At 45.8% G+C, this 143,479-nt stretch overlaps 3 protein-coding genes and 1 pseudogene across 10 annotated transcripts; 2 read left to right on the top strand and 2 right to left on the bottom strand.

The window, feature by feature from the left end:
* Positions 1–2,132: 2,132 nt before the first annotated feature.
* On the bottom strand, positions 2,133–3,023 carry LOC134380811 (GTPase IMAP family member 5-like; annotated as a pseudogene).
* A 35,663-nt stretch (positions 3,024–38,686) lies between these two features.
* On the bottom strand, positions 38,687–46,831 carry TMEM176B (transmembrane protein 176B). 3 transcript variants are annotated; one of them, XM_063099386.1, is made up of 7 exons: positions 46,498–46,831; positions 43,165–43,404; positions 41,330–41,440; positions 40,919–40,975; positions 40,453–40,683; positions 39,447–39,566; positions 38,687–39,044 (listed from the first exon to the last, which is right to left on the bottom strand). In XM_063099386.1, the coding sequence occupies exons 2-7, from the start codon at positions 43,366–43,368 to the stop codon at positions 38,952–38,954; spliced, it is 816 nt and encodes a 271-aa protein (XP_062955456.1). In that variant the 5' UTR covers positions 43,369–43,404; positions 46,498–46,831; the 3' UTR covers positions 38,687–38,951. The 3 variants fall into 3 exon arrangements, with proteins under 3 accessions (XP_062955456.1, XP_062955454.1, XP_062955455.1); XM_063099384.1 differs by having other exon boundaries at positions 43,165–43,373; positions 46,498–46,830; XM_063099385.1 differs by lacking the exon at positions 46,498–46,831 and adding an exon at positions 46,129–46,474 and having other exon boundaries at positions 43,165–43,373.
* On the top strand, positions 46,568–51,349 carry TMEM176A (transmembrane protein 176A). Of its 6 annotated transcripts, none has more exons than XM_063099390.1 (7): positions 46,568–46,895; positions 47,658–47,865; positions 48,367–48,474; positions 49,611–49,667; positions 49,835–50,050; positions 50,583–50,693; positions 51,069–51,349. In XM_063099390.1, exons 2-7 carry the CDS (start codon positions 47,662–47,664, stop codon positions 51,108–51,110), a joined length of 738 nt encoding a protein of 245 aa, XP_062955460.1. In that variant the 5' UTR covers positions 46,568–46,895; positions 47,658–47,661; the 3' UTR covers positions 51,111–51,349. The 6 variants fall into 6 exon arrangements, with proteins under 6 accessions (XP_062955460.1, XP_062955457.1, XP_062955458.1 ...); XM_063099387.1 differs by lacking the exon at positions 46,568–46,895 and adding an exon at positions 47,026–47,195; XM_063099392.1 differs by lacking the exon at positions 46,568–46,895 and adding an exon at positions 47,223–47,262.
* Positions 51,350–59,585: 8,236 nt separating this feature from the next.
* AOC1 (amine oxidase copper containing 1) lies at positions 59,586–98,881 on the top strand. The gene is made up of 9 exons (XM_063100974.1): positions 59,586–59,666; positions 63,173–63,354; positions 64,334–64,402; positions 91,562–91,652; positions 92,702–92,842; positions 95,054–96,668; positions 97,547–97,832; positions 98,166–98,298; positions 98,615–98,881. Exons 1-9 carry the CDS (start codon positions 59,586–59,588, stop codon positions 98,879–98,881), a joined length of 2,865 nt encoding a protein of 954 aa, XP_062957044.1.
* Positions 98,882–143,479: the final 44,598 nt, after the last annotated feature.

Genomic DNA, 143,479 nt, shown 5'->3' with positions numbered 1-143,479 from the left:
CTCCAGGAATGTAAGAGGAATAGCACCAGCCTCCTGCACCCCCAGGGTTACTGTGGGGTGGGAGGATGAAGCCCTATAAAAATGGGGGTGTAAGAGAAGCTTCCTTTTGGAAGTGAAGTCAACAAAAAGGAGGCCACAGCAGGCTGTGCACAGGCTTCCTGGATAGGGCGACGCTGGAGATGATGAGGAACACGCTGGCCTCTGGGGGAAGTCACTGGAGGCGTTCATGGTTGAGCAGGAATGCAGGGAGGGAGGGGGTGGGGCAGAGGCGGGGGCCTTGGGCCTGTCCTGGAGGCTTCAAGGTTGCCTGTTACCTAGCAGGAGGCCACTGGAGGCTTTTGAGCAGGTCGGTATACCTTGGGAAGATCATGTGGCAGCAATGTGTAGACGGATTATACAAGTATAGGCCTGGAGACAGGAAACATTTAGAGGAAATGAATTCCATGCCAGCACTCAGGAGCCCAGCTGTAACCATAGCAATGGGGATGGAAAGGAGAGGACAGATTCGGGAGCCACTGAGCAGGTGGGCCCACCCAATGGTCAGTGACAGCGGCATCGTGGCAGGGACAGGCTCTGTCTTGGGCGACCCTCTGAAATGCACTGTCTCCACCACTGAGGCCTTTCAGAGGGAGAGTGGGTTAAACAGAGGAAGGCAAAGACTTTGGATCTGGATGTGCCAACCTCGAAGCCCTCCGGGGCATCGGTCCAGTCGACAATGGGTGGCCTCCTCCTTCCTCCAGGGAAGGAATTCTGATCAGGTATAAACTTAGCGCCAAGAAAGTATTGGGGAGCAGCGCTGCAGGACAGTGGTCTCCCTCCCGACGTGTGGATGGCTCGTTTCCAGGCCTCCCTGTCCACACTCAGTCCACCCACGAGAGGTCACTTTCACCACGAAAAGTGTTGCCTGGTACCCAGGTGACATCCCCCCTTGTCGACTTCCAGGGCAATAGAGCTAGAGAGTCAACCCAAGGACATTTTACAGTAAAAAAGGAAGAAGAGTTTTGCAAACCTTTCTCACGCACGAGTGTTCACCAGAGCGATTCTTTGGAGAGCTTTCCAGTGCGGACTCTGTTTCTCCTGGGCCACCTGAAGGTCGGTGAAGCAGGTGCAGGGAAAGCCCTGCCAAGAGGCGATCCCATTTCCTCTGCTCTCTCCAATCCCATTCCTCAAAATAACCCAACTAAACGTGTTTTGCTTTATTCAGAGTTCAGTGAACGCCCACGATGTAGGAGAGGGAGGTTCTTCCGAATTCTAGACATAACAGAAGACAAACCTATTCATTTATGCTGGATGCCAGTTGCTCAAAAGAAAGCACAAGGACAGGGAAGTTCTGACAGATTTAAAAAGGAATATGGAGAATCTTCATTAGTTCAAGTCCTAGCAAATACAGGTAAAAGAGACCCAAACCTCAAATGGCTTAAACAATTAGGAAACGCATCAGCTGACCCAGTTGGAAAGGCAGAGACAGGGTAGGCCTCAGCATTGGGTGGTTCGGGAGCTCAGGTTTGTTTCATCTCTCTGCTGTGCTTTGAAGTGTTGCCGTCAACCTTAGGTAGTAGGAGGTGGCTGCTGAAGTTCTAGACTCCACACCCAGACCCAACCATGCCCAGATGAAGAAGAGAGACTGGGTCTTTCTGTGGCTCTCTCCTAGGACAGGAGAAACCCTCCGGCTCCACCTCTGCAGACATCTGCTCACTTCTCATTGGTAAGCACTGGCTCTCAGGCCCCCTCTGATCCAGTCACTGGCAAAGGGAACGGCAGGGTATCCCCGGAGCTGAGGCAGGCACACAGCTCCCTGTGGGAGGCCTGAATCAAACCAGATGCCACAGGAGAAAGGGGAAATGGGGACTTCACAGACAGCAAGCAGTGACCCCTGCAGACCATGAGAATCCATTCCTGAATTGCTGATACTTAGAACAAGGAAACCATGAGCTGATACTTATGAAAATGCTCTCAAATACAAAGAATTAAAGATGATAAAAGATGGGCCTAGCCCATGGCGTGCTCAGGAGAGTGCGGCGCTGGGAGTACAGCGACACTCCCGCCGCGGGTTCGGATCCTATATAGGACTGGCCAGTGCACTCTCTGGCTGAGTACCAGTCACAAAAAAGACAAAAAAAAAAAAAAAGATGATAAAAGATGATCAGAAAAATGAAAAGAAAAAGTCAGCTGCACCAGACGACAACACCACAAATCTCATAATGCAAGACCACGCAGTCTCAGAGTCTGAGGAGCGCCGCGACCGCCCAGGGCCTGTCCATCTCCTCGAGCTCCCGCTCCTGCTTGTGCAGCTGTCCCCTCATCTTGGCCAGGTACAGCCTGGAGTCCTCCTCGCAGGCCCCGCGTCACTGCAGCAGCTGGGCCTCCAGGAAGAGGTCGTTGCTGTAGAAGCCGCCCTCGTGCTCCCTGTCCAGCCTCTCGACCACGGCCATGAGCGTCGCCAGCTGTCCCCGCCGCTGCTCCCCACCCGCCCGGTTGTTGAAGGCGCAGCACCTCCTCCCGCACTCCTGCACCAGGCCCTTCAGGCTCTGGTTGTCCGTGTTTGCCACATACTCATCCAAGGACTCGCCCACTAGGTCTTCCTTGTGGGTGAAGAGGATGACCATGTGTCTCATGACCCCTACCCAAAAGACCTCCTTCACCCTCCTCACCACCGCCACGTCCTGGGCCGTGAAACGCCCCAGCTGGGTCACCAGGAGCAGCACGTGGGGCCCTGGGGTGGAGAGGAAGTAGCAGTCCCCGATGTCCTTGTACATCTCTTGGGTCTGGGCCTCTGACTCAAAGAGGGCAGGCGTGTCGACCACCAGGATGTTCCTCTCGCCCCACATGCCTGTCTCCCCCTGGCATCTCCTGGTCACGGCCTGGGCCTTTGTCTAGGACTCAGACACTGGCTGGCCGAGGATGCTGTTGCCGGTGGCACTTTTCCCACTGCCTGTTTTGCCCACCAGGAGGATCCTCAGCGACGGTATTCCTAGAGTTAAGCAAGCTTCTCCACTGCCTACTCGGGCATGTGAAAAGCTCATGTGTAATAAATAGTTTTTGAAGAGGAAGAAAACAAAAGACAAAAAGGAAAAAGGCCCAGAGGATCCAGCATCTGCTCTCATCCCTGATACGCAGATGCAGAGAACAAGGGAACTCGCACAGCATTTGTGGAATTAATTACCCCAGCTCTGGCCAGAGTCCTAGGGAGCTTTCCTTTTGGGACTGCTGAATTTCTCCACCCTTTCCAGAAACTTCCCTCTGTTCAGTTCCTACCCAGAAGGCCAAATACCCACAGGCTGCTGTGGGACATTTTCTGTGGCCATTGGGTTGCTTATCCCACAATTTCTACTCCTCCCAGCCCTGCCTGGTCTCTACTTTACAAGATGACGGGGTTTTATTGGGAAAAAACTTGCCTTCACTAAAAAGAGTGTGACAGTTAATAGCTTACTATGTCCTATTTCCTGGGGGGTGGGGGGGATGAATTTCCTTTGCCTTGGGGTGAATATAGTCTTGTGCCTTTTCCTGCCAGGTGGGAAGCTTGCCCCTGGTGCAGAGTCCGGGCCCATGGCGGCTGTGAAGGCTCCACCAAGCCCAGCTTCCTTTTCTGCGGTGATGGCACCTTCTCCACCCATCTGAAGGCTTTCCATGTTGTTCTAGAGGGGGAAACACAAAGGAATTCTTCACACTGGAGTTGGATGTAATATCACACACAAAACACCACATTTTATAGATGAGGAAATTGAGACAAGAAAAAAAAAACCTGCAGAGATCACACATTATTTAACGGAGGGGCTGAGACTAAAACTCGGCTGCACTGACCCTCAGATCGTCTCGGCAGTAGACTGAACTCCCTGCTGAAGAATATACAGACCGCCCCGGGACATAAGCCTGTGTGTGTGCTTCCCCTGACCTGTCCAGCTGCTAGGAGGCAGTGAAGGTGTGCTGTCCACCGGAAAGCCACACCACTCGGTCTGTCACTTCCTACTGAGCATCTGGCTGTCCGGGGCTCTTGTCTGCCTCTAGGGTCTCAGCACAGGTACCCAAACTCAAGTTTGCCTGGCAAAGTATCCCCCTTCAGTAAACTCACAAAAGAAACCCGTCCCTAAGTTTCCACGGTGATGGTGGAACCGAGTGTGACCAGCCATCCTGGTTTGCCCAGGACTGAGAGGACGCCCCAGTCAAAGGACTCTCAGTGCTGAAACTGGGAAAGTCCCAGAAAATCATGATGGGTTGTTCACCCCAGGAGTAGGAGATTTTCAGGTCCAGGCTCAGGTGGGGTGGCAAGCACATCAATAATCAGAAGGAAGAGCCAATTTGTCAGCCTCGGGTCAGTGAGTGGTGCTACAAAGCAAGGTCGGTGCTTCTGTGTTCTCAGCTCAGTCTTAGACCAGTAGCTACGTCAGGGGCCTCTCTCTTCCAGGCCCCCACCTTTCACTTCCCCCTTCTTTCTCTTGATCCTTTTTTCCCTCCTACCCTCTACGTCTGGTGCTCAGGGAGAAGGTCCATCCCGGCACCACAGAAGAATGACTTCTAAGTCTCCACTAGTGGGAAAAACAGACATGACCCTCTCCCAAGTTACATCGGGACCTGGCTGTGTGCAAAGTATCAGGATATTTTATGAGTCTGTAAGTGTGGATTCTCAGGAACTATGGCAGGTCAATTGAAAAAATGCTTTTTATAAAATAAATGGATTTTTCTAATGCTCCGTGGGATCACAAAGATGCTCACTAGCACCTCCATGTGTGAAGTTGGTCAGGGATTACCCTGGCAGGAAAAATAAATTAATAAATAAAATAACTCTGGAATCATTCTAATTTAAGTACTAAATGCCAAAACCCAAGTTTTATCGGACAGTTCCCCACTAATTTCTTTGTAACTAACTCTCCTGAGAGAATTTTAGCACCAGGAGAGAGAAATGGCAGCAATTTACTGCCTCTTGGCATCTCTCTATTCTTTAGCCGGGTCCCATGGAAACTATTCTAATGTGGTTTGCAAAATCTGTCTCAGAATATGCACAATTTGAACAAGAGTGATCCAGGCTGAGGAACCATAGTACTGATCACACAACTCAGGTCCTGCCTTTACATCCAGCCAAGTGGTGGCCTTTGGGTGAGCCTTTTATATTGTTCTGCAATCCATGAGGGGGCCTTTCACACCCAGCATGATGGTCAGTCTTGTGCGCCAGCTTGGCCAGGCCATGGAACCCAGTGGTCTAACACTAACCTAGGTGTGGCTGTGAGAGTGCTTTGTCGATGTGATTGACATTCAGTAAAGATGACCCCCTATAACCTGGGTGGGCCTCGTCCAATCAGTTGAAGGTCATAAGAGCAAAACCTGAGGTTTCCCAGAGAAGGAATTCTGCCCCGAGACTGCGGTGTCATCTCCTGCCTGTGTCCAGCCTGCCAACCTGCCCTGCAGACTTTGGATTTGCCAGCCCACACAATCATGTGAGCCAACTCCTTAGATTACATTTCTTAGTACATATATTCTGCTGTTTCTGTTTCTCTGAAGAATCCTGACCAATAATCAAAGCTAAATTCTCACTACTGAAGCTCAGAGAAAGAGCAAACCTGAACTTAATTCTCATCTTTGGCTCGTTCTTTTCTAGGATGAGCATGGGGAGGTTTGGGGTCTTCTTTTTTTAAAAAAAAATGTGATTGCAGGAGGAGATGGCAAATGGAGAAACTAATGTTTTTCTAGACATCAGCTTGCTTGTGATGCTGATGATTTTGTCATCGAGACCCTCCGTTTTTCACACTTTGCCCTTGGATCATCGTGAACAGTGGTCTGCAGAGAGGGCCAGGGAGGAGGGGCTCCTAAGCACCCGAGGGAAACGCGAAGGTACCAGGTGTGTGACTGAGAGGTGCGTGCTAAGGGGCAGACAAGGCGCTGCTGACAGAGCTGCAAAAAGCGGGTGACGGAACATTGGCGCTGATATTCCTAAAGTCAGAGAGACGGGGGGAACCTCCGCAATCTCATGATACTATCCACTCCTTTTAACTAGGGGGGAACTGAGACTTCTGGGGTTAAGCAATGACACGAAACCAAGTCTGCACCCAAGACTGCGAGATGAAAGGATATGAAAGAGAGATGGCAAACATGGAGCCCGAATGTGCCACCTGCGCTTGTGTGCTGGAGGGTCGCTTCCATCTGGCTGCTCCTCAGCCCCTTGGACAAGAGGAGCAGGGCTACTCACGTGCCATGTTTGGCCAAGTGACTGGTAGCAGGACATGTCCTCCAAGAAAGAGAACCTTAAGTTGCAGTTTTCTCAGAGTCCAACCTGAGCAGAAAGAGAAATGAAAAAGTGGCTCCTTCTCAAGAAACAACAAGGTTTTACCCATTTTTCTCAATTTTTTTTTTTTTTGAGGAATTTTTTCCTCTCTAGTCACAGTACCACCGCACTAATCCACACTGCCACGCCTCCAGCCAAGCGGCTGTCCCAGTTTCCCAACAGCATCCCCTGCCCTGCTCCGTCCCCTACAGATAACCCTGCCCCAGGTGCCTTCTAGACGTAGATATCACTATCCTCATACTCCCCAGTACTCAAAAGCCTATTTGGGGCCCCGCCATCAACCCACCTCCCTCGTTTGATATCCATCAATCCTCCTGTTCATTCATTGCAAAATGTGACTACACACTTCTATTGACCAGACTTTTCACACCCTTGGAGGATGGTTGGGCCACTTTAAAGAACAGCCCCTGCCCCAGGCTGGGAAAGCGTCATCACCGAGCGAACCACAGGAGCGAGCGAACCACAAGAGCGGATTCCCTGCACCTGCTGAGGAAGCTCGGCTTGTGCTGCACCTCCAGCCTGCAGGACTGGAAGGGGCACGTGGGGATGGGGAGGCAGAGGCCACCCTGGGGAAAACCGTGAAATGGTCTCAAACTGGCTTGTTGATCTTGGGCTGATTATCTTACTCTCATTCGCCAGAAGTAAACATAACATCCTCCCCACTCTCCTCACTGGAGTTTCCTGAAGGCAATTAGCACCCTGATCAGGAAAATATAATGTGCAGTTATGAGAACCTGCCACTGCAAAAGGGTAATCTCCCAAGAATAAAGCCCCTGCTGTTTATAATTTCATTCTGTCTGGGGGGTGGAGGGAGGGTTAACTAATCTTAAAAAAAAAAAAAAAAAAAAGGAATGTATTTCCTTATTGGGGAAAAAAAAGCAAACGTTTTGTGTGAACAACTTGAGTCCTACTCTTGAAATATTTCTCCCCTCTTTAAAATGGAAACATTTCCATCAAGTTGAGTGGTGTCAAAAATAAGCAATGAGAAGGAAATAGGATTAAAATCAAAAGGTGAATTTTCAGCATCTTCTTCAGAGGGCATCCCTTCCCTTGCTCTACAAAGTCCCATATGTATACAAAGTACATATGTACACCCAGACATGGGTGTGGCAGCCACTATGTGCATAGATAAAAATGCTTTACACAAACACAAGAAATAAGCTTATTAATATTACCAAAGAGCTGGTGCCCGAGTTCATTCTATTCACTATTGCAGGTTCTGAAAAATGCGGTATCAGTAATATTTTCAGCTTGCACTTATTTGGGACTTTAGGGTATATAATTCTCAATTCTGATTTAGGAATAAAGAAACTGAAGTTTAGAAAGATTAAGTGCCTTGTCCAGGTTGACACAGGCTGTTTCTGGTAGAACTGGGGGAGAAAGGCAGCGGGAGAGAGAGAGAAGACAGAATGAAAGAAAACAAAGCAAGCCCTGTTACCTGGTAGGTCCTGGAATATCTTGCAAGGTCTCCAGATGGCCTTGCAGCAATCCCCCTTCCTCTTCTTGGAAGTGTCTCTTATGAGTTTCTAGTCTCTCCATAAAAACACAAGAGCAGTGAGAGATTAAAAAAACTGTCCACAAATTCCGTCTGCCAGAAAGAGAGGGACCGTGTTCCTCGGGGACAGGAAAAGAATGATGTGTGTAGGTTTCCTCACAAAGCTGTCCCCAGAGGGTGACCCAGAAACCCTCAGAGACAGGCAGAGGAAGAAGCTGTTTTTACCTAGCTCTATTTCCTTTTTCCCACCACATCTCTACGAGCTTTTGTGCAAAACAAATTCTCTTTTCTTTTTTTTTTTAAAGATGACTGGTAAGGGGATCTTAACCCTTGACTTGGTGTTTTCATCACCACACTCTTGCAGTGAGCTAACCGGCCATCCCTATATGGGATCCAAACCCGTGGCCTTGGTGTTATCAGCACCGCACTCTCCCGAGTGAGCCACGGGCCAGCCCTAAAACAAATTCTCTACCAGTCTGTTAGCAGAAGCACAGAGACCCAGAGAAGCTCATAAACATCTGGGGCATGGCTGCAGCCCAGACCACACCATCAGCTGCCCTCCACTGGCCCAAGCTGGACCCACCTACCTCTCCCCACCCCCACCACTTGCCTCTGCTCCACGAGGACAGTTTCTTATATGGAATTCTGGGTGGCAGTGAAGGTTGAACCCAAGGGGGTCTCTGGTCCCACTGCCCCAAGAGTAAGCATTTTGCTTGAGACACGCTATGGTTCCCTCCTATTTCTCTGCCAAATGCCCTGCCCTTGGGTGACCCTGAGGAACCTGAACAAGGCTTAGGAGGTTTCCCCACCCAGATGGCACTTGTTTCCACAAGAACCAGGGAGACATCCATCCCCACCCATGATGTGATTTAGGCAAAGTGACAGGCTCTTAATGAATGGGAGGGTAAGGGCAGGGGAGAGAGGGGCACACTGGGCCTCTCACACTGTCCAGTTAATGCCCCCCCAACCCCTCCACACATGCCCTGTTGTGATCCTCTGTGTTGTCGGGGCTGTGAAGTTGGGGTGCTGGGGCTCCTCTCCGGAAATTTTCTCAGGGGAGTGAGCCTGATCAGTTACTTGCATGTTTGAGTTCAGATTAATTTTCAAAAAGAAACTATAAGCAGGAAAGTAAGATACCAAACAAAGAACTCTTGGTTCTTTGCTTAGTTTGTGGAGGAGGACGGTTATAATGTAGATAACACACACAAGTCACATTTTGCAACACAAGGCTTGACTTCTAAAATATTCTTCCATATTAAAACTGTAAACGTAACTTCTCAGATAATAACAATAGCTATTGCACTGAATGAGGTGGGTACATGTCCTCCTACTAGAGAGGACAGAGGGCAGGCTTTTACAATATAGAAGGCATTATTTCCAACAGAATAGCTTTTCCTCTAGCCTGCCTGGGAGTATACTTAATTGATCTTTGCTGTTAACTTATACATATTTTTCTTGCTGACTCAAGAAAGCCCTTTATGTTTTAGATGCAAAATATTACCTCCTCCGTATTACATCCATTAACAATCCTTTTCTGCCTCTTTTCTTTCATATTCAGAGTTTTATGGCGATTAGGGCTTCCCCTTTTTCTTTCAGTGCTAACGGGTGGGGTTCTAGTGGGGCCCTTCAGATGGTAGGTGCTTCTAATTGCTGGTGAAAGAACTATCAGCAGTAAGGAAGCAGGAAACTGACAACTGCAGAGAGAAAAATAGCAAATATCATTCCTGTAAGTGTCTGTAAGGCATCCAGCCTTGGGAAATCATAGCACTGTCCTGTGAAAATAACCCTTTCTCCCTAAAAGTCTGTAGAATTATGGTTGTTTCATTTAATAATGTGTTTTCCTAATAGTAAGATGTAAATCAAAATCTGGTAATTCCTAACAAGTCTAAATACTTCTCAGATTTTTTGGACACATCTGAAGGAAACACTGATATCGACCTCTTCTACCACAGACATGCAGGTAATAAAATAAAAGAAAACAACACGAAGTAGCCAAAGAGTATGAGAATCTTGTCTCCTTTAAGTCTGAGGAATGTTAAGTAACATAGAACTGTCGGCTGCTGTCAAACGCCTTGCAAATGCCACCCCCTGCTGTTTGTCTCTTAAGTTCGCTATGACAAGTTTTTTTGCTTAGTCTGGAAATTTTAACCAAAAAAAAATTGGATGGCTCCTGTGATTCTTAGAAAGCCCTTCTTTCTCCTCCCATTATTTAAAAATATATTTTTATATATAAAAATCTGCACGAGAATGTTTATTGCAGCTTTATTCCTAATCGCCAAAACTTGGAAGCTACCAAGATGTTCTTCAATGGGCAAATGGATAAATAACTGTGGTATATCCAGACAATGGAATTGTATCAACCCTGAAAAGAAATGAGCTAACAAGCCATGAAAGGACATGGAGGAAACTTAAGTGCACGTTGCCAAGTGAAAGAAGCCAGTCTGAAAAGGGTCCATGCTGTGTAATTCCAACTACAGGACATTCTGGAAAAGGCAAAAACAATGCAGACAGTAAAAGGATCAGTGGGTGGCAGGGGTCAGAGGGGAAGAGGAGAGGTGAATAGGTGCAGCACAGGGCGTTTAGGGCAGTGAAACTAGTCTGTTTTATACCATAAGGGTAGATACATGTCACTATACACTTGTCAAAACCCATAGAACGTACATCAGGATTGAACCCTAATGCAAAATATGAACTTGAATTAATAGTAATGTATCAACATTGGCTCATCAATTAACCAATGTACCAGACTAATACAAGTCATTACTAACAGGAGAAATGGTAGGGGCAATGGGGTGAGGAGCATATGGGAAATCTCTGTACTTTCTACTTAATTTTTCTGAAACCTAAAACCGCTTTTAAAAATAAAGCCTATTAATTTTTCAAAGGAGGGAATGAAAGGAGGTGAGATAAGGAAAGTGGGGGATGAGAGGAGGTGGAACAGGGAGAGAGGAAAAAAGATGAGATGAGAAGAGGAGAGAGTGGGGCGGGGGGAGAAAGGGAAAGAACAAGGGTTAATTGCATATGATAAACTTACTCTATAAAACATTAGAGAGACAGCCAAGAAAACTAAGTTGTCATCAGATAAAAATGATATGAATTGTATGAAGATGGGAAGTAAGTTTTAAATAATTATAAAAGCCCTATACTGACATGAGATGTTAATCATCCACTGCTACTCTGTATGACTTTGATGGTCTGGAGTGAATGCTTTTATTCCTTCATTATCCACCTAACAATATTTTCTTTACCTGGGTTTTGGTTTTTTGTTTTTTAAGCTTGCCTCTGGCTTCTGTATATCTCATAGTTAATTTTCATGTATACCTAGACAGATAGTCAGATAGACAAACAGATGTAATATAGATATATAATATAAAATAATATGTAGAGATATATTATAACAATAACATATATTTTGTATATATAATAGCAGATAAGTGGGACTATATTTTGAGGACTTAAACTACATGGGAATAGGTACGATATTACTTAATGATATACTCTGATTAATTAAAAATGTATATTGTAACTCCTATACCAATGACTCAATTTTTTTAAAAGAAATACAAATAATAAGTCAATAGAGGAGATAAAATGGAATCATAAAAAATACTCAATTAACTCAAGAGAAGTCAGAAAAAGAAAAATATGAAGAATAGGAGGGTTACATTAAAAACAGCTAACAAGATGGTAGATGTTAATTCAACCATATCAATAACCACATTAAATGTGAATGATCAAAATATATCAGTTAGAAGACAGAGATTGTAAGATAGGATTTAAAAAACCCAAGATCTATTTATAAACTGCCTTTTAAAAAACTCACTTTAAAAATAAAGACATAAATAGGTTAAAATAAAAGAATGTTAAAGGTCTAGACAGTCAGCCCACTTGGGCAGAGAGCAGTGTTATAACACCAAGGTCAAGGGTTCAGATCACTGTACCAGCCAGCTGCCCAAAGATGAAAACAAAACAAAAAAAGAATGTTAAAATTTTATACCATCAAACAATATCCAAAAGAAAGCCAGACTAGTTATATTAATATTAAGAAAAGAAACTTTACAACAAAAACTATTATCAAAGATAAAAGGCATATTACATAAAGATAAAAATGCCAGTTTGCCAAGGTGACATAAGAATTGTAAATATATATGCACTTAACAATAGAGCTTCAAAACACATAAAAAACTGAAAGAACTGAAAAGTGAATATAGTTGGAGATTTCAACACTTCTCTCAGTAACAGATACAACAAGAAGGCAGAAAATCATTAAGTATATAGATGATGAGGGGGAAGTATGTAGATGACTTGAACAACACTATCAACGAACTTGACCTGTTGACATTTACAAAACATGCCAATGAACAATGATAGAGGTCACATTCTTCTCAAGTGCACAAGGATCATTCACCACAAAAAGGAACTCTCAAAGCAATTTTTAAAAATATGCTTAAATAAATGAACCTAAAATCCCAACATATCAAAATTCGTAGAAGATGGCTAAAGAGATGCTTAAAAAATATATAGTATTAAATGCTTATGTCAGAAAAAAAGAAAAGTCTCATAAAAGCATTTTTGAATCCACCTTAAGAAACTAGATAAAGAAGAGCAAGGTAAACCCAAAGCAAGCAGAAGGGGTGGGGGATAAAAATAAGAGCAGAAATCATAAAATTAAAAACAGGGGAAAAAAAACCAATAGAGAAAAACCAAAGAACCCAAACACTGGTTTTTTGAAAAGATCAACAAAATTAATAAGTCTCATAAAAAGATTTATGAAGATAAACATTTCTCCAAAGAAAATACACAAATGGCCAACAAGCACACAAAAAGGTTCAATATAACTAGCAATTAGGGAAATGCAAATCAAAACCACAATGGGATACCACTTCACATTCATTTTCAACACACACACACACACACACACACACACACCACAATTTAACAACTGTTGGCAAGGATGTGGTGAAATTGGAATTGTTGTGCATTGCTTGTGGGCATGTAACATAGTGCAGCTGCTGTGGAAAACAGTATGGTGATTCCTGAAAAAAATTTAACATAGAATTACCAAATGATCCATTAATTCCACTTCTGGGTATATTCCCAAAAGAAGTGAAAGCAGGGACTCAAACAGATGAGCATTCATTTTCATAGCAGCATTATTCACAATAGCCAAAAGGTGAAAGTAACCCAAGTATATATTGACAGATGAATGGATAAGCAAACATGGTATATACATACAATGGAATATTATTCAGCCTTAAAAAGGAAGGAAATTTTGACACATGCTACAACATGGATAAACCTTGAGGACATTATGCTAAGCAAAATAAACCAGTCAGAAAAGAACAAATGTTGCATGACTCTGCTTACCTGAGGTTCCTAAAGCAGTTAAATTTTATAGAGACACAAAGTAGAGTGGGGGGCGGGGGGGCGGCTGGAGGAAGGGGAAATGTGGAGTTAGTGTTTCATGGATACAGAGTTTCAGTTTGGGAAGATGGAAAAGCCTGGAGATGAAAGGTGGCAATGACTGTACAATGGTGTGAATGTGCTTAATGTCACTGAACTGTACACTTTAAAATGGTTAAAATGATAAGTTTTATGTTATGCATATTTTGCCACAAGAAAAAAAATGCTGAATATTAGTCATTAGAGAAATGCAAATTAAAACCACAATCAGAGACTACTACTCACTTATTAAAATGGCTAAAAAAAATTTTAAAGTACTGACAGTACAATTGTCGACAAGGAAGAGAATGCAAGCGGAATTTTCATTCATCGCCAGTGGGAATACAACATAGTACAGTCACTTTGGAAAATAGTTTTTGCAGTGTTTTATAAAGTTAAACACATACTTACCATGAGACCCAACAATCTCACTCCAAGGTGTTGACCCAAGTTAACTGGAAATCTTGTGTTGACTGAAAAAAACTGTACATGAATGTTTACAGCAACTTTATTCATAAACAAAAAACTAGAAACAACTCAGATGTCTTTTGACAGGTGAAAGGATAAACTGGTGTATATCTATTCAATCAGGTACTGCTCAGCAATAAAAAGTACCAATCTACTGATTCACACAACAACATGGATGAACCTTAAATTCATTTTACTCAGAGAAAGAAGACCCAAAATGCTACATATTGAGTGATTTCATATATATGACATTCTAGAAATGGCAAAACCATAAGGATGGAAAACAAATCAATGAGGAGCATATGAAACGATGCCCTGTAGTAGGAAACTTTTGGTTGATACAACTGTTCTGAGTGGTACTGTACTATTGACACATGACTCTCCATTTGTGAAACCCATAGACCTGTACACAACAGGTGAGTTTTACTGTGTGCAAATTTTAAAACAACAACAACAAAAAAAAAAAAACAGCTGGTTTGTTGGAGATACCCAAGATGTAATCAGACTGTGAAAAATGAATCTAACTCTATTACAAAGAAATAACAGCCACACTGAAGCAAATGGAGAAGAAAGGAGCTGACCTAAGTAACTTTGTAAAACAATGTCTTGACTGGAAATTATAAAGCTAAAGACAACAAAGAGCAGTATGCAACAAGCATTATACTCTAGTTGGTAAATTTGTTTATCATAGACAATTCTGAAACTATCATATACTAAGGTTCAACCAGTAAGTAATTATATTGTAGCTGTAATGGGATCCAGGTTTCTCACTGTCAGAGAAAGAAGTTACAAATAAGCAGAGGGATAATGCTAAACTAAATCCTGCTGGTGGACTGGAGTCAGAAATATCAGTATGAACTCATGGCTGGTTTCTTTTTAACAGATAAAGAAATAAATATAGATATGTGTGTTATGTGGGTCAAGCTCTGTCCACGGAGAGAGACTACCAGCAGTGACACCCAGTAGCAATGAGCACAGCCAGCGTTCGGATCTTGGTTTCTAAATACCAGTGCTCGAAGAAAGGAGCCAGGATTCCTTAGAGAAATGTCATAGCAGTCGATTCCAGGGTTGGGATAGGGAAAGCAAATACAAGATGAGCCTGGGACGTCTTAAAGTGCCAAAAAGTGAAAAAGAGAAAATGAATACAAAGGATGAGACATGTCAAAAGGCATGTAAGGAAGGCAAGACTTCACCTCTACCCTCTCACAGTTTGTTTTTTCTTTTTTGGGGGGGGGGCAGTCCAGGCCTGAGAATTAAATTGACATAAGACAAATCAACATAGAAAAAGTATACAAACTTATTTAATACAGGTTTTACATGGTGGGAGAGCCTTCATAAGGAAATGAAAACCCAAAGAAGCAGTAAGAGTCAAACACTACATACTGTATTGGACAAAAAGTAGTAAGTTATGAAAATGTAATAAGGCAAAGGGGCTTGGGTTAGGGTCGTTAATTGGGTAGAGAAAGGATTAGGAACATAAGGGTTATTTGTACAGACTTCTCAGCTGCAATTTCCCATGAGAACTTGACTTTTCTTTTAGCATAAGGAGAACGTCTTTCACATGGGAATTTCGTCTCTGGATTTTAAGAAACAGAGCAAAGGTCAGAGTGATCTTCTTGCACCTACTGTTTTTTAAGTGCCTTTAGCTCAGAATAATTCTCATGCCAAAGTGGCGTAATTAAGGATGGTATGTTCTGAACTCCTTCAGACACACAGGCAACCTGAAAGAGCTCCCAATGGCCGAAGCTTTCCTTTTATAGAAGTATTCCAGCTACTAAACGCAGAAGGAATGATCAAAATTAGAGTATCATCATTTTGCAACCCCTGATAAATGATAAGATCTAGGCAATGATCATCGATGATTGCTAGATATCACTAAAAGACAGACAGCCAGAATATGCCTCCTGAAGGAAGCGTATATACACCACTTAAAAGGCGTAATGTAAAACCTTCTGAGGATCTATATTTGAATAAACAAAATGTAAAAAGAAAATTATAAGACAATTGGGGAACTATGAACACTGCCTGGATATTTTATGATATTAAATACTTGTTATTTTTATGCAATAATAATAAAGAGAGAGTCCTACTGTTTTAGAGTTATGTGCTGAAATGTTTACCAATGAAATGACATGTTACTTAGGATTGTCTCTCAAATAATCAGGAGAAAAACGGATAGGAGTTTAGATGAAACAAGATTGCCTGTATGTAATTGTTGATGGCTAGTGATGGATACATCGAGTGCAGTAGACTATTTTTTCTACTTCTCTGTTTTAGAATTTTCCACTTAAACAGTTTTTTAAATAGATTGACAAAAGTCTACCAAAGTTCACAATATTTCAATTTTTTCTAAATATTTTAGATATATTGGGTTAAATGGGATACTTTTCAACCTCTCAGTGAAAGGGTAGGAGATATAATTTATAGCCATTTGATAGGTCTTGGTAAAAACCTTTTTGGTATACTCCCCAGATATCGAGAAATCAAATGGCTCTAATGACTAGCTGATAAGTACTTTTGCAAGTGAAGCAGTTTCCACTATTGTGTTTTCAACAAAAAGGAAGGCAGATGTATCCATTAATAGGCTACTAAAAATTAATGATAGGTCGCTATACGGTGTTTGGCATTTATCTTGGAAAGAGTACAAAGAATTGAGTGGTATTGCTGTACAAAATTGTCTCCATTTCTATTAATTTATTTATGTGAACAAGGTTTCTCAGTGCTTGCACTGATTAAAACAAAAAGTAGGAATAGAGCTGATGCTGAACATTGTCTTATTGCAGCAAAGAGCAACTTCATCCATGCGTATATGAAATAAGTAGCAAAAAGTCTCATCCGTCCCATTGAGGGATGCGTTTCCAAAATTAAAAAGTTACCAATAAATTATTGTACAAATGTTGTGATATACAAGGTAGTTCAAAAGGTTCATGGAAAAATAGAATTGAAAGATAATACTAATCTTTTCCATGAACATTTGAAGTACCCTCCAATTTATGTTGCTTTGATCAATTGTGTACTAATAATACTTTAATAATAACTAAATACAGAAGAAAATGCTCACACTTAAAGCTTTGTGGTAACAGAATTTTTTTTCACTTTTCTTATATATTTTTGTGGTAGAAATGTATGCTAGGATAATGAAGATTTTTCAAGCATAGAAATCCATTATAACAAGATACAATTCTGTGGGAAGGAAAATGGACAGCCACAGAGAAAAAGAAACAGTATTAAACTTCTGACTATTAGAAAAAGGCTTGCTTGTGTATTTTTTAAATAGCTGCAAGTTGGTATCCAGTTGCTATGTTACTTGTATTATACGGAAAATATTTGTTAAAGTAGTAATTGTATTTTAAATAGTAATATCTACAATGTGCTAGAAATTACATTCTTTGCAAATATTCATGATGAAAAAATTTTAGAAGTTCAGTTTAAAATGCTCAAGAGAGTGCTTAGATTTTCAAAATTCTTTTAGTAAATACAGAAGCAAAAAAGTTTGAAGACCATTGCCCTACAGAAACCCTTACATAATGCATGAGGATATTTTTAAAAGAAGGCTCACAGCAATTAAAAAAAAAAAAAAAAGCTAGAAACTACCCAAATACTCATCAACAGTAGCCTGGGCAAACAAATTGTAGAACATCCACACGATGAAGTGATACACAGCAGTAAAAATGAACAAAATACAATCACTTGCATCAACATGGTTAAATCTCACATACCTTATGTTGAACCAAAGAAGAACCATTCTCTTCCCAGGATAATAAAGAGTCTGATTACATTTTTGTCGAAGTTAATTATGGAAAGAAACTAAAAATATATCTTCTTTAGAGCAGCAGACATAGGTGGTAAAACTATAAAGAAAAGCAAGGGAACGATTATCACAAAAGACAGGACAGTGACAGCGGCAGGAGTGCGAAAGGCCACGGTAACCAGGGAGGAGCTCATGGGGGTGGGTGGGAGCTCTGTTTCCTAAACTGGGCATTTGCTTTATTGATGTGCTGTGTGTTGTACACATACTCTTATATGTGTATGATATATATAGATGCAAAAAATTCAAAATTCATACTGAAAAACATGAAACTAGATCTGAACTAATAGAAAAAATACCATGTTTTTGAAACATTTGAAAATACCACTATAAAATAGATATTCTTCCAAATTGATATATGCATAATTCAATTCCAATTGGAATCTGTACTTTTTGAGTGTGAAATTAGATAACACTTTCTTAAATCTCCCATGGAATGAAAAAATGCCTGAACATAATCAAATCAGTATGGTACTGGCACAAGAAGACAGAGAACTCAGTGGCACAATATACATAGTACAAAACAAAACAATATGTGTCATACATAAGAGTCCCAGTCAATCATGGGATTCAATATACGACTAAGGCAGAGAAAGAGTGCTTTATCTAGTAAGTGGTGTGTCCCAAATTGCTTTCCAACTAATTGCTTCCCAAATAAAGCTGGGGTGCTACCTCACACTATATAAAAATACAAGAGGATTAAATTCATAGCTGTAAAAAAATAAGGCAATGAAAATCTTAACATAAAATATAAGAAACTATCTGTACAATCCATGAGTTGGGTATATTTTTAACCAAGACATGAAGCCAGAAGTCATAAAAGAAAAAATAGCATTAAAGTTTTAAATATGTTAATATGCTACCAACAAAGTTAAAGACAAAAAAATAGATTTTTTAAAAAAGATTAAATTTTAAAATCTATGTCACAAAAAGAGCTCTCGAAAATGTTTTTTCAAAGGGCAACATCTGTGTAGACTGTTCACAGATAAACGATAATTGGTCAATACGCATTAGAAAAGATATTCAACTTCATAAATAGTTAAGGAAGTGAAAATAAAAATAATAATTTGCAAAAATTTTTAAAGTTATAACATCTACTACCGGCAAAAATTAGTGGTGAGGTCAGGAAGAAGGGCAAAAAATGCTTTTTAATGCATTGCTGGTGAAATGTGAATTATTATAGCCTTTTCGGAAAGCTCTCGGATAAAAACTTACTTCATTTTTAAATATTTATACCCTTCAATGCAGCAGTCCTATTCCAAAGACTCCATCTCACAGCAATAAAAGCTCCAGTTAGCACAGTCCAGTATTACAGCATTGTTTCTAGAGGCAAAAACACAGGAAGGGAGATCAAAGTTCATCAGCAGGGATAACACTGAATAAATTTCAGTACACTTGCATCATGAAAATGTTATGCAGCCACTAAAAAGGATTACTAGAATGTCAAATATTAAGTAGACCGACCACGCCAAGTGTTGGTGAAGGTGTGAAGGGATTGGTTGACATATAAAATGGTGCAATCACTTTGGAAAACAGTTGGTCAGTTTCTTAAAAAGTAAACATGCACCCACAGTATGATCCAGCCGTTCCACTCCTAGGTATATTCCGGAGAGAAAAGAAATCACATACCCATAAAAGACTTGTACCTGATCGTTCATAGGAGCTTTACCTGTAATAGCCAAAAATTGGGAACAATCCAAATGTCCACCGACAGGCGAATGGACAAACAAACTGTGGCATATTCAGACAATGGAATATTACTCTTCAATAGAAAGGAATGAGCTGCTGATAACACACTACAACATGGATGGATCCCAAAATCAGTATGCTGAGCGAAGAAGTCAAAGAAAAAGAGCACGTGGGGAACGATGCCATGCACATAAAACTCGAGGAAATGTGCACTACTCTACAGTGACAAAAAGCAAGTGAATGGCTGCCTGGGGTGGGGACTGAGGAGGGACAGAAGGAAGGACTGTCAGGAACATGGGGACCCTTTTGGGGAGTAATAGATATATGTCCAAAGTTATCAGATTGTGCACTTTAAATATGTGCATGCTGTTTGTCATATATCAATTATTCCTCAATAAAGATACACACACAGTTTGTGTGTGTGCATGTGTGTGTGTGTGTAATTGAGTACAAAGAAAACTACAAACAGACGTAAGTTGTTAAGACAAATCACTTGAAAATGGGAGGTGAGTGTGGAGAGAAGGTGGTAGAAGGAAAAGTGGAGAAGTTAGAAAGGAAACGAGGAGAAATACTGTACTAAAAATAAAAACAAATATGAAATGGTCACAACAAAAAATACGGAAAAGTGTTTAAAATCACTAATTCCAGTTACTGGTTGTACACATGTCTTACAATTTGTGCATCACAGCTGCTGTTTTTAAAACTCCTAGGCACACAGCCTTGTAACATCAAGGTCAAGAGTTCAGATTCCCATACTGGCCAGCCACCAAAAATTTTTTTTAAATAAAAATAAAACTCTTAGGCACTATTAGGCAATTACGTCAGTCCCAGAATCAGGGAGGGATGTCTTTAGATAACTTTCCGAACCCTGGAATGCCTTTGCAAATGTTTGTGTGCTCGCTGACTTTTTGGTCCACATTCAGCAGTTACAGTTTGCCTGTTCTGATTGCTTGGCAATATTTTTGTTGCTTTTACAATTTTGTCTCTACTTCTAAGTAAGCTATTAAATCAGTCAGGACCCTTTCTGTTGCAGGTAACAGAAACTCAACTAACACCAGCTTAAGAAAAAAAGGAAATTTATCACATAACAAAAATTCCAGAGATCATATCCAGCTTTAGTCTCTACTCTGATTCTCTCTCCCCTCTCCCCTTTTTATCTCTCTTTCCTTCCCTCCCTGCACCTCTCAGCAGTGCTTTCTGCTTTGGTCACTTTCAACTAGGTCCTCTGCAGCAACACCTGCTTGTTTTATTTTTGCAACTAGCAATCCAGAAAGGAAAAGTTCTTTTTTCAACCATTCCAGCAAAAATCCCAAGACTGAATGTGGGGAAAATAGAATCGTTTAGTCAGGCCCCATCACCTCAGGTCCATTGGGGGTGGTGCAGCACATTCTTTGTAAACAAGTTGTATATGGGTGGAGTTAGTGTGCATGCACACCGATGTATCTTTTTAGTTTGTTGCTATTGTGTGGTCTTCAGAGTTTGTGGAGCAGCAGCCTGAACTGCTGGTTGGCAGAGAGCTTGTGTCTAAAAATAGAGCATGTTTACTCTGCTGGCAGCTGCTCAGTTTTTCTTTGGACTTTGCCAGTAGCAGTTGAGTTTCTGAGTTTCTCTTTGGACTGCCTAGCTCTTAGATGTGTATGTGCTGAATAAAGACTAGCTCTTAGATGTGTATGTGCTGAATAAAGACTATTCTTTCTTCAACCAAGGCTCCAAGGACCTTTTTTCTGGCTCCCTAGCTTATAGACCTGTTTGTGAAGGGTTTGTGACCCAGTCTGGACAACAGGTTTGAGGGGCCTGTGAGCTCCAGACCCAGCCTTAGCTCTACACTGAGTCTTATGGGACAGCCTCAGATCACAACCCATCTCTGACCCCATCACTGTGGCCATGGGACTAGAACATACAGTTGGCCAGGCCTGGACCATACGCTCACCCTGGAGACCCTGGGGTGTGGAGAGGGGAAACTGTGAGTCACTAAAAACTCAAGGACTGAGAGCCAACATGGAGGCCTGAAGGAGCAGGCAGGGATGCTAAACAACAACCACCAATGCTGCTTAAAGTCATTCAGAAAAGATTCATCAAAATTAAAGTTTCCATTCATTCATGTATTGATAATCTTGGTGCATACTAAAGGGATATGATTTTAGGACTTATGTATGTGTAATTTAAGTAAATATATCCAACTTCTAAGTTATTTGGGGTTTTCTTTGCAATGTTTAAATTTTTTTCTGCCTCTTCATGCAACAACTGGGTTGAATGAATTTTTGTTTTGTTTTTTCTTGAAATGCACAATTTTATTTAGAAACCGTTTAAAGTAGGGAAAGAAAACCCTGTCAAGAATGATCAGGTGAACAATGGGTTCCTGATAAAATGGAATTTCAGGGCAACAAAAGTCTAAAAGGCCACAGAGGAGAAATACAACACTGTCATTTGAACAATGGCTAGTTACTTGCATTTTTGGCATTGTTAATCACTGAATCTGGGTTTTCCTCTGAGTTCCACACAGAGCATGCACCACACAACAATTTTACCATAAAGTACTTGCTTTCTACACATATTTTAGGATAAGCTACCACAAGTAACAAATCAATGGAAATACATCAGGGGCTGAACAATCTCAGTAGCTGGTGACACACATTTTGCAAAATTCTGCCAAAGAAAGGGACTGAATAGGCTGTGGGCAAAGCAAATGAAGAAGAGTTAAGGAATGAGATATTTTAAATATTAATAATGAATTCAGACATGTTACTGTATTTTTTGCAAAAGAAAATGAACATTCAGTAACACACTAAGGAATTTTATCTCTAAAGAGATTAGTGCACTGGCACAGTATGCTGACAACAGTGGAGAGCAGAGGACAGCAGATACTGAAGATGTCCCAGCCTTGCAGATCCCAAGGTAACAATGTAACGACAGCCTTCACTGATCACTGATCACTCCCTCTGCCAGAAGTCCAGAAAGAACCTGTAGCATGAGCACCTGCCTGCTGTACTTTCAACTCTCAGCAGCAAATTTTAAGAAGCCAAAGAGGGGTCCCCAGGGGGAAAGCAGAGGAGAGAAGAGAAACACATTAAACGTAAACTTAAAAGACAGTAAAGTAGGACAAGATCCCCTCTCAAATCCCAGAGATATGGGCAAGTCCCCCAAAGTAGTTGCTGGATTAAAAACCTGGACACAGGTCATTTCCCAAAAAACACAATACGTAGAAATTTCAGGGATAATTGTAAAAATCATCAGAGAAATGGGCAATGAAATTGAGCTCTTCAACTCAAACATCTCAGGACTGAAACACACACTGCTCACAGGCAGCAACGCCTCTTGTTTTCAGCAGGGATGCAATTGGCCGGTGACCCAAATGACTTTGCAGAGGGACTTTTTAAACTTTCTTTTTGGGCCAAAGCTGAGGCCTGTGAGCTTTCAAGCAGCCCTGAAGGGCCTGTGACAGCAGCTTCTGAAGGTTCCATGGTCCGGCCCTTCCTTCCCAGACACAATGTCAAATGTATAAAAATCTCCTGACATGTTTCACTTTATATTTTGAAACATAGAAGCATATTTTAAACACTCTTAAGGCGTCTATGATTAAAACGTTCTCTGCTAAGATTTCACATTAGCTTAAAATTCAATGCGATCTTTACATTTCTCTGCTGAGGTCGCCACCTCAGTGCATCACGCAACACCCTCTCCAGTGATCCCTGGGACCGGCATTCACACAGGGAGCCCCAGGTCAGCCTCTGTTCCCCAGGGGAACCAGCGACATGTCAATAATGCTTTGCTGCGAGGTAAAGCTCCTAACTCAAACATGGGGAAAGAGAGAGCCCTCTGCAAAGTGCACTGTAACAAGAGGGACTTTTTGCTTCAGAAAAGAAACCAGGGAGTCTTCTAAAAATAATAAAAGGGAGTATTTTAGAGTAAGCCCATGATTTGGAGAATTCAGATGCTGCTCTGCTAGTCCAGGCTGTTCAGTCTTGTTCATCCCGTGGGCCCCTTCCTCAGGGGTCACCAAGCCTTGGTCCGTGGTATACAGAACGTCTGCGATCCTCTGCGGTCCAGGGTCATTTTCCCCCTCATTCTCCTGGCAAATCAATTCAGTGTTCCTTAGCTTCCCCAGGTAGAATTCTCTCTTTCACCAAGTCTCCCACAGTAAGTTTCAATATGTTGACCTGCTGCGGCAGCTCGGCTGCTCTGTCTTCCCTGTTGCCCCAAAAACTTCTCGAACCACTGCACAAATTCAAAATTGTCCTGAAACTTTCCTTTCACTAATTGGTCCACAGGAATTATTTGGTCAACACCCATTCTCTTAAAGCCTGCTTGTAGCATTTTCAAGTTCTGGATGTGCTCTGTTCTAGCTTAGCTTGGAATTTCCCTTTCTTCAAGGTCATGGAACCGGGGAAGAGCATGCCCATAAACTGACCATGGGTGGCCCCCAGCACAGCCACTCCATCTCTGTCAGATTAACTGCAGAGACTCATTGATCCAGGCCAGCAGTCATGTCGACCTGGGTTATCGCTGATGACTGACGTCGAGTACACATGAACCGCCACCATTGGCTCTCGTGAACTGGGTCCCACTGCCCACCCGCCAGCACAGTGACCTCACACACACCTCCTTCCCCTCATGAGTTTTTAAATCCCAGCATTCTCTCTCAAAATTCTGAAGTCGTTGCTCCCTTTGCCAAGTCTGATGCCAATGTGATTCTTACTCATGACCTCGTCTAAGTTTTGGAGTCTTCTTATTGTCAGTGCTCTGAAATTTCATAAATATGGGTTTGCGTGAGTACGTTTTTTTCCTACGTATTGTGCTTGACACTAGGTAGTGTTTTTCATTCTGCAAATTGAAGACTTTTCTGTGCAGGTTTCTTTCCACACTTTCCTCCCTGCTGTCCACGCTCGCTTCCAGAGACGTCTCCTAGTGGGTGTTTCCCTCCTGAATTGTCCTCTTTGGCTGTACCTTTTCTCTCATATTGTCTGTCTCTTTATCTTTTCAGTTTTGTTTTGTTCTTTGTGGATTTTGTGGATTTTCGTTTGGTTTTTATGGCTGGCCATCTCAGGAAACTGAACCCTTGACCTTGGTGTTACAAGGCTGCACTCTAACCAGCTGAGCGAGCTGGCCAGCCCTCATGTTTATTTTCTAACCTTTCCTTGGAATTTTGCTAACCTCATCAATTACATTTTAATCTCTAAGTAACTCTTGCCTTCTAATTGTCCCTGTATACAGTATGCTCTTATTATTTATAGATGCAATAGTGTGATATACTGGAGTCATAGTCTCACTGAATACACTATTTGGATTTTCTTAATTTCTCTTCTGCTTCTCTTAGGGTCCATTTTTCTAACAGCTCATTTGGTTTCCTACTGTCCTTATGTACCTGGTGATCCTTGGCTGTCTATTAATACTTGCAGGTTAAGGAGTAAACAACCAACACGTGCTGCCTCTGCCCTTGTGTGAACTTGCCCAGTGGGCTTCTCCGCTGCTGGAGCAGTCTGACTAAAGACTCTGAGTCTGCCAAGCAGGGACTCCAAACCCCAGAAACATCCAAAAAAGGGAAATTTGCTCTGCAGTGTCACAGTTTTCCACTGAAACCTTAGCTCTCCCTAGATACATTGTTCGATTATTTTAGAGGAGGGCGCTTTTGCCTTGGCCTGACTGTACTCTGGCTTCTTTTGCATACCAGATCTTTCAGTGGATCTTAGAATGTCATGTTATTGTCTTGTTTTAAAGAAATAAAATGACCAAAGCAGATGAGTTTAGTGATAAAGCCAGACAAGTGCTGGTTAGAGACAATAGGAAGGATCTACAGAAAGTCTTCCTTCAATTTAAAAAAAAAATTTAATGATTTAATTTAAATTACTTTTTTGATTAGGGAATTTAAAACATATTCAAAACACGAGAATGGGTGGTATACAATGAAAAGTCCCCCACGCTCACGTCCTAGATGCTCAGTTCTCCTTCCTAGAGGCAGTCAGTGTTACTAGTTTGTGTGTTTTCTTTCAAAATTATCCAATGCACATGTAAACAGATAAACATATATTTATATATGTGTGTGTGTTTGCATACATTGCAAAGAAATAATCTTTCTTTGCAAAAAAAAAATACAATCTGTTATGCTACACATAGGTTTTGGAACCCAAATTCGCTCATAGAGGAGTGGTAAATTAGGGGAATGTTGGCGGTGTAATGTGGAAGTCATGTTGGTGCATACGTGATTTTTTTCCCCCAGCACGATAATGTTTTATCCCACCAAGAAACCCCAATTGAACACGAAGCTGATTATTCAGCTCCCACCAGCAGGTGGCGCGTTCTGACTATACGTGATGCGGGTTGTCTTCCGCTTGCATCAGTTCCCTGCCTTGAAAGGGCTTTTCCATGGTTCTCATTACCTTTGTGCATTTTTGCGCTGTCTCTGCAACTCAGTACACGTCACTCTTCCTGACAGCACTTTCCATCAAACTAACTTCACCTTATTTTTTTAAGTAAAGAGTTTTGGTTTTTTGTTTGGTTTGGTTTTACTATTGTGTTTTTATAATTATAAGAAATTTAACTTAATTTTTCACTGTCCTAGTATTAATATTGTTGTTTTGGTTTGGTTTGGTTTTTGCTTTTTGATAGTGCTTTTCACAAAGTTGCTTAGATTTTCAACTATGGGATCCAACCTGAACTTTCTTACAGGTCTGTTGTTTTTAACATGAGATTTTTGAGGAGTGCAGTATTTCTCGGCAACTCATGTTACAACAGAAATGACTGTACTGTTCTCCACCACCACGCCCACATTTTAAAAAATAGCATACTATACACACACTGTTCTGTGTTTGTTTTTATTTTTTAACAGGATAAGTATATAAATAGCCTCTTCATTCTTTTCTACGGCTGCAGAGTGTAGAGACGTAAAGATTTCTGATTTGCTTCCATTTCTTCAGCATTGGCAATTCTGGTAGACTCTCAGGGCTTCACAGTCCACAGGCACTAGTTCCACCTAATTCCACCTGGATTTTGTCTACAGACTGAATTCTCTAAGATGCGTAAAATATACATTTGATATTCATAGTCGAAAAACTTGAGTTTATATGCAGTTTTAAAGAATGAGACCCTCCCTGAATGTGAGTGGAAGTATCTGAATCCCTCGTGCTCACCTGTCCCCCACTGTACAGTGTTCATTTCCTCATCATCCAGGCTGGCACGTTCACCCAGAGTCACCCCGGAAATAGCACCCAATTCAGGAGGCTCTGAGTGCAGCACCTTAGAATCTGGGGCCTAGAGATTGCTGGGCAACCAACTTACATGCCAGTTACTTTACCCAGTCTCTCAGCCTATTAATTAGGACTCTTTCAACTGCAAGTGGCTTAAGCAAAAGAGTACTTAATGATCACCTACAAAATGGTCAAGAGTCCATCTGGCTTCAAGCACTGCTAAATCCAGGTCTCAAGCAATATAACCAGAAGTGGGTGTTTTTCCACCTCTTGGCTCTGAATTCCGCAGGTTGTCTTTATTCTCAAAACCTGGGGTGGCGTTTGGCAGCTCCAGGCGGCTTCTCATGAGGGCAATTATGGCTGCTCCAGCTCCAACTGTACATCTTTCCAGGTTCAAGTTCAGTAGAAAAAGCAAGAGCCTTTGCTGCTAAAATAACGCAGAAGCCCTAAGATTTGCTCTGATGTGACCAACTTGAGCTATGTGTCCACTCCTGAAACAATCGCCATGGCCTGCGGGAATCTGTGGTTTGATCTAAGCTTGGGTCAGATGCTTTAGCCTAGGAACTGGGAACAGAGCCCCACCGTAAACATATAGCCTAAGAATACAGAAAAGGTAGATCCCCAGTTGGAAATCTAGGGCTGTAATTAGCAAAGACAGAGAATGAATCCCATGAGATTGCTCTGCTTGTGAGATCCTATACTAGCACTAACTCAACGATTCTCAGAAAAAGAATTTCCCCACCAAGAGTGGCGGGATAACTTGAGAAAGCCCTAGATGATTCTGTTACATTTCCTGATGAGAATAATGCTCTTCCAATCTACAATGAGAAGAACTGCCCTACTTAACTGTCACCCAAATATGTCCCATTGATCCTGTCGCAGACCCCTCAAACTCCACCTCCAGCTGGAAAAATAATGCATGCCATTTGTTGACTCAACCAACCAATATTTAGAAGCTGTCCTCCCACCCCTCTCTAAGACCACTCTTGTATATACAAGGCAGGAGGGTTTGTTTGCCATTATGATTCACTGCTGACTTCCAAATTTATACTCACAGACCAAACTCTCCTAAACTCCAAACTAACATATCCAACTGCCTTCTCAAATTCTTGACTTAATCTCTAGTAAGTCTTTCATACTTAACATGCCCCAAATTGAACTCCTGATTTCCGCCATTTAAAAAAAAAAAAAAATGTTCCTTCCACAGTCTTCCATGTCTTGGTAACTGATATTACTTTGAGCCAAAAACATGGATGTCATTCTTCGCTCTTCTTCTTTTCATACAACCCACATTCGTTGTGTTAGGGAATCCTGTGAGTTCTGCTTTTCAGATATGCTCAGAATCCCATCATGTCTTACCACGTCCATCACCAATACCGTGGTCCAAACCCCACCGATGCTTGCCTGGGTTCATACAAGAGCCTGCTCACTGTGCCCTGCCCTTTACCCCCAGCTCAGTGCTCTGGATTCATCCTTCCAACCCACCTACGCCCAATTCCACACACTCCTGGTTATGAAAGGTCTGGAAGGAACTGTAACAAGAAGTATGTATCCCTACTTTTATCGAAGAGGAGTAAGGCCCCATTTCCTTGGATCTCTGATTCCTGGACCCTCAGTTCAGCCACTGTCCCTGTTCCTGATTCCTAAGACCACAGCCTTGACACAGAACAGGTTAGAACAGGTGCAGGTTGGGATGTGGAGCATCCCAGCGTCCCGCCCAGTGGCCATGCAGACCCTGCTCTGACTCACCCACCCATGAAAGCTGCTCATCCACCCGCCCATGCTCGCCTTCACAACCCCCATCCTCTGCACGTGTCCTTTTTTCAGCCAAACTCTCTGAACCTTGCTAACTCCTCAAGGAAATCCTCTGGGCTGCAGAAGAGATCAACCAGTGAGCAAAACCGAATCATAAGGTGCTGCCACCCAGACTCGTGGAGCTGACGCAGAGCAGCTTCTCTCTGTTCCCAGCTGGCTTCGGGAACAGGCGCGCAATGAGGGCCCAAAAGGCCAGGCAGTGGGCATGACGTCCCAGAAGCACCAGGCTCAGCAGTTATCTGTCCTGCCCCCGTCAGAACTGAGAGAAGATGTCTGATGAAGAAAAGAAAAGCAGAGCAGCCCTCCCCGGAGGAGGTCTCAGACGGCAGCATCTCGTGGCCCTGGGCTGCCCGCTCCTCGCCCTCGGCAACAGTGCGTCTTCCTTGTTTATAGATTTCAGGTGTGTGGCTGGGTGTGTGCTGTGAGTCATCCGTCTGGCCACTGAGACCCCTGCATGACCGCGGAGGTCCCAACTGGAACGGAGGCCCATTCCGGGGGCACAAGGCAAATATCGACTATGTCCCAGACACAGCTCTTGGTACCAGGGGAAAGAGCAATGAGCAGGACAAAAAGTCTCCATGTCCTGGAGCTGAGGTCCCAACTGGAACGGAGGCCCATTCCGGGAGGCACAAGGTCCCAACTGGAACGGAGGCCCATTCCGGGGGCACAAGGCAAATACCGACTGTGTCCCAGACACAGCTCTGGGTACCAGGGGAAAGAGCAATGAGCAGGATAAAAAGTCTCCATGTCCTGGAGCTGACACTGGAGACAGACCACATAGAACAACCAAACAAGCAAGAATGATAGAGAAAATGATTGCAGGCCAGAATATACAAAACCCTGAAGTCACACAAGGGTCTGCAGCAGATGGTGACATCCAGAATTGGTTACAGGCTGTGTGGTCAGAGTCTGAGCTCTTGGGAGAGGAGGAGGAAGAAAGTCTGGTGGGGAGAGGGCAGCTAGTGATCCAGGCAAAGGGAAGAGTGTGTTTCACATGGGCCAGGGAGCAAAGTGAGCCAGCGGTGTTCCAGAAACTGAGAAAAGCCAGCGTGCCTGGGGCAGAGTGTGCCAAGAGGAGGGAGCACCCCAAGCAGGGAGGGACTCATAGCCAACCTGGCTGGAATTTTACTCCAAAAGCAGTGGAAAGCCATGGGAGGAGGTTTGGCAGGACAACCTGATCACTGGGGTAAGAGTGGGAAAAACAAGCTCAAATTGCATTCAAATTTAAATTTTTCAATCATCAAAAAGTGAAAAGGTAAACCACGGATTGGTATTTGCTGCTAATATCACCAGCAAAGAGAGAGAATCTGCAACATATATAGAGAGCGTCTACAAATCAATAAGAAAGAGACCAAAAACACCTGAGCAAAAAGACTTTGAACATGCTTTTCAAAGAAGAAACACCAATAGCCCACAAACATATACAAAGAAGTTCTTCCTCAAAAATATTGGGGAGATGCAAATTTGGTGCCCGTGGGTTTGAGAAGTTGTGCGGGTCCAATAGAAACACACATCCCACCAGGAAGCAATTGTGGTTAAGAATAATGTATTTGTATTATGTATTTCAAATGGCTACCAAGGCATTAGGAAATAAATATGTAATCAGTATTTGTGACTTCATAAACTGAACTGTTGGGTTAAAGAAAGAAAAGAAAGAAAGGAAGGAATAGCAAGGCATGAGATTTAACACTTTTCAAGAGAGACTTTATCTTTCACATCTGAAAATACGGGGTTTTGAAGACCTAAATCAAATCATCTACATATAATAATGTAATTAAATTAGAAATCAATCAAAATAAATTTAATCCAAAAATTTATTTTCTAGCAATGTGGTAGCCCAAAAGCCTTGAAAAATGCTTTCACTACACAACAGCAGAAAAGGATGAATAAAATATTTATTTTAAATCTTTGTAAATTGATTAAGAGCAACTGTCGATCTTTGTTAACCTAGAATTTGTGTTTTCAAGGCCATGCGGAGGACAGAAGAAAAACCAAGGGCCCACACAAAGTAGAAAACAGATTTCGACATCTATACGAAGGTGGGATATTCAAACTATTATACTTCCAAGGGAAAGGTTAACACCAGAAGAATTCTGCCCAGAAAGGAATGTGGCAAGAACATTTATCTATCCCCTCCTTGATTCTGGATAGAAGGGAAAAAAATACTCCTCTGAGAAATTATGGGCTAGATAACACACATATTGATTTGGGGCTTACCTTAGTTTAGGTTCACCCAAAGGAGACCTATGGCAAGGACTTGGTACAGGCAGTTTATTTTATAGGTGATCTTGAAAATCACAAGTGAGGGAGTTAGGAGAGTGAGAGGCAAAGGAGAAAAACCAATAAAGGGTGCACTGTGGGTAACTGGGGCTTAAATCCACTTGAGATCTTTTGGGAAACATGTCAAATTTACAGCCTAATTTGTGATACCCAAAAATCTCAGTCTTAAAGTCCTGAATTCATAGTGATCCCAGATGCCTGGCAGAAACAAACTAAAAGCTTCTCTGAAAAAGTACATTTCTCAACCTCGTTTCCAAATATACTCCATAGATAAAGTTCCAATAAACTTGAGCTCACAATAGAAATCACAAAACATATAATTAAATAAGACATGTTTATATTAAAAACTCACAGCTAACATCATACTCAATGGTGAAAGATGGAAAGTTTTTCTCTAATATCAGAAACAAGACAAGGGTGCATACTTTTGCTACTTCTATTCAACATAGTACTGGAAGTTCTAGCCAGAGTAATTAGGCAAGAAAATAAATAAAAGGCATCCAAACTGGAAAGGAAGAAGCAAAATTATTTCTGTTCTCAGATGACATAATTTTATGTGTAGAAAATTCTAAAGATTCCATGCCCACAAAAAAATTTGTTAGAACTAATAAGCAAATACATCAGTTTCAGGATACAACATCACCATTCAAAAAGAGCTGCATTTCTATACACTAATGATCCAAAAATAAACTAGAGAAAACAATTGCATTTGCACAGAAATAAAAAGAAAAAACTACTAAAGAATAATTTAACCAAGGAGAAAGACTTGTACACTGAAAACTACAAAACATTCTTGAAAGAAATTTTTTAAAAATGTAAGTGGAAAGACATCCCATGTTCATAGATTGGAAGGCTTTATATTGTTAAGATATTGACTACCCAAAGTGATACTTAGATTCAATGTAATCCCTGTGAAAATCACAGTGACTTTTTTAGAAGAAATAGAAAAACCTGTCCCAAAATTCACAAGAAATATCAAGGGATGTCAAATAGCCTAAACAATCTTGAAAAAAAAAATTGGAGGATATACACTTCCTGTTTCAAACCTTACTAAAATGCTACAGTAATCAAAACAGTGTGGTACTGGCTAAAGACAGACATATAGACCAAGGATATAGAATAGAAAGCCCAGAAATAAACTTTACATATATGAACAAATGATTTTTGACAAAGGTACTATAAGCCTAAAAGAAGAAACTGAGGCAAAAAATAAAGCAGAGTTTTATCTGAGCCAAATTTTAGGACTGTAGCCCAGGAAAACACAAATTCAAGTTGCATTAAAGATATGCTCTTCCTGGCAGCAGTTGCAAACAGATTTTTTTAAGAAAAAAGGAGAATCTTTTTTTAGCTTGGTTTTTTGTTTGTTTGGTTGGTTGGTTGGTTGGTTTTGGGGAGTTTTTGTTGTTGTTTTTGCAGCCCCTTACCAGTTCTTTAAAATGGAGAATTTTATTTTATTTATTTTTTATAAGCACATGAAAAGATGTTTATCATCATTAGTCATTAGAGAAATACAAATTTTTTTTTAAATTTTATTTTGTCGATATACATTGTGGCTGATTATTGTTCCCCATCACCAAAACCTCCCTCCCTCCTCCGTCCCCCCCTCCCCCCACCGATGTCCCCTCTGTTTGCTTGTCGTATCAACTTCAAGTAATTGTGGTTGTTATATCTTCTTCCCCGCCCCCGGTTTTGTTTTTGTGTGTGTGTGTGTGTGTGTGTGAATTTATATATTAATTTTTAGCTCCCACCAATAAGTGAGAACATGTGGTATTTCTCTTTCTGTGCCTGACTCGTTTCACTTAATATAATTCTCTCAAGGTCCATCCATGTTGTTGCAAATGGCAGTATTTCATTCGTTTTTATAGCTGAGTAGTATTCCATTGTGTAGATGTACCACATTTTCCGTATCCACTCATCTGATGATGGACATTTGGGCTGGTTCCAACTCTTGGCTATTGTAAAGAGTGCTGCAATGAACATTGGGGAACAGGAATACCTTCGACTTGATGATTTCCATTCCTCTGGGTATATTCCCAACAGTGGGATGGCTGGGTCGTATGGTAGATCTATCTGCAATTGTTTGAGGAACCTCCATACCATTTTCCATAGAGGCTGCACCATTTTGCAGTCCCACCAACAATGTATGAGGGTTCCTTTTTCTCCGCAACCTTGCCAGCATTTATTGTTCAGAGTCTTTTGGATTTTAGCCATCCTAACTGGGGTTAGATGGTATCTCAGTGTGGTTTTGATTTGCATTTCCCAGATGCTGAGTGATGTTGAGCATTTTTTCATATGTCTGTTGGCCATTTGTATATCTTCCTTAGAAAAATGCCTACTTAGCTCTTTTGCCCATAAAATGGAGAATTTTAAAGGGGCAGTTCCAAAGTTGCTTGTCAAGAATTTACTACTGGTTCACTAAAATAACATAAGCTGATGATTGGCTATACATTGTTCTCTGCATCATAAATTCCAGGAGCACTGCAACCAAAAAAAAAAAAGAAAAACTGACAGTCACATTGTATGACTACTGACAATGTCTGGGTAATCTATATTCATGGTAGCATCACCCAATCTGGAAACTCCTACTAGAATGTGCTGTTTAGCAATTATGCCAGACAGGGGTGAAGGGGACGTGACTGAAGCCCTATGCCCATATCTCTCTGGGCCTGAGAAGTTTAGTGAACCTTGCATTTCTTAGGTTGTTCTGAGCTACTTTATTTCTCAGTACCAAGGCCATTCAATGGGGAAAGAACAGTCTTTTCAACAAATGGTGCTGGGAAAACTAGATATCCATATGCAAAAGAATCATGTTGGACCCCTACCTCACACCATACACAGTATTTAACTCAAAGTGAATCAAAAGTCTAAATAAAGTTGAAAAGCTTAAAACTATAAAACTCTTTAAAGAAAATATAGGTCAAAAGCTTTATGACACTGGATTTAACAATGATTTTGGGGGGCATGACATCAAAAGCACAGACAATAAGAAAAAAAATCAATAAGTTAAACTTTACCAAAATGTAAAAGTTTTTGTGCATCAAAGAATGCTGTTAACAGTGAAAAGTCAACCCGCAGAATCAGAGAAACCACAGGGAACTTCAAAAAGTTCACGAAAAGTTTCATATTTTCTCATAAACTTTGTGTACAAGAGCACGAGGATTCCTGTTTATACTCTCAATGACTCTAAATCCTTCGAAAAATATGTTACACGTAAATAGGCTTGAGATGATTTGCATGACCTGGGTCAGGACCACGAAATCATTTCTGTGTATATATACAGTTCCACCACCAAGACTGAGTTGTGCAATAGGCGGACAGCTGTTGGCTCTTCCGAGTAAACAAAAACAGGACAGAGGAGTGTGGCATCTGATTTCCTACAGAAAAGAAAAACAAAGAACCAGAAACTTCTAAGGCTATTCACAGGAGGGGCGGGGGAGAGAAGAGCGGAGGAGACAGTAATAGAGGAAGTGGGAGAGAGGACAGAGGTCAGACAGAGGGGAGGACATCTGCCCTCAGACTTGGAAACTCCAGGAAAAAAAAGAAGTTACCAGACTCTGACACCCTCCCTCCCAAAAAAACAGTTAACATTTGTTTAGTAGAATGAAAAACAAGAATTTCTATGAGATCTGGCCATAAAAGGACTGGTTTAAAACACTGAAGCTCAGCAATCAACACCATTCTAAGCTCAGGAAGAAAGCAAAGAGGCCTCCTTTGACTTTTCAGTGTTTCTTATCACTAAAATTCCTTTTTAAACTCCAAGAGTAACAAATTCATGAAAAGAATTAAAACCAAGAGGTTAAGTTCAAGCGCTCTTGTTCCGTCTCTGTATTCTTCCTGGCAAGCTACCTGGCTGTGATATCCACACCAGCGCTTCTCAGAATTTGCTGAGCACATGAAGCACCTGGGATTGCATGAAAATGCAGATTTCGTGAGATTCGGCAGGTCTAGCGTGGGGTAGGGACCTTGCGTGTCTAGCAAGCTCCTGTGGTGCTGGTGCTACAGGCCAATGAGTCACACATTGAGCAGCAAGAATCTAAACCACCTCCTAGCTGTCGAAATTTTCCTTTTACAGGATACAGAGTGAAAAAAGATCAACCTTTTCCCCAGTCTTTAAGGACAATGCTCATTTGTTTACTGAGCGAATATGCATGAACACTTCCACAAGGCTGGGCAGAGGACAAATGGAGCCCCAGCCTTCGCCCAGCCCATGCAGAGGCTGAGGATTATGGGCCAGGAAACTGTGACATCTTCCCTCGCCAGCCAGGGTGGCCCCTACCACCTGCTCTGCTAGTACCAGCAGGTCAGCATCATGCCACCCCTTGGGTGTGTTTGATCTGCACAGAGAATCCCGTCCCTGGCTCCCAAAGGTCTCGTGATGACAGAGGGCAGGGGGCAGTTCTACTCTTCCCCCACCCTCCCTCCCTGGGCACTGTTTCTCCGTCCTCTGCTTCCCTGCTCCAGTGACACACTCGAAGGCATAGACATGCCCAATTTGAGAGAGGGCAGCTCCTACAAAGCCCCCCTCTGGGGTAACAGGTCACCTACCATAAGGAAAAACAGAAAGGGCAAAGTCAGGACAGAGAGGCAGGGCCCTGTTTCAGCAGAGAGAAGACACTCAGGAGGAACTGGGGAGCCCAGCACCCCAAGATCAGTGTGACAGGACAACTAACTGAGAAGTAATTGGTTCCTGCTCTCCAAGTATTCTCCCTTCCCCTTTCTGGCCACACAGCTGGACCCTTGAGGGAAAGGCATTTCAGAGCACATCTTGGCCTGTGGCCATGTTGACTAAAATCTAAAGCTGAAAGCACCGGAAGCTGCTCTCCCTGTCCTGTTAGCATCTGAGTTATACTAAGAGAGTGTCCTGGAAATGCCTGTGATTATAGAGACTATACTAGAAATTATAGATGTTATACTAGAAGAGAGTAAGCTGGAAGAGCCTGTAAGGACACGGGGGGTGGGTGGGGGCTTTCTAAGGCAGTACTTGGGTGCGGGAGATTTCCTGGAGGCCATGAGAAGTCAGATGTAGAGGGGGAGGAGAGGACAGTGGGATCAGGCGATTTCCTGTAGCCTGAGCAGCCTGAGGATGGGCAGGCCCTGCAGGGTGATGGCTGGGTGGTGGGCCCAGGAGCACCAGCCCCGGGAGCTGCAGCTGTCAGCCATGGCACAGGTAGGTGGGGTCCTGGAGCAGCAGAGGCACTCCTTTGTGGGGAGCCTGGGGACTGCACAAGGGGCTTCCCAAGAGTAAACAGAGAAGGGACTTTGAGAAGGGGGTGTGGGGGATATACCCTGGGCCCACTCCCAAGCCATCCCAGACTGCCCCCCTATCTCCCAGTGGATGTCTGCTGTAACAAAATACCACAGCCTGGGTGAGTTAAGCAACAGAAATTTATTTTCTCACAGTTCTGGAGGCCAGAAGTTTAAGATCAAGGTGTCAGCAGGGCTGGTCCTCTGAGGCCTCTCTCCTTGTCCTGTAGATGGCCGTCTTCTCCCTGTGTCCTCACGTGGCCTTCCCTCCATGTCTAAATCTTTTCTTCTTATAAGGACATCAGTCATATTGGATTAGAGCCCACCCTAATGACCTCATTTTATCTTAATTATATCTTTAAAGACCCTGTCTCCAAATACAGTCACATTTTGAGTTCCTGGGGGTTAGGTCTTAAACATACAAATTTTGAGGGGGACACAATTCAGCCTATCACCCCCCCCATGCCACACCCAACCCCAGAAGTGCACAGAATGGTGCCTTCTGCCACCTCGAGGACTCCTGGTACTTTTCAGACCCCAAGGACCACCCTCTCTCCCTGCTGCAGTGCAGATTGGGATCTTCATAGATGGAGTCCTGAGTGTCAATATTTGTGACAACTAAGAGACACCCCCTGTCCACCTGTGGCCACAGTTCCTGCAGTCAGGCTGATGGGTGAGCAAGTAACTCAGCCCTATAAACTATGCCCATGAACAATGAGGGGTGAGTGGCCCTGACGACCCTGTGTCCCAAGCTGCTTACACACCAACAGCAACCTCAGAGCACCTTCCTCCTGCACGTCTCCTCCTTTATGTCCCCCTCTCCTTATGTTCCTCATCTTCCCGCAGTGACTCTGCAAGCACAAGTGCAGCAGCTTCTTGCCTGATGCAATCAAGTAATACGCTTTCTTTGTAGTAAAGGGTTTACAGCTTCCTCCTAACCAGACTGTAGACTTCTTGATGCCAGAAACCGTGTCTTAAGTCTGTGTGTATCATAAACCTTGCATATGGCAGGACGCCACAGTCAGGAACAGTGAAGGGCCTGAGATTTAACCCTACTTGCAGGTCAACAAGTCAGCCTGCCACGGTTTCATGGATGCTGGTAGAAGCCACAAAGCCTGAGTCAAAGACCCAGAATGATTTGTTACTTGCAGAGAAAGCAGTAGCCACAGTAGCAACATTGTCATGCTGGTTCTGTGAGCCCAGTTCCCACGAACAATGCAAACAGGGACACATGCACACCAGGGGGTTGGGTTCCAGGAGGGGAACCCAGAGCTTAAGGAGCTGATTCTTTCACAACAGGTGATAAGCATGCCCAGCCTTTGCTCCAGAGGAGACACTATTTTCCAATGCTGCTCTCTAAGTGGTAAAAACATCTTTGAAAAGACAGTCTAGAAAAAAGACAGCCAGGGCCACTGCTCACAAGATGTGCAGAAACATGGGAGACCCGTGGCGGGGGCACTGTAAACATTCCTTAATGGGCTCAGCTCTCCCTGAAGCCCGCCCAGGTGCGCTTCACAGGCCCTGGCGCTTCACACGTTATCCACCTCAACCCAGCGTGGCTTCTGGCCTTACCTGCATCCACAGTTGCCTGTTCAGCAGAGAATGAAGGGTTTTCATACTCCGCTGCTGGGAGTATGACAAATGACGAGGTCCGAGCAGTTCTAAATGCCTTTGGGACTCGAGTTTTTACTTTTGGGGGGTTGGCAGGTGAGGATTGCCAATGATTCTGGGACTACATTTTTCTGACTGATGATTCGTGGACTCTAGACTCAAGAGAATAAAGAGACCAATTGGTTTCACACTTACTACTTGTCCAGAGGTTGGCTCCTCCAGGAAGGGATTCTCAAGAACTCCAAACTCCTCAATTACCAAGGAGAACGAATCACTCCTTCCTTCCACCGGAATCTCCTACACCAGGGGTCAGCAAACATTTTTTGTAAAAAGCCTGATACTGATTATTTTAGCCTTTGTGGATCATTCAGTCTCGGTTAAGTCTACTTAACTCTGCCCTTGTAACATAAAACCAGCCATAGGCGATGCATAAACACATGGGCATGGCTGTGTTTCAATAAAACTTTATTTACAAAAATAGGTGGCAGACAGGATTTGCCACTCAGGCTGTAATTTGCTGACATCTCTCCAATCCTCTGAACATACTTCTGTCTCAGGCTTACTTATAAATCTCTATCTAAAGAACAGGCTGGTGAGGAGCCCTGGGGAGGATATGATCCTCTTCACAGGACCTCCACTCTAAAACTCTCAGGCATGTCCCACTCCTCCAGCAGCTCTGCACCTGCTCAGCAGAGCTGCATGCAGAGTACGAAGGGCAGGGTGCAGGGGGGGCTCTGGGGTCAGCCTGCTTGGATCTGAACACCAGTTCTTCCCTGTGGAGCTGCTGAGTAATAAGACTCACCTCGTGGAGATTTCATAAAGCCACAGCCTGCTTTCTTGCCCTTCAAAAATGATTACATCTATATATTTATATTATATATTCATATATGTAGAAAAATGAGAAAAGTAAAAAAGAAATTGGTCATATCATTTACAATAAAAGTTAAAAAATAGTAGGGGGTGTGTGTGTGGAGAAAGAGAGAGAAAGACAGGCAGCCAACACTCGCTACTGCAAAAAGAAAAAAGAGGAAGGAGGGAGGGAAGGAGGGAGAGGGGGGGGGAATCTTGCTTCATGCTTCACATAGTTTTGTAAAGTCTAGCTCAAAGTTATAGATGCTTGAAGACAATCTTAGTAGGTAAAAAGATCTGAGCACATGAGAGTTACTTCCACTTTACAATGAATAGAAGGAAATCATAAAAAGGAGTTTTGCTATGTGGGATATAAAGCAGGACATCATTTTAAATTTTGTCTTGCTGGGACCTTGTTCCCATGTGATAAATCAGCTCCCAATTAATTCCATGCGTATCAACCCAGAGAAAGGCCTTTCACAGCACAGCAGGTGTATAAACAAAGAGAGACCGCGTCTTTCTGTGCAAAATTATTTTTCCTGGTTATTTCCGTTTAATCAGCTTTGGGGAAAATGTGACAATTATGTGTTCACTGACTTGAGGACACTGGAGTGGGAATGGTGGGTGAGGACGGTGGGAGAGAAGAAAAGAGGGGGATTGGACAGTGGCCCAGAGAGAGGCAAGCATGAGGAATGGGGCTGCGGGGGGCCCTGGGGTGAGCGGACTGTCCTCCTCATGGGCCCAGGGCTGCTCTGGACGGGGACATGCAGGGGCCCAGGCAGCGGCTTTTGCTGCTCACAGGATGATGGCAGCAGGAGTCTTCTCCTTGGAGGGGGACGGAGGCACCGAATTCTCCCCCAACAGCTTCTTCTCTGACTCTTCCTCATCCTGGAAAAAAAAAATTGGGAAAAAGAAGGACGGGGCAGAGTTCGCTTCATAGAATTTGGAAATCAGAAAGAGGAAAGAAGGAGGGAAAGGAAAAGGTGACAGAAAGTGGGGACAATGCAAAAAAGACAAGGTGGCAGAGGAAGGGGACTTAGACAAGTGCCTGGGGCAGAATGGAGAAGGAAGTGGGAAATTAGAGTAAAGGAGGGTGTGGAGAGAGGCACAGGGTGTGCAGAAGTTAGCCCAGGACACAGGGACGGGGTCACATTCCCAGACAGTGAAGGGACGAGCCGAGTATGGAAGGAAGCCAGGTGAGGTGGGGCCTGACCTCAGATAAGGGTTCCTGGCCTTGGTGCTCCTCCCCGTTCCCACATTTTCACATCCAGACCCCCGCCACCAACTCACCAGGGGCTGGGAGCTCTGGCCACACAAGCTTCGAAGACCCACTCCCAGAGAAGCCAAGGTCACAGTGACCATGAGGACACAGACAGCCAGGAGCAGGGCACGGATTGCTAGGAACAAGTTCTGAAGATAAAGGAAGAAAAAAAAAGACAGTCAGGAGTCAGCACCTCCCATCCTGCTCATGCCACCCCCTTATCAAGTCGCCCACGTACCAGCTCTGTCCCTACGTCCCACCGCAGCAGACTGCACAACCTCCATCACATCTGCGTGTCTGCAGTGTGACCTTGCTACTCCCACAGAGAAGTGGAGTCTGTTTCTCCACCCCCTGGAATCTGGAAGGGCCTGTGACTGCTTTGGCCAATAAAATACAGTGAACGTTAACACTATGCCAGTGACAGGGGTAGCCCTTAACTGGCCCGGGAGCTTCCTACCTGTGGAAATGCTCACAGTTGGGATGCTGCCCATTAGAACCCAGTGGCCATGCTATGAAAAGCCTGAGCCATGTGGAAAAGCCGTCGCAGGCTCTCTGGCTGACGGCCACAGCCACGCTCCCAGCACGGGAGTGCGTGGTCTCAGACATCTGGCCCGGCCCAGCCCAGCCCTTGGATGACTTCACCCCCACTGACATGTGACTGCAACTGCTGCATGAGGACACTCAAGTGAGAACGGCCCATCAGACAGAGCCCAGTCAACCACAGAACTGTGAGAAATGATGATGAATTGTAGGTTTAAGCCACCCCACTTGGGGCAATAGAAAACTAGAACACCCACATGGCAGAAATAACAGAAAGGTGGCCACAATCTCCATTCCGAAACGTCTTCGCCTTGCACTTCACCAGCTTTGATTCAGGGAATCTTCATGTCATGAGGTCTGGGAAATGTCTTTGGCTTAAATTAAAATCTCCTCAACCAAAAACCTAGGATGAGGCCCAAGCTTGAAAAGCCCACATCTCTGTCCTCGAGTGCCCCAATTCCCTGGGAGCAAAGGGTTGTGATGGGTCATTCTCACCACCAGCATCTTCATGTAGTCTCTGCACATCTGCTCATCCCAGCCTAAGTAGTAATGTCTTTTCTGCATCCATCTGTACTCAGGGGTTGTGGTGACAGGGTCTGGGCGATTACACATGGAGTCAATGTAGTAGAAGCCATCAGTTTGCCAGGTTAGACTGTTCACACAGAGGACAATAGCAGCCACAGCCGTAGCAAGGCCAGCCAGGGTGAGCAGACCCGACACACAGCCCTAGGAGAGAGCAGGTCAGTGCAGACTCCCTCTATCCACGGCATTGCCCTGAAGTCCCAGCCTCAACCTGTCCCCTCTTCCCCAGCTCCTGTCCCAGGAAAACCCTCCCCACCCCTCTGGGAAAGACCCCAAGATATCAGGAACTGAAGGGTAAGACAAAAAAAAACAGAGCAGAAAAAGTAGACACAGGAGGGGATAGAGGGTCGAGAAGAGGGAGAAGATGCCCAAGACTCACTGAAAGTTTGCCCGGATGCTTCTCATGGACGATGGCCCCAACCCCTGCTGCAATAGCCTGGAAAGAGAAGACACCGGAAAAAGGGCTCCAGTTTACTCTCCTGAATTGATCCCCCATCACCCTTCCACCAACAGTTCCCAGAACGGCCAATTTGCAGCAGAATCCAAGCGGCAGACAAAGAAACCCGGCATGCAGACAGGACTCCAGCTACGACTGCCGCGCCCTTCCCAACCTCGCCTTCAGAAGAAAACTGGACGTGAGAGAGTTGCAGCCACCTAAGGCAACTTCCTCGTGGCAAAGAGCATTCAGATCTTTGGTGTCTTCCCCAAATCCTCCACCCAGATCCAAAGGAACTTTCTCCTTGCTCATAACCACTGTCCCCAACGAGCTCACAGCGCATTCCTTACTCACCACAGACCCCGCCCAGAAGGCACAGCCCGAGGCACGCAGCTGGATCCCGGGCCCTAGGTAGAGACACACTCCAAGAGCACAGCTTACAACCCCCAGCAATATTTGAGTCACCTGCAACACAGGAGGGAAAAATAGACCCCTTCCCGTGAGCCCACACGCCCCTGGAGCAGCCGCCCAGGTCCTATCCAGGTGGCTTTCCTCTCCTTTTCCTCTGCCTTGACTTGTCTGCATCTCTGATTCTGGAAGCTTCTGTCCCCTTAACATCCATGAAGCAGATGGGCCTGGGTCTCCCTTCATCCCTCTTATAGGCTGAGCTGTTTTTATCCTGTCACTTTTTCCCAGCTTCAACATTTTGTCATCCCACCTAATGATTCCCACTTTTTTCTCCTCATTCTCCCTTGGAAATCCCCTCACGCCATCTAGATCCTCAGCCTCACCTCAGCTTCTAGCCCTGACCTAGCTCTTCAGATGCAAACACATAATTCTGAGAGCTCTGTGACAGACACACAGATATGCTGCTCAGGCCCCCTTCGAGAAGGACGGTGGCTGCTGGTAGCATATGGTTGTCAGCGCCTTCAGGGCCCCCCGTCTTTCCAGCTAGGGCGCACTCTTTGGGAATGGCCCTCCAGGCAATGACTGAGCAAGGCAGCAGGTCTTGTCAGTGCTGTGTTACAGTCTGATGGCTCCCCTGCCCAATCCTGTGCCCCTCTCTTTTCATTTCATAGGGGTTACACCTCAATACGCCACTTGCACATCTCACTCCAACTCAGCCTCTGCTTCCTGGAGAACCCAACTATCACAGCTACCCGGACATCACCACCTGCCACGTCCTGCAGCATCTCAGATTTGCCACATTTGACTTTCACCCACCACTCCCCTGCCCCACTCCCAGTGTCTGCCCCTCCTGACCTCCATGGCTCCGACATCCTGGTGATCCATACTCCAAACCTCCGCATGTTCTTGGACTCCTCTCTTCCCCTATACCCCAAACCCATTTGCTCCCAAGTCACAGAGACCCCATCCACAAAGATCTGGACTCCTTTGCTCCCTCCCCATTTCTGCTATGACCACGCAAGTGCAGACCCTGGATATTTGTTATCTGGACACTTGGCTCCAAGGCAGCTAGCTTAATACCCAGGCTGCTGCTCGAATCCACCCACAGCCTTCCCTCTATTGAAGTAAGGACAGATCCTTACTTCATCATCCAAGGCTCTCAGCGATACAGCCCTTAATCTCACCCCCGAGTCCCATGCATGAGTCCGATTCTCTTTACTATTACAGAACTTGTCCTATGCTCTCTCTACTCCCGGCCTAAACCCACTCCTCCATTCAGAGTCTGGCTCAGATGCCAACTCCTGCTTCTTGAAGACGTCAGCTGGGCATCTTGTTTCTCCCTTCACCTGATCTACCTTTAATTCTAGTTATTCGTGCAGTTGCCTGATCCCTTCCCATGTATGCTGAGCACTTTTCAGGTTATAGCCTAGGGATTCTCTCTGTAGTTTGCCTGCAGTGCCTCACATGCTGCCTTGCCCTGTAGGTCTCTGGTCCTCTTGGGCTTAACAAAACTCAATTAAGAGCCTCCAGATTCTTCTACCCATCGCCTCGCCTCTAGCTGGGACTGACCCCTCTGCACCAAAGAAGATTCCTTTCTTTACATTCCTTTCTATCCAAATCTCTGCAGGGAAACCTCTAAAACCTTTTCGCAAACTAGGCAGGATACAAATCGTGAGTTCTCATGCCCTTCCTCATGGGGATTCAACCCACTGTCCTCTTTACATCCCACTGAAGGAGGAGAGTTTCCATCCTCACTAACCCACCCACCAGCCCACTCTTACCCCAAGAGCCAGCTGATCATGGCTCCTCCGGGCCTTGGAAGGGCCAGCATCCCGAGGGCGAAAAAGAAACTGCTTCAGGGAACCCCCAGCTTTCAGCAGTTCTGTCAAAGCTGATTCCTGGTGGATGTAGATGTTGATGTGGGTGGGCTGGGACAGGGTAGAGGCCACATCGACTCCATTCACAGTCACCATGTTTTGGGTCATCTTGCCTACCCGGGTGAAGATGTACAAAAGTGAAGTCTGAGAATTAGGTGAGATAAAAAAAAGAGTACATGGCATGGGTGATGGGAAGAAAAACGGTCTCCTTGTCCAGATCCAAAGGGTCTTCCCAGTGCAGATATCAATGTCACAGTGACCTTAGTTTGGGATGCAAATTCAAATCACTTGCAGAGCTTTTCACCACACACATTCTTGGGCCCCTTCCCAAAATGAACTGATATGGTTTGTCTAGGGTCTAGGGAGGGCAAAGAAAGGAATCTGAATTATTTTAGTGACTTCGTATATAAACAAGGGTACTTCAAAAAGTTCATGGAAAGATTTGTACTATCTTTCAATTCTGTTTTTACACGAACTTTTTGAAGTACCCTTGTGTATATACTTTCACGAGTTAAACATCCATAAGATACAAAAGAGTATACCTTTAAAACCCTCTCCCAACTTTGTTCCAGCCACTTAGCCTTCCAGATGAAAACTGATACTATCAGTTTCTTATATGTCCTGCAATGATATTTTTTTATACAAAAGCACATAAAAATATCCTTTCTCCCTTACTTTTCCCACAAATGGCAGCATACTGTTCTGCACAATGCTGTGTTCACACAACCATATGCTTTTAGAATAATCCTAAATAATCCTAACATCAGTCCATAAAAAGCTTCTTCATTCATTTGTATAACTGCATAGTATTCCAGTGTATAAATCCATCATAATTTATTTAAGTGGTCCCCTATTGATAGACATCTAGGTTATTTGCTGTTACACTTTCCTCTGTGTAACTGAGATGGAAAAAAGAGAAAGAATTCATTCAAAGTACCATCGATGAGGCCTGGAGGGATGCCACCCATCAGGGGAGCAGCAGACCCAATTCAAAATCAGTCTTTCTTTTTATTGACAAGACAAGGAAGTTTCACAAGAAAAATCAGTTGATTCAATCATCAAAGAAGGACATAAAAACAGGCAGTGTAAAACTTGTAACGGCAGTAAATTAACAATGTGACCTTCCAGAATGTAATTTATAAAAAGCTAGATTAATTCACCAACAAACAGCTTGTCCTTAGTAAACATTTTCTTTTCCACATAACTTCCTACAGCAATTTCCTTAGCATACTTAAACAGCAGTCAAGCAGTTTCCTTAACATATCTTAAGAACAATCGGTAGGTTAAATAGTCAATCGTCATTCAAGCTGGAATCAAACCAGCAACCTAAAACAAAGTACCCAATCCCATCCCTAAACAGTGATTAGAATTCATTAGATGGCTTTTGTCAACCTTATCTGTGGACTCTCGTCCCCTTACTCAAGAGCCTTTTGGCTCATTCACGCATTACCTAAAAATCCTATTCTAAGATCAAAGGAGAATCAAGATTTCTAACCCACTACAATTTGCAATCCTTTTCTATTACAGCCACCCCCGAGCTAGCAGGTACACGAATTTGCAATTTTAGTAGCTGTTGCCTGTTATCCTCTCTGGAAGTGGGACAAGGCGCAGGCGGGAGCATGGCCCAAGAGTGGAGCTGCCCTTCCTCCTGCCAATAGAGTGTGTTAGAAAACTCTTTGATCTATTACAATTTTATGCGGGGAAAATTACATTCCATTGTAGATTTTAATCAATTCTGTGCAATAAAATGCCCCATTTTAAATACGTATCTGAGTGAGTTTTGTCAAATTTATACATTTGTGCAACCACAGCTACAATCAAGATATAGAACATTTCTGGGTTGCAGAAAGTTCCCTAATGCCCCTGCCCGGTAAGTCCCCCCAACCACTGGCCACAGGTAATCACTGATCTTCTTTCTGTAACTATTTCAGTACAGTTTTAATCTGTAGTTCTCTTACTCGGGGTGACGGTGATCATCTTTTCATATGTTAAGAGCCATTTTTATTTCTTCTTTTGTCCATTCATATCCTCTGTCCTTCCTGTTTCGTTTGGTTTTGTTTTGATCTATAGAAGTTCTTCGTGTATTTGAAAAATGACCATCTGTGTCATGAGTTCCAAATATTTTTCTACGATCTTTAATTCATTTTTTGACTTTGTATTTTTATATAATCAAAGTTTTCATTATTTTAATGCTTTCTAGGTTTTATACCATACTTTAATAGGACTTCCCCATTTCAAGATTATAAAATAATTCCACGTTTTCTTCTAAGTGGTTTTATGCTTTCCGTTTTCACTTTAAAACGTTGATACATCTAGAATTTATCTTGTAAGCTGGAACACATGGATCCAAATTGTTGTCGTTATGATGGTGTTGTGCCGATGCTAACTTCTGCAGGGTTGGCATCCGAACTAACCCTGCAGGGCAGGCACCGTTTGTGGATTGAAAATGCTCTCCTGAGCAAAAACGAAGTTCCCACAGCAATTCAGATCTACTCTGGTCTTCCTATTTTGCCTATTGCCATGTTTGATGAGTTGTGCGTCCTTACCACAATTTGGATCATGAGTACAGAGTTTCATATCTAATTGGGCAGTTTTGTGACCCTCTCGTGGTTACCTCGTGCAACCACGTTTGTGACCCTCTCGTGGCACCTTTTTCTTTCAGCGTCGTTATGGCCAGTTTTGCTACATTACTTCTCCACGTACCCTTCAGAATCAACCTTCCTAGCTCCAAAAGAAATCCTGCAGAGGCGATTCTAACGGGCGTCCTGGTTAAGTGTCACGGTTTAAATCAGATGTTAATCACAGTTCCCATAACGCCTCCCACTTGTATTCTCCCAGCTCTCGGGGCGGTCTCACTGTCTGACCCACCTGGCCTCCTTTGAGGTACGAAGGACAGGTGTCCGACAAAGCTGCAGACGCACAGAAGGAAGTCCAGCCCGGATTCCAGCCAGACCTGCCCTGGGGGGCGCAGGGGTCGGCACAGAGGTGCAGCCCTGAACGTGCGGTGGGCTCCAGCGACCTCCGAGGCCCCTGGGGACCGCCTGCACCCTGCCCCGCCCGCCCTGCCTGCAGATGGGGGGCTCTTCCCTGCTGCCCGGGACACGGAGTCCGCGTCCTCCCGGCCGTCCCCCTGCAGCCGCTCCCCTCGGGGCTGCAGCCTGGGAGAGAGTGAGGGCGCGGGGCGCTGGCGGAGCTGGAGGGAAGAGCCAGGCCCAGGGCTGCGGGGCCCCGCCTCACCTGCTGTCGGTCCTCGGATCCGCCGCCGGCCCCGAGCCGAGCAGAGCCGCGCTGGGAGGAGCCGCCCGAGGCTGAGGCTCCGCGGCAGCGGGAGGAGGGACGAGTTCCCGGCAAGCTGCTGGGACAAAGGGGCCCGCCGGGGGCGGGGGGCGACGGCGCTGCCCCTCGGGGGCTGGGCTCCCGGCCCTCCCTCGCTCAGCTCCGCACAGCCCGGCGATCCACTGCAGCTGGAAGCCCCTAGAAGGGCCCCTTGGCCGCAGCTGTCTGCCGGGAAACCGGGTGGGAAAGTCCAGACACCCCCTCCCCACCCCCACTTCCCGCTCCGGGTCTCGGCGCCCGCCGGCTCCTCCTCGCCCGGCCTGCTCTGCACGCTCGCCGCGGGCCCCTGGGGCAAGCGGGTGAGGCGGGGCCCCGCCGTCCAGGCGGCCCCTCCCAGGAACCCTGCGGCGCGGGACCCCTCCCCAGGGCCAGCCCCACCACCCCCGGTGCCCACCGGCCTCCTTCCAGGCCTCCCACCGCCCACCCACCCCCCACCGCCCACCCCACCCTCCACCCCCCACCCCCCACCCCCCACCCCCCGGCTACCCCGCAGCCTGCTGGGAGGGAGCACTGCTGCGGGTGACCACCATGACTCAGTCCTTCACGGGGACGGGGGCAGCGGGACATTGGCAGGTAGTGCCAGGGGACTTGGTGGAGAGGTAGGTCTTTCGGGGCTGAGGAGGTCCCCAGAGCACTGGAGCTGCGACAGAACCTCAACAGACCAAGGTCTCAGGGGTTCTGTCTGGTAGGCTAAGGGCTCTAAGCTCTGGAGGACAAGAGCCAAGCGGCAGCCGGGACCACACGGGGGGTCGGTGGGGAAGGGACGGGGGGCGGGATGTGACCACTGCTTGACCCAGATGCCAGTCCTGGGAGGAGGATGAGGGGCAAAGCAGATCTGGGGCAAAAGGGAGGTTCCAGGGGGCTCAGCAGGTGCCTCAACCCCAGCAGGGTCAGGCTGCCCTGACAGACATCCCTCAAGGGGCAGAGGTGCAGCTCTGTGGCCAGGGGCAGCCATCCCGTGACCCTGAGCCCCCACTGGCCCCTGAACTCCCCAACTCCAGTGAAATCTGTCAACGTCTTCTGCCAACTTTTCTTCCCTGTGCTCCCTTCTTCTCTCACAGACGGATGTCCATGGACATGGGGATGGTAGACGGTGGCAAGGTGGCCCCAGAGGCCCCACAGCCCACCCGCATCGATGTGCACATCCACCAGGAGTCAGCTGTGGCCAAGCTCCTGCTCGCTGGATGCTCTCTGCTGTGGCCTCCAGCCCCTGCCACAGCCACCAACACCAAGACCCCAGGCAGCAGCCGGCTGCTGGTGGCCTCCAGGGTGAGCATGGCTGCCTGCCGGGTGGGGCCACGGGAGGGACACCTGAGTCCCTTCATATCGGGCCCATTCTTGATGGCCACACGCTCTCTGCCAGCCTCTCTCTGGGAGGACACTGAGCCAGCTGTATCTTCCTACCTAGAAATCAACTTCCCTGGCCTTCTCAGTACAAGCTGTGGGGACAGTGAGCTGCAGATTAAGGGGCTGTGAAGGAGCCACTGACCCTTTAAAGTCCCCACTGGTAGAGCCCTGAGTCCGTCCTCTCCCCTCGGCCAGACCCAGGATGGGCTGCATCCCCTCCCCTCTCTCTCCTCTCCTTTCTTCTCCTTTCTCTCTCTCTCTCTCTGTCTCTCCCCACCCTGCCCCTCCCTCCCCCCCACCATGGGGTTTTAGCCATTTATACCTGGAATGGCAGATCCACAAAGTTACCCTGAGATGTGGGGCAGAGGGCTGCCTCTGGGCCAGGCATCTGGGAGCCAGGTTCTTAGGTCCTTTGTCTTTCAGGTGGTACAGATTGTGCTGGGGGTCTTGAGTGGGGTCCTGGGAGGATTCCTCTACATCGTCCACTCCCACATACTCTTCTCAGGAGCTGCCATCTGGACAGGGGCTGTGGTGAGTGGGGCAAGACAGTGGTTGATCTCCTGCCAGGGGTGACAGGGATATAGTTGTCCTTACTACCTTCACGCCACCACATTTAACACTGTGCCGCAGAATGCCAGCAATCAGAAAGACCCTAATTATCTAGCCCCATTCCCTGTTTGTACAGATAAGAGAGCAGCTGAGGGAAGTGGTGGCATGTCCAAAGTCACACGGGCAGCTCTCCCGGCTCCCTGCCCTGTGCTTCTCCCACCAGACTGGCTCTCTCTCACCCCCTTCAACAGCAAATACCAGCTAAGGATCTGAGCACCCACTCACCACAGATGCTTCATTGAGATAGGGAAGGCAGAACGTGCCAGAGAGAATGTTCACCACAGGAAGTGTCGCCTCCTGGCTATTCCCATGGTCCTCTGCATGTCCTGCACACAGTGGGAGTCCAGGGATTAGTGTCAACAGACGGGTGTGTGCCATCTGCAGTAAGAGCTCGGTGGGCTGATCATGGTAGGACTCAGGGGCCCTCTGACATACCCACACTCTCAGAATAACAGCAAAACATGTTTATTGAGAGAGGAGCCAAAAGTAATTATCCTCATCCATCCGATGGCAAAAAGCACTCGGATTAGTTACAGAAGAGCCAAACAGGACTTGTATCCACCTGTCCACGGGGTGTACTAGACTTCCAGGTCGTGGAGCCCCGCTGGATGGATTGCTGAGCACTCTCGGGCAGGCATTTAGACCTGAGGCAGCCTGAGGACTCAGCCTGCACTGAGAGCTTCTCCAATAACCTGGCACTTCCACCCACAAGATCGCACCATCCCAGGAACTTTCATAAAGCACCTGACGTTGCTTAAAAAGGAAGGTTTGGGAGAAGGGAAGGAGGGCTCGCACCCAGCTTGACCACAGCACTGTTCAGTGTCACTAAAACAGAGCACCCAGCAGTGTTAGGAGTTTGATCCAGGCTCCACACCCTCCACAGTCATCTTACCACAGACAGCAAAGCCTGGCGCAAAACCTCAAGCCCGCAGTGTGCTAGGGAAGGAGCAGCACGTGGTTGGCTCTACAGGTGGAGTTCCAGAGGGAAGCAGAAGCAGGCAGTGGAGGGGACCTGCATTTCCTGTGCTCACCCTGCTCCTCACTCAACCTCTCCCCAGGCTGTGCTGGCTGGAGCTGCTGCCTTCATTTACGAGAGACGGGGTGGCACCTGCTGGGTGAGTTCAAGGAAAGGGAAGGGAGAGAACCAGGCTCAGGCTGGAGGCCACCCCAAGCCTCCTGCCCCATCACACACGGGCTCCACTGGGCCTTGCTCTCTTTTCCCGAGACTGGGCTCCAAGAGAGACTGAATCACGGTGGCCCCTCTGTCCCCTCCCCTCCCTAGGCCCTGCTGAAGACCCTGCTGACACTGGCAGCGTTCTCCACAGCCATTGCCGCCATCGTCATTGAGGCCAGGGATTTGGGGCCTGACTTGTTTTCTGGAGATTATGTCTGTAACACCTCCCCCCAGAGGAGCTGGGCCACCCAGGTCCCCGTCACTGAGAATCCAGAAGAAGTCAGAAGGCTACACCAGTGCCTCTCCTACGTGAACATGCTGGCGGTAGGTGACCGAGGGAAGGGGGCAGCAGCAGGCAGGGGCAAGGAGGGCCAGGGCCAGGACCAGGACAAGAATAAGGCTGTCCATTGGAAACAAGTGTTACCTGTTCTGCTCCATGCTTGTTATTGTCTCCAATGATGCAGCATTGACAAAACAGAAACTCCTGAAGTCGTGGGTGTTACAGACTCATGACAAAAACAAACATTAAACTCACGTTCATAGAACCAACATTGCAAGTGTGTGAAGTGCTGCAGAAGTGTTCGAGGCACACTCTCCCTTGATCCTCTCGAGTCTTGGGGGTTATCAGAGAATCAAAGCACAGCCCAAGCCCATCACTGCACAGAGAAGGACACTGAGGCTGAAGGAGAGGGGTTCCTGGCCACATTCTGCACACTGGATGGGTTGACCCACTTCCAGAAGCCACGGACTTGGAGATGAAGGGGTGGAGAGTGACTCGTATTGGTGAAGAGCATGGGGACAGAGCAGGAAGACAGCTGTCACTCTGGTGCCTCTGGCTTTGGTCCTCTGTCCCCAGGCCCTGATCATAAGCCTTCATGCCATGCTCTTGGGTGTCTGGATCCTGCTGCTTCTGGCAAGTCTGGCTCCTCTGTTTCTGTTCTGCTGGAGAAAATTCCTGCATAAGGAGGTGAGTCACTGAAGTGTGTATCTGTTGGTTGAGGCAGCAGAGCTGTTCAGAGGAGACAGGAATGGAGAGTGGATGGTTTGGGGAGGAGAAAAGGGCCCGTGACACAAGTCCCAAGTAACATTATGCCTGGCTTTCAACCCCAGTGGTGGCCCAGCCTGGAGAGCCCCTGTCCCTTAGCCCTCAAGCCAAAGACACCAGGAAGCCAGGGAGGCCCCTATCCATGCTAGGCCTTTGGGGCTCTTTGCATCCAATGCAGCCAGTTGGTACCATGCAGCCAGTGCTGGACTTGGGCTGGCTCCAAAACTAAGCTGCCCTGGAGCAGAGTATTTGACTCTCTCCTCCAATCTGGGTTGCCTTGCCCTCTCCCTCCCTTAGGAAAGAGACCAGAAGAATCTGCTGGAAGTAAGTGGGATCTAGCTCTGCCTCTCCTGAGCATGTGTGCCTGGTGCTCCAGCACTGGGTGTCCCTTCACCTGGCTCCTGGAAGAAGAACCAGACCGGGCAAAAGGGACTGTCCAGTCACCCCCACTGTCCTTCCTCCACGACCACGGCCACTGCCCTGCTCCACCCAACCATCATAGCGGTGCTTACTCTTTCCTTGCTCACCTTCACCATCCTGAACAGTAATTTGATAATAAACTCGTATTATTGCTTCCAGCTTCTTGCTTAGTTATTCCAGGACATCACTCTTGGCTGGGGGACACAGTGGAGAACGACCCCACAGCACACCTAAAATGCCCCTCCCCCAGCTCCCCAACCTCCTTCCTGGGTCTAGAGTTGCTGGATCTGGAACTAGAGTCTCTCCGAAGCTGGTCCTGTGGCTGTAGGTCCAAATGCCTAGGGACAAAGGATGAAGGGGCTGAGACTCTGAGCCGCACTTCCTGCCATTCAGATTTAAGAAGGTGAATGCTTGGCAATTTGAAAATTGAAATTTTTATTTTGACTATTTGGAAATATTAAGAAGTAGACAATATAACGCAAAAATGCAATCATTTTAAAAATAAGATAGGACATTTAATAACATGGTGAAATAGAAACTCTAAATAATTGCCCCATTAAAATATACGTAAAACCGCTAGATAAAATATCAATCAAATATTTTTAAATTAATAGCTAAACTATCGAGAAAATGAGAGAAACCCTCAAAGGTCATAACAGAATTTGGGTCATGAATTCAGAGAGCTGAATCTTGAAATCCATGACCACACACAGACTCAGTGCTCCACTTGAGGGACCACAGGGCTCAGCATGTAGTTGTGCTCGTGGCAAAGTTTTACTACAGCAGAACAGCACAGCACAGTATCAACAAGGGGAAAAGACACCTTAGGTGGATTCTGGAGGAATCCAGACACAGGCTTCCTACATCCTCCCGCTGGTGAGTGGCCACACAGTAACATGTCAGTGTCTTTGCCAGGGAAACCCGTGTGACACTCAGAGACCAAGGTTTTGATTAGGGTATGTCCACGGAGGTACACTCTCCACCTGTACAGCTACTGCAATCCAAGACTCCCAAAAGAAAAGCAGGTATCCACCTGAAATTACATGATTTGTACAAACAGTCTAGGCAAGCTGATAGAGTGGAATTCAGTGACCCAGCACGCAAAACTACCTTTTTAGCATAGGAACATGCCAAAGGCCAAATTCTGAGAGGACAGCCAAATGCTGACCATGCAAGCAGGACCTTGTAAAAAGCAACGCTCTGTGTTAACTTTTTCCTGCACACTGCCCTAAAAGCATCTGCCAACCTCTTGTGACCCAAAAGTACACTTAATAACTTTGATAAAGACAGTCAACAAAGCTAAAGTCACTTAAACTGGGGAGTCAAAGTAAAAACCCTATATAAATCTGCAATCTCAGTAATCAATTGGGAGAAACAATCCATCCCATCAAGGAAAATGATGAACTCTTGGTGAAAGGGGTGAGATGAAGATTTGTGAATATAAGCTGGCCCTAACATGACTTATGGATTGAATCCCACTATTTAACTGATCTTAAATTCTGAGAAAAAAATTTAAAGGTCCTCAAGATGGTAGTGATCCCAGACACCTGTCAGAAACAAATGCAAAAACCCATCTGGAGAAATTCACCTTCAACTAAGGCCTCAAATAATTCCTAAAGCATGGCTTCACAGAAAAAAAGAAGAAAATTTAAAAATCCCTGAGATTCAGCATCAATTACAAACATCAAATCAGGAGTACAGATCTCTCAGTTATTGTCATTTTTAAATGTGGAATACAAAATTAGCATGTTTAGCATGTTTAAATAAATAAAAAGAGAATTAAAGTATTAGCAAAGATAAGAGAATATTTTTAAATGATCAAATTTTTTTTCAAACCCCAAAGAGAACTTCTAGAAATAAAAATTATAGTAATTCAAATAATAACTCCAATAAACTGATTAGACATAGCCATAGAGAAAAATAGTGAAGTAGAAGATAGTTCTGAAGTAATTACCTAGAACACAGCTCAAACAGAAAAAAAAAAAAGAAATGGAAAATAGAAATATGAGACATTGAGACCTCACATGTCTAGGCAGAATTCCAAGATGAACTACAGAGAATGAGAGGAAAAAAATATTCAGACATAATGGCTGAGAAATCTCCTGAATTAGTAAAACACAAGAATTTTCAGAGAGAAGCACGACAAAAACAAAGCTACATAAATAAAAAGAAATCCTCACCTAAACACATAAACTAAAACTTTAGAAAACAAAGAGAATTATTAAAAGCATTCAAGTGACATTAACTAAAAAGAAACAGCAAAATTATATCATTCCCCTCCTGGCAAGAAATAACTAAAATTAAAGAGTTATAAAATCCTTGCATTGTTTGGAAAAGAGGTAAAGATGTTGATTAAATTTAGCCTTTGTCAGCCCATTCACTTTTGTATTTAGTCAACTAACACCTTGTTCAAATATTTAAATTTAAGTTAAGTGTTTTATTAAAAGTTCAAAGGTAATTACTAAAAGAATAGAAAAAAATCACAAAACTTTAAACTTGGAGAAAAATGAAGAATGAGAAAAAATTCAATCAATGCAAAATAAGAAAACAGAGGAGATAAGAAATATTTTCAAAAACAAGACAAAATGGAAAGCAGCAAAAGAGTAAAATAGTCTATTTAAAATGCAAAGATAGATTGTATTTTTATAAAATTCATCCATATGCTATTTATAAGAAACACATCTAAAACAAGAATGCAGAAAGACCAAGAGTAAAAGGATGGGTGGGAAAAGATGTAACAACCAAATCGGCACAGTTCTATCAAATAGACTTTAAGGTAAAGAGCATTCCTAGAGATGAATAGCCCACTCGTGACAAATCTAATCGTCATTCTCTCCTTCCTCACTAACAGAAATCCAGTTTTGTTATTCAAGGCAGCCATGTACCCTGTTTTTTAAAAAAAAGTCACCACCCCCAGCCTTCCTTGCAACTCATGGCCCACACTCTCAGCCAATGGGAAATCAAGAGAAGTCACTGCGAACAGAGTGATTGTTTGGTTCTCTCCACCTTCTGCCCTTTACCTTCTCCCCTTCTCCCATTTCATTTATTGCCTCCTGGAATTAGGAACCCATATCTAGCGCTGGAGGATTTATCTTTGAATATCTTTATATGAGAAAAACAAACTCCTTGCTGGGTTTTTTTTTTTTAAGGAAAAAGGAAAAAAAATAACCATTTACAACAGCAACAAAACTATAGGGTACCAAGGAATCAATCTAGATACTCAAGACAATGATAAAGAAAATCAAAATAATTTATTGAAAAAGTTTATGAATACCTAAACAAATGGAAATGTCCATAGATGTTCATAGAACATCTTTGCCTCCTCCCATGTTTATAGATGGGAGGATTCAGTTTTGTAAAGATGGAATCTCCCTCCAAATTGATGCATAAATTCAATGCAATCCCAATCAAAATCTCAACAAGGTTTTCTTAGTCTTTGATTGGCCAGTTCTCAAATTGATACAGAAGATCAAAAAACTAAAGACAATTTCGGTGTCCCCTGAAACCCAAATAGTTGCACAAGGCAAGCAGTCAAACCAGACTGTGACTCAAGTTGGTAGAACTATACCAGGGACAGCAGGGAAAAGGAAGCCAGAATGGCGCTCTGAGAGAGCTCTGCACCTGCGTTCAGAGACCTGAGCACAAATCTCGGCACTACCACTTGCTAGCTCCTTGGCCTTGGATCGGTTACTAAAACCTCCTGAGCATTTATAAAATGTGGGTAATTATACCCCAAACCAAGGGCTAATGTGAAGATTGAATGACTAATAGAAGTATTGCTGTGTCTAAACATTGGACACCCCAGTACAAATCTGTCAAATAAATGTGGATTACTGACCATAAAAATTGGGGAGAACAGAGAGAACTCACCAATCCACAAATTCTCTCTACTCCTTATTTCAAAGGAAATAGAACAGAGTCCCCAAATTGGAATATAATCCCCTTCCTTCAAACTTCTAAAACAGGCATTAGGAAAACCAGAGAGATATATAAATCATCAGTGGGACTGACTTGTGCAAACCCACGGAAGGTGTGGTTTTCAGCGCATAAGGACAGCACTGAAGTGGCCTTTGGCAGAGACTGTATCAACCCATCTTTCATTCTTTCTTCCTTTATTCCTTGCAATAGGTCCCCTGGACGTTAACTGGGCACATAACTTCTCAGAGTCAAGACTAGATTTCCCAACCTCCTCTGGAGATTTGATTCTAGGCAATGAGATTTAAGAGGAAGTAGCGTGTGCACCTCTTGGGAAGCACCCAGTAAGAGAAAGGCTGTGTTCCTTGTTCCCTGCACTCTCTCTTCTGATGCCTGGAATGCAAATGTGACAGCAGGACCTAGAGCAAGCCATCCTGGGCCATGAGGGGATTTGGGAATGGAGTCCATTCATTGGAGAGCAACAGGACAGAAAAAGCATGATCCATGAATAAAACATACATGTTTGGGGCTGCCATGGCTACCTGCCTAGATGTTTATGGAGAAAGCAACTTGGGTTATTTTACATCTCCTGTGACTCACAGCCAGACGTCATTCTAATTAATACATCTTCACTTCCAAAAGAATGAGTGCTAAGCTTGTCCAGTCAGCACATTGTGGATAAAATCTATCATTTAAAGGATGAATATCTCTCAGAGCAGAAGCTGGCAAGCACAACTTCATTATAGCTCATTGAAAGCTGGTTATGTATTGTTAAAAAGTGTCAATGGAAGAAGCATTATTTGGGACGACATGGGTAAAGCCAGAGTCAGGGAAGGGACCAACTAGCATTGGGCCAGAGAGAGAGAGACGGCCAGGTTCTTATTTTCTTCGAACTGCCTGCACCACGTGTGTACGCTGAGGTACATTCATATCACCCCCCTGACCCCTCAGTGGAAGTCTTCTGTTTTGATCTCTTCCAGTCCAATGAGCAGGAGGTCACCATGATGACTCACTGACGATAGTCCTGACCCACAAGACAGCCCTGCCAGCTGCCTTGAAGATAGCAATGCTGTGTGTCCCCAGACTCACATGTGACCTTGCGCTGACTTCCCCAGAAAGGGTTCTGCTAATTCCCATGAATGCTGAGACCAGTCCATGATATTCATTTAGGAATGGCAGTACTGGCCCTTCCTGACACTCTCAGCTTTGTGCTTGCTACTCAGTTCTTCACAGTCAAAGAATGTGTTACTTACATCCAATATCTCAAAACCAGAAAGAAAAGCCAGGGGGTGAATAACACAAAAGTCAGGACAGCAGGTTCCACATGGCAGGGGTGAGTGGGGAGGGGAAGCGGTGCATCTGCAGAGAACTACACAGAGGTCCAGAGCACTGATCCTATTCTCTTTCCTAACTTGGATGGTGACCGTATCATCCCCACCATTATTATTACTATCAAAATCGTACTCTTCTGTATGAATGATAATTGCAATAAAAATTACATTCTAGGACTCCCTATGTTTGAGGTCATTTCAAAGTTACAAATACAAGGACTAGTGTGAAAGCCATTAATTCTTTCAGTTAATGTAAAACTGTCAACAATAATCAAGTGGGCCTTTTTTCTCCAGGTCCAAGTTCAGGAAAGGTAGTAATTCTGTGCTTCAGCCAGAGACAGAGAAAGCTGATGGAGATGGTGCTTGCTTTGAGCTGTCACCTTCCATACAGAGACACGGCCAGCCTGGGGTGACCTTGCAGCCAGGGATCCTGGAGAACAAACAACAAAACTACCTCCTTCTGATCTCCTGCCAGAGTTCCCCATTGGCCAAACCCAACAGGAAGTCAAAGGACATGAAAGCTGGTAACATGATCCATATAAGATACCCATTTGAGACACAAAAAAACAGACTAGAGAAAGGTGGAAAATATATCTGGAGAGGCAAATTAATCTTTATGACCTGAAGTTAGGCAAAAAGTTCTTAGACACGACACTAAAAGCATAGGTCGCAAAAGAAAAAAGTTGATGAATTTGATTCCATCAAAATTAATAACTTTCGGTCTGCAAAAGACTTTGTTAAAAGACAAGCTACATACTGGGAGAGATTATTCGCAAACCATATATGTGGCAAAGGGCTGTATCCAGAAGATATAAAGAACGCTTGAAACGCAACAGAAAGAAAACAAACAGCCCAAGTTTTAGAAATGAGCAAAAACCTTGAACACTTTACCAAAGAGCATAGATGATGGCAAAAAAAAGTACGTGAAAAGATACTCAGCATCACTGGGCATGAGGTAAATCCAAATTAAAACCATGATCAGATACCACTACACACCATATGAAGAGGTAAAACAGAACGCACAGACAATACCAGATGTTGATGGGAATGCAAATGGTACAGCCACTCTGGAAAACAGCTTGGCTGCTTCCCACAAATTTAAGCCTACGCCCTATGACTCAGTGATCCCATTCCTGGGTATTTACTCTAAAAACTTAAAACTCATATTTATGCAAAAGATTGTACATAAATGTTTATAGAAGCTCTGTTTATAATTTCCAAAAAATGGAAGCAACCCAAATATTCTTCCATAAACAAACCACAGGAACATCTGCACACTAGAATACTCCTCGCAATGGAAAGAATGAACTATTGATACACATAACAACATGAAGGAATCACAAAGTCATTACGCTGAAGGAAAGAGGCCAGTCTCAAAAGGTGACATATTGCATGATTCCATTTATACGATATTCTCAAAAAGTAAAAACTGTAGTGATGGAGAACTAATCGATGATTTCTCTGGGGTCTGGGGTGGGAGGGGGATATGACTAAAAAAAGGATATAGCACAAGGGAGATTAGGGTGGTGATGGTACTGTTTTTTAACCTAATCATGGTGTTGGAATCTATATGTGCTAAAATTCACCAAACTGCACACAGAAAGAAAAAAAAAGGTCAGTTTTACTATAATGATAAGGAGACAAGTTTGGGATTATTTGCCTGTCTCTATCTCAACATCCCAAAGTTATTTCCAGATGTGGATACAGCAGGTTCCCCCTTATCCACAGTTTTGCTTTCTGCAGTTCCAGTTACCTAGAGTCAACTGTGGTCTGAAAATATTAAATGGAAAATTCCAGAAATAAGCAATTCACAAGTCTGGGTTACATGATGAAATCTCACGCCATCCTGCTCTGTCCCACCTGGGTTGCAAATTCTCCCTTTGTCCAGCATGTCTGCACTGTAGACGCCCCACCTGTTAGTCACTTAGCAGCCATCTTGGTCATCAGGTTGACTGTCACAATGTCACACTCCTTGTGTGCAAGTCACCCTTATTCTACTTAATGATGGTTCCAAAGCACAAGAGGAGTGATACTGGAGATTCAGACATGCCAAACAAAGTGAGAAGTGCTTCTTTTAAAGGGAAAAAGTGAAAGTTGTCAACTTCACAGGGAAAGAAAAAAATCATATGCTGAGGTTGCTAAGATCTAGGTAAGAACCAATCTTCCATCTGTGCTATTATGAAGAAGGAAAAAGAAATTCATGCTAGTTTTGTTGATGCATCTCAAACTGCAAAAGCTATAGCCACAGTGCCTGATAAATGCTTAGTAAAGATGGAAAAGTCGGTAAATCTGTGGAAGACGTGAACAGAAACACGCTCGATGGACAGCAATCGCAGTGTCAGGCATGCACTGGGCATCTTGGAATGTATCCCAGGCGGGTAAGGGGGAGACTACTGTATTCATTTTCCCCATCAAGGCAGGAACCTTGAGCCTGTGGCGTCAGCTGTATTATCAAATACACAGATTGCTTTCGGATTTTTTCTTGTTTTAATGAATGGGAGGGGCGGCGTGACACCTCATTTCCTGTAGAAGAGAAAACCTAAATCCGGGACTTGGTGAGGCTGTCAGGAAGGAGGCGGGCAGTTGACGGGAACAGAGCAGGAAGAGCAAGGGGAGGTCACGGAGGGGTCGACTCACATCTCCAGATGCGATCAGCAGGGCGGGTTCTGACAGAAAAACACCATTCCTGAGCAGATGAACAAACTGAGTTGACATCCGTTGATCTGAATGACGAATGCAGAGAGTTTGCACCCAGTCTGGCCACAGAAGGACTGATTTAGAAACACCGTAGAAGCAAAATTTATGCCATCTTTATCTTGGGGGAGATGGTAACTTACCAGGGTCTTTATTTCAGTTTCACCCTGCAAATGTTTCTTAGGACAGTATGTTTAGTAAACTTAATCATTAAAAACAGCATTAGAACACTACTGAATTTCAATTTAAATGCCTGGCTCCATATCTGAATTCTCTTATAAACCATCTAGATGTGATTCATCCTGCCACCTAGTGGCTTTAAAAAGTTTTCTTCAGGAAAAAATAGAAAAGAAAAAATGAACTTTTTCACACAATTCTTTGAAAATTATTTATTCATTGATGGAACAAATACCTACTACTCCCTCCCGTGTGGCAGGCACCGTCGGTACCGGAAATGGATCTTAAACAGGTGCGACAGTCTTCCGCCTGCCTCCAGCCTGCGGTGACGTTGAGGAGTAAGGGCCAAGAAGTCATGGTATCTTCCCTCTCTTCTACCAGGCACACCCCACGCCACCTGCTCCGCTTGAGCCAACTGGTGACAATCATGGAGTTATGCCACTACCCCCTCCCAAATCCCAGGATTAGAGGACAGGTGGGGTCTTTCCTAATGCACCACTGTCTCCAGCCAGTTTTCTCTCTGTCCTGCCTCGTCTGCTCCAGGACACACACTTCAGGAAAGAGTTTCTAGTTCTGAGCCAGAGTCAGCCCCTGTCACAGCCCGCCCTGCCCAAGCATCCACAGTGCTGTCAGCTCAGTCCTGCCCCAAACCTGGCCCAGTGGGACACAGGTCTGCCAATTCATTGGGAAGACCCTCTGCACTTGAAAGAAGGCTATAGAAACAATCTGCAGGAAAAGATCTTGGAAACATGAATGCCACCACTGAAAGAGACCAGGAACAGCCTCTCTTCCCTCCCCCACCTAGCCAAGGTCTGCCCCCTCCTCAGTGGAAGCAGTGTGACCCAGGGCCCAAAGTGGAATGCCCCAAGAACACAGCTTCAAGCCCCCAATACAGTCTGGTCACCTTCAGCCCAAAAGACAAGGATTTCTTAGACAAGACACAAAAAGCACCAGCCATAAAGGAAAAGACTGATAAATCCAATTGCACTAAAATTAAAAACTTCTGATGCTCAAATAATGAATAAAGGAAGAAAACACAAAGATAAGCCATGTAATGTGATAAAATATTTCCCAACACATAATTAACAAAGGACCAGTGTCCAGAGGTGTTAAGTTGAGCTATATGTAACCACCATTTTTTGCAGGTCAGAAATAGTCAAATACCAGCAAGTTCATATGAAGAATTCTTATAAATCATTACGGCAGACAACCCAACAGAAAAATTGGCCAAAGACCTGAGCAGACCATAAAAGCAAATCCAAATGGCCAATAAACATAGGAAATGTGTTCAACCTCATCAATATTCAGGTAAAGTGAAGTTAAAACCACAATAATATAACATAAACGAATCCACCATATTTAGCAAAAATGTAAAAGTCTGACAATACCAAGTGTTGGTCAAGATGTTGAGCAATGGGAACTCTTGTACACTGCTGGCAGGAATGTAAACTGATAGAAACACTTCGAAAACAACCACTAGTTCATACATGAACTAGTAAAGTTGAAATATGTGACTTATAACTCCACCATTGCATTCCAAGGTGTACACACCAGCTCATGTGCACAGAAAGACTTATAGATACATTGTTCATATATCCCCAAGCTTGAAACAAGCCTAATATCGGTCATCACTAGAAGAGATATACCACTTGTTGCAAACACCCAGAGCAGAAAACTACACAGCAGTGAATAGCCCACAACTACATGAGAAAACACCTTTGGTAAGATTCTGTTTATATAAAGTTCAAAACATATAAAACCAATCTATAACCTTTAGGGGTTGATGCATACACAGATGGCAAAAAATGAGTCTATAGAAAATCAAAGAAGTAATTTGCACAGGAGTCATCATATGGGTCACTTCTGGAGCAAAGAAGAAAGGGAGGGGGTTGTTAGAGGATTGGGGGTGTTTCTGGGACAATGAGCTATTTCTTGATTTGGTGCTATACAAGTTTGCTTTATAATTATTCATACACCCATAATGTCATTTGCATATGTATTTCATAATTAAAAAGAAAAATAAAGAACTCAAAATTCTGCCAGGCTAAAGATCTCTAGACAAATCTTAAGGGCAAAAGGAATGAAAACTCCATTGAAGTGGTACAGTGCCTTGGATAGGTGTTTGATATCATCTGGATATAATCTGACTTGAATATCAAAAATGATATGACCCAAATCTAAGAGCCATAGCTAAATGACCACCTCCTTTAGGTAATAAAGTCTGTCTTTTAGACCTAAATGGGGTTCATCATGTCCCATTAGTGTCACAGACACGGATACAGACACATCCCAACCATATCCTCTGGTTAAGTAGTCTAGCAAGCTGGAAACACATTCCCCAAAACTGAGAACCACAATTTAGAAGAGGAATCATATGCTGAGCAGCCCTTTCAAGGAGAAAAAATAAATAAAACCAGCATCAGGAATGCTGCTATTCTAGGAACATGTGAAGCCAGGTAATGCTGGAAAATGCAGTACAAGAAGCTGAGGCTATGATATCAGAGGAGGGTCTGGGGAGGTCCAGTAGCCAACATCAACCCACCCCATCCTCTGCCAGGTTCGTGACTCCACCACAGGAAACTATTCAAAAGCAGAGTCACAATAAAAAGTGAAAACAGATTTAATGTAAAGAATAAGAAATACATACTTTACTGGGAAAGTGCAGCCTAGGTCCAGAGACTGAGTGCGGGTTGCAGCCAGTTTAATACAAAGATAAGAAATAATATACTTCACAGACAAAGAGCAGGCTGGTTCCCGAGTTAACAGCAGTCTGCCAAACACAAGTTTAATACAAAAAGTAAAGTATACACACCTCACAGGTAAAGTGCGGGCTGGTTCCAGACAGAGTGATCAACAGCCCGGCCTTCTACCAGGATTTGATTTTTATAGTTTCACTATCTATACATATTCATGCTATCTAAGGAATATTCAACTAAGGGGATGGTTCCCAGTTATGTAACCTAGTCCTGCACATGCTCAGTTGGTCTCTTCTAGAGCATGTTCATTGGTTAAATTCCAACATATTCACTGGAAAAATTTTAAAATATTCAGAGCTCTTCAGTGCTGGCCAGTGGAAGGTCATTCAAAAGCTAAACTCCACTACACTGAGCATGCTCAGCCACTGGGGTTATGTAAGTCACATTAAACTCCTCTCTACTGAGCATGCTCAGCCACTGGAGTTACATAAGTCTGCCACCTGTAGGCTCAATCTCCCTGTCTTGGTGCTGAAAATAGGTGCAATAAGCAACAATGACTCTCCTCCAGGGGAGGGCCTAAAAGAGGGGCCGAGACCTTGGGGAGTGGTTTGAGACTCAGAGATATGTCCTGAAACCCAAACCCATGGAATCTGAGTGCCTCCTATCTCAGATAAACGTAAAGACTGAATGAAAAGAAAAAATGCAATAGTAGCTAGAAATGCTCCGACAGTGTGAACTCTCACTCCACTGCTGAATTCATAAAGGGTCATGTGGTTTAGAGAACTGAAAAGAGATGAGAGGAATTTAGAAAGGTGGTGCTATCCCCAGTGAGCTTGAGGGACACGTGTCTGTCCCTGCCTTGTAGAGGAAGTCAGCACCTGGCTCAGAGCCTGCCCACAGTAGACACACATTAAATATCTGCTGAATGAACCCAAAACCGCGCGCTCCCCGACGCTGCGCCACCAGGCCAGGAGGGGGAGCTGTTCGCACTCCCAAGACGGGGAGGCGGGGCTTAGGGCGCCTAGAGCGGAGCTCCTTCCTCACTGGCTGTTAGAGAGTGAGCGGCAGGCAGGTTGTCCATTAGCAACGAGGAAGTTGCTGATTGATCCGCACCTGAGGACACGGCCCGACACGCCCCGGGCCTTTAACTCTACCCGGATCCCGCCAGCAAGGCCGCTGGGGAGCAGGCCGAGGTCCCCCGGCCGCCGGCAGCAATAGGGGTCCCGGAGCCTCAGTGGAGCTGAAGCTGCCGGCAAGGCACGTGTCCCCGACGGGCGCCCCACCCGCAGCCACGCCTGTCGTGTGCAATCTGTCGGACCTCATCTCGATGGACAGAGATTGTTCCCATCTGTTTGTAGTTCCCCAAATAGGCAGCGCTGTCCTCTCTAAGGAAGCGCCCCTCTGACGCGGACGACTACAGGCTGCGCTTCCTTCGTGGCCGCCCTAGCAGCTGGGACTGTCCCGGGTGTGTTTGCATCTCCCTCGGCCCTGCCTGCAGCAGGCTCCTGTTCCCCACCTGAGATGTCCTAGAGGACGGGTGTCCTCGGACATTGGCCAGCTCCACCCAGCTCCTGGGTCGAGCTCGTTCCCTTTGCCTGTGCAGAACAGAACTGAGGCTCTACTGTCATGCCCTTACCTGGGACAGGGAATTGCTGGATCGCAGGGGGCACAGAATTCCTTTGGGACTCCAAATTCTTTCTTCAGGTTAGTCCTGCCCGTGATTCTGGGCCTGACGTTTTCTGCCTGAAGGCAGAGCACATGGATTGAGTTTGGGTGCTCACAACAGAGGATGTGGAAACCAATTAGGTTCTGTCCTTGAAATTTGATTTATGAGGCTTCTTAATAGTGCATGTGGCCAGAACTGAAGACAAAAACAAGAGAAAGGTACTTAAAGTTTACTCTTGAGTTTGCAGTAGAAGGTGTGCTCACCCCTGACCGCCATGAACAACAGAACCTAGTCCCAGCTTTCTTATGGCTTAAGAAAAGAACACTGGCTCACCATGGGAAGTCCGCCATAGAATAAACAGAATATCAAGGAGAGCAGGAAAGTGTCTCTCAGGGTCCCAGTGCCTGTGCTCTACCAGAGCAGGAGTGTGCCTCGACTTCCTTACTTCCTAGTGCTGCTGTTCTGGTTGAAAAAAAATGGAGCCAGGAAAAAGGAGGTGCCATGTTTACACTCACACAAGCACTTTCCCTCCTGCACGCTCAGATTGGGGGACCTGGACCCAGTCTATGGGCAAGAAACCAGGATTCACAGGTGCATGGGATGTTTTCCTTGCCCCTGCAGACCCACTTTCCACACTTCTCACGCTACACTGTGCCCTGACAGGCTGGCCTTTATGGACTGCATCAACGGGCGTGGGATCGAGTTTAGCGTGTGGGTGGCTCTGGCACGTGGGTGAGATCAAAGTATTTGTTCCCCTGGCTTCCTCTGTGCCAGGCCATAGTCTGGCACGGCACTGTCCATCTGCCAAGGGCCACAGATCTTGGCAGGTGGCTCTGTCCTGCAAGTCTCTCCTGTCCTAGTAATTGCTCCCTCCTCTTGCTTCTTCCCATCTAGGGATGAAAACGCTGCTGCCTTCAAAGCGCTCGCCATCCCTTGCTGATTTCCCTAACCCTGCCTCATCTTCGTAAATGGGCCCTTTTTAAACCTCTCTTCATTCCCCCTTTTGAGAACACCATCTGTTTCCTAACAGGACCTTAATTGACAAACTGAATTTTCTTTTTCTTCAATTTTACTCTCCTTTGAGCCTGGAATCAACTCCACTCAATATGCAAACATAGTACCTCCAATGTGGTACTGTGCCAGAAAAGCTAATGGCAGGAGAGACAGAGGTGAGAGAAGAAGGTTACAGTCCCTCAGTATACGAGTGGTGAGGGTATGACGGAGGCTATTATGGATTGAATTGAGTCCCTGCAAAGTTTGATGTGCCAGAGGGTTGGTCCCCACTGTGACAGTGTTAAAAGGGTAGGAAACCTTCCAGAATGGATTGATCCATTCTTGGAATAATGGGAGTGGTTCTGGTGGCTTTAAAAAGAACGTGAATGATGAGATTAGTCTCTCTCTCTCTCTCTCTCTCTCTCTCTCTCTCTCTCTCTCTCTGCTCCACCATTTTCACCATGTGACAACAAGCATTGCTGTAGAGTCACCCCACCAGATGTGTTCTCTGAACTTCCCAGCCTCCAAAACTGTAAGCAATAAATTTTGTTTTCTTTATAAATTACCCAGTTCCAGGTATTTTGTTATAAGCAACAGAGATGTACTAATACAGAAAATTGGTACCAGAGAAGTGGGGTGTTGCTTATAACAAATACCTGAAAATGTCAAAGCAGCTTTGGAATTGGGTGTTGAGCTGGAGGAATTTGAAGGAACAGGCTAGGAAAAGCCTAGATGCTGGTCAGGAATTTAGAAGTTCTTGGAGACTGGTTAAACAGTGAGAGCAGAATGCTGATAGAATATGGACAATAAAGGCCATTCTGAAAAGAACTCAGACGTAAGTGAGAAGGAACTTATTGGAAACTGGGGCAAAGATCACCCCTGCTATGAACTAGCAAGGAATTTGGCTGCATTCTGTTCATGCCCCAAAAGTTGTATGGAATGTGGAACTTCAAGGTGCTGACCCAGGGTATTTGGCAGAAGAGATTTATAAGCAGCAAAGCATTCAGGAAGCTGCATGGCTACTTGCAACACCAGCCTGTGAGAGCTGAAGCATGTCCTGAGACCAGGAAAGCCATAGGAGCAGAGCTGCCAGAGGACTTGGGGACACAAGCCCTGTACCAGTGTGCAGAGAATGCCAAGCACGGAGTCAAGGTACGTGATTCACAAGCTTTGAGATGTGATGCCTGCTTTGCTGGGTTTTGAACTTGTTTGGGACATGTTACCCCTTTCTTTTGGCCTATTTCTTCCTTTTTTGAATGGGAATATGTACCCTATGTTTGTCCCACCATTGTACCTTGGAAGTAGATAACATGTTTTGATTTCACAGAGGGGACCTTGAGACTTTGGACTTTTTGAGTTGAAAAAAGTCAAGACTTTGGGGATGAAATGAATGTATTTGTATGTGAAAAGGACATGAGTTTTGGGGAAGCAGGGGAAGAATATTATGGATTGAATTGTGTCCCCCCAAAGTTTAGTGCATTGGAGGCTTGGTCCCCACTTGGTCCCCAGTGTTAAGAGGGTGGGAAATCCTATTGTGGTAGTTGAAAGGTGGGGCCTTGGAGAGGTGATTGGATTGTGAGGACTGTACCCTCCTGAAAGAATTGATCCTTACTTGGAATAATGGGAGTGGTTCTGGTGGCTTTAAAAGGACAGTGAATGAGGAGGTTAGTCTCTCTCTCTCTCTCTGCTCTGCCATTCTCACCATGTGATACCCTGCATTGCTGTAGAGTCACCTCACCAGATGTTTTCCCTGGACTATTGGACTTCTCAGCCTCCAAAACTGTAAGCAATAAATTCTGTTTTCTTTATAAATTACCCAGTTCCAGGTACTTTGTTATAAGCAATGGAGACATACCAATACAGATGCCAACACCAGGTGGGGTCACAGCCTGAGGAAGGAAATGATCGAGGGAGGCAAAGGTCAGGAGGTGTGGAATACTCCAGGCAGAGAGATGTGTGCAGAGACTGAGAGGAGCATAGGTAGCCTGGTATTGCTGTGACTGAAGGTCAGGGCACAGAGGTGCACATGAGCCCACATATCCCAGTGAGGGGCCTCTGGAGGACTTGGGCAGGGCAGCAGATGGTCAGATTTCCACTGTAGAAAGGTCACTCTAGTGGGGACAAATTGGAGGAGGCATGTTTGGGAGCAGGAAGACCAGGAGGAGTCTACTGCAGGAATTTAGGTAAAATGTAATGAAAGCATAAACCAAAACAATAGCAGGGGAAGTGGAGTGGAGGAGATAAATGAAGGAAATTCTTAGGAAATAGGACTTCTGGTGCGTTGGGTGTGGCTGGCAGGCGAAGAAGCGTGAGTCTGGCAGGACTCTCCGATGCATTTGGGTGGACGGTGGTGACACTCCCCGTGATCAGGGAGGCACAGAGCAATATGCTCTGCTGGGAGTTTGTTGAATTTGCTGTACCTGTGGAACAGGCAAGTTAAAATGCCCATGAGGAAACTGGGGGTGTAGGTCTGAAGTTCAGGATAGTCTAGACTAAAGATACACATTTAACAATCATTTTCAAGACACTGGAGGGATGGCATAAGCCAGGAGCACAGATGAGTTCCCTGCTCCCATGCTATTTGTTGCAACGTAGCCGTGAACAACTGTGATATTGCTGGACACTTCCTGAGCACTGACCACACGCCAGGCACCACCTGGTACTTTATGGTGAATACTCTGACCTCATTTATTACAATCCTTGCAGCAACTCAATGAGGCCCTGACTAGTGTTATTCCCATTTTGCAACTAAGAAACTAAGGCTCAGAGAAGTTTAGTAACTTGTCTAAGACCACACAGCTAGAAAATGTCATAACTGAGATGTGAAACCACTTCGACTCCTGATCCTGGGCTTTTTCATAATCACTTTGCTGAATAAAGACCTCAGTTACTCAGTCTATACCAGGGTTTTATATATTGCTTTTTTTTCTTCATGTAGTTTACCCCCAAGAACAGGTAGGCCTTAAACATACGGCTAGAATTAACTGCCCTTTCTCTACAAACTACCAGCTCTCGAGTCTGTGTGTGTTGCTGAAGGAGCCCTGGGCTTGGCTCCCCCACTGATGGGGAGGGAGAGGCTGAGGGGCAGCCTTTCCCACTCATGCTGACTCATCTCCTAACTCCCTTCCAAATGGTCTGCATTTCCTATCAAGTAAAAGCTGTTTGGAAACTTCAGGCCGGGTGTGACTTGTGCAGGGAGAGGTGAAAACACAAATCCTGTCTGTTGCTCCCTGTCGGAAGCTCCTCGCTGCCTCCAAGTCTCCTTCCCACGCCCCCCCCCCCAGCACTCTTACGCTTACTGGCCGACGGCTCCTGCCCAGTAGGGACACCCCAGCCGTGCAGAGCTGCTCACAGCTCCTGACCACGCCAGCGAGGGTCAAGCCTCTGCCTTTTCCTCCAAAATATTACTATGAAAATTTCCAAACGTACAAAAAAGTGGAAAAGAGCTATCCTTGGCTCATGACCCCTTCCTGCTTCCGTTGTTACGTCTCCTGCCACTCACTTCATCTCCTGCCTTCTTCTTATGAGGACTGTGATCCCATCGGGCTCACCCGGATCATCCAGCATGATCCCCCCATCTCAAAGTCCACAGTTTAATGACGTCTACAGAGTCCCTTTGCCATGTGAAGTAACAGATTCACAAGTCCTGGCAATCAGGACATGGCGTTCATGGGGAGCCATTATTCAGCCGACCACATGCACTATTTGATGAGTTTTTGCAAACGCATACACTTGTGTAACCCAAACTCCCCTCAAGATACAGAGCACTACTGACACCCCAGAAAGTTCCCTCGTGACCCTCTCAGTCAGTCCCCACTTCCACTCCACCCCCCAGAGGCAACCACTACTCTTTTTGCCTCTTCAGAATGTCCTACGAATGGAATAATACAAGACTTCATCCTTTGAATCTGACTTCTCTTTGCACAATGTCATTGGGACCCGTCCATGCTGTGTGTCTCGATGTCAGAGTGTTCCTTTCTATTGCTGAGTAATATTCCACTAGATGACAGTCAGCTTAGCTGTCCATTCTCCTGCTGATGGACTGGTGGACTCCAGGCTGTTTCCAGCGTCCATCTGTACTTCTTTTTCTTTCTTTCTCTTTTTGTTGCACCTGGCCAGTCCCAGGATGTCTGTACTTCTGCACCCGCTGCTGCCATTGCTCCTTTGGCCTGTAGTAAGCTCCTCACCACCAGCTTCTGTTCCCTCACACACAATCAGTCGCACTCATCGGCCTCACAAGGCCACCCCCAGGGAAGCAGTTCATAAACCTCTGCCCTGCCCCTGGGCGGGTGGGCCGCTCCCTCCTCGTGCCCTGAACACACTTTGGTCTCTGCACCTGACCATCTTATGACCCTTACTTGTTTACAGGTCTGCCTCTCCTCACTTGAGCCCATGCCCCCAAGGCAGGAGCCAGGGCTTTTCATGTCCACACATCTACACCTCGGGCAGGATTAGGGCAGGAGAGATGTGCAGGATCTGGAACCAGAGCCAGGGTGGGTAGAAATTCTGGTTCAAGCATCTTCATCGGTCATGTGATGTCCCTCAGAGGGTCATAAGGAGCAAATAAAATACACACATGAAGCACTTAGCACAGTACCTGGCACAGTGTGTCTGATACTTAGGGCTTAATCGACATTTGTGGAATAAATGAATGAGGGAATTTATTAAATAATGATGCAATTGGCCCACACCAGCAAAGCCTTGGTTTCTCTGCATTTCAACTGAAGAGAGAAACTGGCTTTGTTCTGAGACTGACATGAGCGCAGCGGACAGATGGGTGGTGACTCTCAGCTGCCCACTTGTGAGAAGAGCCGATGACTTTCACTAGTAACTTGCTTCGGTTACTGTTTGAGGAACTCGGAAGCTCGCCTCTCCAGGGAGGGGCAGAATGTGGTCTAATGTCTGAGAAGCTTTATCAGGCCACGGGGGAGAGGGCCACCAGCTGCCCGCAACCCTGGGTGCACGAAGATGTGCTGTGCCCTGGGGTCGGGTCATGGCTTTCACTCTCACACTGGCTCCAACGTGGTCTTGAGGTTCCTAAATTTTCTCATTTGGAGCCAATCTAGAGCCTAAAGAGGTTAAGAATCCAGCAGCAACTGTGAGGAATATCCTAATGTCATTTTTTCCTGTTTTTTCTATGTATCTTTTCTTCAGAGTGGTCCATTCTTCAAGAACTTGGGCTTCTTGATTACAGTGTTTTTGTCATTTTTTATTGCTTTTTTCTGGTTACAAAATAAAGAATACATGCCCATTGGAGAAAGTTTGAAAATATGGTAAAGTATATCAAGAAGACAAAAATTACCCATAATTTCACACCCCAGAGATAATGGTTGTTAATATTTTTCTGTGATTCCTTCTACTCGTCATAGATAGACACACACACACACAAATGCATTATGCACATTTTGCCCAGAAATAGAAAAACAATAATTCGGTTTCTCAATCCAGCTAAGCAGACCTGGCCTAGTTTTCTACAGGTTCACAGTGTGACCAAGATGGACTGAGGGAAAGCCATCTTGACAAAAGCTCCTGGACCTGCCCCCTGAGAGGGTTCTGAGATTCCAGGCCGGGTGGGTCGTGTCGATCCTCTGCACTCCCAGCCTCGCAGCTGGCTCACCCTTCCCGGGGCAAGCTGAGGCCTCCTCAGCGTTTGCTGAGCTCAGCCCTCGGAGGCAGCAAACACGTGCCCCTGACTTTATCCACAGCCAACGGCAACCCAGAGCACAGGCCCTGGCCTGGCCAGCATGGGGAGGTGGGGCAGAGATTAGAGTGACGTCCTCCCACTCCCACCTCCCCTTCCCCACTGCTTCCTGTCCGGCCCTTTCCTCTGAGCCTTGACTCCATGGGACAGTGACAGCCGGCTCTCGGTTTGGTGCCTGCGTTGTTATGGTCAGGTTGCCATAACAAACTACCACAGACTGGATGGCTTAAACAACAGCCATTTATCTCTCACAGTTCTGGAGGCTACAAGCCCAAGATCAAGGCATTGGAAGGTTTGGTTGTTCCTGAGGCCTCTCTCCTTGGCTCGCAGATGGCCACCTTCTCCCTGTGTCCTCACATGGCCTCTCCCTTCTGCATGCACATCTCTGGCATCTGTCTCTGTCCTAATCGCTTCTTGTAAGGACACCAGTCACACTGGACTAGGGTCCACCCTAACAATCTCATTTTAACTTAAGTCCCTCTGCACAAATACAGGCACATTCTAAGGTAGTGGGGGTTAGGGCTTCGACATGTGAGTTTCAGGGGCACCATCCCGCCCATGACAGCGCCTGCCTAGACACTCGTCCTAGGTTCTTGCCAGGCTCCCCGTCACCACACGACATAGCAAGTGGAAATTTTAGCCCCTTAGAAGCAAGTATTGTAAAGATCAGAAACTTGAACTTAATGAGAATTTGCTGTTTCACTTTGAAAAGCAAAGCGGATTTCCACAAGCAGGATCAGAGGGGCCGTGTAAGTTCTCCCACAACTGTGCAGCTGCTCCCTCAGTGGTTCTGCATCTCCACCGCACCTTAGAATCACTGGGAACTTTTAAAACCCGCAAGCCCAGGCCTCCTCCAGACCAACTAAATCAGATTCAGGGGTGGGACCCTAGGGCACCCATAGTCAGGGACAGTCCCCAAAGATTCCAGTGTGCAGTCAGGGGGAGAACAGCCCCCGGTGGGTCTGGTCCAGGGTGGGGGACTTCAGCAGCTCCGTGGCCTCCACTGATGGTTCATTAGGATCTTCATGGCTCCCTCAGTCACCTTCTCTCAGTCAGTGAAATCCAGAGAGGGACTTGCAGGCTAGGGCTGCTTCCCTTAGAAACCAAAACCCTAAAAAACAAGGACGCAGAAAAGGACTCTAAGGACTAAGCAAGCAGTTACACGGTCTCCCATGAGACCCACGCTGCTGAGACAGGAAGATGCTCCGGACCTCCTGTGCCTGTGTCAGGTACAGACAGCCTGAGGGACAAACCCAAGGAAAAGCCAGGAAACCAGAATCATGGCTCTTTCCCTGAGCAAGAGAAAAACCCAGTGATCACCCAAATTCAGGGAGATGTTCTTGGCTCAGGAACCTGAGTGGAATTTGCCAAGCTGACAAACAAGAGGCCCAGCCTGACCAAGACCTTGCTTCTTTGGAAAAGTGTACAGCCCTTTGGCAGAGAGGTCCTTCATACCCTGAGTGCTCACAGACCTCCAAAGCCACGAAGGCCTGTGAAAAACACCAGTTCATCATCTTCTGTAATTCCATAGAAGCCTCAAATTCTGTCCAGAGCAAAGGCAACCTGCTGAGGCACTTGAAGGCCCATGCTGGGCAGTGGCCATTCTGGTCCTGCACTGTGAGGTTGGTGTCGTCCCTCAGAGGACCCGGTGAAAGTCCAGCAGACCGGCTTGAGGGAGGGACCTTCTCGGTGTCTGAAACCACCAGGCATTCCTTCTAAAGCACCATTAAACTCCCAGGGGAGAGGAGCCCTCCCACTGGAGACACATCCGGAGTGGGGATTGGACACAGAACCAGCAGCTTGGCCACCCCACACCCCAACCCACAAGAATAAAATAAATAAAAGAGCTTCTTCAAGTCAGGCATAAGGCCTGCTGTCCCCAGACAGCTCGATCCCTCCTTGGCCTTGTATCCTGAGGGGGCTGAAAAACCACCCACTAATGGACTGGAACAAGGACTGAGTCCAGACGCTTCCAGGGCCTGACAGGTATTGGAAAATAGGGTTTTACAGGGATGCTGGGTGAGGCTGGCCCAGGGCCCAGCCCCGACAAGGAAGAATTGGATGTTCAGGGACAGGTGCCCTCCTTTGGGAAGTGGGACTGTAATAATGCCTGTCTCAGAAGATTGTCAGGAAGGTGAAATGAGATACACACACAGCACTTAGAACAGGGTCTGCGTGATCAGCGCAGTCTAAGTTGCCCGTGGAAGTCCCCATCATGCCCCCGAGTGAGCTCCTTAAACATGATCAGCAGCTTCATCTTCCTCTTTCTGGCTTTGGAGCTGCTCAGGGCTGCCCCTTAAGATGAACTTCCCTGAAGCTTGAGAAGTCTTCAAACCCACCCTCCACTGGGGCCACTGGGTAGGGACAAGGGTAAGGCCTCCAGGGCATGGAATTTGGGTTTCTATCAGACAGATTCCGATAGCTTAAAATCAGAGGTTAGGCAACTATTTGGGTGCAAGAAAGTTCTAAATCCCTACAAAAGGCTAATTTTTCAGACTTGAGCCCTGCCTTCCAGGATAAGTTATAATGCCATTGAGTTGGTAAAAGATATACTCAGGGTGTAATATTTGTCTGAAGATTTTTAAAGTGTGTAAAAATGCTGACAATGGCCTCCTTGTAAGTGTGGCATACTTGCTGGCACAGGGGGTCTTTCTTCTCAAACACCTATCCTAGCATAGACACAAAGCCTCTTTCCAGAAACAGATTTGTGAGGCTGCCCGCAAGCACGAAGAGCATAGAGGAGGTTGAAGGATTAGGACACAACTCATTTGTAGAGAAAGGTCCTCACTTGCCCCTAGGACCCTTTGAAAGAAATGCCCCTTATAGGTCTGACAGCCCCCTGCCACAGGGAAAAAGTATCCTTCAGTGGATGGCTGCGGGTTTGAGAGCCTGAGATCCCCTGGTTCAACTCATGGTTTTGCCACTTTCTAGTCGTACAACCTCAGGGACAATGCCTGCTGTGCAGGGTTATCTCTAGGATTAAACAAGGTCACGTGCACAAGTCCCCAGCACGGTGGTGCCAGGGCCCACAGTGAACGGTGGACGTGGTCATTGGTATTCATTCCTTAGCCCAACCCAGAACTTCCCCTGTGTGTCCCCTAAATGTCACCTCCTTTAGGTTCCCTGGCCTCACTTCTCCTTAGCATGGCTCACACAGGCTGAAACTTGTAAAACAAACTTTACCAAATCCTAGTGGGGCACAAATCAAATGGAGAGCAAGGACGGAGCCAGCTTGCGGAGCTTGAGTACAGCTCCCGAAACTTCATCTCGTGATGGTCTCCAAGCCCAGCCCCTCCAAGCCCTAAGATCTTGATTCCGGGGCTGGCTATTGATCCAAACTCCTTGCCTGGGCCTCATCCATCCCTGTACTCATGTGGATAATGTATGATAATGTGCTTTTTCTTTCTCTTGCTATTTATAAAATTCCACAGCCTTTAGCAAAAATATAAGCAGTCTGTAAGCTGCAGAAAGAGCCCCTGGGGCACAACTTCTGTGGTGAGGAGCTCAGCCAAGCTCTCCTGCCATTGCCTGGTGCTGGTTGCAGACTCAAGTGTGGATTTTCAAGTAGCCTGAGGGCTTCCTGCCCAGCCATTGCCTGCTGATGCTCAAACAGGATGCAAATGTCAACCGGCTCCTCCAGCCTTGCTCCTCTGCCTCCGTCCAGACCCAGGTGCTATATCACTGCAAAGAGCCATTTGCTTTTAGAGAAATCACCCCTTGCCTAGTGCTCATTACTTCAGCAAATGCAGAGTTGTCTAAGAGGAAAGCAGCTCAAAGAGCAGACCATCAGAGGAGGGAATCAGAGCACGGAGCCAGGTATCTGAGACTTTGGCCTCAATTACCTGTTACAGTTTTGCTGCTGCCACCATATTCCTGATACCTGGCCTCAGGTCCCTCTGCAATTCAGCCTCACCCCCGAATTTTATCAACCCTGCTAATCGCACTGCATTTGCTGCCAAGGGCTAGCCTTACTGCCCTCTACCTATCTCCCCGCCCTACCCCTCCCTGACCTTTTGAACACAAGCCAGACCAGCTACATAAATTGCCCAGCCCAGTATAAAATGAAAATGGGGGGCCCTTGTTCAAAAGTTAAGAATTTTAAGACAGCAACAGTAGAGTATTGAACTAAGTGCAGGGCCCTTCTGAGTGTGGGGCCTGGGAGACCATGCAGCCGCATGGCGCTCACTCAAACCACTCCCAGCTGACCTTGCCCTCAGGAGCCTGTGATATTAGATAAAGACTCTTCCCCAGGTCACCCTATACACCATCCGTGTGGCCATCTTAATAGCAACCTGGGTGAATCCACACCATCTAGTCCACTCAGGCTTACATGCTAGTATCTTCTGGAAACACCCTCCTGGACACCCCCCAAAATAATGTTTTTCCAGGTTTCTGGGTATTCCTTAATCTAGTCAAGTAGACAACAGAAATTAACCATCACAAGTTCACCCCTTGTCAACCTGGTGTCCATACTTATCTCCTTAAACCATATTTAATCTTCAATTGGGACGATAACCGTGTAATAGCTCTGCCTAAAACAATGCAGCTAAGCCTGCATACGACTGAAAACGTCTTAATTCCTTTCCCAGAAGAGGAGGCAAAGTCCTTAGATGACTTTTCCCCTGATATCCCATGACTGAAATACAAGTAGTATCATGTAAAACTAACAATATTTAAATATTGATATAAAGTCCATAAGTCTTATGATGAGAATAAGAGGAACAAAAACGAACAAAATTGCTAAATATATGTACGGTACACACACACACACACAGATGTTCTTAACACAGTAGGGAGGACAATAACAGTCTTTGGTTCTGTAAATGGCCACGTGGTCTAAGCTGGTATTTGTAACTTCCTTCTTCTACTGCCCACTCTGTATTCCCTTTGCCTTTAGCGAGCACCTCAGCTGGTCGTGGTTCTTTTTTTTTTTTTTTTTTTTTTTAATTTTATTTTGTCGATATACATTGTAGCTGATTATTGCTCCCCATCACCAAAACCTCCCTCCCTTCTCCCTCCCCCCTCCGCCCCAACAATGTCCTTTCTGTTTGCTTGTTGTATCAACTTCAAATAATTGTGGTTGTTATATCTTCTTCCCCCCCCCCCCCGGTTTGTGTGTGTGTGTGTGTATGTGTGTGTGTGAATTTATATATTAATTTTTAGCTCCCTCCAATAAGTGAGAACATGTGGTATTTCTCTTTCTGTGCCTGACTTGTTTCACTTAATATAATTCTCTCAAGGTCCATCCATGCTGTTGCAAATGGCAGTATTTCATTCGTTTTTATAGCTGAGTAGTATTCCATTGTGTAGATGTACCACATTTTCCGTATCCACTCATCTGATGATGGACATTTGGGCTGGTTCCAACTCTTGGCTATTGTAAAGAGTGCTGCGATGAACATTGGGGAACAGGTATACCTTCGACTTGATGATTTCCATTCCTCTGGGTATATTCCCAACAGTGGGATGGCTGGGTCGTATGGTAGATCTATTTGCAATTGTTTAAGGAACCTCCATACCATTTTCCATAGAGGCTGCACCATTTTGCAGTCCCACCAACAATGTATGAGAGTTCCTTTTTCTCCGCAGCCTCGCCAGCATTTATCGTTCAGAGTCTTTTGGATTTTAGCCATCCTAACTGGGGTTAGATGGTATCTCAATGTGGTTTTGATTTGCATTTCCCGGATGCTGAGTGATGTTGAGCATTTTTTCATATGTCTGTTGGCCATTTGGATATCTTCCTTAGAGAAATGCCTACTTAGCTCTTTTGCCCATTTTTTAATTGGGTTGCTTGTTTTCTTCTTGTAAAGTTGTTTGAGTTCCTTATATATTCTGGATATTAATCCTTTGTCAGATGTATATTTTGCAAATATTTTCTCCCACTCTGTTGATTGTCTTTTAACTCTTTTAATTGTTTCTTTTGCTGTGCAGAAGCTTTTTAGTTTGATATAATCCCATTTGTTTATTTTTCCTTTGGTTGCCCGTGCTTTTGGGGTCGTATTCATGAAGTCTGTGCCCAGTCCTATTTCCTGAAGTGTTTCTCCTATGTTTTCTTTAAGAAGTTTTATTGTTTCAGGGTGTATATTTAAATCCTTAATCCATTTTGAGTTGATTTTAGTATACGGTGAGAGGTATGGATCTAGTTTCATTCTCCTGCATATCGATATCCAGTTATCCCAGCACCACTTGCTGAAGAGGCAGTCCCTTCCCCAGTGAATAGGCTTGGTGCCTTTGTCAAAGGTCAGATGGCAGTAAGTGTGTGGGTTGATTTCTGGATTCTCTATTCTATTCCATTGGTCAGTGTGTCTGTTTTTATGCCGGTACCATACTGTTTTGGTTATTATAGCTTTGTAGTGTAGCTTAAAGTCAGGTAGTGTTATGCCTCCAGCTTTATTTTTTTTGCTGAGCATTGCTTTGGCTATTCGTGGTCTTTTATTGTTCCATATAAATGTCTGAATAGTTTTTTCCATTTCTGAGAAAAATGTCTTTGGAATTTTGATGGGGATTGCATTGAATTTGTATATCACTTTGGGTAGTATGGACATTTTCACTATGTTGATTCTTCCAATCCAAGAGCATGGAATATCTTTCCATCTTCTTGTATCCTCTCTAATTTCTCTCAGCAGTGGTTTGTAGTTCTCATTATAGAGATTTTTCACCTCCTTGGTTAACTCTATTCCTAAGTATTTTATTTTTTTGGTGGCTATTGTAAATGGGCAGGCTTTCTTGATTTCTCCTTCTGCATGTTCACTATTGGAGAAAAGAAATGCTACTGATTTTTGTGTGTTGATTTTGTATCCTGCTACTGTGCTGAAATCATTTATCAATTCCAACAGTTTTTTTGTAGAGGTTTTAGGCTGTTCGATATATAGGATCATGTCATCTGCAAACAGGGACAGTTTGACTTCATCTTTTCCAATCTGGATGCCCTTTATTTCCTTCTCTTCTCTGATTGCTCTGGCTAGTACTTCCAACACTATGTTGAATAGGAGTGGTGAGAGTGGGCATCCTTGTCTAGTGCCTGTTCTTAAAGGAAAAGCTTTCAGCTTTTCCCCATTCAGGATGATATTGGCAGTGGGCTTGTCATATATGGCTTTAATTATGTTGAGATACTTTCCCTCTATACCTAACTTATAGAGGGTCTTTGTCATGAATGAGTGCTGAACTTTATCAAATGCTTTTTCAGCATCTATAGAGATGATCATATGGTCCTTGTGTTTGAGTTTATTAATATGGTGTATCACATTTATTGATTTGCGTATGTTGAACCAACCTTGCATCCCTGGGATGAATCCCACTTGATCGTGATGAATAATTTTTCGTATGTGTTGCTGTATTCTGTTTGCTAGTATTTTAGTGAGGATTTTTGCATCTATATTCATCAAGGATATCGGCCTGTAGTTTTCTTTTTTGGTTATATCTTTACCTGGTTTTGGTATCAGGATGATGTTTGCTTCATAGAATGAGTTTGGGAGATTTGCGTCCGTTTCAATCTTTTGGAATAGTTTGTAAAGAATCGGTGTCAATTCCTCTTTGAATGTTTGGTAAAATTCTGCTGTGAATCCATCTGGTCCTGGGCTTTTCTTTGTTGGGAGCCTTCTGATAACAGCTTCAATCTCCTTTATTGTTATTGGTCTGTTCAAATTTTCTACGTCTTCACGGTTCAGTTTTGGGAGCTTGTGTGTGTCCAGAAATTTATCCATTTCCTCCAGATTTTCAAATTTGTTGGCGTATAGTTGTTTATAGTAATCTCGAATGATTCCTTGTATTTCAGATGAATCAGTTGTAATGTCGCCTTTTTCATTTCTAATTTTTGTTATTTGAGTCTTCTCTCTTCTTTTTTTTGTTAGCCATGCTAATGGTTTGTCAATTTTATTTATCTTTTCAAAAAACCAACTTTTTGATTCGTTGATCTTTTGAATTGTTTTTTGGTTTTCAATTTCATTCAGTTCTGCTCTGATCTTAATGATTTCTTTCCGTCTGCTAACTTTAGGATTGGATTGTTCTTGTTTTTCTAGTTCTTTAAGGTGAAGTGTTAGGTTGTTCACTTGCCATCTTTCCATTCTTCTGAAGTGAGCATTTAATGCAATAAATTTTCCCCTCAATACTGCTTTTGCAGTATCCCACAGGTTTTGGTATGATGTATCATTGTTTTCATTAGTTTCAATAAACTTTTTGATTTCCTGCTTGATTTCTTCTTGGACCCATATGTCATTAAGTAGAATGCTGTTTAATTTCCATGTGTTTGTATAGTTTCCAGAGTTTTGTTTGTTATTAATTTCTAGTTTTAATCCATTGTGGTCTGAGAAGATACATGGGATAATTCCAATTTTTTTGAATTTATTGAGACTTGATTTGTGACCTAATATGTGATCTATCCTGGAGAATGATCCATGTGCTGATGAGAAGAATGAATATTCTGAGGTTGTTGGGTGGAATGTTCTATAGATATCTGCCAATTCCAATTGGTCTAGAGTCTTGTTTAGATCTTGTGTTTCTCTACTGATTCTTTGCCTAGATGATCTGTCTAATATTGACAGTGGAGTGTTCAGGTCCCCTGCTATTATGGTATTAGTGTCTATTTCCTTCTTTAGGTCTAATAGAGTTTGTTTTATAAATCTGGCTGCTCCAACATTGGGTGCATACATATTTATGATTGTTATGTCTTCTTGATGGATCAGTCCTTTTATCATTAAGTAGTGTCCCTCATTGTCTCTTTTTATGGTTTTTAGTTTAAAGTCTATTTTGTCAGATATAAGAATAGCCACTCCAGCTCGTTTTTCTTTTCTGTTTGCATGGTAAATCTTTTTCCATCCTTTCACTCTTAGTCTGTGTGAATCTTTATGGGTGAGGTGGGTCTCTTGTAGGCAGCATATAGTTGGGTCCTGCTTTTTGATCCAGTCAGCCAGTCTGTGTCTTTTAATTGGGGAATTTAAGCCTTTAACATTAAGAGTTGTTATTGAAAGGTGTTGATTTATTCCTAGCATTTTATTGGTTGTTTGGTTGTCTTAGGTGTCTTTTGTTCCTTGCTTTCTGATTTACTGTTTGGTTTCTTTGTTTGTTGGTTCCTTAGGTTGTAGATAGTGTTTTTGTTAGCTTGTTTTCTCTTCATGAATGCCATTTTTATTGTACTAGCGGGTTTAGATTTTTCTTAGGTTTTTATGGCAGTGGTAGTTATTTTTCAGGAACCAAACCCAGTACTCCCTTGAGGATTTCTTGTAAGGGTGGTCTTGTGGTAGTGAACTCCCGCAGTTTTTGTTTGTCTGAGAAATATACTATTTGCCCCTCATTTCGGAAGGATAGCCTTGCAGGGTAGAGTATTCTTGGCTGGCAATCTTTGTCTTTTAGTGTTTTGAAAATATCATCCCATTCCTTTCTAGCTTTTAGGGTTTGTGATGAAAAGTCTGATGTTAACCTGATTGGGGCTCCCTTATAGGTGATTTGACGCTTCTCTCTTGCAGCTTTTAAGATTCTCTCTTTGTCTCTGAGTTTTGCCAATTTGACTATGACATGTCTTGGAGAAGGCCTTTTTGGGTTGAATACGTTTGGAGATCGTTGAGCTTCCTGGATCTGAAGATCTGTGATTTTTCCTATACCTGGGAAGTTTTCTGCCACTATTTTGTTGAATATGTTTTCAATGGAATCTCCATTTTCCTCCCCTTCTGGAATACCCATGACTCGGATATTTGAGCGCTTGAGGTTGTCTGATATCTCTCTCAGATTTTCTTCCATGTCCTTGATTCTTTTTTCTTTCTTTTTGTCTGCTTGTGTTATTTCAAACAGCCCATCTTCAAGTTCAGAGGTTCTCTCTTCAACTTCGACAAGCCTGCTGGTTAAACTCTCCGTTGTGTTTTTTATTTCGCTGAATAACTTCTTCAGTTCAGCAAGTTCTGCTACATTTTTTTTCAGGACATTGATTTCCTTGTATATTTCCTCTTTCAGATCCTGTATACTTTCCCTCATTTCATCATGATGTCTAGCTGAGTTTTCTTGTATCTCATTCAGTTTCCTTAGAATTATCACTCGAAATTCCTTGTCAGTTATTTCAAGGGCTTCTTGTTCTATAGGATCTAGAGTATGAGATTTATTAACTTTTGGTGGTGTACTTTCTTGATTTTTTTGTATTTCTGGTGTCTTTTTTTTGGTGTTTATTCATTGTGGCAGGGGGTTTCACAGTCCACCGGTTTGAGACTAATGACTAACTAGGATGTTGCTGTGGTTGCCAATTTGGTATGGCTCCCGCCATGACTGCTCAGTTGGCCTCTAGTGTCTTGTGTGTGTGGTTGCCTCGGGTCTTGGGCTTCTCCGGGTATCCACCTTTCTGGTCAGCTTGTACTCTGCTGGGCTGGTGGATCATGTACCACAGGGTGTGTGATCTCTGTTGAGCTTTCACTTTCTGTACAGGACTTCTCCCCGTTCCGTGTGCTCTGGTCCAGGCTGTTAGATCGTGCAGTGGCGACCCCACCGGGTGTGTGGTTTCTGTCGAGTCTCCGCCTCCCTGGCCTCACGTCTCCCCCCTCTGTGCACACTGTGCTGGGCTGGGGTGTGTCTTCTGCACCCCTCGTCTATCAGCTGGGCCTTCAAGACCCTGCTCGGCACCGCCTCGCCCAGGAAGTCTACCAGGTTTCTGCTAGGCACAGACGACCGGTCTCTCTGGGTGCCTTTGTAGCACTGTGTAGATCTTTCTCGGGTCTTGTTCACCTTTGTATCCCCCCGGTATAAACCGAGTCTAGTGCCCGCCTGCAGCCTGCTCTCCGGCAGGTTCAAGCGGACCTGGGAACTCTCCTACCACACTATTCCCAACCAGAAATTCGTTAGGCTTTTTTCCAAACTGGTGGTCGCAGAGATGGTATCTGCCTCCCAGTAACAGGAAGTTTACCGGGGCCGGAGTCCAGGGTGTGGTGGAGTGACAGTCGGCCCACCCGTACTTCCTAGCCCTCCCAACACTGGTCGGGACGCCCCACACCCCCAGCCCTGCCAGAGAACCGCGGAGGGAGTGGGAGAGGAGGCCGGCCCACAGGGTCCGGAAAGCCCCGCGCCAGGCCAAGCAAATGGGCTCAGTGATGGCCGAGCAGGGCGGAGCTGCCCGCACCTGGGAAAATGGAGGCAGCACCGGGGCAGTGAGTGGCCTGGTGGTGCAGGCGGGAGCTGCGTGGGCATCCACCCCCCGAACAGAGCTGTGCCAGGGATCACTCACAGTGCTGTGCCAGGTCGGGCGCTCGCTCTGTCTCTGGTTTGTTGCCTTCCGTGTTCTCGGCGCTGCTGCCTCGGGCTGTTCAGTCGCGGCGCCGCTCGGGCGCTCCCAGGAATCTTCTTTAATGCCGGCCTGAAACCTCGAATCCTGAATAGGGCAGCTGGCCGCCTTCAGTGCGGCCCCAGCCTCCGGGATCCTGGCTGCATCCACAGCAGCCCTGGCGCCGTGTTCCCTGTTTCGAGACTCGCTTTTGCAGCTAAGAATCAGTTCTTTTCCTGCTCCACACTTCAAAGCTGTTGCCTGTAAATGAGGCAGCCTCTCCTGCCGGGGGCAAAGTGGCGTTGAGCCCCCACGACCGGCCAGCAGCAGCAGTCCTCCCTTAAGAGATGGCCAGAGGAAGGTCCACAAGTTTCCCGGCTGCCTGAGGCCCAGTGGCCACCTTTTCCACCTCAGCTACTCCGCGCCAGCTGCCCCAGCCGCCGCCATCTTGAAACTCTCTGGTCGTGGTTCTTTACCTGGTGGGCTGATCCAACCTTCATCCCTGAAGAGTCTGGGGCATTCCTAGTCTTGCCTGGACAGGGTTGTTATGATTTCCCATTGACCTTAATCACAGGGCATGGTAGTACTAAGAGACTCCCTAGGGATCTGCTGTATTCCTGACATAATCTTCCCTACCTCCATTGTGAGGCAGTAGTCCAACTTCGCCTTGGTAGAGCAGGTCAGTCACCCCAGCCAACACTGGACTCCTCATGCCTCTGAGTCGGTGGCTAAGAAGGGAGTTACAGTGTTGGCTGGGGCGATTCACCCAGGCTACTCGGGGGCTGCTGGACACAGGGTAGTTGCCGCATGCTAGGTGGAACTATTACATTGTTGTTGTCCCATTGGAAGATTGTCCCATTTGAAGACTGGTTTAAGTATGTCCCACTTGAAGATACAGTTTAAGGTTGGTTGAAGTGTGGTTTAAGGAGATAAGTGTGGACACCAGGGGTGGACTTGTGATGGTGAATATTAGGTGTCCACTGGACTAGATTAAGGAATACCTACAAACCGGGTAAAGCATTATTTGGGAGATTGTCCATGAGGGTGTTTTCAGAAGAGATTAGCATGTGATCCTGAGTGGACTGGGTGGGAAAGACCCGCCCTCAATATGGGCGGGCACCATCCAATCCACCGGGGGCCTGGAGAGGACAAAAATGGAGGAAAAGGTGAACCTCTCACTCTATTTCTGCTGGAGCTGGGAAACACTCTTCTCTCCTGTCCATGGATATCTTCAGCCTTAGGGTTCCAGAACTTACACCAGCGGCCCCCCAGCTCTCAGATCTTTGGCCTCAGATGGAGAATCACACTATTGGCTTCCCTGGTTCTGAGGCTTCTGGACTTGGGCTGAGCCGCCCCACTGGCATCCAGTTTAAGGACAGCCTATCGTGGGACCCCTCAGCCGTCACACCAGTGTGAGCCAGCTCCCCTAACCGCTCTCATATGTTTGTATACATATCCTGTTGGTTCTGTCTCTCTAGAGAACCCCAACTGATACGCCACACCACCTAGCTGCTTTTTTCTTAGAATGCCACATGGAAATTACAACCTTTCTGTGTCTAGGTACCTAACATCTCTTTCATCTTCCTTGTCCACACGATTCATTCACCTGAAAACAAAAAATGAGCACCCGCTGCATGCCACGTGCTGTGTTGGTCTATGTGTATTTAAATAGGTCAAGACACAGTCCCTGACCTCAAAGAAGCAGCAGAGGAGACAGACTTGTGAGCAAATAGTTATAAAGCCTCATGACAAGTGCAATAAGAGAGGATGGACAAGAGCCCTGGAACCAGAGAGGACAAGACAGCTGGAGGTGGAAGGGTATGAACAGGGTCGAAAGAGGGGGCTTGGATGCTGAGCCTTAAAGAAAAGAGCTCGCTAAGTGAACAGGGAGAGAGAGCCATCCAGAAAGGGAGCAAGGCAGGCAGAGGCCAGGAGGCCACAGTCAGCCTGGCGTGGTTTGGAATGGCTGGAGCACGGGGTGGGAAGGGAACCCTGCAAGAACAAGAGGAAGATTGGGGCTAGACTGTCAGACATTTTTAATTAAATACTATACATTTTATCTAATAAGCAACTGGAATCTGCCAAAGGGGGGATGGAGACATGGTCAGATTTGTTTGTGTTCTAGCAAAAGCATGAAGGACAGACCGAAGGGGCTCAAGGTGACAGCCAGGGGTCTGGTTGCTCTTTCAGTTTCCAGGTACAAATCATGAGGGTTGGAACGTGGACCAGTGGTTCTCACCAGGAGAGCGATTTCACCTCCCAGAAAGTATCTGGCAATGTCTGAAGCCATTTTGGGTGGTCACAACAGGGGCGGTGCATGCTACCGGCATCTCATGGGTAGAGCCCAGGGATGCTGCTAAACATGCTGCAATGCACAGGACGCCCCATGACAAAGAGTTATCAGCAAAAAATGTCAATAGTGCCGAGGTCGAAAACCCCTGACGTAGACAATGATGAAGATTGTGAGACGGGGGAGAAATCCAGAGGTATTTAGAAATTAGAATAGGAAGAACTCTGTAGCCAATTAGACACCAGCAAGAGGCCAGTTGCTCTTCCTTGGAGGAAACTGCAATCTTTGTTATTCTTTTGGGTTAGTTTATTACCAGTGGTGTCTGATATAAATTACAGATGGACAGGACCACCTCACCATTAAAGGGGGCAGAAGGGGTGCCACCGTGGCAAATGGGCCAGGCATGGCTTTTCCAAGCAGGCCCAAGCCCGGGGCTGCCTGCAAAACCTGCCGGTTCTGGAAACCTCCATTCCTGAGATGATCAACAACTCACTCACATGGAGAGGGGAAAGGAACACTTAAAAATAGGAGCCTTAGAAAGAGAGAGAAGGTGAACGAGAAGCCTTTTAAGAAAACGACTTTGTTCCTAAGACACTATTCTGGAGCAGGGCAAGGAGAAGACTCTAGGAGACTGGCACACACTCACCCGTTCCACGGCCACCCTGGAGTCCTGTGTCATCACCTCCACATCCTCCCACCCAGGCCAACAAGCAGGAGTGACTGGATCATCACCAGCATAAAATAGTAGCTGATTTTGATCAAGTGCCTTCTGTGTGTCAGAAACACCGATCACATCCTTCACACACGCTTTATCTCATTCAGTCCTGTCAGCAATTTCATCACACCCTCCTCATCTATTATTCTCATTTCATAGATAAAACCAAGGTTTAAAAACTTAACTTCTTTGCCCACATTGTACAACTAAATGAGGTGGAGTCTGGATCCAAACCCAGGCCCTCTGACTGTATATTTCATGCCAGTCACCACTCTGCTGTATTTCCTCCCAAACCTGTGCTCAGCAAAGGGCTGACACAAAAGCAATTACTGTCATGAGGATTTCCCAAATGCTACTCGCTGCTTCCGATATGCACCTGGAATGTCAAGGTCACCAAAATGGCTCAACACACACACAGAGTGCCTGCACCACACCAGGTCACACTCCCACCAACACACTCTTTATTGCAAAGGCTAGCGCTCGGTGACTGGCCGGCTGCCCCGTCTGTGCAGAAGCTCTGCCTGGAAGTCTGGAGTTGCCTCGATTCCTCTCGCACATCCCACATCCCATTGCTCAGCAAATCCTACTGGCCTCCCTTCCAAGTATAGCCAGGATCTGGCCACTCCTCACCACGGCCACCCCCACCACCATGGCCCTGGTGACCGTCGCTGCCCACCACTGACAGCAGCCTCCTGACTGCTCCCTGCTCCCACCATCACGCCCTTCACACCACTGTGTTCTGTTTCCAGCAGCACCCAGATCACATCTGCTAAGTGCAGGTCAGATCCCGCCTCCGCACAGACCCACCAGAGGCTTCCCATCTGCTCGGAGGAAAAGCCAATAGCCCTGTGGTGACCTTGCAGGCCTTAGGGGATCTGATCCCTGTCACTCCCTCAACCAATCTCCCACCACTCGCCCCTGGAGACATTGGTCTCCTCACCCCACATCGGGGCCTTTCCACTCACTGCTCCTGCTGCCTGGAACGCTCTCCCCCGGGATCCCCCATGGCTCACTCTTCATTCCAGTTGGGTCTTTACTCAAATGTCACCTTCTCTTTGAGGCCTTTTTAGACCCCCCTTCCTGAAAGGTCAAGCCTCTCCCTGCCACACTACTGACCCCATCCCTGCTCTGTGTTTTTTCCTGAGCACTTGCCCCACTCGAGCATACTGCACTGACACTTGTCAGATGACTTGTGCTGCCACCAGCTATAGGATGCCTTTATGAACACTTGTGACACCTTACAGCACTTCTGCTGTGAGGGGCCCCGAGACCACCCACACATCTGGAGCTTCACTAGGACTCACCAAACTAAGAAGATAGCTGTACCCACAACCAAGACACATCAAGGCCTCTGGCCAGGTCAGCAAGAGAAAGAGATGCCCAAGGCAGGATCCAGAGGGGTCCGTGCACAGACTTGCCCTGCTCTCCCTCCTGGGAACCGAGCATGCCCTGAGCAAGCATGTCTGCCCAGGGAGGGAGACGTCAGAGCCAGGGTGTAGGTTGGGACTGCGCACGTACGCACACTCTCTGCCGACCACAACTACCAAGATTCTAGACTTCCAAAAGGAAAGCAGGTGTTCACAGATCACGCTGCAATTTATAAATCACATAATCACCTAAGAAGACAGATGGTGGGGGAACGTCCCAAAAGTCAAGTTCCCACATGCCAGGTCTGCTGCGTTAACTTACTTACAGGTGTGCTTGTGGCTGATTGCCTGTCTCTCCTCACTACAGTGTCAGCCCCCAGATTGTTTTGTTTTGTTTGTTTGCTGCTGTATCTCACCTCCTAGAAGCGGGAGTTGGTGCACAGAGTGGGTGCCCCATCAACATTCACTGAACAAATTAATAACTATCATGAGTAAACCCCCCAGCCACTGGTGGGAGCAGGGCTGGCGCTTGGAGACGACCTCCCTACCAGGGTAGGATTGTCCAAGCCACCCAGACCTTGCCAGGGCCTCTCAGGACCAGTGGCGCTGCTTTTAGAAAGTGGTACAATTTTCTCTTTGCAAATCAGCATTCTCTAATCAGGGACAGAACCTATGATGTTGGCTTCGTCAGCTTAAAGATCTAATCGAGTGACTTCCCTGGCCCACCTCCAGCCGGTCCTGGCACAGGCACCTGTGGTTCTATTTCTTTCCATGATTCTGTGGAAACAATCCCACTTTCTAGATGCTCCCAAATTATCTCTGATGGGTTGTGACTTTCTGAAAACAAAATATCAACATTTAGCAATGGGACTTCTGGGAGCTGTGATCTTTGGCCTGCTGGCCCCAAGACGCCACATGTGCCTTCACGCCCTGCACAGCCCCTCCCCGGGATGGGCTTCCCACCCTCCTCCACAGAACCCTTGCCCCATGGGTGTCAGCTCTGCCCCTTTAAGAGAGGCCAGCAGCTGAGAACACGAGGAACAGAATCTTTGCCCAGGTGTTGTCTATAACTGTCACCAATCATTAACCCCAAGAAGGGAGGAACCGCAGCTTAGAAGTCAAGGTCACCTACAATCAGGAGGGGTCAACAGCTGACACGGAGCACAGGGGGCCAGCGAAAAGAAAGTGGCAAGGTGAGAGAGCCCGAGTTCCAGAATTTTGTGTTGCAGTTTCCTCAGCCACAGTGTGCAAAGCAGGAGTCAAAAGCAACGACCAGAGCTAGCCGGTTGCTCGCCTGGTTAGAGCACGGTGATGATTACACCAAGGTCCAAGGTTCAGGTCCCCTTAGCAGCCAGCTGCCAAAACAAAAAAGAAAAAACAAACGGCCTTACCCCAGCTTTTCTGCCCAAGGATTCCACTCAAGTCCCCTCCACCCCACATTTCTATAGGAGTGCACAGGGGGTCCCCACTCCACATCCGCCCACCTCCACCTCCCAAGCACAATGACACAGACCCCACCTGATTCACCCCAGGAGCCCTCCCTGCTCCATGTCCTGGGAACACACTATGCATCTCAGCTCCATGACTTGGCGCCCCCCTGCCCCCTGCTTCTTCCTCCTAAGTCCCTCACACAGCCCAAGACCCCATGCAGGCTCTTCTCTGTGGAGCCTCAGGGCAGCAGCCCCCATTGCACAGGGCCTGGGACCCACCCACCTGTGTGGTGTGCCAAGCTCCCTGCAATGAGGCAGGCTCGTGTAGTGACCCCCAAACTCACGTCCTGCCCGGAACCTCAAAGCATCACCTTATTAGGAAATAGGGTTGTCACAGATGAATGAGTGAAGATGAGGTCATCCTGGAGTAGGGTGGGCCCTTAATCCAATGACTGGTGTCCTTATAAGAACAGAAGGGACACAGCGACACAGGGGAGGATGCCACGTGAGGATGGAGGCAGAGACGGGAGTGATGCGCCCACCAGCCATGAAAGCAAAGGACGCCAAGGGCTGCGGCAGCACCAGAAGCCGGAAGAGGCTGGGAAGGGTCCTCCCCACAGCCCTCAGGGGGAGGCCAGCCCTGCCCACACCTTGATTTCGGGCTTCTGACCTCCAGAACTGTGAGATGATCCATTCCTTGCTGTGGCAGCATGAAGAGGTTAATGCAGAGGGGACAGAGTCCCAAGACTGGGGGGTCTGCAGTCCTTGAGGGGCATCTCCTGCCAAACCCCTGCAGGACCCCTCTCGGGTATCACTTGCGTCACACTTATTCTACGCTACCTTGTAAATTATTTATCTTTCTATATGCGTTTTATGGACTCCTTCAAATAAAGAAAAAATGAGATCCTGGCTTGCCTGCCCCAGCTCTCTGCCTGAATGCAGAACTGCTCCCTGCCTCATCTGCCAGTAGCAAGACTGCAGTGGGTCCTTGTGCCCACAGCCACCCCTGCTCTGGGAGTGAGGACCTACAGTCACTCAGCTGGTCTTCTCAGGCCTTTCTTTTATTTATGGATGGGCACCCATTGTGGAATCGAGTTAAGCATCTACTTCAATGCATGGACATTATCATCATTGGCCCTTATGAGTCCTCTCTCTTGTCTTTCTTATGTACGTATGTAGTCGTGTGTGTGTGTGTGTGTGTGTAAGTGTGTGAGTATGTGTGCACCCATATGTGTGTCTGTATGCATGTACGTGTGTGTATGTGAGTATGTATGTGTGTGCAGCACCCATATGTGTGTGTGCATGTATGTACGTGTGTGTGTGAGTGTGTATGTGTGTGCACTTGTATGTGTGTGTGTATTCCCACTCCCATCTCCCCCCAGGCAAGCATTCTAATGTGTTTAATGTGTATCCTTTCATGTGTATCAGTTCTTGAAAACATGCCAGGTGATTCTGTGTGCACATGTTTTAATTTGCGTGATGGCATCGTGCTCTGTCACTCATCCCGCTTCTTCCCGTGATCTTAAGATCCACTCACATGAGCTGCTGTGTGAACATCCACGCCTTTGCATCCACCAGCTGCACAGCACCCCACATGTGCACTGGCTGCTCTACTGGTGATGGGCACCCCGAGGTCACCAGCTCTGCACCTCCACAACAACTCGTGTCCGTGTCCTACCTCTGGGCCTGGGTGAGAATCTCTGTCTTATCTACCAAGGAGCAGAACTGCTGAGTGTGTAGGGCACACAACCTTCTCACTTATCCACACCCTGCACGGGCACTCTGGAACAGCTGTGCCATCGGCGCCAACCTGCCTGCAAGCCACGCGTGAGGTTCCTATGTCCCTACATCTCTACCAATGCTAGGCATCATCCAGCTTTCTCATTTCACCAGGAATGGGCAGAAAATCTTATCTCACTGTTGAATACTTTGCATTTTTCTAACAACCACTACATTTGAGCATCTTTTCATGCGGTCTTTAGCCTTTTTGGCTTCCTCTTCTGTATGTTGCCTTTGAGATTCTTTACCCGGGTTTCCGTGGAGGTTGCTGCCTCCGTCTAGCTGATTTGCAATAGTTCCTGGTGTACTCTAGATATTAGTCCCTTCATTTTTAAAAAAAAACAGCTTGATGTTGGGGGGGGTGGGAAAATATAAAAAAATTTAAAAACAGCTTTATTGAGACGTTGTTCACATACCTTACAATTCACCCATTTAAAGTGTACAATTCAATGGATTCCAGTATATTCATGGACATGTGCAACCATCACTTGCCAATTCTGAAACATTTTCATCACCTCAAAAAGAAATCCATACCCATGAGCTCTCACCCCCTGTCCTATCATCCCACCCCAGCTCTAAGCAACCACTAATGCACCTCTAATGTAGTCTACAGATTTACCTACTCTGCACCTCTTATATAAATGGAGTTATATAATAGGTGGTCTTTTGTTACTGGCTTCTTCCACTTAGCGTAATGGTTTTAAGGTTCATGCATGTTGTAGCATGTGTCAGCACTTCATTCCTTTTTATGGCTGAGTAATATTCCATCGTATGGATAGACCACATTTTGTTTACCCATTCGTCAGTCGAGGGACATTTGAGTGGTTTCCACCTTGTGGCGACTGTGAATAATGCTACTGCAAATGTGTGTGTACCAGTTTCTGTGTGGACATGTGTTTCTGTTTCTCTTCGATATTTACCTAGGAGTGGAATTGCTGGGTCATATGGTAACTCTGTTTAGTCATTTGAGGAACTGCCAGACAGTTTTCCAAGTGGCTGCGTCATTTTACATTACCTGCAGCTATGTGTGAGGGCTCCAATTTCTCCACGTTATCTTACGTTTTTATCATAGCCACCCTAGTGGACATCCAGTGACGTCTACCTCACTGGTTCTGATTTGCATTTCCCTGATGACCACTGGTGTTGACCATCTTCGTGTCATGTGCTTATTGGCCATTTGTATATCTTTCTCAAAGGAATGTCTATTCAGATCCTTTGCCCATGTTTTAATTGGGTTTTCTTTTTATTAGTGATTTCAAGTTCTTTATGTTTCCTAGATACAATTTCCTTGTCAGATATATGAATTGCAAATATTATCCCTCATTCTGTGGGTTGTCTTCTAACTTTCTTCTTGGTGTCCTTTGAAGCAAGAAAGTTTTTAATTCTGATGATATCCAACTAATCTATTTCTCTTCAGTTATTTGTGCTTCGGGGTCACATGTAAGAAGCTCTTGCCAAACTCAAGGTCAAGAAGATTTACTCCTGTGTTCTCTTCTAAGTGTTGTTTTAAGTTTTACATTTTGGTCTTTGATCCATTTTGAGTTCATTTGTGTGTATGGTGTGAGGTAAGGGTTCAAATGGGTGAGGAGGTCAGGAGGTCAGGAGGTCAGGAGGTGAGGATAATGATGTGATATATTTTGTACAACCACAAATAGCAAGCAGTCCCTGAGCATTGGTGACAAGGGGATAATGACCTCTTGGTTCTCCCAAACATGCACTTGTCCTGACTCTACTCTTTCCCCTCTAGCCAGGAGCCCTCCCTTGCCCACGTTTGCCCTTCTCAACCTACCCAAGCCCCTTTATAGTACTGTTGTCTCCCTGCACAGGCACCACCTGTCCCCAGTTTCCTTTCCCTTCTCCTCTCTGTGCTATAGCCTTGGCCATCCTGATCGAATTCCTCCCCATCCAGGTCCTCCCTCCTTTCTAAAGCCAGTCAGGGTCCCAGGGATGGTCAATACAACTTCTTCTAGGGTCTCAACTCAGAGACATCTCCCTCCCAAACTGTTCTGTTGCTGGTTCCCTATTGTACCTATGGGCCAAATTCTTGAATTCTCTGTTTTGCTGTGTCAGTCTCTGCCACCCCTGCCTTGGTCCATATGTCAGCTTCAGGTGAAGTTCCTGGCTAGTAAGTTTCCCCTCATCCTTATCACTGGCCTCTGAAATATATCACCTACGTTAAGTGATTATGATATTGCATAGCTTGTAACAGAGAAAGCCAAGGACAATTCTTGAAGAAGGTGGCACTGTGACAGGACAAATAATAGGGAAATAACAGCCAGCACCCTACACTCCCTCATGCCATAGTCCCTGCCCACCGTGAAACCCCCTGAGCCATCAGGCCCCACCTTGATCGACCCATGCCTCGCCCTGTCCCTCCCTGCAGGGCGGGGTTAATAGTCTTCAAGAAGGAGGTGAGGATCAGTGCTCAAGGACAAAGGCTGGCGGCAGAGGTGAGCAAGGAGCAGAGCACACAGGTGCGTTCCATGGGATGTTTGGGGAGAACTGAGAAGGGGCTAACCAAGCAGAGGAGAGAAGCAAGGGAAGAAGGGCGTGGAGGGAGGGGCAGGAGAAACAAAGACACAGAGAAGGGCCAGCCAGCGAGGGCAAGACCCCAGAGCAAGTCACAGAGGCTCTCAGTGCTCTCAGTGGCAGGCACCGACTGGCCAGGGGCAAGGAAGGAAGGCACAGTGAGGAGGTGGGCGGTGGAGGGGAGGGCATGCATCTGGTCTACGGCACGGAGGCCTCACCAGCTGCCACCATCTCCCTTGTCCTTCATGGCACCGTTGCCATCGTCCACCATCCCTGCTGCCCTTGTGGACGTTGGAACCGAGGGTTGTGCTGGGGAAGGTAAAGGTCTCCGCTGTATCTCTCTCCTTCTTGGCAAAGCAGAAAGAAATCTGCGGATAAGAGGTTGTAAAAAAAGAAAGGAGGCCCAGCAGGAAAAGACAGAAGAACATTAGGTGCATCTTACTAAGTGAAGAAAGTCAATCAGGAAAGTCTGTACACTGCATGATTCCCACCGTATGACTTCCTGGGAAAGGCAAAACCACGGAGACAGTAAAAGATCAGTGGTGGCCAGAGGTTAGAGGAGGGAGGGACGAACAGGTGAGCACAGAGGATATTTAGGGCAGTGAAACTATTCTATTTGATACTCTATTCTGTTTGGTGGATACGTGTCATTATGCACTTGTCAAAACTCCCAGGATGCAGACCACAAGAGTGAACCCTATTGGGAACTCTGGGCTCTGGGTGATCGCAACACATCAGGGCAGGCTCGCTGGTCATACCACGTCCACCACTCTGGTGTGGATGTTGATAATGGGGGATGCTTGCGTGGTGTTGCAGGGTGGGTAAGGGGTATATGGGAACTCTGCCTTCCACTCAGTTTTGCTGTGAATCTAAAGCTGTTCTAAAAATTGAAGTCTATTAAAAAAAAAAAAAAAAAGAGGCTCATCTAAAACTGAACAGGAGTTCACCCCATAACTTCCTGCTGGCTCTGGCTGGGCTCACCTGCTCCCTTCAGGCTGGGCCCCCAAGAGCACCCCCGAGATCATGTGAGTCGCTGGGCCTTCCCACCAGCACCCGTGGGACAAGACAAGGCAGCCAGAGGAATGTACCCATGATGGGCCATGACCAGGGAGCCAAGCCAGAGCAGCATGAGAGAGTGAGGGGGGAGGGGTCTGGCAGGGTAGAGAGGGGGGCTTCCAGACCGGCCTCACTCTGATTGCCAGGGCCAGGACAAGGGCTGTGGCTCCCAGTAGCCTGCCATCTCATCAGGTGGTGGCAAACACCTTTTACTGATCTACATCTGCAGAAGTGCTCATTAGCATCCACATAAAATACCAAAGAGCTGAGGGGCTCGGAGTGGAGAAGTAGCAGCAAAACAGAAAGTTCCTTGGCAGTGCAGGATTTTAGCCACCTTTGAAAGGAAGCAAAGGGTATGAAATTGGCACAGAGCTGGATGGAAAAGTGAGCTTCATGGGAGGGAAGAATCCACGAGGGAAATGGGACCTCTAGGTAATAAATGGGGGCTCAGTTGTTTGGAGCATGGTGAGGATCACACCAAGGTCCAGGGTTCAATCCCTGTACTACCAGCCACCAAAAAAAAGCAAAATAAAATAAAATAATAAAATGTATTTAACAAAGGGTCTGTGTTCCCAGCATGTGTGCAATACGATTTCCAAAAAACAAAGTGTCCATGGTGGTCAGGTTCTCTTCCAAAGTGAAGCATTGCTGTATTTCAGTTATACCTGAAGCCAATTGGGGTGAAATGCACCCCAAGTCCCAGCCCCACTGCCCCCAACCCTCCCTGCAGGTGGGCCCTGGGCCACCCAGGAGGAGGCTGGGCAAGGCAGAAGTTCTAAGGCCCAGGAATGGATTTGGATTAACTCTCTCTGTGCCTGTATGACTGCACAGGAGAAAATGCTTCCTCTAGATTTATCCCCAAGAGTTCTGACTTGGAGAGCAAAAGGCAATTACCTGTGAGCCCAGGAGTCTCTCAGAGTCCTTCATCCCATCTGCATGCCCGAGGTGTAAGTCAAGCCTCATACCTCAGGCACCACCTGTAGGGAGGGACTCCCAGGTTGACTTGGAGCCTCTAGGAAGTCAGTGAAAGGCAGCGAAGGCAGCTCTTCTGTGGAGAAATGACATGAGGAAGGTGACCCTCCAGACAGGGCCAGTAGCATCAAGGAGGACAATTGAGGGTCTGGAGAAACTAGGCTGGGAGACCCACAGCCAGTAGCTGCAGCAGAGGTTGTTTGAGAGCCAAGGTCTCCCAGAGACTCTTGCACATGGTAGGCTATGACGGGCGGCCCCACCCCAGGCACCAGGGAGGACAGAGTGGTGGCCACCAAGGTCTCCAACTTCAGCTATGTGCACAGGACTGCATTGGCAGCCTGGGGGATGGAGTTATGAGGTGAAGACCATGCCCTCCTCCCAAAAGGGAAGAGAAAGGGCATCTCTCTGAATCACTACCTGGGAACCCCACCCCCAAGGTGCTCCCGGTCAGCCTTGGATAGTCAAGAGACCACGGGGCAGGGGGAGAAACTGGGCACAACTGGCCCCTTGTCTTCTCCCTCAAAGCCACAGGCCTGCAGCCCAGTCACAGCTGAATTACTAGACATTGTTTAAAACTCTAAGTGTGCTGGTTTCGACAGACTGTAACATCATGATTTACTTTAAAAAGAATAGCCACCATTTCTGGAGTGTTTCCTGTAAGACAGGCATTGCTCCAAGCACTTTCTACTTACTGTCCAATTGATTTCTTTCGAGTACCCTAGAAGATAGGTACTGTTGTTATTATTTCCATTTTATGGTTGAGAAAATGAAGCCCCAGAGAGTTTAAGCAACGTGCCCAAGGTCACACAGCTAGTCCTAGCAGTGTGACTTACCAGGACTTGAACCCAGACAGCCTGATTTCAAAATTCTGCACTAAATTTCAAAATGTGTCTACCTAAAAAGTATTTTGTTACATCAGAAATGTAGCTTTGCTGTCAATACAGTTCTCTGTCTCTCCAGGACACAATAAACACTTGGGGCATGCAAGGGTCACAGCCTCTGGCTGCTGTGACTCACAGTGCCCCTGGCTGAGCAACCTCGAGGTGGAGAGACAAGAGCCATTTACCTACGTAAGCAGGTCCACAGGACTGTGAGAGGTTTACGGATGAATGAGGAGAGAGCAGAATTAAAATCCCTCGTGGAGATTTTCATGAAGTCCAATGTAAGCCTGGACAGAGATGTGGACAGTGCTGGGAACTGTGCGTGGGGCCCCACCTCCCCACGACGGCCTCCAGCTCAGGGCAGGGCACACAAACCCCAAGGCCAAGGGATGCCAAGGCCCCCGAGAGATGGAAACTCCTTTCCTCCCATATAACAGCTAACTTCATCTTCTCTGCTACATTCCAGAGCGATGGGGCGAAACACCCTGGCCTTCGGCTGGGCGGTGGCTGCCACCCTGGTGCTGCAGGTGGCTGCGACAGAGCACCCCGCATGGACCCTGCATGGCAAGGCTGGGGTGTTCGCCGACCTGAGCGCCCAGGAGCTGAAGGCCGTGCACAGCTTCCTCTGGTCCAGGAAGGAGCTGCAGCTGGAGTCCTCCAGCGCACTGACCCTGGCCAAGAACTCCGTGTTCCTCATTGAGATGCTGCTGCCCAAGAAGCAACACGTGCTGAGATACCTGGATAAGGGCGAACGGCGTCCTGTTCGGGAAGCCCGTGCTGTTATCTTCTTTGGAGCCCAGGAGCATCCCAATATCACCGAGTTTGCTGTGGGGCCCCTGCCATGGCCCTACTACATGCGAGCACTGTCCTTCAAGCACCAGCACCAGCCCTCCTGGGCATCCAGGCCCATCTCTGCGGCAGAGTACACTCTCCTCTATGACACCCTGAAGGAGGCCACCAAGCCCCTGCATCAATTTTTCCTTGATACCACAGGCTTTTCCTTCCAAGACTGCCAGGACAGATGCCTGACCTTCAGCGACGTGGCCCCCCGCGGCTTGGCTTCGGGCCAGCGCCGCAGTTGGTTTATCCTGCAGCGGGATGTGGAGGGCTATTTCTTGCACCCCACTGGGCTGGAGCTCCTAGTGGACCACGCGAGCACAGATGCCCGGCGCTGGACGGTGGAGCAGGTCTGGTACAACGGCAAGTTCTTTGCGAGCCCAGAAGAGCTGGCTCAGAAGTACGCCGATGGACAGGTGGACGTGGTGGTCCTGGAGGACCCCCTACCTGCGGCCAAGGGGGAGGAGGGCACAGAGGAGCCGCCCCTCTTCTCCTCCTACAAGGCCCGTGGGCCCTTCTCCACCCCCCACGGGGTGAGCGGTCCCCGCCTGGTGCAGCCGCAGGGTCCCCGCTACAGGCTGGAGGGCAACGCGGTGCTGTACGCGGGCTGGGCCTTCGCCTTCCGCCTACGCTCCTCCACCGGCCTGCAGGTCCTGAACGTGCACTTCCAGGGCCAGCGCATCGCCTACGAGGTCAGTGTGCAGGAGGCCGTGGCGTTCTACGGGGGACACTCGCCCGCGGGCATGCAGACCAAGTACATCGACGGGGGCTGGGGCCTGGGCACCCTCACTCACGAGCTAGCCCCCGGCATCGACTGCCCAGACACCGCCACTTTCCTGGACGCCCTCCACTACTACGACGCCGATGGCCCCGTCCACTATCCCCGAGCCATCTGCCTCTTCGAGATGCCCACAGGCGTGCCCATTCGGCGGCACTTTGATTCCAACTTCAGCGGAGGCTTCAACTTCTATGCGGGGCTGAAGGGCCAGGTGCTGGTGCTGCGGACAATGTCAACCGTCTACAACTACGACTACATCTGGGACTTCATCTTCTACTCCAACGGGGTGATGGAGGCAAAGATGCACGCCACCGGCTACGTGCATGCCACCTTCTACACCCCCGAGGGGCTGCGCCACGGCACCCGCCTGCACACCCACCTGATCGGCAACATGCACACTCACTTAGTGCATTACCGCGTCGACCTGGACGTGGCAGGTAGGACTCGGAACCAGACGCTCCCAGTCAGACATCTGCATGGGATCAATAAATTACGCTCCACAGGAGACGGCCCTAAAACTCTCTGGTGGCCGAAAAGCAGGAGTATTGCCCAGCCTGCTTCTGGAAAACCTGAAACTAGAAATTTACATGCCCCTGAAAAATGGAGAAAGTGAATAGTGCCCAAGGCTTACCCTGGATGTGACAGTGTGCACTGGCTGTCCCTGCCCTGGGGCTGTGTCGAGCCCCCAGGGGGTGGGAGGTGGGGAGTGAGCATAGAAAGGTTCAAGGGGCAGGAGAGGAGACAGTCCCCAGGAAGATAAGAAATGTCACTGCCTAGCACTTTGAGATGGAGTGTAGAGTCATCTGGGGATGCCCAGTGTGTCTCTTAGATGAATGATGTCACTGTAAAAGAATGGCATGGGTGGAACAACGGGTTGGCCTGACGTCAAGTCCTGTAACAGAACAAGGCCACCACGACCAGATGGCGGCTTCCACCAGCTCAGCCCAATTCTCCCCTCTGGTCCCAGAGGACACTGGACACAGCCCCTCACGCCTGGAGAAAGACGGCTCTGGGATTGCAGCCACAGTAGACAGGCTGGAGCACAGACCCTGAGAGGAGTGGCCCAGAGTCACAATAGAATCACCGCAGTTGCCATGACTGACCCAGAGTTGTCTTCTAGCTCCTCTGCTTTTTGGGGTTTTGTTCATCCCTCCCCCACCCCCCCCACCCCCCACAGCTGGCCCAGTGCCTGTCCCAACATTCTCTTTGTGGCTGATGGTTGGCTGTCAGATGTGGTCTAGGATGACGATCCTGTGCAGAATGGAGTCCGTTCTGGGACTTGATTCTCATTCTCCCTGTCCCTGCATACCTCCAGGCACCGAGAATAGCTTCCAGACATTGCAGATGAAGCTGGAAAACATCACCAACCCCTGGAGCCCAGGACATCACCTGGTCCAGCCAACTCTCCAGCAGACGCATTACCCCCGGGAGCGCCAGGCAGCCTTCCGCTTCGGACGGGCGCTGCCCAAGTTCTTGCTCTTCACCAGCCCTGAGAAGAACCCCTGGGGCCACAGGCGCAGCTACCGCCTGCAGATCCACTCCTCTGCCCACCAAGTGCTGCCCCTGGGCTGGCAGGAGGAGCGGGGCATCACGTGGGCCAGGTGAGGGGGGCCCAGGGAGGTTGGTGGAGGGCCAGAAGCTCCGCCCGGCGTGGGTGCATGTCTTTGTGTCTGTGTCTGTCTGCGTTTCTTTCTCTGAGATTCTGTGTCTGTGTCACGGGCACGTGTCTTTGTGAGTTTGGAGCAGGCGAGTGGAGGACTCATGCTGAGTACTGCACATCAGTTGACAGCAGCTGGTCTTGCTGATTCCTCTAAGATACTGTCATTTGGGGGAAGGCAGTGACTTTCTCTATCACTGACCCTGAAGATGTTCCCTGGGTGGGTGGGAGGCTGCCCTGGTGCCCAGAGCCACCTGGCTTCTCCTCTGCCCGGCAGGTACCCCCTGGCAGTGACCAAATACCGGGAATCTGAGCTGTGCAGCAGCAGCATCTACAACCAGAATGACCCCTGGGACCCACCTGTGGTCTTTGAAGAGTTTCTTCACAACAATGAGAACATTGAAAATGAGGTACTGGCCCAGCCCCCAATCCTGCCCAACTCTGGCCCTGCCCCCTTCCAGCCCTAGCCCAAGACCACCCTCCTCACCATCAGAGACTCCTAACCACCCTGTACCCGGATCTGTCCCTGGGCCCAAGAGCGGTGGCTTGCTGTGTGGAGGGCAAGTTCAGAGGTCACCACAGATCTGCACATTTCTTTAAAATGGGGCTTGAGAGGATTTCAGGAAGTTTCTAGGCATGGCTGAAAATGCCTAAAGGCCAGAGTGGCCTCCAGTGATCAGGATTCAGCACCACCCTGCCACTGAAGCCCACCCCTCTCTCCCGCAGGACTTGGTGGCCTGGGTGACGGTGGGCTTCCTGCACATCCCCCACTCAGAGGACATTCCCAGCACAGCCACACCTGGAAATTCTGTGGGCTTCCTGCTCCGGCCCTTCAACTTTTTCCCTGAAGACCCATCCCTGGCGTCCAGAGACACCGTCATCGTGTGGCCTCAAGACAGTGGCCCCAACCATGTCCAGCGCTGGACCCCTGAGGACAAGGACTGTTTAATGCCTCCCCCTTTTAGCTACAATGGGACCTACAGGCCCATGTGAAGGACGCTGCCCCCAACTCCCACCTAAAAGCCCAAGAGCCCCACAGGGTGGACAGTGAGCCCCTCAGCACCCGGCTCTGTGTGCTGCTTCTTGGGGGAGGCACAGTGGCCAGGGCCTCACTCAGGCCACGCATGCAGGACACACGTGTGCAGGTGTGAGAGCACACGGCCCTGGGCCCCTTTCACACTGCACTCCAGAAGAGACCTCCATTACTGATGCGGAGAAGCTCATTGGAATACTAGATTTACCTATCAGATGGGTTTTTTAAAAACCTGAGACTGACAACTCCCTCTTGGGGAGGCCGTCGGAGAATGCTCCAGCGTCAATGATGCACGCAAAATGGCACAACCATAGGAAGATACTGTGGGAAAATCTAGCAGAATTACCAACACCTTTACCCTTTGGCAGACTGATCTGACTTCTAGGGGCTTATCCCCAAGATCTATCCATACATGCAGGAAAAATATATGTATAAGGTGATTCATTGCAGCATAGTTTGTAACAGCAAAAGTGTGGAAACGATTGACTTTCCATCTACAGGAAAGACCAGTTGAATAAACTATGGCTCAAGCACACGTGCAGCTCTGGGTGGTTGTAAAAGGAGGTGTGGATAAAGACATCCTGTGCACTGATAGGAAAGACCTTCAGGATATGTTGAGTAAGAAAAAGAAATAGGCGTAGAATTATATACGTGTGTTTATATATATATAGAGTATGCTAACTTTGTGTAAAAAAGGAGAGGAGGTTATATATAATTGTCTTCACATGGATGATGGGTTGTTTTGTTTGTTTCTTGTTTGTTTTTTGAGTGATGAGAGCCTGAGGGAACAGAGGGGGACAAGTAGGGAGGGCTGGGCGATGGCAAGGCCGGGTAGACAGGGAGGGGCTGGGGACAAGCCCAGGGTAATCACAGGGTTCTCCTCAGAGGGACGTCAGAGAGGAGAGAAGCTGTGCAGCTGGCTTTGAAGATGGATCAAGGGGCCCCGGCCACCAAATGTGTGGGCCTAGTCTAGAGGCTGGGAAAGACAAGGAAACTGATTTCCCCTTGAGCCTCCATTAGGAACACAGCCCTGAAGACCTCTGGAACTGTAAGAGAGTAGATTCTGGTGTGTGAAGACACTACATTTGTGGAAATGTGTTTATAGCAGCCATAGAAACTACTACAACAAGTGTGGAGTGTCCTTTCTAAGGGACTGTTGACAGGAAAACATAAAAAGCAAGTGGATGCGAGCATCTGTCCCTTCCCACCCCGTGGCTCCCAGACTCTGCCTGGAGCTTGGCAGCCAAGGCAAGCACGGGGACGATGACCCACTGACCAGGAGCAGAAACGGGCAGGTCGGGTCACAAAAGTCCAGGGACAGCCAGGCCAAACATGACGAGTAGGGCTGGGTCCTGGATCTTCAACTGGACAGTCCAATGAAGCCAATTCCAACCCTGCTCCTTCCCCAAGAAAACAGGAAAGAAGGCTGTGATTGGTTCAGAGGAGCATTTTAGGGGGGCTCAGATGAGAGTGGAGTTAGAAACCAGGGTCCAAGGGGCTGAGTCTGTGTGTGTGACTGCTGCCACCTGGCCACACCAGAGGCAGCCTAAAGACCAAAAGCTGTCCCTTACTTTACACCTGTCTCTTCTCATAGTCTTGTCTGATTGTTGTGCATTTATTGGGCACTCAGTGGCACTTGTTGAGTAACTAGTGACTAAGAGCCTAAGGAATACAAATTCCAAACACACATACCCCTCACAGCCTCCCTTCCTTACCCTGATGAATTTTTGTCCTTCACCCCAAATAATGATTTGGCCATTCCCTCAAGTATCACAGCCCCATCTCCCAACACCACCCCAAAAGAGAGGACTAGAGGGCCTGAGCCTCACTGCTTAGAATCCTGGGGGCCCTGCCTGCCTCTCTTGCAGGCTCCATCACTGTGACCCTCGCAGGCTACCATCTTCCAGCCTCCTCCCCTGTGGTCCCCGGCTCCCACTTTCCAGCATTTCTCTCCTTGCTCAGCCTTCCTCTAAGCCTTATGCAAACTCCAGAACGTGGCTGGCCAGGCACACAAATATAAGGAAGACTAAGTCCTGTCCTGAAGACGTCCACAGTCAGGGGGAGACTGGCCAGCACAACAGTGCCCTTTTCCAGACCCTGAGAAACCAAAGAAGACATCAGTTAACATTGTGAGGTTGTTGCCCAGGGAAGGAACCAAACACTTAATTAAGAATTTCAACAGAGTCTTTACTTTCCAGCCAGCGACTGCCTCCCCTAGGTATCTCGGTAGAACAGCCCCAAGCTTTGGTCTGGTGGGGCTTATAAAGGCAAAACCACATCCCATTGGCACACGGGTTTGTCCAGGTGCACAAAGCAAGCTAGGTCACAGAAGCCAAGGTGGGCAGTTAAAACAATGAGGCATAAAAATTTTCATTGTGTATGGTTTCTGTTTCTATGCAACAGTTTCTGTTTTCATCGGTTTCTCATGTGGGGTGGAGTGAAGGGGGTTAGTCTGTTATAGTTCCCGTTTCTATGAGAAGGTCGATGGTTTCTCACATGGAGGGGGTTTAGCCTGTGTCTACCTAAGAAGATGGAGTTAGTATTGCTCAGGGTCTTCTGTTTCATTAATATATGTTGATTCCACCTCAAAGCAAATCAAAATCCTTCAGGACTCTAGGATAACATCAAGGGTGAGAACGGAAGCCAAACAGAGCCTTGGACAAGAATTTGCACCTGGCCCTTTACACATCCCCTCCCTCCTGCTTTTCACTTCCCACATCCCATTCCCTCCACCTCCCCCCTTAAAAACCCCTAGGCAAATCTGAGCTTGGGAGATGGGTTAGCCTACCATCTCCTTCAGGTCACCAGTCTTGAATAAAGCTGCCTTCCCTTTTCACCAATATTTGACTTTTGAAATGTTTGTTTCTGTTTGATGGCGGGCAGCCAGTCTTGGGTTTGGTACCAGCTCTGCATCTGCTGAAGCTGCGAAACTGTTTCAAAGGTTGTCTATGGCTCCAACCTCCCAAATTCTTTACATCTTAGAGCAGTGTCTCCAGTTTGCATGCTACTTTAGAAACTCTTTATTTTCTACTCCCAAGGTAAGGGTTTTCTCCTTTCGCCCACAACATCCATACTTGCAGCAAAATAAAATATGCCATGATGAAAAACTGTTTTCATTTTCCATGCCAATTCCAATCTAGGAGAGCATCTGCTCTCCTAGAGGAACTGCAGGCAGCACAAACTAACCACCCAACCATGGTCCAGCTGGATAAAGCTACTTGCAACTGACAGTCCAAGAAACAGGATGCTGAAAAGGAGACTAGAAATTGCCCTAAATGCAATGTCTTGTGCTGCACACTCCTCCAAAATCTTGGGGGATTATTTAACCCACCTTCTTTCTAATCACTGTGGTCATTGACCTTGTGGCTTACCAGTGACAGCCACCATCCACACTCAAGATCCACCCAGCCACTCAGCGGCCCCTCAGCCCCCACCCACAAATCAGAGGCTGAAGTCCACCCGTAGCCACCTCAGTGACCCCAGTTCTGATGAAAGATGAGTTCCTGGATAAGCCAGATGGTGCCTCCAATGCGACGAAACTTAGCATATCAGGACCGGAGACAGTGCACCCCAAAGCCCAGACCTTGCACTAGATCTGTGCAGCCAAGGCCTCACTCCCCTCCCTGTGGCCCACCCCCACTGGGAAGGGGGAAATTAACAAAAATCACACAACTTCCCAACCAAACTGAAGTGGGGCTCCTTTACACCTAGAAAGAAAAGCCCCAGACCACAACAGCAGAAAGCCCCTCTGCTTCTACCCGGCTTTCTGTGGAATGAGCCTCCTCTGCCTGTCCCCAAGAGTACTTCACCCTCTCTGGTTCCTGTGTTCCTAGTTCTCACCCAATTGCCATCTGTCCATTAGTGATGCCTGTTCTTCCACATCTAGTCTGGGTTTTCTAAATGAGTTTCTAAGTATTTACCATAGTAGATCCAGGCCATGATCCTAACTCAGCATCCCAACATCACCAAACCATCACCAAGCCCCTCCTGAGATGGAAACATCTTCCCAAAGAAGAAAATGTGGGAAGAAGTGTGGTAGGGAAAATGTGAGGGCACAGTCAGAACATTCCGAGTTTCCTATAGCTGCTCCAGCCCAGCTGTACATTGAGAGGCAACACGGATGAGGGTTTACAGTGCAGGCTCAGGAATCTCTCAAATCTCTGCCTCCATCTTCACGTGGCTGCCTTCCCTGGGTGTGTCTGTGTCTCTCCTCTCATAAGGACACCAGTCATTATATTAGGGCCCAGCTTAATCCAGTATGTCCTCATCTTAACTCAATTACATCTGCAAAGACCCTATTTGTAAATAAGGTCACAAACACAGGTACTAGGGATTAGGACATGAACACATCTTTTGCGGTTCACAATTCAGCCCACAACACAAATCTTCCCTATATCTCTAAGTTTCAAGGGAAGACACAGAATTCTGTATAGTCTCACCAGGACTAGAAGAGCCAGTTCCCAAGTCTTTGGACTCATGGCAAGTGTGATGGATGCTCCCTTAGCCTCTGTTCTATTTTTCTTCTGATGTATCTCTCCATACTGCAGACACTAGAAAGCTAAAATTCTACATTGCCCAGATTCTTTGACAGCTGGAGCTCTGCATGTAATTAGTTTCTACCAATTAGAAACACTTGCATAAGAACTGGGAGATGGAAGTGAGGCCAAAACTGTCTTCCTGCCCTTGTTGGTGTTTTGTTTTGCAGGTCATGGAACGGCAACCGCATTCCACTCCTCAGCCTCCTAGGTCTACAGAGGCAGCTGTGGGGGGACTTGGGGGAGTCACTGCCATGCACACGTGTGTGGCGTTGCACGGCCTGTTTTTGCAGAGGAGACCTGGCCTCATCAATGAATGGGTTCCAGAACCAAAAACTTTCTCAGTTCCAGAAGCTGGGCAAGGGATCTTGATGTTTTGGGATGGCTGTCCTCGGCCATCCTTGACTTCTGCTGATATACATGCTGAGTAGTTTCTGTCTTGGCTGCTCAACTCTTTTGCTCCTGTGAATACTGTATCAACCATTTCCATAACTCTCTGTATTCAGGTCCACCTGCCTGATCAGGAACAAGACAAGGATATCTGCTGTCACCACTTCTACTCAACATTGTACTGGAGGTTCTATCTAGGGCAATTAGGCAAGAAAGTAAAATTAAAAGATATCCACATTAGAAAAAAAGAAGTAAAAACATTTCTAACTGCAGATGACATAATCTTGTATATAGATCATGGATATTCTAAGGAATCCACTAAAAAGTCATTAGAGCAAATAAATGACTTTAGCAAGGTCTCAGGATATAAGATCAATACACAAAACTCAATTGTATTTCTAAACTCTAGCAATGAGCAAAAAATAAACAAAATTTCTCTTAAATTCCATATACAATAGCATCAAAAAGAACAAAACACTTAGGAATAAATTTAACAAATGAAGTGTAAAACCTATTCTCTGAATATTACACAACATTGTGGAAAGAAATTAAAGAGTGAAATAAGCCAGGCACAGAGGGAAAAATACTGCATGTTCTCACTCATAAGTGGGAGCTAAGAGAGAAAGAAGGAAGGAAAGAAAGACCACAGTGGTGCATTGGACTTGCAGAGGGAGAGAGCAGACCTAGGGACACAAAGTGGAGTGGGGGAGGGGGAAGGAGAAGGGAGGTCAGGGATTATTTGGGTGGGGTACACGGGGAATAATCACAGTTTGTGGTATTGAGCATGCTGACAGCATTGATCTGGCCATCACATCTTGGGCACAAGTGGTAATGGTCAGCTTTGTACCATATGAATATGCATAACCAATAAATTTTTTTTTAAAAAGAAATTAAAGGATAACTAAATCAATGGAAAGGCAACTATGTTCATAGATCAGAAGACTTAATATTAAGATGGCAATATACCCAATATTGATGTACAGATTCAATATTATCCCTATTAAAACCTCAGCTGGATTCTTTGCAGAAATTTAAAAGCTGATCCTAAAATTCACATGGAAATTCAAGGGATCTAGAACGGCCAAAACAATCTTGACAAAGAACAAAGCTGAAAGACCAGCACTTCCCTATTCCAAAACTTACTACAGTGTCAAGACAGCGTGGTACTGGTATAAGGACAGACATACAGACCAACGCAGTAGAGCTGAGAGTTCTGAAATAAACCCTCACATGCAGAGTTGATTGATTTTTGACAAAGGTACCAAAACAATTCAATGGAGAAACAATAGCCTTTCCATAGTCAGTGCTGGGTCAACTAGGTGTTCACATGTAAAAGAATGAAACTGGAACCCCATTTCACGTGATATATAAAAAATAACTCAAAATGAATCAAAGACCTAAGTGTAAAAACTAAAACTCCAGAATAAAATGTAATTATAATTCTTCATGACTTTGGATTAGGCAATGATTCCTGAGATATGACAACAAAAGCGCAAGCAACAAATGAACAAAATATGTAAATTGATATACAGTTTCAGTATTTTGTCTCCCCAAAGATCATGTTGAAATCTGGTCTCCAATGTGGCAGTGTTGGGAGGTATTTGGGTCATGGGGGCAGGTCCATCAGGAATAGATTAACATCCTGGGGGGGGAGGGAGGGAGGGAGTTCTCACTCTGTTAGTTCCCAGGAGAGTTCAAGGAGCCTGGCACCTCCCCTGCTTCTCTCTCTTGCTTCCTCTCACCATGTGGTCCTGAGCCCACAGCTACCCACCATGAATAAAAGCAGCCTGAGACCCACGCCAGATGCAGTGATCCCAGAATCGTGAGCCAAATAAATCTCGTTTCTTTATAAATTGCCCAGTCTCAGGTATTCTGTTATAGCAACACAAAGAAGGACTAAAACAATTGAAATTCATTAAAGTTTAAAAATCTTTTTGCTTCAAAGGATAGTATCAAGAAAATGAAAGACAACCCACAGAATGGGAGAAAACACTCACAAATCATTTATCTGATAAGGGTCTTGTATCTAAAATATATAAAGAACTCTTACAACCCCGTTTTAAAAAAAAAGGGAAATGACCCTTTTTCAAATTTTTAAATAGGCGGAGGATCTGAATAGACATTTCTCCAAGGAAGATATATAAATGGCCAATCACATAAGAAAGGTTGTTCAATATCATTAGTTATAAGGGAAATGCAAATCAAAACCCCAGTGCGATATCAACTCATACCCACCAGGATGGCTATAATCAAAAAGACAGATAACAACAAGTGTTGGTGAGAATGTGGAGAAACTGTAAACCTCACACACTGCTGGTGTATGTAAAATGGTGCAATCACTTTGGAAAACAGTCTGGTGGTTCTTCAAAAGGTGAAACATAGAGCTACAATATAACACAGAATTTCTACTCGTAGGTATATACCCAAGAAAAACGAAAACATGTGTCCCCACAAAAAACTTGTACACAAATGTTCATAGCAGCATTATTCACAACAGTCATAAAGTGGAAATGACTCAAATGTTCAACTGACAAACAGATAAACAAAATGTGGTATATCCATACGATGGAATATTATTCTGCAATAAAAAGGAATGTAGTGATACATGCTACAACATGGATGAACCTTGAAAATACTATGCTAAATGAAAGAAGACAATCACCAAAGACCAAATAATATATGATTCTAATTACATGAAATGCCTGTGATACACAAATCCATAGAGACAGAAAGTAGATTAGTGGCTGCCAGCATCTGGGAGGACTGGGGAAATGGGGGGCAGCTGCTTATGAGTATGGGGTTTCTTTTGGAAGTGATGAAAATGCTCTAAAGTTGATTGTGGTGACAAATGCATAACTCTGTGAATATACTAAAAGCCACTGAGTGTACATTTTAAGTGTACATTTAAGAATGAATTGTATAATATGTGGATTACACTTCAATAAAGCTGTTATTTTAAAAAGGAATACTCTCCACTATTTATTAAGTAATAAAGGCAAGTCATGGAAAAATAAATTGCATGATTCCATTTATGTAAACAAAGAAGACAATATTTGTACATGTGCTTTAATGTTTTATGAGCATTTATTCATATATTGTGTCTGCAATCTTGAAAAGCTTAATTACTAAAAGACAGAAATCCTAATATATGACAAAATGGAATTTATAGCAAAGAAATATTAAAAGGGACAAAGAGATATGTTTCAACTATAGATGAAAAGAGACTTCAGAGGCACATCAACTAATTATATGAATTTTATTAGGATCCTAATTTGAGCAAAGAGAACCATAAAATTTATAAGACAACTGGGAAATTTGAACACTGGATATTTGATGATATTAGGGAATTATTATTAAATTTTTTAGGTGTGATGGTAGTACTGTGGTTACATTTTTAAGAGTTCCTTGTCTTTTATAGATAAATGCTGATATATTCACTGTTTAAATGATATGATGTTTGTCATTTGCTTCAAAATAATCCTGTTTCAGGTGTGTGAAATAGTTTGTGGAGTACAGGTGTTCCTCAGTATCTATGGAGGATTGGTTCCAGGACCTGCTGTGGATACAAAAATCCATAGATGCTCAAGTCTCTTATATAAAATGGTGTAGTGTATGCATATAACCTATGCAAATCTTCCCATATACTTTAAATTACCTATAGATTACTTATAATATCTAATACAATGTAAATGCTATGTAAATTGTTGTTATACTGTATTGTTTAGGGGGGGAAGTCTGTACATGCTCAGTACAGACACAACCATTCTTTATCTGAAACATGCAAATATATTTGATCCACAGATGGTTGAATCCATGGATGCAGAACCCACAGATATGAAGGGCTGACTGTATAGATGAAATGAGAATGGCCAGGAATTTTTGAAGCTGGATGATAGATTCAGGAGAGTTCATTAAATTCTTCTCTCAACTTCTGTATAGGTTTGAAAGAGGTATAATATGTCTTGATGAAAGAAACAATAGGTCAAGAAGATATAATATATATGCACCTAACAACATAATCTCAAGTTCCAGAAGAAAGAAAAACCAACAATCTAGCTGATTTAGCACATACGTCTCAGAAACCAATAGATCAAGTAGAAAAAAACATAAGCAAAAATATAGACTGAATAATATATTTAATGAACTCACAGTTATATATAAACCTCTATACTTAGCAAATAAAAAATGCATGTGTATAGAGTGTACACAAAACATTCATAAAAATTAACCAAATAATAATTATAAAGAAAGCCTCAAATTCTAAAAAATCAAAAGCACACAGACCATGTTCTGAGACCAAAATGTAAGGAAAGACATAAAAAAGATCTGAGTAAGTGAAAAGATAATCCATGTTCTTTGATAGCATGGCTTAACATTATAAATATATCAATTCTTCTCAAATGTTTTTCATAATTCCAATCCTAATCAAAATCCTAACTAGAATTTTTGAAGGGTTTAATGAACTCATTCTAAGACATATGAAAAAATAAAGGTTCACAAATGGTGAAATCAACTCTTATAAAGAAAGACATAGAAGGAAGACTTGTCCTATCAAATATTAATGTACACTAAAAAGCCATAGAAAAAAAATTTTTTTAAAGTCATGGTATTGGCACAAAAACAGACCAATAGACCAATGGAACTGAAAAGAGCTCAGAGACTAACCCATGAATATAAGAGAACTACAAATAAATAAGAAAAAACGGTCTGTTGTCTAGCTGATTATATGGAGAAAATTAAAACTATGTCCACAGCTGATACAATATACAATGGACTCCAGATAGTGTAAGGACCTATATGTAAAACGTGAAACTACAAATGCAGGAAAATATTTCTGTGACCTATAAGTGAAAGATTTCTTAAGACCTAAAAAGCGTAAACCACAAAGTAAAAAATTATGGATTTAACTTCACCAAAATTATAGGTATCTATTCAATAGGAAAACCACAGACAAAGTTGACAGACTGGGAGAAGATATTTTCAACATTTCTAATTGACAAAGGATTAGTATTTAGAATATAAAGGAAACTTCTGCAAATCTAGAAGAAAAAGCCAGGAACCCATTATAAAAAGGCAAAATATGAGTAATTCATAAAGAAACCCACATTGACAACAAATACATCAAGATATGCTCAAAATTAGAATTTTCTGTAATGCCAAATATAAGCAGGGTGTTTGGAAACACAAACACGGGTCTAACATGGGTTTCAGGCTGTTGGAAATGTAGACTGATATACAGCCCTTCTGTAACATAGTCTGAAGGTACTTGGTGAAATTGAACATACATACATCCCATAACTCAGAAAGCCCACTCCAGGGTATACAAAACAACTGAAAGAAAAACTCACCCAGGACGATGAGCGGGTGAGAACAAGGCTGTTCATCACAGCATTTGTCATGGGAGTGGGAGTTGGAGGCAAAATGAGTACCCAGCCCTGGGGGATCAGATGAGTCAAGTGTACTGAGCGCACACTATAAAGTACTAAGGAACTTGCTGTACCCCTTGGGCTCTCCAAGAAGCAGACATTGAGATGTTGAGATGGAGTCAGGTTTATTGGGGAGCTAAAACCAGGGAAAGAAACAATGTTGGCATGAGAAGCCAACAGACCCTGACCAGACCTGACGAAGTCTCTGCCAGCCCAAACGGGAGCTCCAGAGCAAAGACTGCCTGATGGAGGAGACGCACAGAGGGTGGAGACGACCCAGCCCTTGTCCTGCCACTCTGCTCACCCACTGCCCGGGGGACCCCAGAACACAGCATGACCTCACTCAAAAGCTGAGATAGACCCTGAAGAAGCTAATAGCTGGAGCCATCAGTTGTTACACACACACACCCTTAGCCATTAGGAAAATGCAAATTAAAGTCACAATGACATGACACTACCCACCAATTAGAAAAGTTAAAAAATAGTGATAATACCAAAATGCTGGTGAGGATTCAGAGAAACTGGATCTCTCATACATTGCTGATGTAAATAAAGAATACTTCGGTAGTTTCTTATAAAAATAACTTTCACTTACCGTATAACCTCACAATCACACTTTTGGTCATTTATCCCAGAGAAATGAGAATTACATGATGTCCATAGCAGCTCTACCCATCAGAGCAGACTAAGAACAACCCAGATGTCCCTCAGTGGATCGATTGTTGAACAAACCCTGGTACAACAGAACACTGCTGGCAATAAAAGGGAATGAGCTACTGACACAGGCGACAACCTGGATGGACGTCCCTCAGCATTATATTTAGTGGGGTGGTGGGGAGGGTTGGGAGCCAGTCTCAAAATGTTACATCCAGTATAACTTCATTCAGACGGCATTCTCAAAATGAGAAAACTACAGAGATCGAGAGCATGTTAGTGGTTTCCAAGTGACAGGGACAAGGGTGGGATAGTGGCATAGATGTGAATAAAAAGAGGTAGCAGGAAGGAGTTATTTTGTGGGGATGGAGTGAGATAAAATCGCATAGAACTGTGCACACACAAACACATGCACAGATGAATGCATGTTTAAAAATGGAGAAAACTGACTAACTTCTGTGGTCTAGTTAACACTAATGTACCAGTGTCAATTTTCTGGTTTTGACATTGTATTCCAGCTATATACATCTTAGTCTGCTCGGGCTGCTATATCAAAAACCATAGGTTGGGTGGCTCATAAACAACAGAAATCTATTTCTCACAGTTCTGGAGGCCGGAAGTTCAAGACCAAGGTGCTGGCAGACTCAGTGTCTGGTGAGGACCCACTTTCTCATTCATACCTGGTGCCTTCTCACTGGGTTCTCACATGGCAGAAAGAACAAGGCGGCTCTTTGGGGTCTCTTTTTAAGGGCACTAATGCCATCCATGAGGTCTCTGGCCTCATGTCCTAGTCACCTCTGAAAGGCCCCCCGCAACCTCCTAATGCTATCACCTCGGGTGGTTAGGATTTCAACATGTGACTTTGGGGGGGACACAAACATTCACCCCATTGCAAAATGTCACTATTGGAGGAATTAGAGTAAAGTAAGAGGACTCTACTCTTTTTGCTACCCCTTGTGAGTTTATAATTGTTTAAAACTAAAAAGATTTTTTTAAATATATATACAAAATCTCGAGGATGGTGAAACTATTATTGCTTCAGGTATCTGATGACTTCATCTGTAAACTGCGTCAAAGGGACATGGCATGCACAAACATTGTGACAGGGATATTTCACCAACTCTCAACTTCCTTCATTCAAGAGTTGAATCATAAAAACAAAATAGAGCATCTACATAATCCAGCAATTGCTATTTCACTAAAAACAACGAAGGCCAGGTAAATGGAAAGAGAAAAAAAGAAGCACTATTTTTAAATATGAAGCTTTATGTTAATATATATAAATACATACCAGATAACCATAAATATTTTATAAGAATACATGCAAATTCAAAGGTATATGTTAAATTTTTTAAAGAGCGCTAAAAAACACCCAGTGTTTCTGGTACCCAGCCACCACCGGCGTGACGCTAGGTGGCGCTGCTGCGCCTCTGCGCCACCCACACCTGTGATACCTGCCGGAGCTGAAGCCCAGCCTGTCCCTGAGGTTTGCACCACTGGGTGCAAATTCAGGATCCAGACAGGTGCCCCTGGGAGGACCGGGAGGGATGAGAGACTAAGCACGGAATGGCCACACGCCTCGCCTGTCTTTCTGCATGGCGTGTCTCCTCCAAAGCCCCGGGGACTTTCACATGTTTTATTTCCCTCGTTTTCTTCTTCCTCGCCTCCCACCCAGGGATCTACTCCTCCTTCTCCACCAGCACCTCCCGCCCCACCCCCAAGTACGTGCGTTCATCTCTTCCCAAACATCCCGGGCCGTGTGAAGCCCCCCGGTGGTTCTGAATCAGAAAGCAAGCAACACATCTGCAGGAAAGAGCGCCCACCAAAAAATACAAACACGTCTTATTGTCAAGGGAAGGAGCAACGATTTGTTTAATTAGTAAATTATTTTACTTCTGTAGATCAGTCTCCTCCTGTTTCTGGTTGATTTAACAGAACCATCTCCAACTAGCTGAAGCGTAGAGAGAGAGTGTGTTGTAACCACAGGGGGCTACCGTAACTATGGAACTGACCACAGAAGAAGACATGGATGGTGGGGAGTATGGGTTTGTAATTAACTAATATTCCTGTCTTGACCAGCTGCAGGAGATCTTGGTGTGAAATGCACATTACCCAACTTGCAGATCCCAGGAGTATTCCCAGGAGCAGTGGTGGGGATCACAGAAGTGGCTCCTAATCCTCTGCAGCCATCAGCTGCCAAGAGGAGCAGCTGCAGCCCTGGCTGACCCCAGACGTGGCTGTCAAACGTGGTAGGTTAGCAAAGGACGATGAAACGTGGGAGAAAGCGAGTTAGAGGAGAAGCCTGCTTCCTCCTGGATCCCTATCGTCCCCCAACTTTCTACTCTAGCCCCAAAAAGAAGAGACACGGGGCGGGGGGGAAATGAGTCAGTCCACAGACAATTTCTCACTCTTTCCTCTGTAACGTGCCTCTGAGCAAAGAGCTACTACCACTCCTATCATTCTTTTTCCTCTTAATTTTCTATCCAAATGGTCTGGGGGGTAAGCAGAACAGCATACCCGCTATTTTTCTCTTCCCTCCCTTCCACACATGTTTTGGCATTGGAGGAAACTCAAAGAACATTCCTCCATTCTCTGCTATGGTCTATGGCATGATTCACTTAAAGGGAAGCTGATGGGTTCCTTCAGCAGGCTTTGGGGCCCAGCCCCAGCTAGCAATTAGAGTGGCCTTGCTTTGCTTTGCAAGTGTTCCGAGTTGCCTATAACTTACCTCAGGAATCTAATGGGAAGATGTGCCTGTGGTCTGAGGCAGGATCATTTTGGGGACTCTGGCGTCCAGGAATGTTAATTCAGCAAACTTTTGCATTGCACGTAATATTTCAGAAACCCATCTGAATAGCCTTTATTTTTATGGCCGTAAGAAGGTAAATTTTAAACCTTTCATCTTAACATCATTAAGACAAACTCATTATGGAAATTGGAGAAAGCACCTTTATTGCAACTGATAGAATATTGGAAACATCAATCATTTGTATGCTTGTCATTTTTTTTATTTCTGAAATTATCTTACTATGGTTTCAAAGATTTCTAAACTACTAAAAGCAAAGGGTTATAAATATCAATAAAAGGAAAAGTAAAATAGCAAATCTTTTAGCATTAGGGGAAATTTTTTTAATCTTAGAGAAAAAGGGTTAGTAGCTCAGTAAACAATAACTTCTTGTAGAGAGGAGCCAGGAAAAGTGTTTGCTTTGATGCTTTTTAACTTTGGCCTTTAGCCTTACTGGAGAAGCTGTTCACTGTGCTTAAAAATTTATTATTTGTGATGATATTTTCCTTGAGTTAAGAGGAGTGTCTCAGCATTAGCTAGTATACCTACTAATGGCATCCCACATGATAACATCATTTCTGGCATCTGACATATTCTGTTATTGACCCATAGGTGAACAAAACAAAACAAAAATCACACACAGAAAAAAAAAAAAAAAAGAAAGGGAGAGGGGAGGAAAGAAGAAGGAAAGAAGCACAGACCCACTACCAGAATGGTGATGTAGGAGCTCTGCATACCTGCTCCCCAACAAAACACCCATATCTGGTGAAACATTTTTGAAAAAAAGCACTTAAAGTGTCTAGAAACTGTCCCCAATAAGAACAGTGGGAATCTGTGTCAATTGAGCCATGACCCATTCCCTCTCTCCAGCATCCTCCCAGCTCAATTAATAGAAGCTCCATTCTGGGTGGGTGTGACTAAGAAAACAGGGCTTCCTCTCCCCCAAGCTCCCAGTCAAGAAATACAGTGGCTCCCCAGGAGTGGCAGGCCACCAGCATTCCTCAGCCCCCATTTTTCACAGACTAAATTCCAGGTAAATGCAGCTAAGAGAATGGAGGTTTCCTTCCTCCACCCAGTACCCACTCATAGGTAGAGGCTCTACCCCAGGCAATGCAGGTCAAAATTACCAGGGCCCCATGGCACCTGCCCCAGCTCACTCATATGTCAAAGGTTGCATGCTGGACCAGCAAGCTGAGGAGGCCAGAGGCTATTGCCACCACCCAGATCCCTACTTTGTAATGCAGGGATGTTACCCAGAGAACCAGGCCACTGTCCTTGCCCCCAGCTCTGGAGAAAAGGCTCAAAATTTTTGCCCAATGGAAAAGGCAGGCCATGAGAAGAGAGAAGCTCTCCCTCCACAAAAAAAGAGCTAACTTTATTTTTAACAGAATGGGGGAAGTTTAAGCTCAAGGGCATTCCAAAAAACAACGGAGATTTTGGTGGTAAACAATAAAGACAATGCTGGTAGTTCCATGAGAACAATAAGCTAAACTATAGGCCATACTTTACCAGGAAAACCAAAGAGAAAGAGAGAGAGAGAGACAGAGAGAGAGAGACAGAGAGAGCACTAAGAGTCCTCCAGGTGTCAGAACAAACTTCAAAGACTGGCCTCAAAACCACTCCCACAAAGGGATCCAAATTTAAGTGGATCAAACTGTGAATCATTGTATACCTACAGGAATTGTCACAAATGGTAGAGCAATCAGCCAGTAATTAGTGGAGTCTAACAGCTGAGTGTAGTCACAACTGAGACAGATGATTTAGCAAAGAGATCAGGGAAAGAGAAAGTCAAAAAGATACCTGTCAAAACTACTGTCATTCCAGAGTGACTGACACATATCTAAGGCTGTGCCCTCCAAGGAGTGACATCAAAGGCTTCACACTGTGGGAAAAATACACTTCACAAAATAGTCCAACAAAGTGACTAAACAAATAAGCCAACAAGGGAGCCATTTTAAATATTGCTAAAGTACTAAAGGAAATTGTGTTTTAAAAAGCAAGTTAGGCTATGAAATGTTTCATCAAATAGAGAATATCAATACAGAGACATGAATTATTTTTTAAAGAACCAAATGGAAATTCCGAAGTTGAAAAAAGTACAATATCTGAAATAAAAAATTTACTAGAAGAGCCCAACAGTAGATGTGAACTGGCAGAAGAAAGAATCTGAAAACTTGAATATAGATCAATAGAAATTATGCAATTTGAAAGCAGAGTGAAAAAAAGGAGAGTGAACAGAGCCTTGAAGAAATGCGGGACATCATTAAGTGCACCAACACACGAATAATGGGAGTACCATAAGGAAAAGAGATAGAAAGAAGAAAAAAAATAAAGAAACAATGACTGAAAACTTCCCAAATTTGATGAAAATTCATCTACATGTCCAAGAAGCTCAACAAACTAATTAGGATAAATAAAAAGAGATCCAAACCATATACATTATCATAAAAGCATTGAACGCCAAAGACAAAGAGAAAATCTTAAAGTCATCAAGAGAAAAATGACTAGTCATACAAGGGCACCTCAGTAAGACTAACAGCTAGTGACTTCTTATCAGAAACAATGGAGCCACCCAGTCTGTGGTACCTTGTTAGGGAGGTCCTAGCAAAATAATATGCCAACTCTCCAGAGATAAAAAGGATAGTAAAACAATACTCTATGCTAATAAATTAGATAACTTAGAAGAAATGAAAAAATTCCTAGAAAGACACAACTACTGAAGGTGACTCAAGAAGAGATAGAACATCTGAGTAAACCCATGGCAAGTAAAAGCACTGAATTTGTCATGTTAACTTTCCCACAAAAAAAAGCCCAGGCCCGGATGGCTTCACTGGTGAATTCCAACAAATATTTATACTGAAATCAATATCAGTCCTTCAAAGACCCTTCCAAAAAATAGAAGAGGAGGAAACACTTCCCAACTTATTCTGTGGGGCCAGTATTACACTGACACCAAAACCAAAGACATCACAAGAAATTAAAACTATACATCAATATCTCTTACGAATGTAGAAACAAAAAAATCCTCAACAAAATGCTTGCAAACCAAATTCAGCAATATATAAAAAGAATTACATACCATTAACAATTGGGAGTTATCCTAAGAATACAAGGTGGTTTTAGCATCCAAAGTTATTCAAAGTTTAATTAATGTAACACACCATATCTATACAGTAAAGGACAAAAACCACACAATTATCTCAATGGATGCAGAAAAAGCATTGTCAAAATTCGACACCCTTTCATGATGAAAACACTGAACAAACTAGTAATAGGAGGGAACATCATTAACCTGATAAAGAGAATCTGCAAAAAACCACAACTAACATCATACTTAATGGTGAAAGACTAAAGGCTTTGCTGCTAAGATCAGAAATAAGACAAAAATGTCTGCTTTCACCATCTCTATTCAACATTGTTTTAGAGGGTTTTTTGATGGCAATCAGGTGAGAAAATGAAATAAAAGGCTTCCAGGTTGGAAAGGAAGATTAAAACTATCTTTATTTGCAGATAACATGATCTTACATGTAGAGCCTGTCAGTTCACTCTGCTCCCAAGCGCATCGCCGTGTGGCCCTGCAGAGCATGCAGCACCCTCCTACCCCAGGGTGTGAGACTGTGTGCTGAATGAACTGTGGCATATCTCATTTGTCCAGCGTAGGGTGTTGTGCATTCAGTGACCTCATACTATTTAGGGTAGGAGATACTTCTTTCACTAATGGGGTGAAAAAGAAGCTAACAAGAACACCCTGCATTCTAAAGAGTGAATCAGGGAGCTGCCCCGACCCCCAGGTGTGCTAGGAATTAGCCCAAATATCCTGGGACCACTGCCTTCCTCTAGTCTATTTGAGCATGAAGTGAGGTCACTGAGGCAAGGCATGTGGTCAGCAAGGGGGTGCCCCAGCTCTCCTCCCACCACTTTGGGTCAAATGATGGACCTTGGGACTGACTCTCAGAGACTGCAGGTGCCTGCCTGGGGCAGGATCCCACACACTCACTGCCTGTCTACCGAGTATAAAAACTCACAGGCCTGCCCTGGTACCTAGAGCTAGCCACGGACCCCTGGAGTTTGGAGCATACATGAACTTGGAGGCTACTGCCTGCTTCTTGCCAGAAGTTTGGAAGCAGGAGGCAGGCTGAGCAGCCTCAGATGGCCAGGCAGTGGGAACAGCCTACACCGCACCTTTTACAGTGACGAGGATGATGGGGGGCTCCAGAGAAAGTGACGAGACCCGGACCTCTTTAAGATACCTGTGTGGGTTGAATTGTGTCCCTAAAAAACATATATTTAAGTTCTAGCTCCTGGTACCTGTGATTGTGACCTTACTTGGAAAGAGGGCCTTTGCAGATGTCATCAAGTTAAGATGAAGTTACACTGGTGCAGAGTGGGCCCTAATCCAGTGGCTGATGTCCTTATAAGAAGAGAAAAGGACACAGAGAGACGCACAGATGCATAAGGAGGAAGGTCATGTGAAGACAGAGGCAGAGATTGGAGTGATGCAGCCACAAGCCACAGAACACCTGGGGCCACCAGAAGCTGGAAGAGGCCAGGAAGGAGGCTCCCCTCAAGCCTTCACAGGGAGCACAGCCCTGCCAACACCTTGATTTCTGTTGTTTAAGGCACCCAGTTTGTGCACCATGTGGTGGAGGCCACAGGAACCTAATACAATACCCCCTTCCAAGAGGGCAGCCTGGAAGGCAAGGGGCACAGTGCCAGGCTGTAGGGTGGATGGCAGGGGCAGGTGTTCAGGTTGTCAGGATACTGTGCAGTCCTGGGTACCATGATGTCTCAAAAGAGTGCACACCTGTGCCCAGAAGAGCCAGAGTTTGCATATCTTGCCACCCAGAGCCCAAGTACCCAGTGTGAGCAAGACTGGACACTCCAGCAAGGCCATCTTTCCTCCAATCCCCCTTCCACCCCTGCCTGGCTCTCAGAGAGCAGTGGCAAGTGCAGGAGAGGAGGGCAGCCGGCCCTGCCCCTCCCCAGGCCGGGACACTTGGACCTGGGGTCAGGCTGATCTGGGAAGAGACAAAAAACTTTGAACCAGACATTGCATTAGAGTTTCAGATGAACTTGATAGGGTTACATAATCACAACTGAACATAATCAAAAGACTATGGTGGGATCTGCTCCCGGTGTTATTAAGGGCAGGAAGAAAGGTCCAGTGAGACATGGGTATCAGGAAACAGGAACCACTGGAGTACTTAGCACAGAGACACAGAACTTCAGGGAACTGGTGGTTCCAGGGACAGAAGAGCTAAGAGGCAGAGATGGCTGTTCAGGAACGTTTAAAGGGGAAGGAGGCGAGGGGTGCAGACCAGCATCATCATTCTGCAGCTCTGGAGGTGGTCCATTCTGTCCTTCCCGGTTGCCTCATGGGCACATGCTCAGTTAGGACTTTGGTCTTTGCATCTGCTCAGTAGGTCCAAGATGGTGGTGGTGTTCATTATTGTCACCCCAGGAGGGTCATGGTAGTGGTCACCTTGAAGCTTTGTGCACATGTGGCAACTCCTTTTTTTTTTTTTTTTTTCATGTGGCAACTCCTAAAAGGGTCTTAAGTTTAGTCTGTAACAATTTTTACAATCATGGGAAAAGAAAGAATGGGTAGATCATGATAAGTTTTAAACAAAGCTAACGGTAATATTTTAACAAGCCTTGAGGAAAGGGTTTTGCAACTCAGTGAATAGCTGTTCCCCTCTTATCTCAGTTTATTCTAGCAGGGTGGGCCATGGGGTAATCATGTGCCCTGGAGGGTGTCATGACTGAAGAGTGGAAAAGTAACAAAGGGTCCTCTGCAGGGAAATGTGGGTTTGGTTTGATTCACAGGCCCAGCCCTATTCTGTCTCAAATGGTGCCCAGACAGGAATGCCTGGTGAGTCTGGGCCCAAAGTCACTTCCGTGGGGTTCATCTTCTGGAGGAGGACCCATAGCCGCACACTTAGGGGTGGGCAGGGTTGTGGTAATTTGCCTCCAACGTGGCAGGGCCGGCCCTCGGTCTTCCAGCAGCTCGTAGACCTCTGAATACAGGGGCAGAGACAGGGACAGTCTCAGGGCTGCCTGGGACATCTCTGTGTGTGTTTGGTTAGGGACCAGAGTGCATGCCCAGGAGGGAGAGCCTTGCTTAACACAGCCACCCTCCCCTATCTTGACAGAGACGGGGTACCCTGGGGACAAGGGTGGGTCCTGGGCATTTTCCCCAGGACCCACCTGCTGGGCTCAGGAGCAGGCGGAGAGGGCCAGGGCTGGGCTCTGAGTGCAAAGAGAGCCCTGCACGACTCCAAACCTTCTTTGCAGAGGAGCACAAGACCCCACTGAGCACAGCGAGAAAAGAAGAAAATAGACAAGGATTTGCAGCCTCTGCCCACCTCCCTCCCTCCGGCCCGACCAGACTCATTTCCTTCTGCATGTAAAACAGAAGGTGATTTTGTTTGTGGCTCCTCTGCTGCCAGGTGGAGATGCAAATGGGAAACAAACGCAGGGAGAGAACTAGATGGTTTTACATAACACAGAGGAAGTTGGAAAATGTAGGAACGCAAGAGCCTGTCGCTTTCAGAGACCTTTCAGGGAGGGGCGGCAAATTAAGGCAGCGTGGGCCACAGAATGAGAGCTGGGGGAGGACGGCCATGGGGAGCACGTTACTGTGACCACCGGCCTAGCTTGGGCGGCTTCTCTTCCTCCCCGGCCCAAAGAACCCCTTGGCTCAGAGTCAACAGGCACTAGGGTTTCTTCAAGAACATTTTCCTAAGTGTTTTGTCATTTTAAGTACAAAGAAGATAAAGAACTACAAAGCAGAGGTTTCCGGGTTGGCCAGCCCCTAACTGCAAGGCAGCAGGACGCCAAGCGCAGCCTGCAGCAGGTGTGTGCGCCCCGAGGTGGACCTCGGTGCCCAGCGCTGCCGGTCACGGCTGCAGGAGCTTGTGCAAGACACTAGCCTTGGAGACCCAGTTTCCCCAGCCGGAAAACGACGGGATGACTCTACATTCCTTCCTCACAGCTTCTGGGCTAGGTGGCTCTTAGTGGCCCGTGGTGCCCAGCTCTGCGTCCAGGAGTGACCACGCTGGCTGCCCTCCCACTCTCCCCCCGCCCACCCTGGCCTCATCCACCCAAACTGGGAAAACCAAAGGCTTGTCGGTTGGTGAGCTCCACCACTTCCCACTGAACGTGACCTCCTCCCACACACCCCACCATGGAAACGGGGCGCACGGGTGCCATCAGCCCCGGAGACGCGTCCACAATCACAAGAGGAGCTTTGTGTCTGCTCTGGGGCAAAGATTGAAAAGCTGTCTTCTTGCCCTTCCTATTTTTGCTTCTCCCAAAAAGCCTCAGCCATCTTTGCCTTCGCGACTTACGGCCCTGCTTATTACAAAGGCTGTTTTGACAGGGTCAGGGCTGCCAGGGCCTCAAAAACTAGGCAGTGTTTGGCCACCTGGTGTAGCAAATGTAGCCGGGAGAGAGAATACAGGCCCCAGGTCGCACCCGGAGTGGCCGGTCTGGGTGTACAACTGTGTGTCCTGGAGCCAGGGGTCTCTCCACCAGCCTCTGGAATTTCTAAATCTTGAAGACTTGTTTTTGCAACTTGGACTCTACTTTCTACATTGTTGGCCATTTCACGTTGGTACCAGTGGTCAGCAGAAGGAAGTATTAACAAGTCCACCCACATAAACCCACTTCGCCCAGACTCAAATCACTGCAAATCAGTTTTTTCCAGGCTGCTGCCCGGTTAGACTCTCTTGGTGTTAATTTCCTGCTCAGCAAAGCAGTGAGTCATCTCTCTGCCTCCTTTCCAGCTTTAACTGCTGCTCTGAGACCAGAGTCTGCAGAGGAGAGGTCACATGGAATCCTTTATTTAGTACAGAAGTTCTCAACCTGGGCGGGAGGGGAAGGACCAGGGCAGAGCTCCTGAGAAACAGCCCCCAGCTGATTCCCAGCACACACCTGGGCTGAGAATCTCGACACAGTCTGGAGTTCCTGGAGTTCTTTTCCACTGACATTCAGGATTCCGGGGCAGTTGGTTTGTCGTTGGCTAGAGGATGAATTGGGGTTAAGGAGCTGGTGGCTGGTGTCACTTGCTTTTAGCAGCTAGTGCTGGGCCTCTCTGGAAGGAATGCCATCCGCCACACGACCACCAGGTGGCGCACAACACCCCAGCAGCCAGCTCGGCCAGGCCATGGGCTGCTTCTCTCTTAATCCCGCAGAGATTAACACCACCCAGGCTATAAATGCCCCCGGGTGTGAGGATACAGCTTGACCAAATGTCACAGACCATAATGGTTTCATTTGGACTAAATTCAGCTGAATGTAACAGAAAAATATATTAACATTAGCTTCAACAAGAGAGAAGTCTTGTTTCTTGGTAAAATGTTATCCTGGCTGGTATGGGGTGCCACAAAGGCAGTGGGATGCAGCCTACTTCCTCGTCACTGTCTCTGCCTAGGATGTGGCCCTCAGCCTCCTAGTCCAAGGTGGCTGCTAGAGCTCCAGCCATTGCATCCAAGTACAGGCAGTAGGATGAGGGAGGGAACAGAGAAGGGCATGGTCCCACACTTCAGGGAGCTCTGGCAATGTCAGCCACATATTAACATATGCCACTGAAAATTCCTCTATGTCAACACAGCATATTTTCCAACCCCCAGAAACCATGGTGACTGAGCCCCCCCACCTACCCTTCAGTTGATATGACTCCTAAATATATGTCCTATGTCTGGATTCTTCTCCTAAACTCCAGGATCTGCATCTGTACCTGAAAGTCCAACAAGAACCACACCTCCAGCATGTCTAAGCCAGCTGTTCACCTTCCTCTCCCACCCCCACAGGCCAGCTCATCCTTCTATGCTCCACAGCTCAAGGGTTCCATCACTGACCCTGTCATCCAAGCCAAGAACAGAGAAGCCATCCTGGGCAGCCCCCTTCCCTCCACACAACCACTCTGTCTCTTTACCCTATAGATCCCTTTTTCTTAATGTTTCTTGAATCCATTTCACCTTCCCTTTCCCCATGGTGGCTTCATGCCTGAAGTGTGCCCCAGTCTTGCCTTCACTAGACCAACCTCACCTTTGCTTCCAGAGGAATCTCTCTAAAATCCAAATCAAACCGTGTCACCCTCCTGGTTAAGGCCTCAGTGGCTCCTCATTGCCCTTAGGAAAAAATCAAAATTATTTAACAGCATTTGTCAAGACCTTCAGGATATGAGTCATCCTTACATTTTCCTAACAACAGCATTAAACGAGCATTTACTACCATGTGCTCACACCAAGTAGTTATCCTTCAATCCTCACAGCAACTTTGAGGGTGCGGGTGATAGTTTGGTTATTAGTCAGCAAATATTCACACTCATCCAGCATACACTTCCCCACTCCATTGATGTCAGACTTGACCACATGACATCTTTTGGCCAAGGGAATGTCAGAGGACAGAATGCACGCAGAAGCACTCAGTGTGCTTACATGGTTTGGCTCCTTGCTTGATATCCAGAAATCTAGGGTAAGAAGAGCTTCCTCCAGAGATCCTTCAGCCTGGGCCCTAGAATGAACACAGCTGAGGCCCACTGACTCAGTGCAAACCCAGGCCACCTACAGCCTAAAGCAGAGCCATGCAGCCTCACCCATCCCAGATCAGCCAAACTACAGTCATCTGAGAGCCATGAGCACTAGAATAAACACTGGTTCTGTTATAAACCAGAGTCTGGGGGCTGTTTGTTAGGCAGCGTTATTATGACAATAGCTGATTCATGCAGATAGGTATTATTTTTATTTCCAGCCACATCAAAACTTGTTTTCTCCTCAAGGCCTTTGCACCTCCTCATGCGTCTCTCTGAGTCTGCCTCTCCCAGCCTTTTGCATAGCTGCTTCTGTGCCATCGTTCACATGTCACTTCCCAGGGAGGCCTTCTCTGTGGTGGCCCCCAGCCCCACAACCCAGCACTGTGTGTTTCCCTTATTCCCACCATCTGGAATTCTCTTATTCATGTACATTTTTCTCAGTCTATGTCTGTCTCCCCCAGTCAGGATACGGGGTCTGTGGTCACGGGAGTCTTGGGACTATTCTGGCTGCTCTCACCACCAGCCGCACCGTGTTTTCATTGTCCACTTACCTGTCTGCCTCACTGGGTTGGAAGCTCATGGCTCATTTCTACCCCCCAGGGCCTACACCTCCAGTACCTGGAACTCAATAAGTGCTGAGTTTCTGGCCTGCTCTCACGTTTCCAGCTCACTGGTGGAAAGGCGCCTTCCTTCTGGATAGAGCAGAATCTAATTTGCTCTTGGACCCTCAGGTGGGACGGAGGAGTCTCCAGGTTTAGAGACACTTCTCTAAAGTCCAGACAGCCCTTACTCTGTGTGACAACATCCCTGCCCCATCCCCCCACCGCCCCCCCACCCCACCCCCCAGCTCCAGAGCAGGAGGAAGGGTCACCTCCGAGCAAGGTGTGTAACTCAGAGATCGGGATGCTGCTTCCTGGCAGCAAAGCCTCTCCAGAGCTGACTCAGCCCCTTCCCCGGCCACGCTGCACACGGGCTGCACTCACACTCCCGGCCTGTGTGTCCTCGCCTGGGCAGCCTCAGCCAGGCATCTGGGTCCCCGTGGGTTCCTTTAATGTGCATTGAATATCTGCAACATGCCAGGCTCTGGACCACATGACAGAGGTGTCATTAGAGCTCCCTGCCCTCAGTGCACCCTGGCTTAGCGGGAAGCAATGGTTTGTGAGGAAATAACTAGAAATCGTGGTGGAACGTGATGTGAATGCAGAGCAGACCTCCCCAGGGGCTATGGCGCGGGGTGGAGTGGGCTCTGGCAGAGAGGATGGGGTCTCACTGAGGCCTCGGAGCGAGCCAGGCAGGGGAAGCTGGGGAGGGCGGGGGACTCCGACAGAGGGGACATCTCGAGTGAAGGTGCAGAGGTGAGCAGCGTCCACTGTGTGACGGGAGTGGAAAGTGGAAGGCAGGAGCCGCCTGGCCGAGGCTGAGAGGGACCAAGCATCGACCTCGAGGCTTATTCCAGGCTGATGGGGCCCTTGGCAGGAGCTGTCTGCAGGGCAGTGGCACGATGAGATCTGGGATTGGACAAGCTGGCCACAGTGACAGTGGAGAGGAACAACAACACTGGAGGCAGAGAGCCCACTCCGAAGACTGAAAATTCTCATGTAAGAAATGACAAGAGACTAAATCAGGGCCAAGGGAGAGGGCTAGAGAGAACGGGCACAGTCAGGAATGATCCAGGGGCTCAGAAAATCCGGGATGTGGAGAAGGAAGGAGAGGGCTTCAAGCTTGGGTACAGATCGGTGCCACCACCCAAGACAGGTACCAGGTGGGAAAGCAGGTCTGGTGGCAGCAGGGGAGAAGCTAATTGTTGACTAATGGGAAAGGGGCATAGGTAGGACTCAAGGGCATGTGGAGAAGCTTAACCCCTGAATGGCAGGAAACACACCTTGTGTCCGAGACTGCAGGAAGGGCTGTGGATAGGCTGGTGCAGGTAGGCTGGTGCCGCTAGGCACATTGTAGGTAGGCTGGTGCAGCTAGGCACATTGTTGGTAGGCTGATGTAGGTAGGCTGGTGAAACTAGGCACATTGTAGGTAGGCTGGTGCAGCTAGGCACATTGTAGGTAGGCTGGTGCAGCTAGGCACATTGTAGGTAAGCTGGTGCAGCTAGGCACATTGTAGGTAGGCTGATGTAGGTAGGCTGGTGAAACTAGGCACATTGTAGGTAGGCTGGTGCAGCTAGGCACATTGTAGGTAGGCTGGCGTAGGTAGGTGCAATATAAATAGGCTGGTGCATGGAGGCTTGTGCAGAGACCGGTGCAGTGTCTGATGCAGGTAGGCACAGTATAGATAGGCTAGTGCAAGGAGGCTGGTGCAGGGAGGCAGGGAGGTGGGGAGGCTGCCTGGGGAGAGGACATTAGTGCAGGTCAGCAGCAGAGAGTGAGGGAGACAGAGCAGCAGAGGGAGCTTGGGAAGAGGGGCAAGGTCCAATACGGAGGCTGAGAGAATGAGAGACAGAGACAGAGAAAGGTGGGGGGGAGGGAGAAAAAGAGAAGGACACAGAGACAGAGAAAGAGGGAGAGAGGAGGGGGGAGGGGGAAAAAACAGAGTCAGAGAGGAAGAGACACAGAGAGACAGAGGCAGAGAGCCCATGTGCACCGTCAAAGGCAGGGTGGGGCCCGCCCCACTAAGGGGCCCATCTTCAGAACATCTTTGCCATGCCACCGTCTCCTAGAGCCTCTTGTTTTAGCTCCTCTTTACCACTGATATCTATCATTTTGTGTGACTCAGCACCTTTTTGGTTGCAAGTAATAAAACCCAACTTGAATAAGTTTAAGGAAAAAGAGAAGAGCTTTCAGAGGATACTTGGGAGTCGCTTCCAGTGGAGAAAGTTAAATGACTTGGACCCTAAAGAAAGGCAGGGATTCCGCTTGGACTTCAGAAGCTGGCCCCAAGGTCACTGTCCACTGATCACACCTGACCTGCTTGATTTCACTCTCAGCAGGGCGGGGAGCTTTCTCCACTTGTGGGGCTGTGGCCTCCAAGAGTTCAGCAGGTCCGTTCTAGAAGGAGTAAGTCTCTGTCCCCAGGCCAGTTTGCAAACTCCCCTGAAAGACACTGCTGTGGATTAACTGAATTGTATAGCATGGGAACTGGGTGTTGGGGAGAGGCTGGAGGAATTTGGAGGAACAGGCTAGAAAAATCCTAGAAGCTGGTGAAAGTTTAGAAGACAATAAAACCAGGAAAAGTTTGGAATGTTTTAGAGACTGATTAAATAGTGGTGACCAGAATGCTTATGGAAATATGGACTAAAAAGACCATCCTAAGAAGGTCTCAGACGTAAATGACAAGGAACTTATTGGAAATTGGGACAAAGATCACTCTTGCTATGAACCAGCATGGAACTTGCCTACATTCTATTCATGTCCAAAAGTTTTATGGAATGTGGAACTTAAAGGTGCTGACCAGGGTATTTGGCAGAAGAAATTTCTAAGCAGCAAAACATTCAGGAAGCTGCATGGCTACTTGCAACAGCCTATGCTGAGTTCTGGCAGAAGAGACATGACATAAAGCCAGAACGTACAATTAAAAGGGAAGCAGAGCATAAAGATTTAGAAAATCTGTAGCCTGGCCATGTGCTAGAGAAGCAGAGAGCATTTTCAGGAGAATAATTCAATGGTGTACAACAGTTAGCTAAGGAGATTCATGCAGACGAAAGGGATGGTCAAGAGAAGGGAATAAAGGCCTTGAAAACATTTCAGAGATCTTGGGGGCTGCGTCTTCCATTACAGGCCCAGAGGCCTTAGGAGACAGAACAGTCTTGGGAGACAGAATAGTCTTGGGAAACAGGTCTAAGGCACCCTCCAAGGGCTCGCTGCCCAGGGTTACCTTGGGAAGCTGCTCCCCACACCAGCACCCCAGCTGCTTTGGCTGCTCCAGCCATAGCTAAATTGGCTCCAGGTGTGGCCGGACCCACAACTTTGGAAAACACAAGCCAGAAGCCTTGGTGGCATCCACGTGGTATTGTGGTATTGTTGGAGTGAGCAGGACTGAAGCCATGTTGGGACCTTTAGGATTTATCCGCCTGGGCTGCAAGCGGCAGGGCAGGGGTGCGGTTAAAAAGGAAAGTTTTTTTTGTCTCCTCCCTTTCTTCCCATCCCCTGACTTTGTTATCTCACTTGCTAAATTGGAAAACAAGGCTGAGAAGCTAATTAGTCCTTTGCAAAGCTAACAGTTCTTTCTTTGAGACACATAGAGTTTTGAGAAATGATCAAGGCAAGTGACTGGAAGCTGACTCTGGGCACCAGCCAAGTCAACCAGAGCTCTGCAAAGTGAAACTACACAAAAGACTGCAGAAAGATGATTCTTTGGAACAAATCAAAATCTTGCAGGGACCTGAGATAACAGCAAAGACGAGAACAGAAACCAGAAGAAGCCTTGGCAAGACCTTGTACCTGACTCATAGACATGGACCCCTCAAAGCTCACTTCCCCTTCTCTCCTGCTTTTCACCTCCCATGTTCCATTCCCTCAACCCCTCCTTTAAAAACCCCTCAGTGAATGTAAGTCATGATGGCTTTAAAAACCTCTCAGTGAATGTAAGTCGTTCTCCTCCAGGTTTACCAGGAGAAGGGATAGCCCAACATCTCCTTCAGCTGAATAAATCTGCTTTTCTAACACCCGCCATTTGACTTCTGAGGTTGTTTTCTTTTCAAGGGGGCAGGCAGCTGGACCTGAGTACAGTAACAGTGTTAGGTCTGCAGGCTTGCAGAATGCTAGAGCTGTGGAGGCTTGGGAGCCTCTGCCCCAATTTCAAAGGATGTGTGGAAAAGCATGGGGGCCCAGGAAGAGCTCTGTTGCAGGAGCAGATTCAACACGTAGAGCCTTTGCTAGAGCAATGTCAAGAGGCAATGTGGGGTCAGAGTCGCATCAGAAAAACCCCAGCAAGGCCATGCCTAGTGGAGCCGTGGGATCAGAAGCCCCATGGAGACCCCAGGATTGTGGAGCTCCCAGTGTGCAATGACAGCCTGAGAGAGTTGAAGCATGGCCTAAGACCAGGAAAGTCACAGAAGCAAAGATGCCCAAGGACTTGGGGACCCAACCCCCACACCAGCATGCAGAGGACATCGACAAGGAGTCAAGGTACGTGATTCACCAGCTTTGAGATTTGATGCCTGCCCAGCTGGGTTTCAAACTTGTTTGGGACCTGATACTCCTTTCTTTTGGCCTATTTCTCCCTTTTGGAATGGGAATAGGTACCCTATGCTTGTCCCACCATTGTATCTTGGAAATAGATAACTCGTTTTGGTTTTACAGATGGGACTTTGAACTTTGGACATTTGAGTTGAAACAAGTTAAGACTCTGGGGATGGAATGAATGTACCTACCTGGGAGAAGACATGAACTTTGGGGGCCAAGGGTGGAATGCTGTGGATTGATTGAATTGTGTCCACCAAAGTTCACATATCAGAAGCTTAATTCCCACTGTAACTGTTGAGGGTGGGAAATCCTATTATGGTAATTGAAAGATGGAGGCTTGAAGAGGTGATTTGATTGTAGGAACGTGCTGTAGTAAATGGATTGATAATGGTGGTCAGGGGCGTGGTTCTGGGGGCTTTAAAATGAGAGCATGTGAGAGTCTCTCACTCTCTGCTCTGCCATTTTCTACCATGAGAGATCCCTGCGTTGCTATAAAGCTGCCACCAAAGAAGACTCTCACCATAAGTGTTCCCTGGACTGTGGTCTTCCCTGCCTCCAAAACAGTCAAGCAATAAATTTCATTTTCTTACAAAGTATCCAGTTCCGAGTATTTTGTCATAAGCAACAGAAATGGACTAATACGGACATCTCATGGCCCACCGGTGTCAGGTGCCCAGGACGATGGAGCCTGAGACAGAGGGCAGGAGCTGTGAGACATTGTGGGTGACAGGTGAGGCAGTGCCAGGCACCAGCCCCAAGAAAAGCAGGAGAAAAGCAGGAGATGGCTGTAAGGCCACGCGACCTCCAACAGAAGCCCCTCCCACACTGGTATTTCTTTCCTCTTCTCTGTCCTGCCCCTCTTCCCCTCTCTCCATCCCGCCTCTCCCCCTCCAGTCTCCCCTCCACCCCCGCTCTCTCCCATCTCTACCTCTACTCCGTCTCTGTGTGTCTCTCCCCCCACCCCCCTCTGGCTCTGTCTCTCTCTGTCTCAGTCTCTGTCTGTCTCTCTCTCCCCCCACCCCCCATGCACACCAGGCTAGGTGTCCCCTGCTTCTCCCAGTCCCATGTCACCTGCTCTCAGCTTTTTGTCAGCCCTGTATTCCTCCAGATTTTATGGCCCTCACACACTTGCCACATCTTTGTTCCACCATGGCATTTAGGGTCCCCATGGTTACCTCCGCCCAGAGCCAAATAAAGCGCTGCCCCGGATGGGGTCTGGCCAGTGGCGGCCCGGCAGGCCCGTGCCTCCCATCTGGGCACTGTTTCTACTAAAGCAGCCGGTGACAGCGCTGGCTCTCTTGGCAGCCTGGTCACTGCTGAGTCACACTGAGCTCTTTTTCTGTTTCCATAAAACATGTTTTAACGATTTATAAAAGTAATCATACACTCACTGCAGAAAAATTTAAAAACACAGAAAAATATGAAGATCATTAAAAGTCACCTGTAGTCCCCTATTTTAATATATTTCTCTCCGCTCTTTTACTTATGCATATTTTAAAACAGTTTAAAACAATGTAGACTTAGTCTGTATACAGCTGTCACTTAACCTCATGTCAAGAGTATTTCACATATCATCACAAATTCTGTGAAAACACTACTTTTAATGTGTTAATGATATTCCTTTTATGGATTACCAATACAATAGCTGACAGTTACTACTCTGCTCAATGCTTTTTGTGAGTTTTTTCATTTAACAACCCACTATGTGGCTCCCCCAGTAAATATTATTCTCTCCACTTTACAAGTAAGAAAACTGAGGTTTAGGAGGTTGAATAGCCTGTTCCTGGCACACAGCTAGTCAGTGGCAGTTCCCAATTTTAAACCCAAACACCCTGGTTCACAGCCAATGTTATATCCACACCACCCTCCCGTCTGCACATTGTATACCACAGGTGTGCCCAGGTGGTGTCTGTGTGTAACAGGCAGGCGGCACTGCTTTCCTTCACCTCGGCTAAGCCACGTCCCTCCAAGACAATGATGGAAGACACATCCTGTAAATAAGGACATCACCTTTGTAAAACGCCAGCCTTTGAGTCATGAGGTTGCAGTGTGGGCTGAGCACGGGGTATGAGCAACCCTTTATAGCACAGACAGCCACAGAATAATTCAGAAAACTGGAATTTGAAGGGAACTGCCTCAACTTTTAAAACCTGTATACCAAAACCCCCAGCAAACATCACTTTAGAAACACCCCCATTAAGATTGGCAACAAGAAAAGGGTGCCAGTTAGCACTGCTATTGTGTAACAAAGAACCAGAAACCCTAGCCAATGTTATAGAACAAACAAAAAAAGAAAGAAAGAGAAGAAAAAAAGAGGTATAGGAATTAGAAGGAAAGAGATTAAAATGTTATTTATGGATAACATGATCGTCTACATGAAAATGTGAACTAATTATAACTGATGAAAGGGCTGCTGGATGGATGTGAGATCAACTTACAAACATCAATAACACTTTCTCTGTACCACAATAACCACCTATAATACATAAGAGAAAACAGGAGATAATTTGTACTAGTAACAAAGGCTATAAAATACCTGGAAAAAATAACAAAAAAATACACTAGTTCTCTATGAATGCAATTTTTACCCTCAATTTAATGAGATAAAAGATCTAATCAGGGGCCGGCCCGTGGCTCACTCGGGAGAGTGCGGTGCTGATAACACCAAGGCCCCGGGTTCGGATCCCATATAGGGATGGCCGGTTCGCTCACTGGCTGAGCGTGGTGCTGACAACACCAAGTCAAGGGTTAAGATCCCCTTACCAGTCATCTTGTTAAAAAAAAAAAAAAAAAAAAAAAAAGATCTAATCAATGGAAGAATCCATGTTGTTGGGTGGGGCAACTTAATTAAAAGTAACAATTCCTCCCAAGTCTCACAGTCCTTATCAAACTCCAACTGTCCTTGTTTAGGAACACAATAAATTTATTCTAAAATTTATAAGGAAGAATAAAAGTCCCAAATTATGAAGGTAATTTTTTAAAAGAAGAGCAAAGAAGAATTTATTTTACTGGAATGAAGACATACTCCAAAGCCACGGTAATAGAAAGGTAAAGTGTCGTCACCGTAAATCGAACAGAGAACTTGGGTATAGACCCGTGTACACACACGAGCTTGGTTTGTGACCGAGAAGGCAACACAAGCTAGTGTAGGAAGAACTTGTTTAGCAAGTGATTGTCAGAAAAACTAGCTCTTTCTATGTGGGAAGGGGGTGTTTGATTCCTATGGTACACCATATGCAAAGGTGGGCTCCAGGAGAGTTAAAGATCTCAACACAAAAGACATCAACTATAAAGCCAGTAGAAAAAATGTACAATAATATATTTGATACCTGTGGTTCAATTCAGAGAAGATTTTATAAATAAGACCCAAAAAGCACAAACTATAAGACAAAAATTGATGTTTTCGCTATATCAAAACTAAGAATTTCTATTCAAAATTGGATTTCCACATGCAAAAGAATGAAATTGGACCCTTATTTAACACCATACACAAAAATCAACTAGACATGGATAAAAGGCCTAAGTGTAAGACCTGAAACCATGAAACTCCTAGAAGAAAACAAAGGTGAAAAGCTCCTTGACATTGGTCTTGGCAATGATTTTCTGGATATCACACCAAAAGCTGAAGCTACAAACCCAAAAATAAATAAATGGGACTACATCAAATTAAAAATTCTGCACAGCAAAAGGAACATTCAAGAAAATGAAAGGGTAACCGGCAGATTAGGAAAAAATATTTGCAAAACATATATTTGATAAGGAGTTAAAAAATGGGCAAAGGACCTGAAGAGACATTTCTCCAAAGAAGACATAAAAATGGCCAACAGGTGTGTGAAAAGTTGCTCAACATCAATAACTACGAGGGAAATGCAAAACAAAACCACTATGAGATATCACCTCACACCTGTCAAGATAGCTATTATCAAAAAGACAAGAGATAACGTGCTGGCAAGGGCTTGAAGAAAACAGAATCCTTCTGCACTGCTTGTGGGATGTAGATTGGTGCAACTGTTAGTGTCAACAATATGAAGGCTCCTAAAAATTAAAAATAGAACTACTGTATGATCCAGCAATTCTACTTCTGGGTTTATATGCAAAGGAAATGAAATCACCACCTGATAAAGACATCTGCGTTCCCATGCTCACTGCAGCATTATGCACAATAGCCAAGACATGGAAACAACTTAAGTGTCGACTAATGGACAAATGGATAAAGAAAATGTGGCATATACTCCATGAATAGTATTTGGCCTTAAAAAAGGAGGAGATCCTGCCATTTGCCACAACATGAATGAAACTGGAGGACATTGTGTTAAGCAAAATAAGCCAGACACAGAAAGAAAAATATTGCATGATCTCACTCATACGTGAAATCTAAAGAAAAAAAGAAAGAAGAAAGAAAGTTAAATATATACAGATAGTAAAACAGCAGTTACCCGGGGTGGGGTGGGGAGAAGGAAATGGGAAGATGTGGGTCAAAGGATACGAACTAGCAGAGATGTAGGTTGGACAAGTCTAGAGATCTAATGCACAGCACGGGGACTACACTGTAGTTAATGACAGTGTATTGCATTCAGGATCTTTGCTAAATGAGTAGATTGTAGCTGCTCTTGCCACACACATAAAAAAAATGGGTAACTGTGAGATCGTGGACATGTTAATTTGCTTCACTATGGTAACTATTTTACTATTGATATGTATCTCATAACATCATATTGTATACCTTAAATAGACTCAACGAAATTTATTTTTAAAAAATCCCAAGAGATACAACTCAGAACTCGTAAAGACCTATTCTGAGTATTAAAAAAAAGAAAAAAAAAAGAAAAAAAAAACAAGGGTTGGCCAGTTAGCTCAAGTGGTTAGAGCATGTTACAATACCAAGGTCAAGGATTTAGATCCCTGTACCAGCCAGCCACAAAAAACAAAAAACAACTTACTATGACCATTAAGAAAAAAACAATTTCTGTTCAAAGAACACCATACCAACATAGTGATGCCCAACTGGAAAAAGACATTTGCAACTTCTAAAACTGACGAGGCATTAACAATTAACAGAACATAGAAGGAAAACTAATAGAAAAACAGGCAAAGGGAGTGAATAGGCACGTCACAAAAGAACCCAAAAGGCTAAACACATGCACACAGAGCTGCTCAAGCACACTAACCATCAGGAAAATTAACTTTGCAGCAACATAATACTTTAATCCCATCAGAGTGGAAAACCTAGAAAAGTACGTATAATGGGCATCAGTCGTTCATGGCTCCCCAAAATCTTTTGTGCAGCTCCTCACAGTGTAAATATTGCCTTCTTAATATGGGAGGGCGGTATGGAACCTATATTTCTGAGCCTCACTTGTTGTTAGGAAACTGGACATGGGATTTAGGTTCCACTAACCACATACGCCCCCACGAAACTTAAGTTTAGACCTGAACCACGTGCAGAAGAGGCCGAGTGCAGAGCTTCTGCTGCAGTCGGTAGCTGAAGTGGACAAGGTCGGAGCCTGCAGCCATGGTGGTGGCCTCCCGCTTTGGAGTTGCCTGACCGTGGACAGGCAGGGAGAGCTGGATGGGAGGCCAGAGCAGGCTGCCCACTGGTTAGGGAGGCATTCAAGGAGGGAGATTCTTTGTTTCGTAGAAAAATGGAATAATTACTATTTCCAGAGGGGTAAAGTGTCACGTACCAGAGGACGCAGGAAGATTTGCCAGCGACGTGTGGGCCATCCTACAGAAGTGGCAGGCTGGGGGATGGTCCTTGGCCATTTGCTAATTATAATGTTTCCTCCACCTGTGAATTTATGGGTTTTGAAAACCATCCCTAGGAGAGAACGGTACCCCAAGGCCTAGGATGCCCTGGTCCCACAAGATACTTAGTGTAGTTTATAACAAGTGAACAGAACCAAGCACAGAAGGTTATTTAGTCTAGTGTCTTACTTTGTTTCATCAGAAAACTTAGCATACTAGCTGCTTCACAATATCTCTGTTGGGGAACAGAGGAAGCCGGCTTTGCCATTCCCCTAACAAGGACAAGGACATTGAAGTCCATTGTCATTGCTGTCAATCAACTTGGCAGAGGGAAGGGATGCAGCTCACCTTGCTGGAGAAAAGCAATGACTGGGGTGCTCCCACAGAGCTCCCCCCATAGACTAACCTCTTTCTGTCCACCTCCTCTAAAATGAGGACGGGACGACACGGAGCCCTGGATACTGAGTGAGCTTAGCTGTACGAAGAGAGAGAGCTCTTCACAGGGGGGCTGAACGTACGGAAGCTGACATCTGAGTATCACTCAATGTATACTTTAATGGAAAATAAAAGGATTTTGTTAAGAAAATCCATTCCGACTATTGTTTCTCTTAGAAATCTGAACCTTTTACAGACTGCCTTGCAAACAGAGCCCAAATAAAGCCTGATTTGGGTCTACAAAGAAGGAAACCTTCTGCCCTGAGAGTAGTTCCAGAAAGGTGGGATTGGGGGTTGTGAGGAAAATGGAGACAGATCGGTCAGGCTCCCTCACCTCATAGCCTGCTGAGGGCTGCACATGACAGTGTCTGTTGTAAATACGTTATATAAAAGTGGTGTAACTGTGCATGTGTGCCAGGGGTTCCTTGGCTATCTGACTCTAGTATAAAAGACAACAGCTCTTATCCACTGGGGCTGAGCAGCCATCTGAATAAAGCATGCCAACCTGGCCAACAGCTCCCCGGATCTTTTTGCAAGTATCAAGCTTGCAACCTGCCTCTGAGGGGTCTGTGACCTAGTCTGCACAGGATGGGTTTGAAGGATCTGTGACCCAGACCAACAGGGGTTGAAGGAAGGTGATGAAAGGCATGTATTAGAGACAAGGCAAGGATCAAACTTTAATGGAAACCATTAAAGGAGCTGCTGAGCCATAGTGGGATCCATCTGAAACATGACAGCTTAGACACAAAGGAGGACAAGTCAGCAGAGGGCCTTGACCGTTTCCAGAAACATCCTCCAGCACAGGGGGCAAGGGGCACACGCGGGAAGCAGTGCAGCAGGGGGGCATGGGTGAGACCAGCCGCTGCATCCCCTAAGCCAGCAAGTCCATTTCCAGGGCCGCAAACATGACTGCGCCCCCACCGGCCTGGCACCTGGGCCCCCTGCTTCACCACAGACCAAAAGCCAAAGGCTGTTTCTCACAAACCCAAGTCAAGCTAGAGAACCTCCAGGTCCCATTCGAATTTCCAGATTCTGTAATTTCATGAAGTAGCTGAAAAGTTATGAGCACTCAGGCTACCAACAGCAGGGAAATGAATTGGGCCAATCAGGGAGGGGAGAAAAGCTGGAGATGGGAAAGCTGGTCGGGGATGCGAATGACAGGCTGAGCAAGGCACGAGGAAGCTGTGACCAGCGGGGACACCCACGCCTGGGGTCTCAGAAGCCTGAAGGGGCCAAGAAAGCATGACGCTCAAAAATGGCTACAGTGCATTGGAGGTGGAGGGAGGCCTGCCAGTTCAGGTCACCATCCACGTGTGTGTCCCCAGGACCATCCAGGAGAGAGAATGAGGCCCAGAGGGAGACAGCCACACAGGTAGTTTAGGACTGTGTGTTTAAAGTGGAGAAGCAGCAGATGGGGTGCAGGGGCAGGAGAAGGTTGCGATGGCTCCTGTCCTGCCGAGAGTGGGAGAGCACGAGAGAAGGTGTGAGAAGCCATGGGAGACGGCTCCCCTTCTCTTCTTGGAAATTGCCAGGAGAATCGAGTGGAAACCAAGACGGCATGCACACTGACCGTATCCAACGAAACTAGGAGGCAGTGGGTCGGCCCGTGGCTCACTCGGGAGAGTGCAGTGCTGACAACACCAAAGCGACGGTTCGGATCCCTATATAGGGATGGCCGGTTAGTTCACTTGGGAGAGCCTGGTGCTGACAACACCAAGCCAAGGGTTAAGATCCCCTTGCCAGTCATCTTTTTAAAAAAAAAAGAAAAAGAAAGAAACTAGGAGGCATTGAGGTCTTAACCTCCAAATGGGGTGAAGACCAAGCCAGAGGGCACGCAGGACAAGAGCAGGGCTGGCGGTGGTGAGCTCAGAGAGGCAGGTGCAGCCATGGAAACCGACCACCCTACCTGCAGAGCGAGCTGCCCCAGATGCAATCTGACCCAAGAAGCAGAAGTGGGGGTGAGGCAGCAATCATAGTGACAAGCAATCTTTGCAGGAAACAGTCTGTCCCAGGCAGGACACCAACCAATCCCCCTTTGAAGAAAGCTGTCCCAGCCTTCAGCTGTCAGCACTTTCCTGGATTTCTTTAGCCCAAGAGAGCTGCCTCACCCAAGTCATGCCCTTCTGGGGCAGCCCATATCCAACAACTGATCCAAGCAGAAGTACAAAAGCCCACCGCTTCAGCCCAGCACAGGACAGCTCTCGTGCTCCTCCCAGCCCTGGACCTCCCCATGGGTAAACTGAGGCTGGCAGGCTGCATCCCAGCTCAGCCTCTCCCTCTGCTCCATCCTGCTTGCGACCCCTCCCTTCCACAGGTGATGACCCCAAGGGTACCTGTAATAAGTGTTCTGAATGTAAAACTCCCTCTTGGAGACTGCTATTCAGAGAATCCAAACTGTGACGCCCTGTGGTAGGAACTGTAATGCCTTCCAAAGACGTCCTTGTCCTTGACCCCAAACTCTACTTTACACAGAAAAGAGACTTTGCAGATGTGATTAAGTTAATGATCTTGAGGTGGGGAAATTGTCCTGGATTTTCCAGGTGGGTGCAATGTTTGAGAGGTAGGAACGTCACAGCCAGAGAGAAATCTGAAGATGCTGTGCCTTTGGCTTTGAAGGTAGAGGCAGAGGCCGTAAGCTAAGGAATGCAGGTAGCTTCTAGAAGCTGGAAAAGACAAGAAATGGATTCTCCCCTAGAGCATCCAAAAGAAACATAGCCCTGCTAACACTTAGATTTCAGCCCAATATGACCCATTTCAGGTCTGGAACTGAAGATAATTAATTGTGTTATTTTAAGCCACATAGAAGTACCTGTTTCAAGTTTGCACTACTTATTTCTGCAAATACTTAAGTAATGCACACCCCATGCAGCAGAGGAAGAAAGGCTTTGCGTTGTGAGCAGCTCCACAACCTTCTGTCTCCATCGAGTGGGAAAAAGTAAAAGGTGACCAAATGCAATTTTTAAAAATGGCTTATAAGGTTAATTTTTATTATCCTGGATTGGCCCCCACCCCCTGACTCTCATGAACCTACTGCAAATATCTGGTCCAAGGAAAACTTGCCTATTTCAAAGAAGGATAATATTTGAATCTGTACAAAAATATTATAGCATAAAAATGAGAGAAAGAATGCCAGATGAAAAACACTCATCAAAAATGTGTTGCAATGAACAGATGAAAATCATATCCAAATATTTTGCCACGATTTTTTTTAAACTTAATGAAGCAAAAGCTCAAGAAGGAGATGATAAGAAAATGGTAGGATATGAAAAGTGAGCTGACAAATCCAGGAAAGAGAAGAATCAAAAATAAAAGCATCACAGAAATGAAGACAAAACTGGAAGCAGCACAGGAAGCATTGCTGGATACAGCGGGGGGTATGAGTTAGAAAGCAGGTGGGATGAAAGGCAAGAACCCAACAGAGGACACAGCAGCATGGGAGGTGAGTGGCTCCAAGTCAGGCATGATCAGAGTGTGTGTGGAAAAAGCAAAGTAACAAAACAAATATTTAAAGAAATAATTTCTTTGCATTTCCCTAAAGCAACAATGCATCTTTTTATATGTTACTGGCCATTCAGCTTTCCTCCTTTGTAATGTGCTTGGACTATTCATTCACCAATTTTTCCACTGTTTTGTCATCTTTTTCTTACTGATTTGGAAGGATTCTTTGTAGGCTCTGAATAGGCATCTTATGTAGGTTATAGGTATTGTGGATATTTTTTTCCACTCTGGCTTAGCTTTTTATGCTCTTAAAGATGTATTTTTTAATAAACTTTTGTTCTGGAATAATTTTAGATTTACAGAAAAGCTGCAAAGATAATACAGACAGTTCCATATACCCTTCACCCGGCTTCCCCCAATGTTAATACATTAAGTTACCATGGTACCCTTGTCAAAATTAAGAAACTAACATTGGCGCAGTATGATTAATTACACTATAGGCTATTCAAGTCTCACCGGTTTTTTCATTAATGTCCTTTTTCTGTTTCAGAATCCAATCCAGGTCACCACATTACACGTACTCATTTTGTCTCCTTAACTCCTCTGCCAGTTTGTGACAGTTTCTTAAGTTTTCCCTTCTTTTTCATGATCTTGACACTTTTGAAGAGTACTGACCAGGTATTCTGTAGAATGTCCCTCATTTGGGGTTTGTCTAGTGTCTTCGAATGACAAGGCTGGGGATATGCGTTGTGGGGACATACTGCAGAGGGGAGGTGCCCCTACCTCGCTGCACATCTGGGGCATGTGATCGCAACATGACTTCTTACTGGTAATATTAACTCTGAGCGTTCACTTAAGGTGATATCTTCCAGATTTCTCCACTTTAATGTTACTCTCTTTCCTTCCCATTCTTTGGAAGCAAGTCACTAAGTCCAGCCCATACTCAAAACATATTCCTGGCGGGGGTGTTATTTACATATATCAGAATTCTTCTGCACAGAAGACTTCCCTATTCTCCCCCATTTTATTTATGCATTCAATAATTTATTGATAGAAGTTTGTGCTCGTGGGTATTTATTTTACTCTTTATGTTATGATCCAATACTACCATTGTTTGCTTTGTTGCTTGAATTGTTCTAGCTTTGGCCATTGGGAGCTTTCAGGCTCTTGTGTTCTTTAAAGTGGCCCCGATCATTGTGGGAATTTTTTTTTAGTACTTCCTAAAGATGTATCTTGATGAACAGAAGTTCTTAATTTTAATGCAGTCATGTGTATTAATCTTTTCCTTTAGGGCTAGTGCTTCTGGTTTCCTACTATAACTTTCTAAAAGCATCTTGGTTTTGCATTTCATATGTAGGTTGTGCTCAGCGAGCATCACACAGGGAGCTTCTGGGGAACAAGCAAGTTCTATTTCTTGACCTAGATGGTGGTTACAGGGGTAAAATCAGGTACTAAGGTGTAGGAAGAAATAGAACAAGAGCAACTAGAATCAGGGATGCAGGCTAAAGGAGGAAGGCAGCAGTGAACACTGCAGCATTACTATAGTGGATGTCTGCTGTGCTTTTCCTGCCCAGCTTTCCTTCCTTTCAGAAACTGCCCTTCCACAATTTTGTGTGGGTCAACTGCCCTACAAAAGAGTAATCGCATGACTCCTGCATGGTGGTCAGATTACTCCAGATTAACTCAAGGATGGGCACGTGGCTGGATTAGCGTCAATTTCCCATTTGATGCTATTTGGTTCTTTCTGTTCAAGAGAGATAGAGCTTCTCTGATGAGATCTGGATTTGTAAAGATCACAAGTCTGGAGCTGCCAATAACTTTCTTAAAACCACAGAGGGAGATACTGCCCTAGAATGGAGACAACACGGAGTAAAGCAGAGCCAAAGTTGGAGAGAAACAGAGCCAGAAAGCACCAATTGAGCACCTAAATCCAGCCATACCTGAAACCAGTAAGGCCCTGGGCTCTTCTCTAATAGCAGCCAACAAATTCCTTTCTAGCATAAGCTAGTTTGAGTGGGATTTCTGCAACTTGTAACACAAGATATCTTGACTTGTAAAACGTGTTCAGAAGACAGACTGCCAGGCTTCAGTTAATATGTTTACCTTGAAGCTTACCACCAGTAGAACAGGGGCTCATAGGACACACTGGAAAGAAAAAAGAGTAGGGAACAGGGGAAAGAGAGAAGGGCTACGATGGAAGGAGTGGAAGTGGGGTACGAATAAAGTAAGAAGAGGGCAACAGACAGCCCTTGCAACACGTGCAAGTGGGCACCTGAAGGAGTCTCCTGTAGCCCTTCCACCAGTCTACCAGGCCAGCCACTTTAGGGCGATGAGGACGTTGTCAGACAACAGAATCCTGTGCGTCAGTCCATTGCTCCATTTCTTTATGCAAAATCACTTCCTTGGTCAGAAATAAGTTTGGGTGTGATACTGTCATGGTGAAAAAGACATTTAGTATGATGTCCGTGGATGCTGGTGAAGACTTGCTGAGTAGTGAAGGCAGATCGGTGCTCAGAAGTAGGGGCTATTCTGGGAAGAATGAACCATTGTCTCAGCTGTTGGGCACTTATTGCCAGCAGGATGCAGATCAGACTTTGTGAGGGAAAGTCCACCGCCGTTGTACGCGTGGGCCCATTAAGAACTTGCTGGCGTGGCTGGGGGAGGGGGTAAAAGGCCATCCAATGTGCACAGAATGGGTCATGTTGTCCACCTGATCACTGAGAGCCTCTTCTGATGTGAGCATTCAACAAGACACAAATATCCTTGCATTTTGAGGGTCCACCACATCCTTCTTCCTCAGGTGGCTCTATCACCAATTGTCCAATCGTGTCCCTTGCAAGTCTCTGACCTCTGACCGAGTATTTTCTACTGCCCATGGGTCGCTGCTGATCCTCACTTCAGGCCACCCCTTCCTCTAGGTAACTGCACCCCCATACAGCTAGATTTCAAAACTGAGTTAAGTAGGAAGAGGAGCCACAGAAATGAAAGGCATCCACTTTCTTTTTTTTTAAGAGTTTTAGTAGTTTTATAGTTTTGGGTCTTCCACATAAGTCTTTAATCCATTTTGAGTTGATTTGGGCATATGGTGAGAGATAGAGTTCTAGTTCATTCTTCTGCATGTGGATATCGTTTTCACAGTACTGGTTATTGGAGAGGTGGTCTTTTCCAGTATATGCTCCTGTTGCCCTCATTAAATATCAGTTCACTGTAAGTATGTGAACTGATTTCTGGGTTCTCTATTCTGTTCCATTTGTCTGAGTGTCTGTTTTTATGCCAGTATCATCCTCTTTCAGTTAATATAGCTTTGTAGTATAATTTGAGGGCAGAAAACATAGGGGAAACACCTCAGGAAGTATGACTGGGCAAAGACTCTGTGAATAAGACCCCAAAAGCACAGGCAACAGAAGAAAAAAAAAAAATGGGATTATATATCCAACCAAAAAGCTTCTACACAGCAAAAGAAACAGTCAACAGAGCAAAAAGACAACTACAGAATGGAAGAAAATACCTGCAAATCACCATCTGACAAGGGATCAATATCCAGAATACACAAGGAACTCAAACACCCCAACAATAAAGAAACAAGCAACCTGATCAAAACTACCAAGGATGTATTCCCCTTAAGTGCTATACAAGAATTTTAATGAGAATATGAATTCAATAAGATAACACATTCAAGGGCCAGCCTGTGGCTCACTTGGGAGAACCTGGTGCTGACAACACCAAGTCAAGGGTTAAGACCCTCTTACCAGTCATCTTTCTTTATTTATTTTTTCGAAAGGCATCCACTTTCCATCAACGATTGTGACAACACATTTCTCATCCTCAGAGTGTAATTAAAGGTGTTGTGTTAGGGGAGAAACAGGCACAGCGATGGCTCCCCAATCCTGGATTGCAGCTAAACTGGATGATTCTAGAATCCGCTTCCTGGGTGGTGGAAGAGGGAGCAGTTCCCTTGTTGGGCCAGTTCTTTGGTGTTATTCTGGGAGATGGGCAGGGAAACTCATCTTCCAGTCTTGGCAAAAAGTTTACAGGCACCTAATTCTCTGTGTTGAATCCTTTTCTAATTTAAATAGCTAGAGTTGCTTCCACTGTTTGCAAATTAGGTCTGCCTGACACCCCTGTTAGCATAGAGGGAAAGTAAACTAGACAGATCTAGTTACCAGAGGAAGAAGAGAAATCAAAGAAGAGAAGACCAGTATCACACAAGGGGAGAGAAGGACACATGAAAAGACAAACGAATAGAAAGATGCATGCAGAGACAGAGGCAAATGCCTGAATGATCCAAAACCATGTTCATTAGAGTCCCAAGAAGATGTTCTAGATAAGAGCAAAAGGAAGGTAAAAGGGATCGGGGCTTGGGTTGCTGGGGTCAATGGCATGTGGTTGAAGGATGACTGGTTGATAATGTGGAATCGAGAGGCTGGCTTGTGAGGCTGATGGGAAGTTGGTATGAGGTTAGTGGAGAATGAATAGAAGATTGCTGGGAATGATGGAGGACACTAGAGGATAGACTGGCAATTGTGACATTTGGAGATTAAACAACTAACTCTACTATATCAGGCTACCTCAGGTCTCAAACATCAGAACTTCAGTGTGTGATTTCCAACAGAATTGAAGTTCCTGGAAAAGCTCCTTTAATCCTTTAAAAATTATACATAAAGGCAAAGAGCGTATTAATCATGCATAAGACCATGCCAACTAAGAGACTTCTGCATTCATCGTGAAGCAGCTGCAAATGCTCTAAGACCCAGCACACTGTCCAGAATGGTCAATTGGAATGGGATTGCCACTGTTGTTGTGGTTGTTGTTGTTGTTGCTAAAACACACTAATAAGAGCGAGGCTTGGCGGTAGAACAAGGACAGTATGATTATACCAATTCTATTTATAAGTCAGAAAAGTTCCTTGGGATATTTCTAGACTACTGAGAATTTGGCTGACACCCCATACAAGAACTAGGACCCTGAACTATGCACATCCAGTTAATTAAATAACCAGCGCATCCACCTGGACCGGTGAATGTGACTGATCTACTTTGAGCTGCCAAGTGAGTGGCTGTAGGCGATGGAATAATGGCCCTAGGCAGACAAAGAAAATTTATAGCTCTTGGCACCTGTTCTGATTCCTTGTTTCCTTCTCAGCCTATGTGAGGATTCGGGTTTTTAAAAAGAAACTCATTTATAGGGATTCAGCGCTCAGAATAGGGAGGATAGAATAGCCCTTCTTTCTGCTCTGCACCCCTGGGTCCAGAGATAGAGGGCTTCTCTTTGACAGGACTTTTCAGGCTCATGGACCTGCTGAAGGATGGCATAGAATTCAACTCTCCTGGACCAAGTTTACCCCTTCCCGGTGCCAGGTCCACATAAAGATTAGTCCAGATGAGACAGCCAAGGGCACAGTCGGACCTCAGGGAGAGGCTGAGCTGACTGCAGAGCACTTGTCACCACGGTCCTGGTGCCTAAAGGGGCACACGCCTCTTGCCTGATGCCAGAGGAAGGAAGAGCTGGGCTTAATGACTCTCTTTTTCTGGAAACACTTTTGTTTCTCCTGACCTAGAAAATCTCCCTATTACACATTTACTTAATCTAAGACCCCCGTACTGGATTGTGAGGTGTCCCTCCCCCAGAAAATCCATGTCCTAGTACCTATGACTGTGGCTTTATTTGGAAATGAGTTCTTTACAGATGTAATCAAGTTATGAAGAGGTCATATTGGGTTAGGGTGGACCCTTATACAATAACTGGTGACTTTATAAGCAGGAGAGATTTGGAGACACAGACACACAGGCAGAGACTGGAGTGATGCTCCCACAAGCCAAGGAATGCCACAGACGGCTGGCGACCACCAGAAGCTGGGCTCAAGCGTTCGTCCCTAGAGCCTTCAGAGGGAGCATGACCTGCTGGCACCTTCTGTTCCTGGCCTCCAGACGGCGAGAGAATAAATTTCTGTTGTTTAAACTACCAAGTGTGTGGTACTTTGTTACTGTAGTCTGAGGAAACAATAAAACCCCTAAGTATTATGTTTGCTCAGTTTGTGTCCTTTGACACATTGCCCTGAATAAATGAATACATGCCCTAAAAATATGAATGTGTAGGGGCAAATTGCTGATAGCTACAAGAGCAGCGTGAGATAAACGCTCACAGAGGAGGACGGTGAGAAAAACAGCTGGCCCTCTGATGGGTCTGAGAATCAGAAAAACGCAAGCTCCCTGCTGCTCTCCCGTGGGACTCCCAACGGGCCAATCTGATCACAGCAGCCAGAATTGGGAGAGGGTTTTGCAGGCTCCAAGTCACAGGTGAGAACAAGGGGACCTCATAGGATCAAACTGTGCTGGGGTTTCCTGGGCCCTATGAACTCTCCAAACTAGCAAGCCGGAGCTCTCTTCTGAATCAAAACCCAGCACCGAGGAAAAGAATCCAAATTGATCAGGTCAGGGCCAGGAGGCCCAGAAGGAAGAGAAGGCCCAGTTAAATGTCGGG

The sequence above is a fragment of the Cynocephalus volans genome, chromosome 6 (assembly GCF_027409185.1).
Source record: "Cynocephalus volans isolate mCynVol1 chromosome 6, mCynVol1.pri, whole genome shotgun sequence".
NCBI lineage: Eukaryota > Metazoa > Chordata > Mammalia > Dermoptera > Cynocephalidae > Cynocephalus > Cynocephalus volans.
The sequence above is the reverse complement of the archived record's forward strand: the minus strand, read 5'-3'. Positions and strand labels throughout refer to the sequence as shown.

Coding starts and splice junctions, on each gene's coding strand:
- TMEM176A (XM_063099387.1), top strand. CDS start 47,125: ATGACTCAGTCCTTCACGGGGACGGGGGCAGCGGGACATTGGCAGGTA. Junction 47,196..47,657: donor CCAGGGGACTTGGTGGAGAG/GTAGGTCTTTCG, acceptor CTTCTCTCACAG/ACGGATGTCCATGGACATGG. Junction 50,694..51,068: donor GAAAATTCCTGCATAAGGAG/GTGAGTCACTGA, acceptor TCCCTCCCTTAG/GAAAGAGACCAGAAGAATCT.
- AOC1 (XM_063100974.1), top strand. CDS start 59,586: ATGGATCTTAAACAGGTGCGACAGTCTTCCGCCTGCCTCCAGCCTGCG. Junction 59,667..63,172: donor GTAAGGGCCAAGAAGTCATG/GTATCTTCCCTC, acceptor GGATCCCGCCAG/CAAGGCCGCTGGGGAGCAGG. Junction 96,669..97,546: donor CGTCGACCTGGACGTGGCAG/GTAGGACTCGGA, acceptor GCATACCTCCAG/GCACCGAGAATAGCTTCCAG.
- TMEM176B (XM_063099386.1), bottom strand. CDS start 43,368: ATGACCCAAAACATGGTGACTGTGAATGGAGTCGATGTGGCCTCTACC. Junction 41,441..43,164: donor ATGATCAGCTGGCTCTTGGG/GTAAGAGTGGGC, acceptor CCTGTGTTGCAG/GTGACTCAAATATTGCTGGG. Junction 39,567..40,452: donor ACTACATGAAGATGCTGGTG/GTGAGAATGACC, acceptor CTTTATCTTCAG/AACTTGTTCCTAGCAATCCG.